The following is a 128,105-nucleotide window of genomic DNA, read 5'->3' as shown; positions in this document are numbered from 1 at the left end:
TGTCTGTGTGAAATTAGCACTTGATTAAGTAAGGCAGCAGGTAACTATGTAATTAGTGGTTGTGACTGTCTACTATGTGCATTCTTTGAGTGAAAGACCGCTCATAAGGTGCTATTCATTGGCTGGAGAAAGGCAAGCTCAGAAAAGAAAATGATAATGCAAGTTTGAAAGCCATTTTTACACGGCTGTCAAAACATATATTTTTTGTGATTTACTTTGTTTTACATTACATGCTAACTTATTTCTTTATCTATTTGTTAACAGGATTCATAGCCATGTTTGTAAAATTAAATGTTAATGTACATATATTCATTTTCTTAATATATTAAAATCCTAATAATTCTTTTGGTTGCTTTAGACCACAGCAATTATCAAGATATACACCAAAACACCAAAACAGAAAAATTACATACCATACATACATATACAGTATGATGTATATAAAATTACGTACTGCTTATATAATTATAAATATCAATATTGGTCAATGCTGGAAAATCTATTATTTCAAATTTATTTTGTCAAATATTTATTCATTAAAAAACTAAAAATATCAACATTGTTTAATGCATTATGTTTTGATTTTTTTTTCTATTCTGACAGCACAAATTAAGAAAAAAAAAGTCTAACCTGGTGATTTAACATGATGTTAAGTTAAAGGTTTTGCTGCATTTGGCACTGTAGTGATAATAAAACATTTAAAAATTCAGGTGCAAATTTACACAGTGCTGATATTCAATATATAGCATCAAAATGCAGTTTGACCACTGTATGTCACTGTCATGAAAGCGTGCTGGTACATTAGTATTATCCGTTTATGGATGATGGCATCGAAAAAACCACTTATTGTTTTTTTTTGTTTTTTTTTGCCTGAAACACAGTCAGGATACTGTAGTAACAACATGAACATTAATGCGTTTGTGCTATTTCAACATCAATAACTAATATCTGGTTTATCAATATACCTGAAATGTGAAAAACCCAGAACATGTGCCATACAACTTGGGGTAGATTTGCATCAGCCGATAAACTTAGCCAAACTACGTTATGGCTAAGCCTCATATGTTTTGTGCTGTACTAACTATTTATGTCCCAATTTGGAGTCTCATCATGTCCTGTTTAGAATCTTATCAATAGGAAGCGTTACTCATTTAAACTATCGCATCTGTTCTGCACTGTCTCCAATTTCTGTCAATTAATAGCACTCCAAGGGAGGCACCTGATGACCAGATAGACCAGCTCAGCTTTTCTTAAGGTACACATTCTGCAGCGCCAGCACTGGCTGGCAGGGACATTTAACACAGAATTTGCATTATTTATGAGGCTACCTTTGAAATGCTTTCCTTAATTATGTTCCAAATTTCCATACAGAACTCGTGCAGTCTACTTAGGACATCCTGAAAACACACACCTAACAGAGCAATTGGAGGAACAGTTTGGTGTTTACACAAATTGAGTTGTGTCACAGTTGCTGATTGATCATGTTTACCTCAACCATCTCGCAACTCACATTACGGATAAATGACTTTTAACGAATTTACAACACTTAAAGCAGTATGGTTTCCTTGGTTACTTTTGTGTCCAATCACAAAGCATCAATGCCTGTCCTCACCCACCACCACTCAGCCTATAAATGGCAGATTAAGTTAGGGGACTTGGATAGATCCATTCTTAACAGCCTTGGGTTACACTAAAACAAGCAGAATAAGGCAGCAACTAAATTATCTTTGTTTGTGCCTGTGAATGATATCACTCAAAGTCACTTTCATACAGTGTATCAGGGGGAAATCCTCCTGATTTTTGCAGGGAGTGCTTACTGAGGCAAAATCTAGTTTCTTTTTACAATTTGACAAAATATCACTTGTGGCTTTCAGTACAATAGTACAACAGTACAAGTTTTAGATATAAATTTTTTTCAGTGCAAATTTACTGTTCTCAGGCACAGCTCTGCCCCAATAATTAGACCTTGGATCCACAGCATTTAAAAACCTGTGACTTGTAACATGAAGTCTGCAACAGTCCTATCTTTCGGAGCATAACCCTCGGTGAAGATAGAGTTTTGAATCTTTACACAGAGATTTGAACAAAAACAAAGATGTTTTTCAGTCTCATCAAGAACCCACACCTGAAGAATAATAATTTATTACTGTCTATTATTGACTGTGTAAATGCTGTGTCCCTTTCAACTGAGTGATAAAAGCTGAGGCTGCAACAAGCAGCTCACTATTTCGACTGGTAAATGATTACATATGAAAATGTGGTGAGTTAGAGGACAAAATTTCAGGATAAAAAGTAGATTGTTTCATTTACCGGAAGCACCAAGACACCAAATTCAAAACCTGGTTTTTGGTAAAACAGTCATTGAGACAACAAAGTCATGGGAATTGGAAAGAAAGACAAATGCGTATTCCTCAGCAAGAATACCAGCAAAAATATTTGGATTTTGTATTTCCCAGATGCATGACTAAATAATATCTCCTTTCCAAGCAACGGAAAAGTAATCAAGTTCTCCTTCAGCACTGGCAGAATGATGAATTCCCTCACTGGATCCTTCTCTGACATGTTAATGTATTTAAAAAACTGCAGTCTATTCTGAAACTGAGATATTGTGGGGAAGGCGTGGCAGCTGGGCAGTTGTTATTGGCCTTTGTGCTACTTTTAATACAACTCTGTTAAATTTCACTGAGATTATGTCAGTATGTGCAGGATTTAAAAATTTCTCTTGGCTCCTACAGGTTGTATCATACGAGACATAGTGGCAAACAGCAATGTTAGCCGATGTTGAAACTAATGCCATCTGAATAAATGAAAAGATCATAATTACAGAAAAATCTATAGGAGCATTTTAATGGAGATGAAAGATGCATTCCATCCATTTTAAATACGAAGTTCAGTTTACCTTGTCACAAGGTGTACTGCTCAGCCTGTGAAAACAGTTGTATGTCCTGTGTGGCTCTGGAGGGTGGTTGGGAAAAAAATGGAAAATATACCTCTGATGATGTCATCAGAGTTATCTCAGATTGGGCTTGAAAGTTAATTTTTTTAGAGAGCCTGTGTTACAAACTGGAGGTTTGAGGTTTGAAAGTGAGCATTTAATAGGCAGGGAGCAACGAATGAAAGACACTAGTGAGTTGCAATATGAGAAATGTAAGGTCCTTTGTTGCGTTAACTTTACACATACTAAGGAACAGTCAGAATGTTTTGGCCTCTGCTACATTGATTTTGAAAGTTCTTTTAAAAATCTGTATCGTGAGTCCGCCAACTTTATGGAAATACAGTGAAGAATAAATAATTGAATTATCCCTTTAAACAATATTCAAGCCTTGTGGGGAGTTTAATCCGAAAACAGTGCGGGACAAAAAGTAAGCATCTAAAGTGAAAAGTGTGTATTAAAGCGGGAAATATCAGTTGTCAGCAGTGTAATGTTTGAGTCCAAAGACTGGCTCAAAAGTTCTGTCCTCCTTCAGTACATGCATTGTTGCTTTTTGCTACAGGTCTCTGAAATATGCATAAAGACAATATATGATTTTTATCTATGCAATTTGCTGGTGACTGTCTATAAATATGTGACATACTGTGTGGCAATACAGCAAAGATAAGTGGATAACACCAAAAGAGATGGCGTGACGCCTCCAATCTGCTCTTGGCTTTTCTGCTGATCCACCGTGGTCTTTAAAGTACCATCAACTGGATTGACTACAACCCCTCTCCCCAGATGTTTCTGCACATTTCACACGTATTCAAAAATGACAGGATCTTAATGGTGCTGCTTACACAAGAGGAGAAACAAACGAATCAACTTTGAGAGTGTGTGATGTGACTCTACACTGAGGGGACAGAGCCAGAGATGCAGTGAGAATGTTGGGAAGACGGGGTGGAGGACAAAACCTCCAACAAAATGGATAGAGACAGAAAGAGAAAGAGATTTGGGAGATCTAAAATAAAAGTGACATTGTCTCTAGACAGCACTCATTACTTCTCTATTCACTGAGCTCACTGCTGAGGGGACATGGCTGAAATACAGCTTCAGAATATATTTGACAGTAGGAGCAGAGATGAGGCAGTGGATTTACAGTGCCATACAGTATCAGCGTAATATTCAACTCCTGTCATCACAAATCACAGCGTACTGCGCACCGGATAAATCCTACAACTTATTTGCAGAGGAGAGATTATTTTCTGTTTGTTTAAAGGAAGAGGTAGGAAAGATAAAGCCCATTCGATTTAATAGCCCAGATCAAATCTTGTACTAAAAAACACCTAACCGGAGTATGAGATCAAGTTTCGAATGATTTGTGGGCCATCGGAGCGAAGACACTGCTCTGAGTTTGAGTTTGTTTCAACAGCTATTTGACCTAAGATTTATCCAGATGGACTACTGGTGCATTTATGATAGACAATGAACAAAATAGTGGCCAGGCAAACAACTAGCATGTAACATAACATCCTTACTGACAACAGGCGCTTGTTTTTGCCCCAAGTCAGGTTGTATGGGAAGGTATAGAGTCATGTAGGGCTGCAGCTAACTGTTATTTTACTATCAATTAGTGTGATAATTCTAAATCCAATCTAAATCTAAATCAATTGATTGTTTGGTCAATGGAACATCTGAAATTGCTAAAAAAGTTCCCAGGAGTCCAAGATGATCTCTTTGAATGTCTTGTTTTATCTGACCCAAAGTCTAAAGTGCAAAACTAACAAAAAATTCAGTTTGATATAAAACAGAGGAAAAACCCAGAGGGTTGGAGTTGTTGATTGATAAACAACTTAAATTACAAAAATTGTTGCCAATTAATTTTCTGTAAATCGAGTACTCCATTAATCGACGAATCATTTCAGCTTTAGAGTCATGTATGAAAAGTAAATTCAACACACTCTTTTCACGATACTGCAAATGGCCCTATATAAAAAGGATACTTCCAAATTAAAATACCAATCATTGAAATATAAATAATGAGCTCACAAATATGTACTATTTAAGAATTCGTTCAGGATTATAATGTATACACTGGGAAACCTTAGAGCAATTAGTTCACTGAAAGTCACTGATGTTCTGCTTCTTTGTTGTTTGTGTTTCTTGTAAAAAAAAAAAAAAAAAAAGGTACTTTGATTGCACTGTCATGCCACTGCTTTGTAACAAAATGAATAATAATGGACAGTAAATGGGACTGAACTACAGAATGACTCCAGAATCTTGATGACTACAAAACTAAGTTGCTGAAGGTAAAAAAACAGGAGTAAGATAGAGGTGAGTTGCATTCTGTTAAGACATGAATAAGTAAGTAAAACAAATCAGTCTGCTCGACATGAGCGGCCCATATTAATCAACTAAATGACTGTGTATGAGTTGCCCTTTAAAGTCCCAGCTGTCTCTGGAGAAGTGCTAGCTGGTAATATTTAATATGTACACGTGTACTGTCACAAATCAATCTGTCATACAAATTAGTTCTAATTAATTCAATTGGTGGTCAAAAAGCCATCTGATTATCATGAAGTGCTGTCATCAGTATTGTGGATATTTATAGTGCGGTTGATGTTTTCACAGTGGCTTCTCCTCTGTAACATGACAATGTTTTCACACTTTTCTCCAAACTACACACAATGTCAATTTTCATATTTTTGTGCCACCTTAAACGTAAATGATAGTGGAAAGTCAATCTGTGGTTTGTTGAGGTTACTACTGCTTAAGGGTTGTTTTGTTCCAGCTATGCTTTAGTAAGCATCCGACTGGGCGGGTGTTAAACAGATATTTCTAGCTGGCGTCAAGGTGGCAGCGCATCATAAATATGTATGTACCTGAGGCGCTCATGGAAAGCAATAAGACATCATCATCACAGAGATCACCCTGCTGTCACTACCCTCTGCAGGGCACATTAATAAACACTGACAATCAGAGCCCTTGACCTGCCCCTGCCACCCTGGAGGGGTAAGGGAGCGGAGCATCCCTATTCCTCTCATGCCCCTCAACACTACTTTTAGGGGTTTAGCTTATAACGTCTTTACATTTAGATGAAATGGCTATGCAACGGATTCTCTGATGTCCATCACCAATTTGCCATCAGAATATATTTTTGTCAACATTACTTCATACATCATTACTATTTACTAGTGGCAGCCATGTAGAACAAAACTGAAGGATGATCAACAAGCCTTTGTTAAGTTCTTTCTCATGACAGCGATTTAGACCTGACATAGCAGTCAAAGCAGAGATGTAACATATTAAATTTAAAAATATATGTGTTCAGCTGTGAATGAGTCATCAAGACACCAAATACAGTGGACACAGTTTTGTGGGTAGAGTGCAAGAAATAAATAAGCAATGAGCCAAATATGCAATCTTGTGTATTGCTTAAAAACAGATAATTAAAAGAAACCCAAACAAGGCCCCCCTGATGCCTTTCAGTACAATTCTTGAAATGCAAAAGAGAGCAAAGATGCCTTTTCCTTTTACTTTTTCAAAATCCATTCTGTAAAGTCAAAAGTATGGTACAGACCCCATTTACACGTGATTTTTACTGTATCTGGATACCTTGTCTAAATATTTATTTTATTTATTTCGGACGTAAATGCAGGTAGCGTGCATTTGAATCAGAAATTTTCTCGGCAGGTTTGGATGGGATAAAAAAACTGTCCCAGGAAGCTGAACTCACCGAACTCCACTTCTTCCTGCTATCTCAAGCTGCTTATCAAAAGGATACAGCCCAGCCCTTCCTCAGCAAAAGAAACTAAGTAAAGTTGACACGCTTCCCTTCACCTGGCACGCACCATGTTTGTTGGAAGTCCACCACCTCCACCTACCATATTTGCATATAAGGATCCAATCTCAATAATGGCAGAATTGAGATAACAGGAATCATTATTAATACCAGATGTAAATGCAAAGTCCAGTGATTAAATGTCATTTATCAGATGTCGAATATAGATTAAATTTTAATACCAGGTATACATGCGATCAGACGGTTCTACAAAAAGCAATGACAAAAATTCTGCAATGTGTGTAATAAACAGACAGATGAAGAGACATGTAGCCCATTCCACATCATTCCCTAAAGTTCTGTGGAAAATGCAAACAGTGATATTGTACATGACAGATGGATAAATACAGAGAGAATGAACCATGGACCCTTCCAAATTTCATCATAGCAGATCACAATCCTTCATATCAGCAACAGGGTGTCCATATATCAGTATGACAATAAAACAAAAAAAAGTACCTCTATTTTTCTAATCAATGGTATTCCAAACATACATATTTTTTTTCTCTCTTCACAAATATTCCTCCTGTAATGTCAAAGGTTGTTAAGTGTATCTTCCTGTTTAATAAGTGATCATAAGTGATTTCAAAACAGATGATCAAGGTGAGTAAAATGACAAAGATGAACAAAATGTCTGAATTCCAGAGCAAAATTCCACACTGCATTTCCATTCACTCCAGGCCAGCAAGTGTCTATCTGTGTTTAAGCAAATAGCCTTTATGGAGAGACAGGGGGGATTTTGCCTCCAGGTAGCAGAGGCATTGGTGAATGAACAGGAGGCCTGTCACACCGGAGCTGTTTTCCTCCGCCTGTCTGAGAGGATTAACCTTTGTTTATCCCTACCTCCACTCAGAAGGCTTCCACAGCCAGCCGGGTGCCTGAGAGCACTTCGAGCGCCAGCATCCCCTCCTCAGGCCTCTAACTACCTTGCATCCTTTCCATGAGATCTTTTAGAGATGTAATTCATTATTATTATTTCAAGTAGTATTATTATTAGAATCAGATTAAGACTGAATTGTAAATGTTATAAAAACTGTGCGATGTAATATTCTGTTATTTCAACTATGTTTCCTAGAAATTATGTTTATATACAACTATAACAGCAAATATGTTTTGAAGAAAGTGTGATTGCAACTGGATTACATTTTCTATTAACATAATTAGGATATGTTGTTAATTTCCATATTCTGCCAAAATATCTGATTTGCAGGACAATATCCATTTGCAGTGACTACAGCATTGTTAAACTTTTTTGTGGTTGTGTTTGGCAATCACAGCACTTGGTTAAGTTTGGGGGAAGATTGTGGTCTGGTTCAAAGTGACGTCAAATACAACATTTTTATGTACATTTAATCAAACCTATGATCTTTCCCTACATTTACGAAAGTGCTTTTGTTGCCTAAACCTAACCACAGAAAGGATAGTTGTGCACTGTGTACACCCACCATTCACCTGAGCCAAACACAACCGAAACGTATTTGCTGTTGCAGTTTAGTTGCATATAAATGTAACTGCTAGACGAAAAACAACATTTTTAGTGTGTGCAACAAAAAAATTTAACTTGGTTGCAGAATTGTGTTATGGACATGAATGGATCACTGAACGGGCCTACCGAGAATAGACCCGGGGCCGAAATGATCAGGGAACCACTGGGCCAGAACCCCCCATCTGAGGTTAACATTTCTTGTTGGAAAGTTAATCATACAACTAGAGATGCAAAACAAGCAAAAAGACACACAAAATGACTGTAAAGAGATGCAAAACAACCACAGAAAGATGTGTGTCTCTTTCAGGCTAAGAGTCTTACTCCTGTTTAGGAGGGTTGGGAGGGCCATTTTACATGTCTGTACCCAGGAGCCCATAGACTCATAATCTACCAAAGACTATAGATATAGAATTTTACCCTTACTATTAGCTTCATTTGTATTTCTGTGATGTTATAGACCATAATGTACAAATAACATAACTGAAATAAATACTCTCTATAGGAAAGTACATGCAGCAGAGTCATTGTAGTGAAGCTATAAAAAAATAGTAAATCATTAATGTAATGCCCCCGCATATTTGCTAGTTTAATTTTGAAGTGTGCTGCAACCCTGATGAAGACCTCTACTGAAATGCAGTGTGGGCAAACGTGCTGATGACAATGTGAAATAAATGTGAAAGCATGTAGAGTATTAATCCATTCAGAAGAATATTTCATGCATTACAGATATACAAACCAACAATTTCTTACATGGCACTATAAATGTACCCTAATTAAACCATTACAGGTTAGCATAAATGAGGGCTATTCTGATTCGTACATATCTGAGTTAAAATCTTAAACGCTGTGTAAAAACTGGTCAAATAGTTTAATAATATATACTGGTCAAATAAAAATGCACTTTGAAGATATAATTCTGAAGATTTCTTTTTAATAAATTAACTGGCAATACAAATGAAAACACAATTCCATCGAGGTAGCACGTCCTTTAGCTTCACTCCGCTCTCTCTCCTATTAAGCTCTGATTTATGGCTTCATAACGGCAATTGCTGAAGGGCAGCTGCTCCATTGCATGAGTCTACTGAGTTTCTTGGGTGTCAAATGCATCACCTGCTGTTCTGCTTGGAACTAGACATCACAAATAGGAGGCTTTGGATAAACAATACCATGCACATCCTGGCTGTAGTCAAGAGAACCACAGCAAGAAATGACTTTAACTGAAGGCAAAAATCACCAGAGTGCCTTCCTTCATTTCATGTTGTTCATCAAATATGAACCCTGGACCCCCTGCATAAACCTTGTGATTTAAAGAAGTGATTAATGAGATTACTCCTAATAGGAGGAGCCGGATACAGGAGATGACTACCTGTTGTGTGCTGTCATTTTAATATAGATGTACATTTAGAAATATCTAATAAGACCTTTGGGATGAAGTTTGCATTACCTTGCAAACTGCTGGCAACTCAACAGCCCTCCTGCCTTATAATGCTTTCCTTGTTTTGCATTTCAAATGCAATCATGGATAATTTTGCCACAATTTATTTGAGTGACAGCCTGACGGTGGGGTAATGACTGAGTATTTCATCATGTCCTCACTTCATATTCCAAATCAAAGATACAATCCAGATATCCAGAATGTAGGAGGATAAATAGAGTTGCAATCAGAAATATTCCCCCCAAAGATTTTAAAGATTTATAAATTAAGGTTTTCTCAAAGAGCAAAATTCTGCTTCGGATGACTTGATGAGTTGAGTGATACATAAAATCAACAAAGAAAATGCATGATGTAGTATTTGTGCGTAACATTATATTTTGTTAAGATAGCCGTGCCACAATTATTCAACCCCAATATAATATTGTTGTTTTCAAAGCTGTCTGACAGTTTTTATGGCCTAAAGTGGAGTTGAAACATAATTAAGCCTTTGGGAACTCTATAATGATCCTTCATTTGCTTCAGTTGTGATGCATATATAAACCCCACCCATGAAGGTATTCAAGGTGAGTTGCAATCATGGGAAAGACAAAGGAGCTTCCACAAAGCTGAGAGAGGAGATTATTTCGTCACACCTGAAGGGCCTTGGGTATAAGAAGATTTCTAAAAAATTTAATATTCCAAGAGACACCATTGGGAGCATTATAAGGAAGTTTAAAACTTATGGAACAGCTGCAAACTAGCCTGGCCGTGGAAGAAAGCCCAACATTTCATCAAGGGCCCTTAGCAACTTAGTCAGAACAACTAAGAGAAAACCCCACGGTCAAGCATGGAGGTGGGTCATTGATGATGTGGGGGCTGTTTTTCTACGACAGGAACTGGCAATCTTGATCGTGTACCTGGCATCATGGATTCCCAGAAATACCAGGCCATTTTAAAGAGAAACGTGATGCCTTCTGTTGAAAAGTTAAACCTTGGTGGTCATTGGACTTTCCAAGAAGACACATGATCCCAAGCACACCTCCAAGTCAACCAAACCTTGGTTGAAAAAAAGATCCTGGAACATCCTGGTGTGGCCTTCTCAGTCACCAGATTTAAATCCGATTGAAAATCTTTGGTGGGATTTAAAGGAAGCAGTTGCAGCACGGAAGCCATCAAACATCACTGAGCTAGAGGCTCTTGCAAGTGAAGAATGGGCAAAGATTCCGATCAAGAGGTGTAAGAAGCTTGTCAGCATTTAAAGAAAACGTTTGTTTGAAGTTATAAAAGCTAAAGGATGCGCCACAAAGTGCTGAAGCTGGGGGTTGAATAATACTGCACATGCACATGTGAGTTACGTTTTTCATTTGAACTTCAAAGTTAAGTCAACTTCTGTTGTCAAAATGACTCATATGTATCGTTAAATATATTTTGTTGTTTAATGAGGTTTTTTGTCATTTATCGTCATTATCTTTCATCCACATCACTGTCTTTTGAGGTAAGGGGGTTGAATATTTGATTGCAACTGTATATATATATCTATGTAGACAGACAGACAGACTGATAGAGCATTTGGACAATGACACAATTTTGCCGCAGTACACCACCACAATGGATTTGAAATTAAGCCATGAAGATGTAATCGAAATGTAGACTTTAAGCTTTAATTCAAGGGATTTAACAAAATATCACATTTACCACTTAGGATTTACAGCCATTTTTATACATAGTGCCTCATTTTCATGGACCTAATTGTAGATAGATAGATTTGATGCTTTCAGAATATTGTTTTAGTTTGTCTGACAAACCAGAGAACTTTCATTTGTTTTGAAGTTTTTCTGCTCAAGAGTCTTAAAAAGCTTCATTCAGTTTAAACAAGTGAAATGAAAATTCCACAAATACTGATTTCTAAATTTACACAAATTTTAAATAATATTTGCTTCGGGTTTCTCTGACATGTTGGTATGAAAAAGTCACCTTCGGTCATTACTCAGTTGACCGTTTTTGTGCTGCATCTGAATGCTTCCATGGCATTTTCATTCAGCTGCTTGTGCATTACAGCACACTAACATTTACAGTACGTAAAGGAAAAACTTTTTCTCAAAGAAAAATATAGATTAAATCTTATAATATCAGTATTCAGTATGTTTCAGCATGTCAACATCTGAAACATGTATTTAAAATAGTTTAAAAAAACCTGTTCTTTTTCAGAAAACTGCATTTATCTTCTGTAGCAGCACTCCATCCACACACTAATTCATACACAACTCTCTGACACAAATCTACAAAAAGCAGAGAAAGGTGTTAAATAAATATACACTGGGATCCATATAGTTGAACCCCATTGTACATGACATTTGTTTGTCAGTATGCACACAAAATCTTAGCAAAGCTTTAAGATATTAGTGATGGAACCAAACAGAATAGGTATTCGAATTACGATGGTTAATGTGGTTTTCTATTTATTCTGCTGTAAAAGGTTATTTCCCTTTCTTCTTCAATTTCAAAATCACACACCATCTCTTGTCAGATTGGTCCCAAGTCAACATTTTGATTATTTAATACAATTTTGAGCTGATGCATTCAGAACTTGGCTTTAAGCTCTTTTCCAAATGAGACCTGTAATGTGGATGTGGCCAATTAATTTGTTCTCTGAAATGCATTAATAATGTGTAGAAAATGCATGACAACCTGCAATTTACAGGTGACTCATTGCTATTAGACATTTTGTCCTGAAACAGCTTCAATGCAAAATGTGCATCGAACAACTGGAAAATAAAGTACGTTTTCAAATTAAATACAGAAAGAACAATCCACACATGAACTGCCGAAAGTATTAAAATATCTGAAGTCAACTCCACTTACTCCAACATAAAGAGTGTATGAATGTTGTTACATAAGCAGTGACTTTAGGTTTGCTAACACGTAAGATAGCTCATGAGCTACATGGAGCAACAAAGACATGATGACATCTTACACACAATCCTGGATGTATTATGACAGATATTATTGTTCACTGGCAGAATGAAAACACTACACTACTGTAGTGTATATTGGAGTCATTAAAATCATGCCACCTTTATCAGGCATACAGTATGGTCCTATCATCTCTCAGTAGAATGAAAACAACATTCAACATATAGAAACATAAATAGAAGAGGCAAAAAGTACCTGTTCAGCAGGGACATGTTCGCGTACCCTGGCAATTTCAAGCTATGTAGCACTGTCAGGACTTTTCTTCCAGTAAATAAGATTTTGATTCGTAAGTCCACAATTCATTGGGTAATGGCAATAATAGAATGGCAGCAGTGATTCTAACTGGGTCAAGAATGACAAAGAGCTCCATGTGATTTTTCTGTCCAAAGGAAAAAAACAAACAAAAATGAATTTCAGGGCTCTACAGAGCGTCTGCAAATTTAATATATCTCGTCTATTGATTCAGGGACATTGTAGCCTTTGTGTTTAAACAACAATTGATTTGTTTCCTCACTGTGTTTCTGGAATCATTGATCTTTACACATCAGCAGGTGCTATTGTATGGTGCTAATCAGTCTGGGTGTTCAATTAGCTGTGTAATGCTTGTATGAGACCTGAAATGTGGATGTTTCCAATACATCATTACCTTCGCCAAGGAGGTTATGTTTTAACCCATATCTGTTTATTGGTTTCATTGTTTATTTGTCAACAGGATAACGTAAAAAGTACTGAACCGATTTCCGCCAAACTTGGTGGAGGGATGACGAATGGGCCAGGGAAGAGCCCATTCAATTTTGGTGCAGATCTGGTTAAAAGTGCAGATCCAGGATTTTTTTTAAAAAAAATCACTTTCCTTAACATTGCGAGATAGGGTAGTTTTTACGACATTTTCATCAATATTTGGCCTTGCTGGAGGTATCCGCTCTACTGGGTGTATCTTAGTTTCAGCCTGTTCCTGAAATGATGGTGCAAACACATTTACTCAGTTGCTTTTTCTTTTCAGACAGCAGAGAGCCTTAGAGAAGAGAATTATGTAAAGGAGGGTTTCAGATTTTATGGGTGTATTTATTATCTTTTTATTTTCTTGTTGTCAAGGAACGATTGTCATGTTCACAATAATTATGCTGTGATCCTGACATAGCAAACTTTGTTTTGTTGTGATAGAGAGAAACTCAACTGTACATTATGTAGTTTTGTGTCAAATAATTTTGTGTTTTACTTGCATATTGTAAAGAATGGTATAAGGCATAAGGAATGGTTCAGATTTTTTTTCCTATAGAGCTCATTCTTTACCAATTTCTAAACCTTTGAATGAAAACAATTTATGACACTAGAAAATTATTTATTTGTCCTTAAACCTGCAATAACTGATTTTTTTTGGCCACTATCTGTGGCCAACTGCTTTTTGGTGCTGAGAAGGTAGTGTGCAGTGGTGTTCTCAGAGCTTTTTCACCGAAATCTGCTGTTTACACTTCTTCTTGCAACTAACCTAACATAATAATTGAACCAGTGTTTACCTGTGCTTTGGTTATTGCTTAACTGATGAGTCTAACATCAAACCATATTTTCCACCTCAGATTATGTTTATCCTTTGCTATTTATGAAAGCTACTTTATGCGTCAGGAACCTGCCAGGCCTACAGTAAAGAGAGTATCTCCCTCTTGCACACACCTATTCAGTGGAAACGTGAAAGCAAGGGTGCCATTTAATTTGAAGCTCACTTTCTTGTTGTGCAATTCTTATATTCAAAGAGTGCCTTGCATTACACTGAAAATAAACCTTAGGAGTCTGTCCGTGTCACAATTTACTGCACACTGGAGTAGCTTTTCTTCCTGCTTTTGCCAGTACTTTGTTCTTTCGTTTAAATCGGAACATTTTCCACAGGGATCTGCCCTTCATGGAGTTGAGCTCTGAAAACATCAGCTGATTATCAAACAGCATTGCAATGCAAAAATGACTTCTCCAAGGTTAAAATCCTGAAACCCTACAGTCTCAAATGGGAACCTATCACGTAATTGCCAAGAGATGTTTCACCCATTTCGAGTTTACATATTGAGTGAATGCAGATATGTTTTTATATTTATGATATTAAAAAAATGAGCCAATTAAAGAACAGATAACCCTAACAGCAATACTTAGGAAGAAGGTGAATGTAAAAATTTCAAAGAAGAGAGAATTGTGAACGCTCCTTCAGCTTCTTAATATGCAGAGTTTTATTGCCTAACTTGGTGGCAGCTAAAAGTTATAATTCAGGTTTGAAAGAGGGGGCAGATGGATGCCTTTGGTTGGGAGTCACAGAAGTTTATTATGATTTATAAGAGAAAAACAGATCGGGGGGTTCTCCATCGTCTCCATGTTTTTAAAATTGTGTCTGATGCAACTCAGAAAGATGGACAGTGCAGATATATAGTTGTGTAGATGTTTAGTGTAAAATTGACAAGCAACTGTTTGTGTGTAATAGATGGTTACGGTCATTATATTTTAGTTGCAGGCTATAGATATTTATGGTTTGTATGCACTTGAGAAGAACCGTTATTACCTCTGCGAAGGAGGTTATGTTTTCACCCATGTCTGTTTGTTTGTTTATCAGTCAGCAGAACTACACAAAGCGTACTGAACCAATCTGCATGACACTTGGTGGAGGGATGGGGGATGGGCCAGGGAAGAACCCATTACATTTTGGGGCAGATCTGGTTAAAGGGGCGGATCCACGAACTTTCCATAACATGGCGAGATAGGGCAAATTCTCAAGAAATACTGAATGGATCTTAATGTGAAAAAAAAAAAAAATCTCACATATTTATGATGTTGAGCTCTACGACTTTGTACAATTTGGTGCAGATCCAGATAATAATCCAGATCTGGTGGAAGAAAATGGTGAATCTGCATTACATACAGAGTTGTACTTACTATGTTTTATGACAAATAAATCATTTATTATCAGACTAATTTCTTTTTCCTTTTATTTTTTTATTATAAGAGCTAGACAGACATGTAGGATTGTTTGGCCTTAGCGGAGGTAATGGCTCAACTGAGTGCCATTCTGGTTGTGTTATTTAGCAGGAGTACATCTTGTTCAGAAATGTGCTATAGTACAAGGTGTTAGTATAAGTATAAATCCAGAGGACTGATTTGAAATAGGCTTATCAAATATCTGATGACAAGTGCAGTTTGTGTATTTAAGTATAGTCTCTGACATATTCTGGATTATTACATAATTGTAATAAATTTAAACAGTGTTTGGAAGCAAGTCATCTTCTAGATCAATATCTAGCATACAAAATTGTGGCTTTTGAGTAAATAATTACACTTCCTACATTACACATTTTTTAATTAAATGTCAAAGTGACTCAACAAATATGTGTTAGTGCTGCAATAGAGTTTGACGAGCTTCTTTGTTTAGCTGACCCTTCAAATAACTAGAGCAAACCTGCAGCCACTATGCTTAAAAAATCCTGGACCCACAACTTTGGATGTGTTGCTTCTGTCTGGGTTCCTGTCTCTATATGCAACTACATGCTAAAAAAAGACAGGGTCCGTCCCCATTTTAAAAAATCTGGACTGAAAAAAAAAAAGTGATCATTTCTAAAGGTCACAGACAAACATTTACAATGACTTGACAAGGAATAATGAGCTCACAGCAATTGATGCATCGGTTTAAAAGACTTATTACTTTCTATGATAATTAGTGATGTAACAAATATTTGTAGCACAACAATTTGCGTAGTCTGGTTTTTAAAAATGGTTTCTAACTCCAGGAAGAAAGATCATAGTATTTGGAATGAATGACAGTTGTTTGGCTAAATTTGCTTCAGGATTGCTGTTTAGCAATTACTCCACTGACAGCTTTTGCACCCTCTTCCATCACTGCTGCTCAGGATAACATGGTGAGACTTTGTGAATATTAACTCCTTTTAGACTTAATTGGATTAAACAAACATATTAAAAGGATGCTCACTGGTTTTTATTAGAGAAATAACATCCCAACACAGTTAATTTGCTTCCAGTGAATTATGAATGCAACATTTAGTGAAAATATTTAAAATGTAATGTAGGATGTGATTAGGGGTTAGTTTTCCTTTAACCCCAGGTCTTTAAATTCATTTCTACCGTGTGTACTGTTTGTATTTGTTTGCAACTGTGACAAAGGCCAAATCAACGGATAAAAAAGAAAACACTTCAGAGTATTTCATCATATTACACTACCACAGACAGCCGCTATAAACAGATATAACTGCTTTGCATGATGTTAATAAAATATGATTGTCCCCGAGCTGTATTTACTGAAACCATACACGGCTATTCTGAATTTGAAAGCACAGTATATGATTTTCTTTGTGCCGCTCCCAATGGCATGTTTCCACAACCTGGACTGTGATTGCTGCATTCCCTAGTAGCTGATTGCAATGTGCTTATTTTATGAACACCAGATGCACAAATCTCCATATGGGTATGGACAGTTAACAGCAACCCACTGTTAGTAAGGGGAAGTCACTAATTGCAGTGAATCAGAAAAGACATTCATCCTGTGTTGACAAAACACATCAAAGTGACTGCAGAAAGCAGTTTTTGAACTATAATTCAGGTGAGCTGGCAGATCAACAATTAAACAGAGCACAAGCAGGACAAATAGTTCCTGCACAGCAAATTTCTTGTAAAACTGTTCATACAAATATGAGTATAATCCAGCCTTTTACCTATCAACATCAGTTCCATCTGATGTTTTTAGAGTGTTTATTTTATCACTTTGTAATGTTTCTATGGTAAAAGCCTATTTTTTATGCTACTAACACGGTCATAGTTTTACATTGTATTATGCATCCAAATGCAAGAAAATTACACTAAAATACTTGATAAAACAGTTGAGCGAAAATACCAAAACGGAAAAAAGACCGTTTGCACCTGTTTTTAAAATGCACAAGTAAGAAGAATAGCCTCCGGCTACCCTGCCAGCACCACTGGAGTTTGGTGAAAGTGTGGCAAAGAGCCAGTGCAGTTGTATTGCTTTTTATTGATCCACTTACTTTTAAATTACTGTTAATAAGATAAAATTAGGCAAATTGTTGTTGGCTGAAGAGTAGGATTTAAATTACTGTTCCATGAATCAAGGCTATGAACATTCAAGTTTCTGTTGCATTAGTTCAATAAAATGTTCACAGTTCAACCTCAATTATGAGATTACTGACACAGTCTAATCATTTTCATGCATCATGTCTACCAAGTATTAATATAGTGTATAGAGGACTATGTTCTGAGGGTAAAAAGCTCTTTCACAATATCCTTGAATATCAAAGCATCCCAATTACAGTAGCTATGCAAAAGGAGTTTTATTAAGCTATGAAAAGACCTGCAGCAGCAAGTGACCACTCCTGCCAGGTGAATATTGTAACTGCCAAGCTGAAACGACTAATGCTGATAAGCATCACTATTTAATGGTCCCAGTTGTTTTTTCTATGTATTTTCATTCATTACTTTATTTTATTCTGTTTAATTTCACTTCTTTTTGTGATTCATTCCCTTCTGCGCATATTGTTATTGTTACTGTATTCGGGTAATTATTTAAGGTTCTGCTGCTTTGTGAAAGGTCCGCCACAAGGAATAACAACCTCTCCCTGAAAGTTTAATGCTGCCAAAATCTGTCAAAACTGGATCTGAATATAAATATATACGTATATATATTCAGCTATAAATAGTTATTGCAATATCTTTTCGTAGCATTGTTCAGTTCCATTTCAGAGCTATCAAAAAAGGTTATTTGTTAAAATCTATATTACATTGAATCTGCGGCACATTTGAATATGGCATGGTAGATGATGCAATGGGAGCAAATGTTTATGAGCTTCTATTAATTTAATTGACAGGGACAATTTTTATTTAGACAAAACTAACACAAGATCTAACCTCTTTTACTGAAATTCCACGCATTTTTTTCTGGATTGAGCTAGGAACATTTCATGTTTTTAAACATGAAAAAGCACAACATGTGTGTTGATGGGTTTTGCAATTGTTGTTATGTGGCAATGTGCAATATTAAAATAACTGACCAGCGCAAGCAATATTAAAATCACCTGACCTCACCTTAGAGAAATAAATAACATTTGAATGAATCTTAAAACCTAAAAAATACCTGCCAAAATTAACACTTTTGTCATGTTAATACAAATTATAGGTCAGAACGGAAATCAGAAGGATGCGAGGAGGGACATGCCAAGTTGTAATGAGTGAGCATATTTCTGTACATGCATCGTTGCTCATGATTCAATCAATGAAATTAAACTTGGAGTCAATAGACATGATCAAACTGTACCTAATCTGACAGGCTCATTCATCACCCAATGGCAGATTCCTTCCTGTCAGTGCCAGCTTCTCAATCTGTTCTGCTGAGCTGCACTGATTGAAATATGAAAGTATTGTTTAGTGCAGGTATTGAGACTTCTCAACTAGATCAGAATAAAATTTATTTTTGAACGACCTCTGTAATAAACAATATTTAGTCTTTAAATTAAGATTATATACTGCCTAGGACATATAGAAGTAAACCGTTTCTGTCATCCACTGTGTGTGTAGAGGCACTGAAAAGGGCACAATATAGACTTCATAAATGATTGTATTTAACTGACAAATATTATTGACTGTTTTATCTTTTTTATTTGTGGAGATGGAGCACAGGCACTTGCACTCCTCTTTGCTGGGTGTATATATATGTATACAAATATATGTATACAAATATATGTATACATATATATATACATACATATATATATATATACATACATATATATATATATATATACATATATATATATACATATATATATATATATATATATATATATATATATATATATATATATATATACACATAAACATATACACATATATACATATATACATATATATACATATATACATATATACATATATACATATATACATACATATACACATATATACATATATACATACACACACATATATATACATATATACACACCTATACATATATATACATATTTACACACACACACATATATATATATATATATATATATATCTATACATATATACACACACATATACACACATATATACACACATCTACACACACATACACACACATATACACACATACACACATATACACACATACACACACACACACACACACACACACACACACACACACACACACACACACACACACACACACACACACACACACATATATATATATATAGTAAATTTATTGAATAGGCATACTTATAATTTCTTTACAACTCACAGAAAATTTGATTGTCTTCCATCATACATTCAGTTTGCACTGCAGAGATTAACTCCTAACCCAAACCAGGTGATGCACAGCTCCAAATAAACAATAGTTATCAAATAATTTACTTAGACCCCTTATATCCTAATTAGGCATGTTTACTTTGGCAATAATCATTTTCAATTTCACGCCATTTTAACTTGAAGTTAATTAAAACAAGGTTGTTCATTAGCATGGTTCCAGACCCTTCCCTAGCCACTGCACCTGCACCATAATGCAATGCAAATAGGTACCAGGGGGAAACTGAAGTGCTTTCACATTTCCTTCAAGGAAGTACCCAATGAAATGGCCAGAACATAAAGATAGAAAACAAACCATTAAAAATAATTTAAAAGTCCTCACAAATGGCAAAAAAATTGTAGAATTATGCTCATTATTAAGTGTTCGTATTTATAAAGAAACATGCTGCCCTAACATGAGTTTTCCTTTTCTCTTTTAAAGAAACATTTCAATCATTTTAATCTGCATTACAGCATAAAAATGCCAATTAGCATATTTCCAGACCCCTAGTTTAGCACTGCCCCGGTGCTATAACATCATGAAGATAACAGACAAAGGAACAATCAGGTGATTATCAACATTTTAAATGAAATACTCTCCAGAGGGCTGTGTTTGTCTCATGAAAAATAACCCAATTAAAAGAGGCTTGACAAATGACCTTTGTGAAGGTAAAAATAATGAGCAGAATGACAAGCCATGATATGAGCTCACTGCAATTCTTATTGCCTGGGATTTGTTTAGCTTTATGACGGTTCCTTAAAACAAAATCCTTAGGTTTCTATACAGTGGTGAGAAATTACTAAAATGTAAATTGTAAACCATCAAAAGTAATACTTGTGCAAAAAAGATTTGCCAGCATAAGACCTTTATACAATGAAACAGTGATGCAACACAGACTATTACTTTTTTCCCTCAAAGTTCAAAGGACAAAATACTTCTTACAGCTTACCTCAGAAAACCTCAACAATCCCAACTTTTTAGAACCATAATCTCTTTTTTTTCTAGCAAAACCACTTCTACAAACAATGTGAGACTTTTTTGTCTTTTGTTGTTGAAAAACACCAAATCAGGTAACAGCATCAGAGACTTAATGATGCCCTCTTTGTATACTATATCATGCAGTGAGGCTTCTCAGTTTTAGATAATTAGCTTGTGGGACTGCCTATTGTACAGTATATGCATATGTCTAATCTGAATAAAATGTGATTTTAGCACTGTGGTGAAGTCTAAGATCATTGCAGGGTTATTTATCGTAGTCTGATCACATCTGAAATGGTCAAACTGAATGAACTGTCCCCCCCTCCTACGTTTGTGATGAAATGTGTTCTGGTGCAGCCACAGAGAAGAATAGACCATGGCAATCAGCACTTCATTATAACTTTACTTCAGGTTGCACTAACCGGTGACGTGGTAGCATTAATGTTCACTCTCAAAAATGGGATTGTGGCTGTAAAGTGGCTGACATGGTATTTTGTATGTTTGTTTTCAGCTCTGGTGATCAGTCAAGGTTGTGGTTTGCATGATGGCAGCATGCGATGTGTGATTTTGTATGTAGCCATGTGCAGTGTCAGTGTCTTCATTAACAGAGCAAAGGAAGCCTACTTCCCTCTGGGGCAAGTCTTGTTCACAGTATGAAGAGTGGGGGTGGGGGATCTCTGGTGTTTCACAACCCATGGCTTCACAGACCATGCTCCCTGATTGATGTTTTTATAAGAAAGACCTTGCACTGCTTTCCCCGTGGGCCGTGCCTATGCTTCCTGACATCAATCACATATCATTTCCATTCTTGTGCCGTCGCCTGACAGAAATACTGTAAAGGTGATCTATGTGTGTGTGTGTTAAGTAATTATTAAGTGTCCAGCTACACTAATAAATCATTTACATCATACCAAAATCCCTCCTTATAACCTCTCTCCTTTCCCCCAATCCCCATTTGCCTCTTTACATTTTCTCTACTGCTTTCTGAAACAATATCAAAGCTGCAGAGTAGTAGTTATGGTACGGTCCGTTTCTCTTTCTTGGGAGTACAGTTGGTTTCCAGTGTCTTAATTGCAGTGCAACAGCCGGAGTGAGGGGGACATGCGGATTGGACATGTTAGGAGGCTTTGGACTGTGGTGGCATTAATGAGATGACTGCCATCCATCAAGGGCCGTGGGAGATGACTGTAAATAAGGCTGTGATCATGGAGGGTGTGTAGCGAAAGGCAGGTTTCCTGGCTCACTTTACTTCCTTACATATGACTTGTGTAAATGTGTCTAAGCGACAGAGGTCAAGGGTTGGGGCAAAGCTGGGACAAATAGTGTCCTCACACCACAACATCCCCCATCAGCCCAGCAGCTCTGGAGAGAACCAAGAGATACGTTGTACAAGCTCACCAGCAAAAGAAAGAGTAGAGAGAAGATTCGGTCATAGTATGTGGGCTATGGTCATCTTCGGACATGTTTAGTTCATTGTAAAATTTAGCCTAATTTGCTGTATACCTACTTTCTTACTCCTCATCCTTTGCGTATCAGACATCATCTATAGAGAGGTGGCTTTAGCAAAATTTGTTGCTTTGTCCTTCATGGAGAGCTGAAACTTTAGTCTGCTTGGATTCATGATGTTTATTAAAATGGATTTTGATGGTTACTAGTTTTACAGTGAGAAAAAAATGTCAATAAAAATTTCTTACACCAGTCCTGCAGCATAATCAACTTTATGCTAACCAACAGTATCCTCAGTATGGTCCCAACAGTCATATTCGTGACAAAATACGGATAAATATTCAATTCAGTTTTAGTTATATAGCGCCAAATCATAACAAAGGTTATCTCAGGGCACTTGATATAGAGCGGGTCTAGACCGTACTCTTTATAGTTATGTTTACAGAGACCCAATACTCCCCTATGAGATTAATAATAAAAGTAATAATTATAATAATAAGGTATATAATAATACCAATGAAACTAATGCCATATGAACGCGTACAGATGGAGAGGAAGAGGAGGAGAGAGGAGCTCCGTGCATCATGGGAAGTCCCCCGGCAGTCAAGGCCTATAGCACCATAACTAGGGGGTGCTTCAAGCACAGCCTGAGCCAGCCCTAACTGTAAGCTTTGTCAAAAAGGAAGGTTTTTAAGCCTACTATTAAATGTGGAGAGGGTGTCCACCTCCTGCACCCAAATTGGAAGATAGTTCCACAGTAGAGGAGCCTGATAACCTCCCATTCTACTAGTGGAGACTCTAGGAACCACAACCAAGCCTGCATTCTAGGAGCACAGTGTTCTAGTGGGGTAATAGGGTACTATGAGCGCTTTAAGATATGATGGTGCCTGACCATTAATGGCTTTGTAGGTGAGGAGGAGGATTTTAAATTCTATTTTGAATTTTACAGGGAGCCAATATAGTGAAGCTAACTCAAGAGAAATATGATCTCTTTTCCTAGTTCCTGTCATAGTCGCACTGCAGCATTCTGGATCAGCTGGAGAGTATTTACAGATTTGTTGGGAAAGCCTGATAATAAGGAGTTCCAATAATCCAGCCTAGAAGTAACAAAAGCATGGACTAGTTTTCTGGCATCTTTTTGTGACAGGATGTGCTTGATTTTTGCAATGTTACGTAGGTGAAAAAAGGCAGTCCTTGAAGTTTGTTTTATGTGGGGGTTAAAGGACATATCCTGATTAAAGATAACTCAAAGATTCTTATCAGTGGTGCTGGAGGCCAGGGCAATGCCATCTAGAGTAACAATATCATTAGATAATTTGTTTCTGAGGTGTTGGGGTTGCTGGTAATCCAGGTTTTTATGTCCTTAAGGCATGCTTGAAGTTTAGCTATTTGATTGGTTTCATCAGGCTTGATTGACAAACACAACTGGGTATCATCTGTATAACAATGGAAGTTTAAGGAGTGTTTCCTAATAATATTGCCTAAAGGGAGCATATATAAGGTGAATAAAACTGGTCCAAGCACAGAACCTTGTGGAACTCCGTGACTAACTTTTGAGTATATGGAGGATTTATCGTTAATGTGCACAAACTGAAATTGAGCTGATAAATAGGACTTAATTCATGTGAGAGCGGTTGCTTTAATCTCAATTAAATGTTCCAGTCTCTGTAATAGGATATGATGGTCAATGGTATCAAATGCAGCCCTAAGATCTAACAAGACAAGTACAGAGATAAGTCCTTTGTTCGATGCAATTAGAAGGTCATTTGTAACTTTCGCCAGTGCCGTCTCTGTGGTATGATGCACTCTAAATCCTGACTGAAATTCCTCAAATAAACTATTATCATGTAAAAAGTAACACAATTGGTTGGCCACAGCTTTCTCAAGGATCTTAGAGAGAAAGGGAAGGTTAGATATGGGTCTATAGTTGGCTAAAACATCTGGATCAAGAGTAGGCTTTTTAAGAAGAGGCTTAATTACATCTGTTTTAAAGGACTGCGAAACATAGCCTGTTAATAAAGACATATTGATTATATCTAGTAAAGAGGTGCTAACTAAGGGTAAAAGTTCCTTAAGCAACCTAGTTGGGATGGGGTCTAAGAGACAGGTTGATGGTTTAGATGAAGACATTGTTGAAGTTATTTTGCGAAGGTTGATGGGGGAAAAACTGACTAAGTATATATCAAGTTTCCAGCTGTTTCTAAGGTTCCTGTGTTTGAAACCAGTGCCAGTTGAGGGCAGGAGGTGGTGAATTTTGTCTCTAATAGTTAGAATTTTATCATTAAAGAAGCTCATGAAATCGTCACTACTGAGAGCTTCGAGAATACATGGATCAATGGAGCTATGACTCACTGTCAGCCTGGCTACAGTGCTGAAAAGAAACCTAGGGTTGTTCTTATTTTCCTCTATTAAAGATGAGTAATAGGCTGCTCTGGCATTACAGATGGCCTTCCTATATGATTTAAGACTATCATGCCAGGCTAAGCAGGATTATTCCAGTTTGGTAGAATGCCATATCCTTTCAAGTTTTTGGGTAGTTTTCTTTAATATGCGGGTTTGGGAGCTAACCTCCTTTTTTTAAATTGTCTTCTTTTTTAGAGGGGCAATAGAGTACACTGATGGAATACAGTACATTGCTTCCATTTCAAACCCTTACAGCCTTCTTCAGCTTACAAGCAGCTAATGGATGTGTGTGGGTTTGTGTACAGAAACGCACTTACTTTCTGTTCTCCTATTAGTCTGGAGATCTAACTACAACCACCTTGTGTGAAAGATTTTAAAGCCACCTTTCAAGCCTGCAGGTGATGATTTTTTTGGTTCCACGGTTATTTTTTAATCAACAACAGATCTGATAAACGATCAGTGACATTTAGACATTTTTAGACCTGTATGAATTCAGAACATTGGTCAAATATAATCTGTGTGATTCACCAGCCCTCTTAACTTGCTTTGGTTTTTCATTTGGTTGTCTTGTATAAAAGTGTCTCTAATGTTCACTGACAAATGAAAATGTTTTGCTCATTGAGTAAAGTGCAAAAACACTCATAAAACTAAGGTTGAGAACCCTCTACACTGTGCAGGTTTCAGCCATGTTTATCAATTGTCCATCTAACATCTGTTTGATACAGACACATTTCCATGTTACTCTATACAGCTATAAAGGCTTGCACTTTACGTCTGTAACTCCGAAAATCCCTCTTTTATTTCTGGACATATTTTGATTTTATTTTAATGCATATGTGTCTCTATATATTTTTTTTAATCTTTTGTTTTGTCGTTAGTCAATTTGTCATGTGACTTCGACTTTCTATATTAGCCAGAGGTCTTATTGAGCGGGGGTGAATCTATGACAGTTCTTTTGATCCAATATTTGGCCTGGCATTTGACTGTTTAATATGTAGTTGCAAGAGTATTTTTGCCAAATACAGGTCTTTACTGTAACATGCTATTTTAGCAACATGTAGCTAGTCTTGTTGTAGCATGTAGGTGGTTTCTGTTTATTTCCCTCTTCCTTCACAGGTGTGGCAGTAGAACCCCAGTGTTAGATAAAGCTGATATTATTCACTGATATTTTATTCTATTTAGGTATGTGAACTCCCATTTTCTTCTTTTGTTTTGCATTTGTGTCTCGTGTTCATATTTTTCGTAATTTCTATGACAAACATACTGTATATTGTGTGTGTGTTTTATGTTTAAGGTTAAAACAATTTTTTTTAATTGTAAAATACAGAAATTGCCATTGATGGATGAAAATGTGTTAATTTTAAACATACACACGTCAGATAAGTTGAAACTGAACTTTAAGTATTTTGTTCAAAACTATGGATTTTATTTTATTAATTTGTAGACAGCAGATTACTGTAACACACATTATGTAACAGTCAGTGTATTTATTCAGTCATAGGGCCTTATTGAGAAGAGGTGTGCAAAGAGAAGCCCAGAGTCCTTTGAGGTTACTGTGCTGACATTATTCTTAAATTCATCGTTCTATTAAATTGGAAGCCTTGGAAGGACAGACAAAACCTCTCTGTTGACAAGACAGCAGTTGTCCATATTGTTTATATGAGAGCGGAACAGCCACGTGCATGTAACTACATTCGCTATATATTTAGCTAGGAGTGCTTCTGAGTGCACAGCAGTATTGTGGTTGCATAGATCAAGTAGAAATGAGAGTAGACTGCCGCTGCTGTTGTTGATTTGCTGACATGTTTCATTTTGCTATATAGTCGTAGTAGACAACATGTTATGTTTATACCTATATATACCTATATGGTGGCACAGTTGCAACTTACTTACAACTTATCAGTTTGTTATTTTAAAATCATGATAAATCATGATGAAGTAGAATCAGAAACAAAGGAGCCTGAGAAGAGAGATGGATTGTATAAGCCCACTCACATTATGTAGGACTATAAAACACTGTGTGACAGTTTTCTGTTTGTATGAGTGTTCACTGTTGACCCATAGGTCGACCAGCCCACACAGGAAATCCTACTACTCCAGATGGCCAGCCCACACCTGCAGTCAGATCGTCATTGACTGTTTTTTAAGCCAACTTTGATCATGGTTAATCAGTGACAAATTACCTTCTCTCTGTCCTGTTCATTTGTTGATGGATGGCAATGATCCAAGGGAGGTAAAGATATGCGGGTATGGCAGAATCTACAGCTTCCACACAAAAAAGAAAGAGAGAAATTGATAAAAGAAGGCTACATGTGATTTTAAGACAAGCTTCATGAGGACATTTACATTGACATGGTTGCTCCAAAGGCCTCAACACACAACAGGCAAGACAACTAAGTGATGCCATCTTAGATGAAATAACTTTGGAATTAATTTCACCAGTACTGATCATGTAGGTAGTGGCAGGCCACAATGATAAAATATATTCCATATGGGGCAACAACTGATTCGCAAGTTTAGTTTATGTTCAGTCCATAACCAACTGCTAAATTGATTCTAGGTTTTAAGAAATCCTGTTATATGAAAGTTGTGAGTTTGTGCTCAGATGGGTTTGAGAATTTTGAGTGCTTTGCCCCTCCTGACACCTTGCATGCCCTGCATACGAGGTGGCCTTCCCTTTATTTGTTAGCTACCTAAAGCAGTGACCCTCAGAGGTCCTTGAGATTTGCTTCAAGTAGGTCCTTACCCACAGCTCAGAGCAAATTTGGAGATGGCACACTATTGTGTGCAATAACATTGGGGATTTTAACATAATAATTTTTCTTACATGGGAAAAATATTAGGAAAAGCGTCTGCACATAGCATTCTGTGCAATATCAATAAAACTACAACTACTGAGGATGGAGCTTGTAGAAATAATTACGCACCAGTGTTCAGATGGGCTGTTCAGAAAAGTGTAGAAATCTAAGTGAGGTGATAAGGTCACCAGAGAGGAGCTCTCTAACATGCATTAACATGTCTACGATAAAGCATTCACTATATTGCAAACCCTTAGGGTTCAGAAGGCCTTGGATTTTAAGTCTCAGTATGCAAGCATGCTATTTCTGATGCAAATTAGCTAGGAAATGACTTCTTTTTACTTCATTGGATGGAATAAAATTAGAAAAATAAAGCATCAGGATGTGTTTAATAACACACCAGATGAAATATTGGTTATCTTCCTCTATTTTCGGAGATATATACAAATCAACCATAAACACTATTCCAGTTATTTCAAAAGTCAATGCAAATGTTTTATTGTTTATGCAATTAATCACACAATCACTTGGCTATAGTTAATATATAGTAGAGGCATTAAAAGAACTTCTCATATATTGGAAATGGGTGCAGAAAATTTGTTTTTTATGTAAAGCCCAAACCTGCGAATATGACAACTCACTTTGAAACAAATTCTAAAAGGTGCATTAAAACACAAGTTACGACACAACTCCGATAGAGATCCTGACTCTGGTATTGGTTTTAATATTCCAACCGACTTTGTTTATGATATTTTCCAAATTTTACTTCATCCAGTACTTGCAAAAGGCACTGCTTGTCCATCTGGTTAGTCTTCTGAAGTGAAGAGAGCATGGCCCCCATGAGATGTAGGCACAGTGGATGTCTGTTTACTTCCATATGCACAAAAATGCAGCAAGTTTAATTACTGTAGCACCATGTGAAATTCTGCAGTCAGCTGAACGTCTCTAAATAGATCCCTGCAGCTTCAATCAAAAATGTTTGTGTGAGATGAAACGACACTTAAAACACTCCTTTGGATCACACAGAAAATTTAGAATGATGGCTTTGTTGTTTTAGTCTACAACTTTTCCAAGATTTCAACCTAAAAACCAAAACAGTTAGTATGAAAGCCACTGAAAAGGCCTGTCTTTCCACTGAGTAAGTGCCATCACTCATGATGTGATGCAGAAAACCATTTCCAGTCCATTATCTTTCTTGCTTGCTGCCTCTACTACAAAGACTTCACTCACCTGAGAAGGCCTGAGCACCAAACCAAGGATATAAATCTACTGCTGAGCTGTGGCAGACGAAGTGAGCAATGTGATACTAATAAAACAGAGGACTAGGAGAGGTAATGGTGGAAAGTTTTTCCAACAGTCGGGCTTCATCTGTCTTATCTCCTGTTTTTGGAGGACACCAACTTCGCACCAAATTGCTTTGTTCTTAAAACTTCTACTACTTTTTTTCTCTTTTATTATCAGAAGGTTCTCCTGATACATCTTACATATTCACACGCTATTTAGATGACAGATTTTTGCACAAGTATTTACAGTGCTTTACAGAAACAAACATTTGCCCTCAAATATAAACAATACCCTCACCAAGCTGTGGACACAAAAATGGACAAAACGAGACAGAAGCGCAACAAACTTAAAGTAGAACTAATCAAAAGTTAAGTAAAATAAAATTAAATTAAATAAAAACTAAGAGCAAAACAAATAAAAACAGATATAGATCAAACAGAACACCCCCATTATTTTAAAAAGCAAATTCCAAGTTATCATTTTCATTATTTTCACCAACCCTGCTCAATTTCACCAACCCTGCTCAATTAAAAAAAAAAAAAAATTCCGTTAACGGTGGAAAGGATGGCGCAACTTGTAACACACGTATAATGACATGACTGTAGACCTTAGCCTTGTGCTGAAAGCATATTTAACATTTAATGATAATCTTTTTTGGCAGTTATTACGATTCTATCTACACACAGTTGCTTCCCTTCCCAGGGATCATGCCTTTAAATTAAATGACTTGAAGTGACAATAGACAACTTTTCCCCCCTAGCAGTTCCAAATGGTATTACTGTTGGTGCCACTGTCTCAAAGATCAGATTCCTTTGTGTTTTCCTCAGAGCCTAACCAACAATCCAGGATAAGAAATGATCAACACCACTTTGGAAATAAGAAAGAAGAAAGAAGCATGGGCACAGAAGAGGTAAAGTGAAATTGTCATAATTTCATATGGAGTAATATCATAGTTTGAGTATTGCTTCGCACAGACAAGTAACTATAGCAGTGCTACGATAAGGCAGAGTAAAAAATCTGTTTGTATTAATGAGTAGTCAGGTTCTGTTACTTACTGAACTAGTAGAAATAGTGCCAACTGAATGTCGGTTTTGAACCCTCTCAAGTCCCGGCACTCTCTCCATCGAGTGAATGCCTGTCCAAGGTTCACTCTTGTTTTACCTCAGTTGCTATCACTAACCCTCTTCACCTTCTTTGCCTCCTCTGACAACGGGGCTCTTTTTCTTTTGCCAAGTAGAGTTTTCACAGTTACTCCAGGTGTTCCACCAGCCGCTATTTCCACGTACCTGCAGAAAGCTACCGATAGCCATTGGGGAAAACCAAAGCACTATCCTCTTCCTGTATTGGTTGTGCAATGGCAAACTTTTTTTTTTTACTCATAAATCGAGCCTTCATATTCCTGGGAGATTTCGAATTCAGCAGCAGACAGAATTGCACAGTGAAAGCGAAGCTTGTAGGGAACCAATTTAAATGCCAATGGTTTCATTATCATTGTCATTAATCTATAGACATTACACTGTACAAATCAACATAATTTAAAGGAAAACATTTGTCCATTGCCACTTTAAAACACTCATTGGGCCTTCTTTATATAATATTTGAATGCTCAGATTTAATCTTGATTCACCCATACCCACAAACTAAGACCTTTTTAAAATACTTTCTTTTTAGTCAGAAATGTTAAGTGGGTTATTTGGATTATTATTAAACTGAAATGTTTTTTACTCAACTTTTGAAGCAATTTGTAAACCATGGAATATAGGTCAATAATACATAAAAGAGGTTTGGGAATACAAATAATATAATATTCTAATAGTGAAACGACTTAAGATTGTTCAGTATTTTTAAGACAGTTTGTCAAATACCTTAGCAGAAACATTACCTATTGCCTAAATTATACCAATTGGTAATTTGCTTGATATTAGATTCTGCAAAGTGTAAAGAAAATACACTACAAAAGGCTACTTCCAACCAAATAGCAGAAATAATATGGATTCCTACAACGCACGTGACACTGATGCCTGAATGAGTGGTGTTTGTAGGATTTTCTCCTGCATGTGCAGTTCACTGTCCTGTGACACTTGAGACTACACAACCAAAAGTCTAGTTCTCCAATTATGCATCCAATGCACTCATCCATTTCAGCTGTTTAGGAACTGCCGGTCCCTTCCCATCATCCCTCTATACCTGACAGCTGACAGATGTTTTATGGCTTCTTGTTTCAAATCAAACAACTTCTTTTAAATGTCCACATACCCATCTCTGAGCTGAAATCACACTTGTTATCGTGGATGCTTTTGATGCACTATTATTTTATTTATATGTTTTCATTTATTTGGTCTCATTTTTTCTGATCTTTAGTTTTCACTTTGCACAGGGGGCTGAGGAATGCTGCCCTCATATAGGATTATCGTGCGCTTCATAAATACCTTGCCAGGGATACACAATTTATTTAAGATCAAATGTGATTCACTACCATTTTCAATTATGAACAAATCTGTCCTCAGCTCATATTTCAGACATGGGTTCTCTTATTTTTCTGCTATTTAACTTCATGGACAAATTAAAGAGAGAAAATAAGAAACTGTTTGTGAATTAGTGTCATAGGCTTCCATTTCCTTTCCTTTTAGCCGGTTAGTGGACAGGTGGGTGTTTTAAGCCCCACAACAGCCTGTACTGCTTTTTCCTATGGCTCCAAGGTCATAGGTTAGGCTTGGATCAGTGTGACCCCACTAATGTAACTGTGACTGCACTGGGCTTGCTTTATGAAGCTTGTGGCTCAATGTGATGCTTGTCCTGTGTGATCACTGTGTGCACCATTTCCACACTGTAGCCCCTGCTACTGCTGCTTCTTACTGCCTCTGCCTCCATGACCCTTTCATCTTCATTAACATGAAGATGATATCCACCCTTTACACACAAAAAGGCACTATTCCTTCTTCACTCTGCATCCTCCTCTCTTCACCCTATGTGTTTCTGTCTGCAGGAAAAAACAGAAGCATTGATTTTCTACAGCTCCCGTCTGATGTAGAATGATTTAGCAGCCCTTACAGCCCTCCTTTTGTATGAACTCTGTGGTTGAGCCTGTCCAGAGCAGGGCAGGGCTGCATAACTCAGACTTGCTGATGGATTTGGATGAGAGCTTGTCCACCCTCCTGTCTCCATAGCAGCAGTAATGATGGCAGCAGCGGCAGTTATAGTGCACACCATGCAGACGGCTATCCATATAGTAGATAAGAGGAGCAAATCACACCTAGTGTCTTTCAGAGTAAATTAGAGTCCATCCCCTTGAATTACTGAGCCAACCTGAGCCTTATCTGCAATTATCAACACACCATGACCACAAAGTCAGGTTCAACTAAAACAAAAGAATACAACAGGCCTATCATTAGGCCAGGAGTGTAATCTGATACCAAGCTACCAACCACTCTAGAGGTTTACACCATTACTGGAACAGCCGTGTTGCAATTATCACAATGTACTAACATCCCTTGGAGTGATACGCATTTACTTTACAGTAATTTCCATTTTTCACTTTCTGGTTAAGGTTTATGTTACACAGTATTGACAGGGCAATACAGACATTTTATACTATGAATATTGCATAATTTAACATAGTTGGATATCTTTTATACTGAGCAGGTATAATGTGTTTTCTCACAGCTACAACATATTAAATATCAAGTTCAAGAGGCTATAGGGCAGAATGTCAAAAATACATGAATTGAAAATAAATAAGCGTAAACTCTACATCAAAATGTGACAGTTCTTTTGGGGGGGGTCATACTGACAACAGTCTTGCAGAAGGAGAAAGACCTGGAAAAATACCATAATGGTTCTTGATGCTTAAGCTGTTAGGACCCTTTAGATGCTCTACACACACTTTAAGATCAACCAAAGGTGGGTGTATGGTGATTTTCCAGTTTAAACACAAGTGAAGAGGGAGGAAGTCTTAGAAATAGGCTGTATTCTAAGGCAGTTTAACATTCCGGGCATGCAGCAGCACAGAGATGAGAGAGAGGGGCTCAAAAGGTTTAGTTTGGGTTGCAGAATGAAACAGCTTCACTGTGTGTATATAGTGTGTATATAGTGTGTATGTATAGTAATATAAATGTTGAGGTTGCTGTGTAATAATTAGAGAAAGGATGGTTCAGTGGGTTTAATAATATTTTCCAAATCAATTTAGCATGGCTATAAATGAAGCTGAATGTAAGACAGACAATAAGTCATGCAAACCTCATTAGGGTTTCCTTTTGTGAGTGTGTGTCTGCAGTAGTTATTGCATTTAACCATAATACAGATTATGTGATAATAGCTTATTAAATTCAAAGTTCACTGTGGTCGTGGAAATTAATTTCAAGCAGGGAGCATACCTTTGTGTAACATTTAGGTATGTCAGACTTCCATAATTGCATGACAAACAGAATTACTCCAGTCGATAAGCTCATTTAAAAGAGCAAGACAACATTCTTTTTCTTTTTTCCTTTTTTTTTGTTATACTGAGGATAGCACTTGTGTGTTGTTCATTCTGTGACAACCACAGATCCTCAAGCTCAATCTCAGAATGCTTACTGGAGGTGAGAAATTCATTCATATTCAGAGCACAATTATTTCCGTAACCATTTCTTGCCTTTTTCAGTACTGAAAGTCATATCAACCTGAAATTACACTAAAGCTTTAATATGGCTTCCATGTAATGAATAGCACCAATTGTGTATTTAATTTCAAAACATTTCCTGTATGTAGAGTACTTTACAAAAGTTTCAGAAACTGCACGTTTAGATTCTTATCCATCACACAATACAATCAGCAAGGTATCTGATCGGTCCCAAATTCATTCAGCAGTATGACAACGAGTCATACATACAGCCAGAGTCATAAAGAACTATCTTCAACAACTATCTGACAAGAGGAACAAGGAGTCGTGCAACAGACGCTATGGCCTCTGCAGAACCCTGATCTCAACATCATGGAGTCAGTCTGGGATCACATGAAGAGACAGAAGACACCAAGACAGCCTAAATCCACAGAAGATGCTCGGAACAACCTACCTGCTAAGTACCTTAAAAAACTATGCACAAGTGTACCCGGGAGAATTGGTGCCGTTTTAAAGGTAAAAGGGTGGTCACACCAAATAATGGATTGATTTCTTTCCTCTTTACTGAAGTTTGTACAAAGTTAACTGATAAATAAAAATATTCACATTATTTTTGAAAGCATCCTCACGTTACCTTGGTGCCTAAAACTTTTTCACACTACTGTACTTCAAAAGGCATAAAATTGTAACTGGTCTATTAAATCCTGTAACATTCAATAATGTGTAGCCATTCCTGCTCTATTTACTGTTGCTCACCATCCCACTATTTTTAGGTGTGCAGAATCTGGCTGAAAAAGGTATATTTACCCTTCAAGGTCAAATGATGAGTCTTTATTCATTTATCTATACCCTTGGACTTAACATTCTCAAACAACTTGGGCTTATTTTTTTGTAAACACTATAATAAACAATTAATTCACAATGCCTTAGGTAGAGTTTTGTGTTTCATGAAAGCCATGTCTGGATAGGACAGAGTAAGTGAGCCTATTATCATGACCTCAAATTACAGTAGTTTTGTCAAAACATTTGGAGAGCAAACAACAAATTACAGTGTTTGCAGACATACCAACATTTTTTGGACATTTGGAGGAAGTGAGGCCCTTGCTGAGCTTTACTTAATATGTAAACTGAGTTTTCAGACCAAGTAAGTCAGTTGGAGATCTGTATTTGTAAGAATTTAAAACAGGTCACAGTCTCAAAAGCTGTACCCTCTATAGTTATCGGTGAGAGGTGCTCCCTAAAGTAAACAATAATTTATTTGATTTTGTCTACAATGAAGGCTAGTTCTTTATCTCTGCACCACAAGGAAAGTTCGATTATGCACCTCTGTCCAACATGCATTCCCGTTGTCACAGCTCAGACCAATCACTCTTGTATCATCTGCAGACTTGGCAAATTTGCTATTAAAGATCTTTAGTGACACAACCATGACTGGACATACTATAGAGTAAAGAACTAAGGCAACATCCCTGTGGTGCAACTGTGTTAAAGATTAAGGTGGATAACTGATTCCAACCTTATGTTCTGACTTTGCTAGGTAGAAGAAAAATAAATAAATCATACAAACAAGCACAGGTGGAGTTACATAAGCATACATCTGTTTAAAAACAGTTTTATTGCACAATGCTATTAAATGCAGAGCTAAAAATCAATGAACTGAATTGTGACGTAGACATTCCTCCCCTCAAAAGTGTTAAAAAGCAGTGTGCGGGACAAGGGAAACTGCATATTACTGATATATTAGGACAAATGTAAGTTCTGACTAGTAAGCCTTTTATTTTAACAAATGTCAGAACAACTGGCCTGTAAACATTTAGATATATTGCTGGTTTTTTATTGGGTACAGGTACAATAATGGTTTCTCCAAACCCAAGGAAACATAAAAAAATATCAGTGGCTTACTAAAAATGCCAGTCAAAACAGGGCACCCCTGATTTTTGCACACATCTAATAACTGGAATTATCTAATCTAATGGAATTCTTTGGGGCCTTTGCATTTCCGAAATCTGACAGATCCAAAAACGTTGTTCACCCCGCTCTCTCTCTCTGCATTGTCACAGAATCTTTGTAAATACACAATTTAATTCTCCATTATGAGTTGCCAGCAAGTTGATTTGTCATCTAAATGTCAAACCCCTGAATTGAAAATGCAAATGGGCCTGTACGGTAGTTGTGCCTTCATGAGAAAGGACTGATTGCCCCAGTATGCTAAAAAAGTGGATCTTTCTGAAGTACACATATGCATATCCAAGTTTAGAGAGCACTAGGCCCTTGCTGGGTTTTTGCTGGGATATGTGTAGGAGGTCTGCTTTTCATCTTTGTTAATAGTTATCTCACTCAAATCATGTCTTCCTTCTCGGAAACACATTTAGAGCTCTTAGTCTGTCTGTGATTTTAGTACAGCTGGGGTCTACTCAGACCATCACTCTTCCTGAATTTGTGAATCAAGGCTAAGGAGCTAAAAGCCTCTTGTGTAGTGCCAGGTCTGCCTACATCTCTCTCCATTAGCTGTGTTAGCCTGTCCTTGTCTGATCAAAGCCACACACATACACAATAACATAGATACACATGTACAAAGCCACAGATGCACACCAGAGATACACATTCAGAGAGTCGGAGGTTACAGATGGGCAGTGTCAGGTAGCCTTGCTCTGCAAACAGGCTCAGGAGGACATCATGCCAAAACAGCTCATTAAACGCTATTAGCCTGCCATTTCATCTAAGTGAATCCTTTCTCGATTCTTCTGCGTAGCAAACAACTCTGGGGTCACAGCTAAAGACAAAGAAAAAAACAGGCAAATGAAGCAGGGCCACTCACCCTAATGGTGCCTGTGAGACTGACATAGACGATAATGTGTTGTCAACGATCAGAGAACAGTATTTGAATCTAATTACACACAGAGAAGAGCAGTGGATGTTGGATTGTCTGTTTTGTGCTTTTGAGAACATGCATCTCTCAGGGGTAGCAAAAAAAAACCCCCGAATAACTAAATGAGAACATCCAATGAGCTGTGTTACACAAAACAGTGATTCGTATTAAACAAATTACCATTATAGTTATGGGCCAGTTCCAAAGTTAATTTTAAGTGTTGAATGAATGTAACAGTTTGAATAGCACAGGAAGTAGATGAACACATGGATGACATGAAAAAAAACCTCTCAAATGAACATAATCCAAACAAACCGTCATCATGCTGTGCATTTCTAGAGCATTAGTAGTGTGTGATTGAGTCAGAGACAGAGAGAGGGTGGACTTGTGCATAGCATCTTGTCCATAATGTGAAGCCAAAGCCCTTTGAAGCTGTGAAGGATCTCATAAATGGGTATTACACACCAGACAATTAAAAATACAATCAAAATCAATATAAATGAGGGAAAATCTTCATGATCATCCACCTTTAATGGAAACTTAATCTATAGACCCACCATGTCTGTGATGAAAACTCAGTCAACAACTTCACAGCAAAAACATAATTTTACCATCCACATTCTTCCAAAAAGAAGATAAAAGATTTGATTCTGTAAAACCAGTGCTATTAGCATGTAAGACTACCATATCATAGCCAGCTAAGCACATAGGGCTGAACTTTCTTCTTATTGGCCAATGTCTCAGGAAAAAAGATGAAAAGTGAAGCCAAATGGCCACCATTTGAAGTCCATGGATCCTGTATAACTTAGACAGACTGAGCAAAGCCCTTATAGTAAGGTCTGTTATGATGTTACCAGTCTATTTATTTATTTATTTTTTCACCCTGACATACAGGATGAAATGGCCCCATTCAGCTCTATTTGAAAAGCTGTTGTCTGGTGCCTCCCTGCAGATGGCTCTATAAATCAACATGACTCCAAAGAGTCAGACCACAGCCTAAATGGAGACTAAACAGATGATTAATATGGCTCAAGGTTTTGATAAAGGTCAATTTGGTAAAAGTATGCATTGTTTTGAAGCAACTACCACCAGTGATCTCACCCCACTTGCACAATTAGAGTTGCCATGGATACTTTGTAAGCAGGAAATGGTGGGGCTTACCCTACATGACAACATCTTAAATGTATTCATTACATCTCTGTTTACCTATGGGTAAAGTTAGACACATGAATTTCTCCTGAATATTCCCCCAAAGAAACCAGATGGATTGCAGGATACTACACTGACGGTATACAATGTGCTATTGTACATGGTTGCACATAAGACATTGACTTCATACAACCAGGTAGAATAAGACTATAATGTAAAGTAAGGCTACAGTTCATTGTGAATCTAACTTAATTCAAATGACGTGTCCTTACTGATTATAATATATAATAACAATAAAATAAAATACAAAATTCAAGTTCTTATAGTAACTGTTTTTCGGTAACTGGTAACTACTGCCAGCTATAATATTTGGTGTTACGTTATCAGGAGTTTCATATCCTGCACTGAAGTACTGCATTTGCTGTCTGTGGGTAACAAAATCTAACCATCAACAAAACCACAACATATTACTGAAAAAGTAAAAGCAAAAACAGCCTAATGACTCAAGCTGACTTTAAGATTGTACTTGCTACTTTTGCATGTTTCTGGCTCCAAATACCAACAGGAAGAATCGTTTTTTCATTTTAAAATCAAGTGAATGTGTCAATCAACTGTTCTGTTAGTATGTGTCCAAGGGGTCATACATTTTCCCAGTGCCTAAACTGTTCTGGTGGTAGTTCAGGTTTGCTCCATATATTTACCAAATATCTTTACATTCAAATTTGGATCCCAATCTTTTTACTTTTTTTATTCAGGAAGATTAAATGGCTTAGAAAACCTTGATAAGCCCTTCTCTTGGTTTTGAGAAGCCTGAATATGCTGGGTGGGCTACTTGAATAGAAACCACGATACTACAGATATGCTTCAGTCTTCATCGATGCCCACACTGGCCATGTATCAACTCAAGCCTAACTTGCCTCTTGATAACCAGCTTCAGCCAAACCAGCTTTATTAGTTCTTTGTTTTTGTTTGAATAATGGAAGTAAATTTTAAACAAACATTTACGCGGTAAAAGGTTAGATTTTCAGTGTAATACAGAATTAATTTACAACCACAGATAGCACCTCACAGCCACTATACATCTGTTCTTCCCACAGCAGCACTCCAGTTTCTCCTATCTTAAATTTTTAGAATGGCAGTTACTTAGACTTTCTTGCAGTAGCAAACCTGTGTCTCTTAACTCAAGTAATTGATTATGTAGTAAATCAAATTTCCTAGTGTTACATATTTCTTAGGGGTGAAAAACCCCAGTTGGTGGATTTGGTCATTCATCTCATTCTTCCCTCATCTATGCTTTGCCACACCTTGAAATTGTGTGACAGGCTGTTAGTAACTAAACAGTGACTCAGTATTCACTGAATTGGTAATAAGCAATCAGTATTCAAAATTGAAGTCATTGTATAGTGATTCACCACCATGTCAGCCAGGGAGCAGTTTATACCAGTTATCACATAACATGACATCAGCAGATTACAGACAACACACTCATGTAAACAAACCTGGCGAATCTGTGATGCTTCATACCCAAAGGTGGAAAAAGTAAAAGATGTGATGATAGAGAGTTGAGATTTCTCTTGATAGAGCACTGCTCACGGCTGGGACTAGGACTGTTAGGGTAGGATTTATCCCATACCACATATACAGTGCACTTAAATTTAAGGATTAAACATGACCCAAGTTAAATTACTAATATGCTAAAACCTCAGCTTCTAACAAAACACAATTTCCTAAAGCAATAGAAACTCACCCTCAAGTTACAGGAAATGTTAGCTACTTTGTTAACATGTTATGGAGAAACAGCTATTTTGAAGTTACCAAACTTCCTTTATACTTAAAGGTTCATAAACTAAAAGGCTGAGTCACAAAAATGGAAGGTATATCTGATCTTAGGGCAGTCAGTGTGTAATTTGTGTTGATATGCGTGATTCAGCTGCCGAGACATAGGATCAAAACCTCACGGGAACCTTTTTTGTTGACTGTCAATAAAATAATTATATTATCATTGCACATAATATTTAAGCTTAGCACAAAAACAGAGCATAAGAATGCACAAAATATTCCATATAAGTTTCTTATTTACACCAGCCTATACTGTAAAGAAAAAAATGCAACATATTGCTTAGAATATGGATATGGTTAAGTCCTTTGTCATTTGCTGATAATATTTTAAAAACACTATTATTTTTAAGCGTTACGTATCTGAGTATCTTAAAAATGAACTGCATGGAAATTTACATTAAAAACCCAGAGATCAATCACACACCCGTGGACCACAAGGTCAAAGAGGCAAACTCCCATATGTATTTGGGAAGTGTCAAGCAGCATGCTCCCTCTAGCCTCGGGCACAAATCAGGTGTGAATTCTAATGAGAACCAATCATTTTAAGTTTTTCACCTTATACTGATCAGCCTAAAAGGTAGATACTTCAGCACAACAATGTAAAAGATAGTCTTGAGCATCTGCTGCTAGTACCATGTTGTTCAAACTTGTTAAAAAGTTCAAATTCATCCACATGATTATCTTAGATTCTGGAAGGTAAGACTCATTGGGGTTATAGTAAGATTTCAGTGTTTCCTTACAAGCAGAATATTGTACGTGACATTTTGTCTGCAATATTTCTAAGATATGTCTGTCATCAATGTGATTTGCCAACATTTTAATTCAACAATATATTAACACAAGGTTGTGACAAACATGATGATAAAACCGGATCTTTTTTTTTTGGGAAGATATCTCAGTGCAGTGACACTGCCATCTGAGTGAGCAGGGTTTTAATTAAACCCCCAAACACAAGAGCTATCGATAAACTCTTCACAACTTAATGCCTTGTGAGTTGCTGCCATGGATGTGAAGAGATTCGTTGGGTTATTTACACCATAGGGGCTGAGTTAATCTGCCTTGATGCTGTAAGATCTCTAATCAAATAGAAAGAGATTGTAAATACCACAGAATAATCCACCCAACCCTTGTGGTAAGTAGTCAGATGGCTTCTGGAGTTTACACAAAAAGAGTTGAATTTGACAAAAATGTATAAGTTGAACATACAATATGTTTAGTAAATACTCTTTTAGGACCATTACTTTATGTTCCTCTATTCTTCTCTTTCATGACGATATACATATATCTACACACATTACATACACACACACAGATATTTATATATATACACACACACACACATACATATATATATATATATATATATATATATATATACATACACACACACACACACACACACACACACACACACACACACACACACACACACACACACATACACACACATATATATATACATACATATATATAAATATGTACATACATACATACATACATAAGTACATACACACACACACACACACACACACACACACACACACACACACACACACACACACACACACAACCACACATATATACAAAACAAAGTATAATATAAGCTTTCACTGCTTCTTTATATGAGAAGTTTAAGTTTCTCATTGTAACCTGAAATCTTTCACATTCACATTTTGAATTGCTTCACTTGCCCAAATTTAAACATTGTCCACTCATATCAGCATGTTTAATCACTCCTGTAACTCATAGTGTAAAACTTTAAGTGATTACTTTTTGAGCTGTGATTGATTGAGAAGTGTTCGTATCGCCCCTGCACCTAAGTAGTTATTTTACAGCAAGTTACCAACTATACAGTTGATAAAGTGGTTAGAACTGTTGACTAAGGGAAAAAAAAAACAGTCATGGGTTCAAATCTCACAACTGGTTCTGCCACTACTTTTTTTTTTCTTCTCAAGAAAGGACTTCTAGCTCTCAGCAATTACACAGCTTTTTTTTAGTTCATTCAGTGCAACCCCCTGAATACTTTTTTGATGTAATTCTCATATTTTTTCTGGGGTTAAAATTTCCATAGAATACAGATAAATGACCCCCCCCCAGAACAGCCTCCCTTTAATACAGTTAAAAATACAAAAAATCTGCAACTGATTTTTAGACATGGACAATTTTCCATGCTAAACAGCCCCTTGCAAAGTCCATGAACCTTAGTAACCAACAGTATACAATTAACCACACTTATACTTCCCTCTACATGCACAATCCTCACTAAAATCCAAATGCATTAGGAGGAAAATGGCATTGTAAGATTACAGGCAAAATGCACTCCCAGGCTGGTGCACCTGTTTGATAACTATCATGGACGTCTCTCTGCAAAGAATGCACGAAAAATAAGGCACTAAAACCCTTGTTAATCTTACCAATTTTACCAAAAAGCTGAGTTGGAACACAAGAAATTACACTAGAATAAAATAAAAGTACGCATAAAATGCACTTAATGTGAGGCAAGTACTCTTGCCACTAGCCAAAAATAAAATTAATTGCAGAAATACAACACTAAGACATAGACATCAAACAGAAAAACTTTTTTGCTTTGATGTCTAGTTACTGTCTTTGTAGATTAAATAGTTCCCAGTGATCTTGTGCAAAATGAGGCAATGTGGACATCCTCTATACTCGAAGAAAAAAAGCTATATTATACATATACACACATATATATGTATATATATATATATATATATATATATATATAACACCATTGTACTTCTCCTATGAAACCAATCACACTCTGAAACCAGGTAAAAAAAAATAAAAAAATCAGAATAGGGGGTCTTTGATTCTTCAATACAGTGTGGTTTGTATGCATATTTCCTGGTTTATTCATATCTCCCATACAACTATGAGAGCCTTAAGGCCAAAACCTCAGCTGAAAGGATTAAGTTCAAAGGCAAGCCAGAAAATTACTCACAGACTCAAAGTCTTCAGCCATGCAGTGGGCCTTCTTAAAGTGACAAGACTTCATCATGTCCCACAGGCAGTGAGCTGAATGGTCGTACAGCCTTTTCCAGTCAAACTGGCCACACCATAGAAGCTGTGCTTTGGTCCAACGGAAGTATATGAAACTTTCCCTATTCACCTCTTACATAGGACTTGTGATGTTTTCTGTATGCTATTCAGGTATATGCCAGATCTCCCTCAGATGTTCTATGTCACAGGGAGTGAGTGCAGACTTTCTAAGTGGATTTATAGTATTGAATGTAAAGGCAGGGACAGTTTTTCTCTGAAGCCACCTTTTTTTGAACTTGATGGTGATGTGATGAATCTGAAAAGTAGTACACAATCGCACTAATGCTGTGGTGGACAAAGAAGCTGAGACACCCAATGAAAGCAAAGGTCCAGAGGCAATGCTGGACTTGAGAGGATCCCTTGTTGATGACATGCAACAGACCATGTAGAAACATCCTTCTGGCAAACTGCTGCTATCTCCATTCCTGTCAATTAATGTGGGAATCATTGGGGCAGGGGGCTGACACGGGGTCAGTTTCATCCTAGGCCCTGAAAAGTGAATGTGTTGTTGTACACCTCATATTCACCTAACAGAAGTGAAGCTGGAATCTAAAGGCTTTTATAGGAAACATTGGGAGAGGCGGGAAACAAAGGAGGAGCACATTTCCATTCAATTACATTATTTTTATCCATAACAAAACCTTTTTCATCCACTATCCACTTCACACAAACAGGATGCCACAAACAGGAAGCCAAGTTCAACTCTATGTAGCTCATTATAAAAAAAAATAAAAGCAAAGTTGAAACAAAATGGAAGTTAATGAAAGCTCACATTAAAAGCTTTCTTTTGTCTGAGTGAAAGTTAGGAATTTCTAATGCAACTTGTTCCCACCAGCCTTGATAAAGGTTCACTGATCGACAATTAAGTTTAATTTCTCTGCCACAGCACCAATAAATTTGAGAGGATTCAAAATGTAGTTTTAGCTTGAAAGCACGGCAGCAAAACTGTGATGTAATTATTTTCTCTGAAAACAATGACAGTATAATTCTGGCTTAATACTGCAGAGTATTAAAAGTACATCAGCAAAAAACTACCAATGCCTAAGTGTACTTGTGTGTAACAGCACGTTCGATGGTAATAAGGGCATAGCAAAAGAGCAGGTATCATTCCTTCCTACTCTTAACCCATCATACACCCACTTCAGGAGAAAAGCCCAACCCACCACAATGACTGTTAAGACATGGCCCGAAGGACCTTCCTCACAGCTGCAGGATTGCTTTGAAAGGACTAGTTGGGACATTTTGTAAGGACCGGGACTTGGAGCAGGACACATCAACTGTACTCTGCTACATACAGAACCATGTTGACAATGTCACCACCAACAGACACATCCAGCTGTACCCCAACCAGAAGCCTTGGATGACAAAGGAGGTCAAAACTCTCGTCTTCAGGTCCGGCAACAGAGCCCTATACAGCGCTGGTAGACCCAACCTGAAGAGAGGCATCAGGGAGGATTAAGTTGCCTACCAAAGGAAGATTGAGGTCCACTTCACTAACAATGATCAACTGCAGGTGTGGCAGGGCATCCAGCACATTACCAACTACAAGATCAGCAACCGCACGTCTACTTACAGTGACACCTCACTGGCAGAGGAACTTGTATCTTTGCTCGCTATGATGTGAAAGCAACAGAGACTGTCACAACACCACCACCAGCCTCCAACAGCCACATCCTCACTGTGAATTAGCATGATGTCAGGCTTTTGCTCAGAGCGGTGACCCCGAGAAAAACTGCTGGCCCTGATGGTGTGACAGGAAGGATACTGAAGGAATGTGTAGATCAGCTCTCCAAGGTCTTTTTGGTCACATTTTCAACCTGTCCATGACTAAATCCATCATCTCACCTTGCCTGAGGTCTGCCACAATCATTCCAGTGCCAAAAAGGACTCATCATTGGCCTCAACGACTACCGCTGGTCACACTTACACCAGTCATCATGAATCGCTTCATGACACTGGTCCTGCAGCACATCAAAGCCAGCCTCGCACCCACCTTCGACCCACACCGGTTTCCATACAGAGCAAACAGATCTATAGAAGATGCCATTGCCCCTGCGCTTCAAACTACACCGACTCACCTTGAACACCAGGGGAGTTATGTGATGATGCTTTTCATAGACTTCAGCTCTGCCTTTAACACCGTCATCCTGGGCGGACTGGTCACTAAACTAACTTACTAAGGACTTTCCCAGCCTACCTGCCACTGGATCAAGGACTTTCTGACTAACAGCCCCCAGATTGTTAGACTAGGCCCCCACCTCTCCTCCACCTTTACACTATGCACCAGCGCCCAACAGGGCTATGTGTTGAGCCTTTTCTCTATGCCCTCTACACTCATGACTGTGTCCGCAAACACCATCATCAAGTCGGTGAATGACACAACTGTGGTCAGACTTATTTTAGGGGGAGACGAGACAGCCTACAGGGATAAGGTCCAAAGAATGGCAGCGTGGTGTTCTGTGAATAATCTCATCCTGAACTCCTCAGAAACAAAAGAACTCATAATAAACTTGCAGAAGAATAGTGCAGACCCCAATCCATTCTACTTCAAAAGGGACTTTGTGAAAAGGGTCCCTGTTTCCAGGTTCTTGAGTATGCACATCGCCCAAGATATCTCCTGGACCACCAGCACCAAAGCAGTAGTCAAGAATGCACAGCAGCAACTCTACTTTCTGATGATCCTCAGGAAAAAAAACCTGCAGGGGAAGCTGCTGGTATCCTATTACTGCTTATCCATCGAGAGTGTACTGACGTACTGCGTCTTTGTGTCGTACTCCAGCTGCTCAGCAGTGGATAGGAGAGACCTTCAGAGGGTCATCAATACCGCTCAGAAGATCATCGGATGCTCACTGCTCTCTTTGGAGGACTTATTTAGCAGAACAGCCAACATACTGAAAGACCCATCCCACTGTGGACATCATCTGTTTGACCTGCTGCCCTCTGGGAGATGCTTCAGGTGTATCATATCACGGACAGACTTAAAAACAGCTTTGACCAAAGAGCCATACGAGAACTGAACACTGCCAAACACTGACACAGAGTGTTTTGGACCCGTGTGACTATCTGAACTACAATACTTAGAGTTACATTTACAGAACACTGCACAGATGTTTACATACCATCTGCACCGTTGTATGTACTGTATATACTTCTAACTGCACTACTGGTAAATAAGACCACTGTAATTCAGCAAATGTGCAATAAGTGAAATACCTCAGCTGCTTTTTTATCATATCAGATTGTTCTATAGCTTATTGTTTCATAGGTTACAGCAAATATATACATTATATATTTTATTTCTATATTTCACACTTTAAATTAGTTTAGTTTGAACTCTTTTCTATTTTTAATTGCTGTTTTTTATGTGTGAATACACTGTCTGGATGCTACTCAATTTCGTTGCACTGTGCAATGATAATAAAGGAATTTATCTCTCTATCTACCAGTAACAGCACTCCTGCATCTGACACAGAGTCAGTGGCAGTACAGTGTACACAGGAACAACCATGTATTAGTGGTAAATACTTACCATTTGAAAGCACAGTAAGTTTTTTTTTTGTTTTAACATGTCAATTTCTGGCCATTTTCTTCTTCAAGAGACTTCAATAACATGCCATCAGTTCACCACTTACCCTACTGGTGATGAGCCATCTTTGGACTATTCTATTATGATGGCAATGAATCAGCATTTTGAAGCAGAGAGATATATGCGCTGGATGGGATGCTCACTTGTGCTCATGTTGTTTTGTTGAAATTATTCTGAAATTCCCCAAAGCCCTCCATAATGCCCTATTACAGTTTCCCTCAAAACAACCAATATCAAAACTTAAAAATTCCTCATTAAATAACTCATGCAGTTCAAGCAATTTATCTTTGAATGTTAACTCTGGGTTTGCGAAAACATACTTTCTGTTGCACTAATTTCAGAGTTGTTGATTGATTTAAAAAAAAAAAAAATCAGTCTCCTTCTTATTGTTCCTGATAAAGCCCCAGGCTATCTCTCTGTGTCATCACAGATTAGGGATTTAACTCTCTTGTCTACCAACACCAACCGAATAGTCCACTAAAATCTAGATTACATGTCAATTCTATATCAGGGATAGACTCTCTCTTAGACCAAACCAGTGAGTTTTAAACATGTTAAAAGTCTATGATAAATCATTTTACGATTTCCCAAAACTTTCAATTATCAATATTTTTGATAACTGTTGCATCTTTCCCATGCCATTGCTTATATCAGCTCATTCACCAACATGATTATAACTTGTATTGTAAATTTGTTATCTGAAGCAAGTTAATCACTAACACAGTGTGTCTGTGCAAAGATAGGACGTGCAGCTTCATTTTTACATTCCATTGTATAATTTATCCAATAATGTCAAGTCATCAGTGGCCACAAGCATACACTGTAGCATGGTCTGTTAGCCGAGGCAGTAAAATAGAGAAAAATAATAATCTGTAATCTTCTTAGTGTTTGTTTATTACTTCTTCCTTATATAAATATTAAAATCACAGGATGACAATGGATGTTAATTAAATAGTGATAATGATTTTTTTATCTCACTCGATTTGGAATTTCTCCATAATGCTCCAAATTACCCTGAACTAGCTGAGCAGAAGTAGACAGGGTTTTACCTCTTATCATCCCAAATAGACTGAAAAACCATCCTATATAATTAGTTTCACAAAATTCTAGCACCCAGCTAATTAATATTTTCATGTCTGTTCACAGTAACAAAATGGATTAAAAGAATTACATTGCCCTCCTGCAAGACTCAACTTAAATTACTATTAATATATCTAAAAAGACGCATATTTTGAGACCATTTTTTGTGGGGGGTGGGTATTTGAAAATAAATTCATTCATGAATTTGTTTTCCATGTACTGTCCTGAGAAAGAGACTACTTGATAAAATTACTGGAAATGCTAAACGAGATGTCAAAGTCCAACTGTATGCTTTCCCCAACCTCCATAATCCCAGGTCAGAAAGGGCCCTCAGAAATTGTGTGAAGTGTCGGTGTTAAATGTGAAATGTTAAAGAATTATAGGATGCTAAAGAGTTTATGTTTCACTACAAAGGGAATTTTTTCTTAATAAGGGGAATGATTCATATAGTAGCACATCCTTCAACCAATCTATGGCTTATTTTATGACAAAACTGTGGTGCACTTGGCACTGATGTACTTCATGTGCATCAAATTACAGCAGCATATTTCTTTCCTTTTTCCTCATTCTTTTTCCATACAAGCTACATCTAGATTTTTATTCAAATCCTTTTACTTAATTGTGCCAACTTCAGTTATTTCTAGCGTGGGACTCTGATTTTCATCATACAAGGTCCTTCTCTCATTAAACTGTACCATCATCTGTATCCAGCCTCACTGACTTGCTGCCTGGAAAACTGGACAACCTCCACTATGACTAAAATGGTATATTGGTACATTGGATGCATCAGAATTCACCAAAAGTAGGCAAAACAATACTAGAGTAGCTATTCCTTTTTTTTCTCTTTCTTTTTGCAATCTATAAGACTCACAAAGCAAAGCTTACATCTCATTTAATGTATGACCTCTCTGAACTCTCTACCACCACCACAAGCTGCCCTAGAAGCATTTTGTCAGATATCAAATTGCCTTTGACTCTCACTGTCATCAAGGTTTAATTCTCTAGGTTTCCTGTTCTACGTGAACAGTATACTATTTCCTGCATTAACAAGAACTTTGCCATTGAAATGTCACTATGGCAAAATAGTTGCACCTAACCATAGGTAACACAGCTTTCTAAGTATTGGGCATCCAATATGGAGTTTATTCCCTCATAGCAGACACACGGTGTTGTTTATCAAATTTTCCTAAACAATTTGTATTTTAAGTCCCTCTAGATATGTATGGAAATCAGTCAACAAAAAAGGCCCAGTGAAAAAGGCGATTTTCAAATTATGCAAACGGCCATGACAATGTGAATTTGGAAAGGATAGACGACTACCTATGAATATGGTTTTTAAGTTCAACTTTAATTGTAGGCCTATGCATTTTCATGCTTTTTTTAAAATAGTAAAATAATAACATTCTTGAAAACATTTTTAAGCTCTTATTGCAATTGAAGAACCTGTTATAGTTAGGGATGTGATTGGCAAAAGGACAAAAAAAGCAGGAAAATATAGAAAGCACTGTAAGCAGACTACTTGATTACTATAAATAAACTATATAGCCAGCATTTATACAGGAATGATTCTGTCCCAAGCTTTTTGATCCATATAAGTGGTTGATCACTGTAACCAAGATCACTATAAGCAGATTCCACTGTATATTCCCATCAACATGATCACATGAGTCACTTTAGAGATTCATTTTAACATGAGTTTTCCAGCACTTATTTATTATATATTTGTTATCAGCGAGCACTTAAAATTCCTAACAGACACTGACTGTCTGAGTTATAATGTTACTTTTGGGGCAAATTTACGTATTGACAGTCTCTAGCCTTAGTTAAAACATAACTAATTTTGTTTCTTATTAGTATTTCACCTGACACACAACTCTCTGCTATTACCATTACTAAACTGCTAAATAGCTGCTAACGCTAGGCAACCAAGCATTCAAAGAACCCTGATCTCAACATAGTGGAGTCAGTCTGGGATCACATGAACAGACAGAGGACACAATGTGTGCAAGTGTACCTAGGAGAATTGGTGCTGTTTAAAAGGCAAAGGGATGTCAAGTATTAGACTGATTTGGGTTTTTCTAGTTACAACACTTTGAAGTTAATTGATAAATGAAAACTATTCATTGTATTATTTTTGAAAGCAGCATCACATTATTTTTTGTGCCTTAAACATTTGCACAATACTATATACATTTTTTTTTAAACTCTCAAATGTTGAGTTTGGTATCTGGTTCAAAAATCCAGGCTGTAGTTTTGACCTTGCCTTTGGGTTGAGTAAAATGCACCAACACTCGTGAACATCTTTGAATTTCTGCTATGGTTCAGGTCCCACAGTACTGATTCCTGATTCCCATCCCAAATGGAAATTACTGTATGTTCTCATAAACTACTTTTATTTTTCAGAAGGGACCATGCACATAAAGATTTTGTCAATTCACAGACACTTCTCAACAACAACTATACCAATTAAATGCAACACACTACAAAATAAAAAGAAATCTTTTGAAGACTGGCATGGAAACTGTGCATGAAGAGCTTGTCTATTTAGAAAAGATGCTATGATTGCTGTGAGAAGGACGAACCATCACTACCAAGGCAGTAGGCAATAGTGAGAGGATTTTAGGAAGGATTCAGGTGGCAGGTCTTGTGACTGCAGCACAGGTCATAATGAATTTGCTATTTGCTTGGGTATTATCCTCTTGAATTACATCCATTTAAAAGTGAGGCAAATTCTGCAGTCTGAGTTTAAAAATGAGCAAAAATAGGCAGATTGCAGTTGTAGTGTGATCTTCTCTTGCCAATCTGCATTGTAGTAAAAGTAATCATTCAAAAAATTATGCTTTTCCTTTCATCTTCATATTGGCAAATGCAACAATATTCTCAGTTCACTTGAAGTGTAGTCCTTTCAGCCACATGGAAATCTGCCATTATTTGTGAATTAGATGTGGGAGGAAAATTTCCTACTCTGCCTGTCAGGATCTTTACCTATATAGTCTAATTCAAGTGGTTAATGAAAACCTTCCCCAAAAGGCAGCATACAGTTTTGAGAGTTCACTGTACTTGGAGAGGTGCCCAAAGACTACAACACACTGTAACGTGTTATCTGCACTTGATTCTAGGACCAAACCACTGACTTCTGAACAATTTTACTTGTGCAGACAGATGAAACTTGTAGAAATGCTTTGGTACACTTTGGAGACATATATTTTTTTTTAGTACTGTTTATTGAAAATTGTCATTAATAGAATTTCGTTCACCACTTTCATATGAAGCACTAAACATACTACTGTATGAGTAGAGATGACTGCTTCATGGGACACAGTCAAACTGATTACTCTCTTAAGTCATTAATATACCTACCATTACTTACTCACTATTCAATATTCAACAAAGAAGACATCTCACAGTGAGTTCAACTGTTTCTCAAGCTGGTGGTTAGAAAAGAATCAGTCATTCAGTCCAGTTCTTCATTCAATCACCAACTCCACTGGACTTTGTGTGCCTGATCAGTGGGATCTGGTTTTGCAAAGATTACATTTTTAGTTATCCTTGTCTTAGAATAACTAATAATAATGAATGTTGATGCATAATGAATAATGTTGGAGTAATATTTCTTATTTCAATTTTTTTTTCTAAAATGCAGTTTTTTTTTAAAAACGCATTTGAATATTTGTTTGGACGAAGCTTCGAGGCATTTGGGTCAGCCCCAGTAGTTTCATTTATCTTAAATGTTCTCCTTTTGTGGCTGTTTAATGTGAGTTTACCTACATCTGAAGGGAAAAACTTGGATTTACAGAGACAGGTGATAACCAGCATTGTTGTTATGGTTATCTGAGACCACAGGCCAAAGTTAGGTTAAGTGAAGCCAGCTGACTCATTAGCTCAAATGTTGATACTTATCAAAGATAACAGCTGCGCTGAATCAATTTTGTCAGGATTAAGACATATTGGCAAAACAAACTAATTTATTTCAATGAATGAATAGGTCAAGGGAAGTAGAGGGAAGTAGAGGGAAGAGATCAAAAGGAGGCCATGTTGAGGCACCAATATTCTTTTATGACCCTTTAAGAGAGGATTTATTTCCCATATATGTTTAAACAATGGTTTTATCATCAATAGACAACAATTCTCTACAAAATACCCATCAGCAGTGGTCATCATGTTTATGAAAACATTAACTTGGTTGTTATGAAATGGAAAATTGAACCTTTACTATTGTGGGGAAAACTAAAATGGGCACTTTATTATTATATTGAGAAAGATATACTATTTTAACCAATGTTCAATTTCCCGTAAGTCAAAACTTAGCTTTGTTTAACCTCTATAGGTATATAGAGCCTATTTTGGTAAATGACTAAGGACTTCACTATGGAACAAATGCAGCAGGAACATGAATTATAGACTTTAAAAGTGTATCATTAAGTTTAACTACATACCCTCAGTTTATTATTGATAATCTTTAAGTTTCACAAGCATCTAACAGCATTCTTACTACACTTTAAATTGTACCTGCTCCCCTTTGTGCAGTCAGTGTGTTTACTGTTGATTTAAAACTCATCTAATTAATTATTCAAGGGTATTATTTTCTACATTGAATCTATTTCCTGCATCAGCGATGCCAGTAATGGCTCCCAGAGGATTCTGGAGTACCACGCTTTCACTTTCTCTGCCTATAACACACTGCTTTCATAATAGCGCTTCAAACAAATTCAACACGCATGCACACACACACAAAACCACACAAATCAATGTTTCAGGGGCTTCCAGCATTTAGAAAAAGTACTCTACTAAGTGAATTTTTTTTCTTGGCAAAGTGCAGGGTTTTGTCAGTGTGCTCTGTCCAACTGAAGTTGTCTCCAAGATATGATGCAGATAGGCCACAGTATGATTTAACAGTATAGTTGATCTCAAAAAAGCCTTTTTCCCTAAATTTAGTTTTATGTGACTCATCATGCTATTGTAGAACCGGTTCCATTCCACAGAGTAGATCCTGTGACATATTTTTGCTCATTTTTTGTTCAGGACCTTAGTCTAAGTTTTTCCTCTGTCTACCTCTTTCAAGAAAATTATGAAGTTAACTACTGTATTTTAAACAAAGTCCTAATGACAAACTTGGGCACTGAGGATTTAGACTCCAAGAGCCATATAACCTGGGGTGGATGGAGCAGAATCACTCTAAGTTAGATCAGGTTAGATGAAATGAAGGATTTCCATGGAAATAAAGTGTTTTCAGCAGCAAAAAACCAAATTGATTTGGCAGGGGAAATTACATGAATTTTAGAATAGTCACTGAATATTTAAAATAATTAAATAAAAGGTGCCAAGAACACTTCTTTTTAGCAAATGAGGTACTCAGCAGAGATGTTAATACTGAAGCTATATTTCTTATTGACAAACCAAGAAATATGTTTCTGTACAAACAAGTAAGAATGTCACCAAACTACCATCATTTACACTCATTTATTTCAGAGTTTAACTATTTGCCTTTTTATTGTTAAAAGAAAAGTGTGTTTGAAGAGGTATCCAGCCAGTGATTGAACTGATGTGCTTTTTACACTGAGAGAGTAGCACACTTGAGGTCTGATCCCAAATGGTGAAAATAAGCCATCTGACCCACACTGACCAGTAATAACCACTGTCCATTTTCACTTACAGTGAGGAAGTATGAACAAATGATTGATTTTAAATGGTTAGTGTACCCAAATTGAACCAAAAATATATACAAATAAATGAAATTAAATTAAATTAAAAAAAAAACTTAAAGAAGAATGATGAGAATGATTTAAAAGCAATGAAATATTACACTACAGCTGTGTATCTTCTTAACAATGTCTCACTGCACAGACTTAACTTTGAACTTCTGTCATTAAAAATGTTCTACTGAAAGTTAAAAAAGTATAAGTAATAAGTAAATGCAGCACAGACATGCCAAAGATATGTTTGAGGTAGTTAGTTACACTGTCACCATTACATACTATATTTTGATCACCAGAGAGCACTGTCAAATGTAAATTGTCCTGTTCAGTTCATACCTTTATCACAATTCAATCAACATTGTTATCAACCCTAAAAATCCAGTCTTGGTCTTTCCTTAAGTAAGTCAAAGACAACAGCAGTAGTTTGGGCAAGCAATGCCTTTTCCCTAGTAAGTAAAGAACATGCAGTACACTATACAAGCAGTTTAAAATGACTAACAACGGCAAACAAGATACAAGGTGGCCCCTTAAATTCTCGCTCTGAAATTGCATGCATTTCTGCTGCATTCGTTCAGTTTTGGCGGTCGACTGCTGCTGAATTTTCAGCGCTACAAAAATGTCTTGTGCAAACTGGATTGAATAATATCAACAGATGATCAAACATTAAGGACTCTGGTACAGTACACAGCTAAAAAACATTCAGTTATATCAGTTACTGTCTCATCCATGCATTTCAGTGCAGCAGAATCAATGAATATCCAGTGGTTTTTGAAAAGACTGAAGGGCCCAAAAGACCCAAAGGCTTTTTTGATTTCAGAAATTATGTTGAATTCTAAAAGTGTTGGCTGCCATTAACTGTCACCTGCAACAATGTGTTGGGAGGGAATTAATTGAAAATGTTCAGAGTCACCTGATGGCTGACTGGCTGGCAGTCTGAGCAGTATTTTATCACAGTCTGCTACACTGCGATGGTAAACTGTTCTTCATGACCATTAACAGTGCTGAACGTTGCCATGTCGTGTCTTTACATTTGACATAAACCACCCTGTATACTGTTGTGCTTTAATACCGCTTTCAATGAATCAGTTAAAAAGAAAAAAGAAGATACCAGTTTTAAGAATATGGGTAATTACAAGGCCGCCAGCCTAAGTAATTAGCTATTAAAAAAGAGATTATTTCAATTCTAAAAATTTCCCTGACACTACAATTTTTTATAAGTGAATCTTTACAAGTCAGAAGCACTTGGTGGAGGGTGAGCAGAGGCACCCACCACCCAGCTCTGACTTTGTTCCAGTTAATCAAGCAACTCGCCTCCCCACAAGAGATGTGGGCCAGGTTGGGGAGGTAGATAGGATGTTGGTTGAAAGCAGATGCAGATCTTAGCACACATTCTAAGTTCAAAATGTTGCCATTGCGACTTCCCTTGTAAGGTTCAATAAGGCAGACCAAAGTGATGACAGATCTTGTAAATGTCCATCATTGTTCCATCCATCCACTAGTAATACCGCTTATTCTTTGAGGGTCGTGGGGGAGCTGGAGCCAAGAGAGGCGGGGTACACCCTGGACAGGTCACAAGTGTATCACAGGGCTGACACTTAGAGACAAAAAACTACATACACTGACATACACACCTACGGGAAATTTAGAGTCACCAATTTACCAACACGTCTTTGGACTGTGGGAGGAAACCGGAGCACCCGGGAGGAAACCCACTCAGGAGAATCTACAAATCTACATTAAAGTGGTTCAAGGGCCAAAAGTCTTGGTATAAAATTAAGGTGCTCAAACATTTGCATACAGGGAATCAGTGAGAATATAAAAGGCAGTGTACTGTAATGTATTCAACCCAGGAAATTCACATACTTCACACACATACTTAGAATACTTGTATTTGTATAAAGAGAAAATAAGTTATATTGCTGACAATTTAAGGAACTTGTGTGTAAGGTTGCCCAATTTAAAAACCAATTTAAGATGAATGTTATCTGAGTTATATGAGGAAAATTAATACAGCCAACATGATTCATTCTGATATCCAGTTAGTCTGTTTCTCTTATAAGATGCAAAGTAAACAGTCTTCAAAAGGCAAATATTTTTCTCTCAAGACTTAATTGTAGTAACGAGGACAATTAATAGCAATGTCAGTTTGGCCACAAACAACATCTCACACAGATAAACCCCATTTCATCTAAATGAATGTGCCAAGTAAATCCAGTGTCTTATTATTGCCTGCTGATAATCTGAGTGTTTTATAAAAATGTTTTATAAAGCCATAACAGATTCTGCATGACTGCCCAAATCAAAACTACATTTCTTTTTTTTCTTTTTTTTTTTAAATAATCAAGCCTTAGCAAGAGCATTTAATTTAGAGAGCACAACTCTATTTCTATAATCATAATCAATAGGATTATGTACACAGAAAAATACAGATGAGGAGACTGGAGGGGACACCAATAATGAAAAATAAGTGTGCATGTATTCATGTGCGATAGGAGTAGAGTAAGGGGTGGTAGGCTGCAGACACAAAGAAAAAAACGTGCGGAAAAGGGAAAGATAAATCAGAAATTACTCTTCACAAAGGATCCAAGAGATCCATTAATATAACTCTGCCCTTTTTTTCCCATTCAAAAAGACAGCATTATAGAGACTGGGTGATCAAAGTGTAGTGGAGTGGAGACTCACCTGCAAGATTTCAAATAATTCTTCTTCTCTGATGTATCAATTCTCATTTGCATCACAGTAGCTACAGTTCTATTCTTCATTTTAAATTTTATAAAAATGTTCAAACAGATTTTTGCACATTTGATGTATATAAATGTTTGTATCTGGACTTGCATGGTACATCACTGCATATCCTCAGAAAATGCAGTAGCGTGAGTCATGAGATATTTAAGTTGACATGTCTGAATCAACATCCCAGTGATAAGACTCTATGTACTCCCCTCATGAATATATCAAAGCCTCCACAAACACCCGCTTTTAGGCTTAGGCATGCATCTGCATCTAGCGGTGGGATCTCAACTATCTAATCTGCACCAGAGGTTTGTTAGATCAATAAGAAATGCGATGTATTATAATTTTGTGTGTTTTGCTGTCCTTACAGGTGCAGAGGGAACGCTAGAAGCAAGTAAAGGGGGAAGAAAGCCTCTAATGCTACCCCTCAGCTTATTTACTAAGTGCCACAAAGTCAACCAAATACAACACAGCTTTGCTCAAACCCTGTGATCACTGGGGGGGTGGGGGGTCACACACACAAAATATGTCTGGTCTTAGTGAATACCCACAGTGCCCTCTATTGGGGACAGAGAAAAGCACCTTTAAACTTCATCTTTAACCAGAGAGATGCTGAACAGGAGTTCCAGTTTAGGAAACAGGTGTTCACATCAATAAAAAATGAAATTTTGTTCCTACCTGTAATTGCACTGCCCCAAGCCTCAGTCACACTCTGAGAAATTGGTTTAGAACTTGACTGGATGGTGAGCCTCTGGAGATCTGTGAAAAATAAATAAATAAATAAACAAGTAGGCAATTTACATTATTTTATATATTCATTTAATATATTTCTTAAATAGCAATCTCAAAAGAGATTGCCTAGTATCAGTAGAAAATGTTGTTGTAATAATATTTTAGTATTAGCAAAGATCAGTTTGTGCATTTAAGACAGGCACTGTACATACAAGTACCACAGGACCCACAGTACTAACTGGGATTTGTGGGAGTTAGTTACAGCAGACAGTGTTCGGAAAAACAAACTTCAGACGAGCTACATGTTGGTAAATTTTGTCTAGTATGGGTAGTTTGGAGCTAACCAACCCTCATCTTGAGGTTCCTTTCATTAGTAAAACAGATTAATAGTCAAAATAGAGTTTAGTAGAGTTATAGTTAGAAATAGTTTTGTTAGAATTCAAGAAAATATATGGCAAGGAGTTGAAAACACCAGTATTTGAAGATTTCTTTGTTGTAAACTTACTTTAAATATAGTGGCATATCCAACAAAGTACGAAGTAACGCACAGTGCTACTGGTAGGCAACTACACAGAACATATTATTCTGACTGCACAATGTGTGGTCAGTTCTAGCTGAGTAACCAGCTCACTCAGAGGAAGGGAAGCTGATGTGTTAGTGAACATAACTATACTTTGACGAGACATCAATATACATAAGTCTATTTTAATGCAGGGGCTGTCTGACAGCTGCTGCCAGCACAGCAGAAGCAAACATCCCCCCAGGACAGGGTGTCTCTCAGAGGCTTTAATCTTAGATGTGCAGAATGTTCAAAATTATGATGTTATGGAAATGATGCAAATAATCACACTGCCATCCTCCATTAGTATATGACAACCCTGCATTATCCAATGCAATGTATAGTGTTCTGTCCATCCACCACTATTGCATTCAGAATGCAGAGTGATGGTGTACATGTCTAATAAATATTTCAGGATGATACATTTGGACCATCTACCCCACTGCATAAATCAAGAAGCTTTCCAGCCCCACATTATCAAGGCTTTACTTGGCTGCATGGCTGCTTGGCCCCTCTGCTCTCCAGCAACTGTTAGTGGTTACTTATAAGCATCTGTGTGACTATACCTCCACGTCTGTCTGCTCTTTCCATGGGTTGGGGCCTACACAACACTCCATAAAAAAATCAATTTGTAATCTGTTTATTTCCCCATTCACTTAAAGGATCATTCTGGTTTATTTCAACCTGGCATATGTCCCATGAATGTGGCTATTGTGTCTCTATGGGTCATGATACCTTTACACCCGCCACCTCCATTGCAGAGATTCGGGTAAACGAGGACTCCGGCAGAACAACGTATATTGGGGGAACCAGCTAGCTAGTTAGCTATTACAGCTAATTTTCTTTATTCAAATTTAAGCATGTTCTGTATAATATTTCACTTTTATCAGTGAATCTTATTTCCACTAAATGCTATGTCTTATTTAAAACATAATTAGTTGGTTAAAAGCGATAATTCGTGAGCAGGACTCACATACACAGGCAAATAATTTACAAGATACATTGAAAATATTTACCTGCGTGCTATACGTCTTATTTCATGGCAGCAACATTTGGCTTTTCACAGCAGGAAAAGCACAGGTGGAACTAATTACATTAATTATGGTTCGCCGCTATTGTCCCAGTAGAGCCAGTCAGCCAGTATGCTCAACACCATGTCCCCAGAACTGACGCACATAGCGCAGCCAATTAGTAATCATAGGAATCACACTTGTGCTTTTACTGCTATGGCATCATGTATCTGCCTGTGGTTTAAAAAAAAACTGTTAATTGGGATTTTTTGATCTAGAGAAAAAGAATCTTTGAAGTTAGTGAAAAAAAAATCTCCACAATTGGATATAGATTGAACGGAAACATTAAACAAATAAATAATCGTGGAACTTATGTTATAACCATTTTGTACAGCTAAGTCATCATTGTTGCAGAAACCAGTTTCTAAAGGCCCAATTTTCAGTTTAAATGGAGAATATATCACATCAGATACATCCCAGTCACAAAGGCTTCCCCAATGGCCAACTGTGAAAAACAACACACCGGTCGTTTGATCACATTTACCTCTCTGACAACACCCTTTACCCAAGTTGGGATGAAAAAAATCCCATCATAACATCAATGAACAAGTGTGAAATGTAAATAACACGCTTAGCTAGCTACATGGAAAAAAACAAACAGGAGCTATTCCTGCTAAGCTAATGGGACGTAACATTAAAGCGCCTGTATAGGAGCAAGTCATAAACTTGATATGCAAAACAGAATGTTGAACGAAACTTTACTTAAACTAAAAGACGATTTAAAAAAAACAAATTCCTCTATTTATGATGGTTTTGCATTATATATGACATTTTTAACATGAATAAACCTGAGAACTAACTGTTGGCTTGCCTTAGAGGCGCCGTGGTCTTTTGTGTTAGTTTTGTTTCAAACCTCATATTTATCGTTTAGTACTCAGTCATTGTATTTTTTAAATCAAAGAACGTATTATGCTTCCATTCCAAAGGCATAACATGGTAAATCACAGCTGAAAAATACCTGATTTAAGGTCATGAAACCAAGGGAAATGATTAATGCCTCTTTTTCATGTTGAAAAAAGTGAGCTACATGGGTTGGACAAAACAATAGGAACACCTGACATTCTAAGAGTCAAATACAACCCTACTAACTGGATCCTATAAAAAGTAATTACAGTGATTAATCAGTACAATATCTCTGCTGTAGATAACTCATGTCTTTCTAAGTAAAAAGAGAAGTCACAAACATTTCATTGTCCTATCAGTCTTGTTGCCTATACTATTTGTTCCTTATACCTATATGATCACAGAATTAGCTGAAGTAAGACTTTAAGGCCACTGGAAAGCTTCAAGCTGAGCTGGGGCTCAAGAAAATACAAAGAGCAGCTGATGAAATCAGTCAAGTCAAAGGATGCTGTAGAGCTGAAACTGAAACGTCCCCTCAGTCAGGTGGATGTGGATATGAAGAAGTATTTCAAAACTGAGGCGGCCAGCCTATCCTTGTGAGGCTGTCAGATAGCAAAGCAGTGGTTTTCACCCATTCTTGATGCCGTTAAATCACATTTCTACAGGGCTAGAAAATTGGATTTATTATCATTTTTTGACAGAAGAGGATATGTAGTAAAAATCATAGATACAGAAAAATTTACATTTTTCTCCCGGGTAAGAAGTCGACTAAAACATAATATGGACAAACTATGGTATCAGGAGACTTCAGCCATCATTCACTGGTGGGTGTTGTGTCATTCTATCCTTTCTGAACTGTATCACCGCTTGATGTTGGCCACTTTATAGCAGAACACTTGCATCATTCAAGTACAAGTGGGTGTATTTTTAACCTGAGGGCAGGCTCAGGCTTTGGTACCCTGACGGTTTTCATTCAGATCGCATATCTGAATGATGGGCAGACATCTCCACCGGCTAATTTGGGCCACAAGGGAGCAAAGTCTCTCTGCACAAGAGCAGTAAACCGTAATAGATGCAGTGCCCTTTTGCAAAAAATAATCATTAAATGTCCTTTGTGATTAATTACAGAAATGTTTATTTTTCCCACGGGCTGTCAGTCATTACTGAGTCAATTTTTTTGCACAATGATATCAGCTGTGACAGAACAGATGAAGACATAGCATGATCATAATACTGAAAAATATATTGTAGATATTATTTATCACTGTATTTCAGATGTTTTTTGCTAATGTGCCAGCAAACAATTGCCTACTTACAGTAGCAGAACAACATGGACATCTGATTTGAATGGTCAGTTTAGACAGCTGTTAAATCTGAGGCCAACTATCACTTCCGTTCTGGCTCTGGTTTGATCCACAGCCTGCTGTGGTAATTCCAGCATGTTGATTTCCAGCACTACATTTGATTCAGTTTTAATTAATTAAAAAAGTAGCTCAGTGGAACTTTAAATCACTACTATTGTATGCACTGACACCAAACATCAGAATTTGTGAGAATACATTAATTCACTCAGTCCAGTAGTCCAGCAATAAATACTGATATGAGAGTTTTGAGGGGATGAACAGAAACAGTGACCATTACAAAAACAGCCATAGCAATGTCACAGATTTTTCTTCCTTTCTTTCTTTTTTTTTTTTTTTTGGGTGTGTGTAATAACTTCTTGTAGTCCCACTGAATGTGTAATTAATTTCCATATTCTACATTATTTGATTTATATAGTATCAAACCCTAGATTTGTTGTTTTATGAATCCCAATACCATATTTATAGGCGGCCTCCACAGCAGTTTCAAAAGGCGCAGAGATGACAAAATAGAGTGCATTGTGCCTTACAAAACAAGTTTATCACAGCATTGCACTTGGCGAATAAAAAAAGTTTAGCCAATTTCATGTTCATGCAGTTGCACTGCTCCACATTTAATGATTTCTCTCAGCCTCAGACATTGTTTTTGTTAAATCCTATGCTAGGAGGTATTTGACCACAGAGAGAGCAGCTGAGTTTATGAAAGTTCAGTCCGCTGAGAAGTGGAACTAAGACTGTTTTCAATGTGGGGATTTCAACTGGGCTTAGCCCCTTGGTATTAAACTTACCAAAGCATACCGGGAAAGGCACAAAAGCACAAATGGAGGTACAAAACATGACAAGTGGTTTTCAATCAAACTGTATGGAAACTTCATGACTTTCTGTTTCAAGAGCTGTAACTAATGCTACATTCACAGCCAGCGGAAAATAGTCAACCGGAAGAGCATAATCACTACAACACAACACGGGCATTTTTTTTTTTCAAAGTTGGTATTTCGTGCTATAAGGGAATCACAGCACTATTATTCAGACTGTCAACATTTGAGCAGTACTGTATTTACAGCATCTTGCTGAACCTTGACCCAGTATGCCCCGCAGTTTGCTGAAATAAGCAGATGGTGTGTAGCTGTTGATGCAGACTCCTTCAAGGACAGGTTTTCCTAAGACACATCATCTTGTAAATGAAAAATTTGAGATGATTACTTGCCTTCATCAAGTTGTGAATTGTGTTGCTCTTTGCCAAAACAATATTAAGTGCAACTTCACATTTATGAGATAATAATATTTCCAGCTATACACATTACAGCCTTTTTCCTTTTTTTGCAATATATTTGCTAAAGACCTTGGCAAGTTCTCCTTCCAAAGTAATGCCCTTCCCACCCCAAACACTTTCAGAGAGAACACATAACTAACACATAGACAGTGGAAGGAAATGGGTTTTTAGATAATAAACAGTTATCTTGTATAGTAAGGATGTTGTAGTTTAAGTTAAAATACACATTCCTGCGCCATGTTGACAGTATTTCATGTTTACGAAATAAATGCAACCTAAAATCCTTAGGGTTGAGACAAATTTGTTGTCTAGTTGGCATTTCTGTTTCACTTTGCATTTATCAAAGTCAAAAGACAAAAACTCTTGACTTAACATTTCTGGAACACGGCACATCTGCTGAGTGAGGAACAAAACCACCTGCTTTACACCCCTTGTGGGATCTGGGGAACTGGCGCTGCTTGATGTTTCAGAGCACAGTTTAGCAAAACATTAGTATTCACCAGTGATGCATGACAGCCAAATGCCTTTTTCTTTTTTACCGTATGAATCTGAGCAGTGTGAGATGTCAGTTTCTATTTGACAGCTCATTTGTCAGTCCTTTAGGCTTCTGTTAGGCATCATCCTTCAGTGTGCAGACACGCAAACCCTCCACCTGTCCTCTCAGGTGGAAACATCCCTGGACCTTTGCCCATAGTCAGTCTGGGCTCCTCTGCCAGACCTCCTACACACGCACACACACACACGCACATAGTAGCTGGGAGGAAACAATGACCACTGAAGCTGATGTGATTTTGTTTATCCTTTTATATGAGCAGACACTGGGTTAGTCCACCGAGGTCACAGCCATTCATTTCTACCTGTCAGTTGGCTGGAAACTTAATTGCAGACGTTAAACCAACTAATCCTATTGTATTGGTTTTCTGGTTGATTTGTAGTGTTTTTGAAAGCTTGTGATTTAGTAACAGCATTTGTTTTGTGTTAAGGACAGCTATATTAATTCACTGTCCCATCATGAACTGGGGTGTGACGAGGAACTTAGACTTACAGGGATGAAAAAAAAAAAAAGAATCTCATGTCCAGGATTGAGTCTGATCAAATGCTGTCATAATAACAAGTAATGATACTCTCTTCATCAACAGTTGTTTATTTTCTTTCCCTCAAAGTCTAGATACAACAGTGGGACTGTGTATTCCTTCCTTGTAACACTGTTACAGTGTTTGATCTCCCTCTCTTTCGCCTTGTCTCGTTTCGCTCATATTTGAGAGAAGACTTCAAAGAGTACCTCAGGGGGAACAGTTGGAGAGATAAATGTGTATTTTTTCTATGCACAGCAAAGTGGACTGTTTTCTGGGGCCTTGACAAGGATTACTTTAGAGAAACTAAAGGAGCCTCTCTTCACACTCTAACTCCACAGCCATTTAATTGAAGCTTGAGAGATTTAGTGTTAGCTTGGAAATGATTTGCACATCTTAAGATGACAAAGAAGACACAAAAAGAATATAGATTTTTTTAAAAGTGATTTAAAAAAAAACAACCTGTAAGACTTTAAAAGCATAACTTTTTACTCAACACTAACCTTACTCTTACTGAACACATTATTCCCGATGTTAGCATTAAGTGGAGATGGCACTGTTTACTGCTTCACACCTCATTTTGTACATAATCATTTTTTAACAGTAAATCCTCAGTGGTTGGAGCCAAAAAAAATAAAAATAAATGTGGGATGGAACTAAGATGGGGTGAGCAAGTGGCAGCCAGAAGAGCTGAAGGCTGAGGCTTGAGATGGCTGTCTACATACTCGTATTACAGTCATGCAAGCAGTCCTTGTTTGGACACAGTCTCTGACAGCCTTTTGAGGAACTGCTGCCCTGGAAAACTACAAAACGTTTTTCCAGAGAAATTGATCACGGTTGCCCTCATTTCTCTTTCCAGTTACAGCATGCCTGCACTGTTGCGTCTTCTTGCCTGCCCTCTGATCAGTTCGTAACGCATACATGTGCCCTCGCCGGTTATTTCTGCTGAAAACAGAACGCACCCGACCGCAGGAGACTTTCCAAAGGCTAATAGAGACACTTTGGCTCTCCTCATGCTTCATTTATATGAGACCTGTTATATTGTACTGACTGCCCACTGTTAAACACAACCCCTGGCACAACAATGACTTGTCTGATTATGGCAGCTGTTAGTGTAAAAGCTTGAAATGTGTAAGAAATGTCAGGGTACTACAGGGGTTTGGCGCCTACAAAAAATAATACAGTCTGATTCAACAGCCCCTCAACAAATACTACTGCTGTGAAGCTTTTTATATACACTGTTGTAGTTTGTGTAGTCTGTGTAGTTTGTTGGACGTTGTCCAGTCCTCTCCAATCTTACCCCAGAGAGTTCAGTGTTCAAGTAACCCCAGTTTGTAAATCCGATTTGACTAATTCTGATTCGTTGTACAAATTTGTTTTTATTTTGTTTTGTTTTTGAATTTTGTTGAACTGCAACATCTCTGATCCCTTCTACTGAGCAGATTGTGTCTCAACCGACATGTTTTCCTTCCCTGAAAAGTACTGGCAGTGTTTCCTGTGCAGAGCCTTAGCAACCAACATCTAACACATTACATAAGGATGTCAAAATAATAGCAGAACAAATGGGAACGTCTATTATGTGGTCCTTGCTGGGTTCAGACATTTCTTTAACATCCTTGACTCAGTTTTCCTGAAGTACGTTTATAAAGTTTTCACATTTTCTTTCTTTTCACCTAATGTCATGTACATTTTTGTAAAAATTGTTTTATTAATTAATAATGGCAGTGCACCTGCCAGGTTATAACACTGAATGTAACATACAGGCAACCTACGATGAGGAAATTGATGGAAAAAAAACCCACTGAAAAACCACAAAGACAAGAAAAGCTGATACATAGACTGGAGGAGCAGGGATGCTTTTAAAAATCCACGTTGACTGAAAAAGGACGTTTTCTGGCAGCTGACATGTCGCTTCACCAAGCCAAGGTGCCCTTCATGAATAAGAATGGGAGGGATTTGAATCCAGGTTTTGTCACGTGTCACCTTTGCAGTCTTTCACTCCTGATGGTTTATGTCACTCTGCCCTGTATATTGACCTGTTTTAATACCCACATCCCTGCTCTTGAGCTTCCTCTGCTGACCTGCTCAGAGATGAACACCGACTATGTTTCCCACATAGTTTAAGAATAGGAGAAGAAGAAACCCTGAACAAGCTTTCAACAACATGTTGTTATTAAGTGTTCAGTAAATAATACTGGAATTTGGATCTACAAGCTCTACCCCCACTGTGAGCAGTTCTATGCATAAATAATTTGTAAGGTTTACAGTTATGGGAGTGGAAAGCCTATTTGATCTAAGGAATATTAGGGTTGCCTTTCAAGTGAGAGGCATGGAGATTTAAGCACAGGCACCGGCAGCTACATATGAAACCTGAAATAAACACATCATGAATAAAAATGTACATTAACTTGTTTTTCCCCTTCATTTGAGGGTCATTTGTGAAGAGACTTGATTAAAATATACTGTATTATGCTGCAGTTCCAGTCTCACAATTTACATTGCTCTTTAATAGACACACTCTAACCTCCAGTGATTACGAATGCGCAATTTAAGTATCTGCTGTTGCTGCTTATATGGTATGAGTCTGAGTATGAGTCTCGAGGCCCCCTGCTAAGTTCACATTTTTAAAAGGCAACATTACTTGATTGCAATGTAAATCTCAAGCCCGCTTGAAATTGATAGTCAATTTCTGGAGACTAACAATGAAGATGCTAAAAGGTTTTAATCAGAGTTCCACACAAATGATCACCGCTAAAACTTAATCAGTCGGTAGCCAGTGATTTTTATTTTCTAATGATTTCTGTTCTCATGGATGCCTTTGAAAACAGAGCATGGTTGTCTTTAAACTTTTTTTTATACATCATATTACATCCAACCAAACAGTGTCTGCAGTAATTTTACAGTTCGGTAAAGTTAATAAAAAAAAACTAATACAAACTTCTGGCATGACAGCACTTTTCAAGGTGAATCAACACGCGTGATTAGACTCCCTCAAATTTTGCTGACACCCAATGATGCATAAAGGCTTGAGGACAATATATAAAAATCTATCTTTCAAAACTATTTAATGAATGTCCCATAGCTTCATTTTTGACATCTTATATACAATAACTCAGAGGCAGTGCCAGCCGTCGTCCCACTGTGTGCTTCATCAGTGACAGTAAGTGGACAGAAGTGTGAGGAAGATTAACTAGAGAATAATTTGGTTTTTGAAGCTGCGGTTGAGGTCTTTATGTGGGAGGACAATTGAGTTGAGTATAATCACCTCAGAAGGGATGGTCACGTTACAACCTGAGGAGACAAAGCAAGGCTGTATTTAGTCTGTGCAGTGTAGTTCCAAGACATTATATTTTAATTGTAAACCTCACACAAAGCATGCAGGATGTTTATATTTTTTTCACATTATTTTTAATTTCTAGTTTCTGGTTTAATTTCTAGTTATATAAACAGCAATTTACCACCATGGCTGAACAGGCAAAGTAGAACATCACCATCACAAGAAACCCACAGAAAATCATATGACAAAGATTCTCAAGTACTGAAAGCACTGTTTGGAAAGGTGATGTCTGGGATTGCTGTGCAAAAACTTCAAAACAATAAGTACTTAGCACCAAAGAGGGAGACAAATGTCAGATAGATAATGCACATTTTCAGAAATGCTTCTTGTACCACACTGAATACTCACTGCTGGAAATGTTAAAAGACAAATGCATGCAAAATATGTTAAATTACTATCCAAATGCATGATATAGAGAACTGCTGGGACTGATCCCAGCAACGGCCTAGAACTTAACCCTTTACTAAGCAACCAAAATTTGGAAAATGGAAGCATTTCCCTCATTCATCCATTAACCTTTAATTTCTGAAGACATCATTTAAAATTGCAGACTAAAAATGTCTTATTTTGATGCGGAATATAATGCATATTTAACAATTCATATGAGGGATGCAAGATTCATGTAAGGTCAGAGCGCACTTACCGAGAATAGTAATTGAGGGTGTGAGTTTTCCATCTCTGAAGAGGGTCTCGCTGTCAATCTTTGCATAGGGGTCATTGGGGTTTGGGTCACTTGGGGTTCCTTCTACTCTTGCCCACTTGCCAATGGTGCTATCCCATCCCACAATGCTGTTCAAAACACAGCAGTGATCCTTCAGAAAAAAAACATGACCAAAAAAAAAAAAAAAGCACCTTGAGATAAAGTTTTTATAATACTCAAGAATTCATCAGCAGATGAGCCTTTGAAACATCAAAGGGCTCCAGGTCTCCAGATATGCAGGGTGAGACTTGTTAGCACATGTGAAATAATTGGGTACATGGTCAAATCAGAGTACTTAAAGTGCCAGATTAAAAACAGGGGGTGTTTATATGGAAGCAGACCACAGCTAACAAATTGTCCGTGTTGGCAATATGCAATTAAAGCCAATAAGTCACCCACGGTCCAAAATAATTTTAAAAAGGCACCCAGTCATCACTGGAGACGTAGGATTCAATTATGCCGGCCTCCAAATCGTTAAAAATGACATTTTTGTGTGAGAGCATTGGCAACAATACAACAATACAATGACAGAGGAGCTTAAAGATAAACTTCAGAGAAGTGTGGAGATTGTTAGTAATAAAATGTACAGATGTCACCAACAGTGAATGGGAGGATAAATTTGCCTTCAATTCGATTAGTTTGAGGTCCAGTTTAATTCCAAACTTTATGTTTTGTACTGTGAAGGAAGTTAAAAATTTCAGCAAAGGTTGCTCATATTTAATCATGACCAAAACCTTACCTGAAACGTCAAAGTTAGTTCAAATGTTACTGTTGAAAATAAATGAAAATTACGCTGCCACTTTATGCACAATTTGGAAGCAAAATTACGCTGCACTTCACTCCCACTGTGGTACATGGCAAGACGTCAAAATACCAAACAAGAACAGGTGATGAAAAAGCACTCACGCGGCTCGAGAAAATGCCACTTAGCCAAGAGCAGAACAGCAATTTGTGTGGGGTGCATGCACGGGTTCAGTGCCCTATGTTGCAACAAGCTGTAGCTGGTCCTGTTTTGCCCGAGATGGAAAACTTTCCCTTCTGTAAACTACTGTATATTCACAGAGGCTCACCTGTAGATTTGCACCATGGAGGATGATAGATTCTCGAACTCTGACCCCAGCACCAATAGTCACTCCAGTGCCAATGGAGACATTGGGACCCAACTGCACAGAGAAAAGTAGAAACAGTGTAATGTGCACATCTTTAACTTACTTATTCCAAATAACAGCTGAATATGTTTCACACAAGGCTGTGCTGTTAATAGATGATTTTCATTTGTATGTATGTATAAAGTCAAGTGCAACACAATATGGAAGAACTCTTACCATAGCAGTGGGGTCAATATTGGCTGTAGGATGAATATAGACATTACCTGGGGAAACAAGAAGTATAAATAAAGAACTTGCTTATGTAAATATGAGGAAGGAACAAAGGTAAGGTTAGTGAATTTTACCACTTATTTGAGGCCCTCCCTCTTTATTTGAGGCCAGTCTTTCAGGATGAGTTTTGTGATACTGGTTGAGGTACAATCGACTGGCATAAATTGCAGAGCTGAGAAAGATTACCGAAAAAACAAAAAACAAAACAAAGGAAGATCACACCGTTTATTTTTTGATTAAGGCATTCATGTATGATTGTGGGGTTAAAAGCACATATCATGTCATGGTATTATGGGCATGGCCACTTTCTCTGTCTCTAGGCTATGAGGTTGTACGTGTTAGAATATGCCCTGTTGAACCTGACAGCATTTATGACACATTCACTCACCCTGCGGATTTAATCTGGCTCCAGAAGCTGAGGGTTTTGAACACATAGAGTTTGCCCTGTCCTGCCAGGGCAGTGAAAATGTCCTGCTCCAGCCTGATTGCCTCTGCTCTGTGCCAGCCGTTGGTTGGCTCCTCTCTGCAAGAGTGAGATTATCAGTTTATGATAATGTACTGCAAACCAGGGCCAGGAGCCTCATTTATTCAAATAAAATCTTGAACTAAAAGTTAGAGGTTTGAATGAAATCCAACACAAAGTTGGGATTTATGAAGAAAAATATACTGTAACTTGAAGATTGGCTTGATGACGTTCCATTTAAAGTTGGATATCATAAAGCTAATTCAGCCAATGTCACAGATAGTGGCAATGATATCGACATATTCTTTATCTGCATCTTTCAAAGACTCAAGTGAAACAGTATTTTTAAAAATAACCCCCCTGTTTCCCATAAGTCTTAGCCTTAAAAAGTGAATACACTGTATGTTCACCTAAATGCTAAGTGGATGATGAGACACTGCAGCAAAAGATCCTCCCTCTACAACTATGTGCACTAACAGAATCCGCTGGCCTATGTTGCAGCCTAAACCACACATACCTATTTAGAAGCTGAATTTTCGTCCTTAATAACCAACTTTAAGACTCTCTCTGTCCACCTAAATCCAATCCTTAAAACAACTCAAATACACAATTTTGTCTTGTATTAGCATTTTCAACTCCTAGGAATTGTACTACTAATGAAAAAAAGGACACTTTAGGAATTAAGAATGGGCTCCCATGGCTTTCTCTTTACCCCTCTTGCACTTTCACAATTTCTGAGACTCCTCAAATACAGTATTTAATTGAGTGGAGGAAACAACGCAGTGGCTCCGTTACCTCTGATATCTCTTGAAGCCAAAGAAAAGCATGAATTTATTGCCCTATAATCCAGGCCCCAAAATGAAATGAGAACACTGAGTTCAAATGCATCACTGAAACTAACTTTGATGGTGTCTTTACTGGGTTAAAACCAAAGCTGATTGCCTAGTTGTGAACCAAAACTCAAGTGGAAGAATCTATGTGTTCCATATTAATAAGGGTCTCTGGCATAGTGTATTGTGAGAGCCCCAAGATGAAACAGTGTGTTAAATATTGATGAAAAGAATATTTTAAAGGATTGCACCCATAATCGAACCAAAAAGGAGGAGATGTGGTTTAAGGCAAAATAGTCCCCGAGAGATTTTTGCAGTATAACACTTCTCATTTCTATCAAATATCTCTTATGTGTTCAACTATTTTGCTGATTCAGTGCCCAGCTTGATTTAAGTGCAATTGATGTTAGCAGGTGAATTATGCACAGCGGGGTTTAGCCTTTTGCAATATATTTCAAGTGTCCTTGGGGTGCCAAATGTAAGGTCTGCTACACCACTGAATGCGAAAACTCAAGAAGTGAAAAAAAGTGTCAAATCCCAAAAACAAACAAACAAACAAACAGAAAAATCTATATGGATCCCATGAGTAATTTTAGCGTCTGTGAGTGACCAGGGTCCAGTCTGTCCACCGGCACATCTAGGCTGTGATCAGACAGGAAGCTTTTTCTAATACTCAGTAGAAAGCTCAACTGGCAGTGTAGCAGCTAACAAATAGAGTAAGAATTAGATGAGATACAAAATTCTCATTGGCAACTATGAAACACAAAGTTTTGCAAAGTCCAAGTTATCTAATGAGTCCGTGTTAGCCAACCTAGAGAAATAACAGGGAAAACATAAAAGAAGTTAAAAATAAACACAAGACAATCAGTAAACGTTCTGGTTGTCCTGAAGAAGATAAAACAGATCAGTGCCAAATGCAGGATACAGTGTTTGACACTCAGGAGAGCAAGCAATAGGGTCGATTCTTCAGGACAAAGATGAAACATGATACTAGACTTGGGATTTTTTTTTTACCTCCAGATATGGATAGCTCAAGTGAATTTTGTCTGTACTTTAGGACATCATTTTGACATTTGGTGAAATTTGCTTTCTGGCATAGAGTTAGATGAGAAGATCGCTGCCGATCCCATATCTATCATTTAAAAATGAAGCTACAGCCAGCAGCTGGTTAGCTTAAAAAAAAACAGTGGAAACAGAGGGAAACAGCTAGCCTGGTTCTGTCCAAAGGTAACAAAATCTGCCTACCAGCACCTCTAAGTCTCACTGATTAACATTTTATACCTCATTTTGGTTTAATTCACACAGAAATTTAACGTAATAACAACAATAAGTTGGTGTATGAGCCAGACTGTTTCTTAGCCCTCGGCAACTGCAAGGCAACTAAGAAATAGTCCAGCACGTAACCCCCTGTAAAATAGCTAATTGTCATTTTTACACTTCTGTTTTTGTACAGATTAAACAAATAAGATGTCATGTGTTATTTAGTGAGCTTTAGAACTGCTGGTAGGCAGATTTTGTTACTGATGGAAACAGCCAAGCCATTTGTTTCTTCCCATTCCCAGTATTTGTGCTAAGCTAAGCTAACCGGCTGCTGGCTGTAACTTCAAATTTACCAAACAGTCATGAGAGTGGTGTCAGCCTTCTCATCTAACTCTCAGCAAGAAAGCAAAAAAGTGTATTTCCTAACATGTCAAACCTTTAATCACTAACAGGCAAAGAGATTCCCCAACACGGCCCATTTAAAGGGCAAAATTGGCCAAAAGACACAACTATAGAATTTTTGTAAAAGACACAACTATAAATCAAATCAATCAATCAATCAATCAATCAATCAAATCAAGCTGCTTCCAAAATAGGAGGTGCACAATTTCCCGGAAAAGTGCATACAAAAAGGGCACAAGCAACATTCGCAAAGCATCCTGTGCAATCTCAGCGTTATCATGGGTCATCTTTCTACAGCTCACACCGTACACCAAGTGCTCTACAACCACACCGTGCAGCCTAAATGTACCAACTTACCCATCGTATGGATATCTGATGAGTGTGTGAGGAAAGAGAAATCATGGCAGGGAGAAGGGGAGGAAAAAAAGACAAATGAAGAGAACCAAAGAATGGAGTAAATGTCACATGCATTCCCACCCCCCGAACCCCTTGAGACCTTCAACTCACAGCAACATGTCCTGCTGATTCTTCTGGAAGACTGTGCCGATATGCTGGAAGATGTCTGGGTTAAAGAGGTATATACCACAGTTGATGATGTCACTCACAAATGTGCTTGGCTTTTCCACATAATGCAGGACCTGCATAAAAAAAAAAAAAGAGGAGTAGTTAGGTTTCAAGGCTCAAAAATAATGACTGACTATTTAGGGAAATAAAATAGGAATGGATACATACCTCATTTGTTTCCTCGTTTTCAACAATACAGCCATAATTCATTGATTGTTTTCTGTTAGCCTGACAAGACAAGAATGGCGGAATGGTTTAGCACATATAAAAAATCTATGTTTTGATATCAATGAACTAAGATTTGATACAAATATTTCAATAAAGTCTGGATGCTAAAGATGAAGTGAAATAAATTGCAACCACAATCACAGAGTAAAACTTTTTAGAGTTTTACTTTTACTACTTTTTACAAGTTCTATTAAAGACATCTGCCACAACTGCCAACAATAAAATCTCACCGTTGTCCCGAGAATAACAAAGCTGTTTGGTTCTCCGTGCTCTTTCTGGAAGCTGAGCATCTCTGTGAGAGGAAACGCTGAAGAGACATCAGCATTCAGAACAAAGAAAGCCTCTGGACTGCCGGAGACAATCTGATCTCTGAAGTGATAGATTCCCCCTCCAGTGCCCAGGGCGGCATACTCCTGCAAATACCTGCAGTGTAGAGTCAGGACGAACAGCATTCCTACAGTCAGTCAGCAATGGTGGTGCACCACAGCAAGAAAAGTACTGTCACTTGTATATAAAAGACTAATCTGAAAAGAAGAAAGAATCTTGACACCCTAGTAGTACATTGTTATAACTCCCACAATCTGCCAAATACAGTATACGGTAAGAAATATATTTCATTGTCATGAACGTGCAAGGGAGAGCATGAACGTAACTACATTTATCTGTATTTGTTTAGTGAGGCAGCCATGAGCTCTTTTCTTTACCTGTTTTTGAGCTCTGTTGTTTACCTGATGGAAATTTTGAACTCCTGCTGTGCATTAACCAGGAATCTGGTTAGTTCTTCATTTGGCTGATAAAAGCCAATGAGCAAAATCTCCTTCATATTTGGTACCTGTAACAAAAAGATGTTAATTATTGGACTGATTTCATTTAAGGTTGTTATTTACAGTAAACAGTCACTGGGAGGACAAGCTCTTTACTATTTAACACCCAGTTAAGCGAGTACAGTGATGTTATGCAGGTTCACAACTTCCAATGCCAAATTAAAGTTTAATTTAATACTAGTACCATTAAAAATAAATACACATAACACAGTCTGAGAAACACTTGTGCACTAAGGAGGATCCCTTACTTGAAAAGGCCTCCAAAGCAACAACATAAACTTGTAAACTACTAATTTTTAAACATATTTAATATGTTTATTACTACTACTACTACTATGTGTTCCACTATCAGCCAAGAAACCAGGGCTGCAAAACAAAAATCTCAAATATGCTATACACAACAATGCCAGTATGCAATGACTGCTGACTATTATAACAGTGGTACTACACTGACACTCACCTTGGCGCATGCTTCAATGTGGTGCTGCAACATGGGCACACCAGCTACTGGAAACAAGGGCTTGGGAACTTCAAATGACAGTGGCCTGAACCGTGTGCCTGCAAAGCAATGTAGTTCAGTACAAACAGATCCGGTTACAGTTCAGAAGAATTTTCTCATGCCTCTAGCATGCATTAAAACCAAACCAAACTTTTGACTAAATTATATGTGATGTATTGTACTTTCTTGTATGAGAAATCCTTTCAGAAATTTTGTATATTAAATTGCCAGCTTTATGGACAAGAGAGTGTTCTTGCATTAGGTAACATTATAGAGCTTCAACGATTAGCCGATTAATCTGTCAGTCAGTCAACAGAAAAATAATTTTGATAATCGATTAATCATTGCAGTAATTTTTTATACAAAAATGGCCACAAAAAAGATGTTTTCATCTTCTCAGATATAATAATTTCCTGCTTTTCTCTGTTTTATGTCATATTAAACCAAATATCTTTGGACTCAAAACAAAACAAGAGATGTGAGGACATGATTAACCGAATTACTTTGAAAATAAGGAATCAATAAGGAATATAATCGTTTGGCGCAGCTATAGTAGATTACATACAGAAGAGATCAGATATTGGGAACTTCATTTCTGTTAAGTCTCCGCTTGTTTCCCGCAATTCTATTCATAGTATTTGTGAAAAATAATAAGCAGCTGGTAATTTAAATTGAACTTTCATTTATGAGTGCATGGTGAATGCATGACGAACTACAGACTGTATCATAACTCCATGATTACACATGTCATATTCTTTCACTTAGTCCAATAGTAGTCTTAAAAAAATCCTGAAACCATACCTTAAAATACTTCATTTTTAAATGGGGTTACGTTTACCGCTACAGGAGTATGTTTAACACTTAAATGAATAAGCCAGTAATACTACTAGGTAGGCTACAAACAGTTATTCAAACTATGTGCATATTTAGAAGGTGTCAGTTAGTTGTGGTCATAAAATATTACGTTGTCAAGACTTGAATGTTGCTGTTTTTTGTGTGTGGGGTCCTCTCATTATGCCACGTCAGTGATATAAACAAGCTCAGCGAGTCTTTAGAGGTCTTGTTAGAATTAGCAGCCTAGCTTCCCTTTACCCACACGCAGCCGCCTGTGAAAACAGGCCAGGGATTCGGTTTTTCTCTCACCTTTCTGAGGGCCTCCAATTAAAATCACCGCCTTCAACATCTTGACCGAGAAGCGGTGATTTGTGACATACAAGACCTCCCCGAAAGCTACCTGCAGCTGTTTGGTGTATATTTCCGCTTCCACTTCCTTCTTGTGACGTCGACGAGATCGCCTGGAAAAGGTGGAGCGGAGTCCCTTAACAGAGACGGAGTGGAGACTAGAAAGACCCGGGACTGTATTAATCTTTAAGGATCTTATCTCAGCAGGAGTCCTCCTAAATGGCCCTATACGTTTCCTCTTAAGACCTATTCACAAAGCAACTAAGAGAACTCCTAAGCTAAAGGAAGGGGCGGGGTTGACCCTCCGTTGCCATGGAGAACATCATGCGAACCTACTAGCTTTGTCTTCAGTGATTGGTTGGTAGGTGAGCGGCGTGTGTTAGTCACTGTAAAATAAAATATTCATCAATACACGGGAGTATGAAGAACAAATCAGTTGAATGGCTATGACATGTTTCTGCTGTCAAATAACTACAGGAGACACTGAGAACTTTGCAGATGTGATAAAGAAACTCATAAGTAGTATTTAAGTGATAATCTATTTGTATTTAATGGTCCATAAAACTAACAGTAAAGGTGCTCCAAATGTAAATGTTAGTGCAACAAAATTAACAGTTTCGTAAGATAAAACTTCAGAGTAACTATCATAATATCCAGTTGGATTCAAGATAAACCAATTAAAAGGGAAGTTAACAGCGTGGTTCCTTCTGTTACGTTTTTGTAGTGATGTGTAAACCTACATAATTTTAAAACTACATAGAAAAATGAAGAGAAAGAAGAAAACAGTATTTTTCCCACATATCAGTATGCTGGCGATCTGGTTTTGACACATGGCAAATTCGTAATCTCTACCTTTAGATTTCCTATATGTACATTTTTAGGGTCAAGGAATCCAATGACACCAATTCAAAAAGGGCCAAGATGACTTAAGTTATTGGTAACCATCTTAAATTCTGGAGTGCAGGCAACGGGAGCTTGAATTTGAAATTCAGTCATGTTCACAGGAACACTGTACCAATTACATGTGATATTAGGCCTTTAAGATTCTTGGACAACAGTACCATGGTGACTCCCCCTTTGTAGTTTTCCCACCCTATTATCTACTGTATAGATTTTCATATCATCTGTACAATTATTCATTATTATAATTTTACTTTATTTACAAAAATTGCATTGATAGCAAGGCTTTTTCACAGCAGACATTTTGACTGCCCTGAACCAAAGCAGCTGAAAGGAATTCAGCCATCATTCATTTTATTTATACCTGTGCTTTTACCACTGTGACTTATCAAAATGTCTCCCTTGAAAAAAGCCTACATGGAGAAATACTTATATTGACAAAGAAGACAGAAAGAAGAACTTCTACTTTCATCGTACACTACTTTATAAATGCAGTGTTTGGTTTAAGATAGTGCTGGTGTTAGTCAAGGCAGCAGCTTCTGCCTGATATATCTTTACTAATGTATTGTATGTGCTGTGACTTGCTGGAGCAAGCCTTTTTCTGATTAGGCTCACAGATGTACACTTTTCCAGGGAATTATAATGCTGATAGGAAAAACATCAAATAGCATATTCTTTATTTTTCCTTTATTCCATATTATGACTATTACATTACTTATTCCACTTTCATCAGTGTTCCTCTGATTTATACAGATGACTTAAAATCTGGCACCTGAGGTGGACCCAGGACACAACTTGTAATTGTACATCTTGTTGTTCTGTTGTAATACACTTCTTTATCGACAGAAAGTTCAGCTCACTTTTTTTCTGACACAAGAGTATCTCTTAAATGTGCCTTGAGTAGGCTATGCTCTTATTTGAGTTTATGGAAGTTATAGCAGTGGGAAAAATAACTCAGCTGTCAGTTCTGAACATTCATAAAGACAACAAATAACACACACACACACACAAACACACACAGCTCTAGTAGAGGAGTTTACTTTCATATTTCCTCATTAAAACATAACCTGAAGTAAAACAGTCTCCCGTGTGGTGGTGTTCGTAACTCAAACGTATGCAAATAAGATGCAGCTCTGCATCAAACAAAAAGACTCACATTTTAGTCAACAATCACTAGGGGACAAGGTGCTTTGTTACGACCCCTTCTGCAGGAGCAGCGAAGGCATCTGAGGCACTTTCGTATCTCCTCAAAGGTTTCAAGGTTTATTCCTTTGCATTCTGGCCCATCTTCACCTAAACAGAGGCTGCATTAGTCTTCCTTCATAAAAACACATACAAAAAGCAACAGAGGACCTTGTTTATTACACTGAAATAATTTTCCTCCTCTGTACTGTCACAGTATAATAAATCCTTCAATATATTAAAAATATGTATAATTTTGGTTCAGACTGGTTATAAAAACATTCCTTCATTTGACTGTCACAGTCAATGTCAAATTGTATTCTCATATTAGAAAGAAATGAAAGATCTAGCAATTCCATCCCCATCTTAAATATTACATTTTAAACATTACATTAATTCGAAATAAGCACCTGTACAATTATCGTCATTATTACTCTTGGCAGTCATGAGTAATTAATCTAAAGCTCCCTAAAGAAATCATCTCTTCAACAGCAATTCCGTCATATTTCATACATTACAATGCAATACCTGTCAAATCCTTCATATATGGTGCTGTTTAAGTAGTGCCACTACAAACATTTGAAAAATACAGTTCTAAATGTGAAACAATTAGTTCAGCATAAGTCATTTTCTGAGAGGCACAAAAAACGTCTTTACTAGAAAACATGTGTCTCACCTTTGGCCCACTAGCAGATAAATTCTTGTTGTTTCATGAGTAAAATTATAAAATACAACTTTTGGGGGAGAAGAAAAAAAAACAAAAAACAGCATTAGTACAGAAATCTCATGCACCATAAAAAACTAATGTTAGTAACATCTTTTTTTTAAGTTAAAAAAAAAAAAATTGGCTCTTAGATACAGCAAACACATTCACATAAAAGGGTGTCCAAACGTTTTCCCATATTTTTTGCTGGCTTTCACTCAAAGTACCGACAGCAGAGAGTATCTGTGTGAATTGTTAAATTAAGGGTGCCATTATTGTTATAACAATTCAAAATAGCCACAATGAAAATATTCAATTGCAAAAGTCACATATTCTGTGGAGTAAACAATACAGTACCTAACATGTTGATGAACCCACGTAGTGTGCACACCCGTTGTCACCCTGTGTTTCACACACCAGAATGAGAATTCTGGTTGTACGTACTTGTAAAAACAGAAAGGTAGTCATGCAAATCTACATTGATGTTTATGCCTCTATGTTAAAGAGGCAGTAAATGAGCACTGCTCCGTCTATAAACACAAAATAACCACAATATACAGCATGTGGAGAGGTAAGAGGATTATTAGTACTAGGATTATGTAATAACTAAGTTGTGACTTCGTTCCTAATGGTCATTGATACAGGATGATAAATGTCAAAAATTACTAAATGTACAAAACTGGTCAGGCTTTTATACAGTACCTCAGAGTTCAGCTTATCATGTTCTTTTACAACTGCACGTCACTGTTTTCGTACCAATATCCTGTACAGGTGAGTTCCCTGCTGTTTGGTGGACTTCTCGTTAACACTATCTCCTGTTGTAGAGGTCTTTGCGTTTTCGCAGCTCTTCCAGCACCCGAGCCCTGAACTGGGTCCAGTCTTCGTCCTGGAACTGCTTGAGGCCTAGGGCCAGATGGAGCTCAGCAGAGTGGCTGCGCAGGAAAGGATTGTACTGCTTCTCTTCTCCAATAGTGGAGGGACTCTGAAAATGAAGTGCATGTCAAAAAGCAGCCCTCTCCAAAATTGATGTGCAAAGCCTCTTTCTAGTGGCCACAATCATTCAAATGCCATTCATTCATTTGCAGAACAGCGTTGTGGGTGACAAGGGATTCCCGCAAACTGAACCCAGCACAGGTTTGCCCCTCTGCATCTCAGCCCCAGTTCAACTGCTGCAACACTTTTCCTGGTCAACAACAAATCGCCTTTTACCTTTCCATTTCATGCAATTAGCAGAGCATGCTATTCCAGATCACAAAAGTTAAAGGCAGCTGAAACAATGAGTTCAAGTGTTAGTGGGATTTTCTGAGATCACGTGGTTTAATGTAAAGCTCTCCGAGCAAACCCTCCTTCTCTACCACAAAGCAAATTCAAATACGTAGCTAATGGATACCCAGCAAAGGTAGCACTTTAACAGAACTACCCAGGGCTGAAATACTACAGCGAGCCATATAAACCACAATCATTGCTAATTTGTTGTCAAATGAATTCATCAAATTTTATAGTAATAATTGGGATGATAGGCCTTTTTCAAAGCAGACACACATCACATTAGGAAAAGCAGGGGTGTGTATAATAAAATTATTGATGGATGCATGCCATTCAGCTGCTTCAGTTTCAAGGTCCTGGTAGTGTGCATGCTGCTTCACTGTCACACTTACATGACCTACCTGGACACTTGAACAGAGTAGAGCCATTGTTAATGTTATAAATAACATCTGTGCTTTTCCTACAATGACAAGTCAAAATATCTGTCTGACAAGTCCGATTTTCTTTCCTTTTCCAGTGACATTCATATAACATCAACCAGTAACATCTGGGATTACATGTCTTTTATTTATAGCACGTTTTTAGGATTTTAAAATCAGGCTTAAATAGTAGAGAAACCCTTTTTTCCACTGTATGAACTAGTCAGATGTACAGTATACTGTGTGCTCCTAAAGCTTCACTGAATTAAACCTAGAATCTATTGGCTGTGCTGTTGGTTCAGTATAATACAGTATTTTAGGTGTTTCAGGTAGCTCTGCTATAAGGAAAACTTGCTATGGTGTTTGTTGTTTTTTTTGTTTGTAACTGTACAGCTGATTTGCTCATCATGTTCGTGTTGAAAAAAAAAAAAAAAGACCCAGAAGATCAAAATTTGTCAAAAGCTATATCTGAATAATACCACTAGTCACGTTTCATGTACCAATCATGCACATGTTGCAGAGAAAACAATACAGTCAATCATTTAATAAGATTTGGGTATGGAAGCTGGCAAAATTCAGCGAGTTGCAAACTTGTGAAATTGCCTCTATGCCATGCTGTATTGATGGCAAATGAAAACTCATCTAAATTCTGAATAGGCACTTCAGTCAACTGTAAACCTTTGCTCTGCTGCAGGCGGTATCATAGATGAGACACAACTGTGAGAGCCTGAAAGAGGAGGAAGTGCGAAAAGAGCGAGCAGTCAGGGCACCGACAACACTAACACTGTACACAGGTGATAAGCCCTCCTTCCCAGGTGCTGGACAAAATGAATCCTTTCTGGGATGGTGTGCTTGAGAGGCATAACAATGGCAACATATCATTCTCACCGTGCACAGCTTCTGGCCTCGCTGCTGCAGCACCCACTGATATTTGTTTTCCCTGGCAGCATTGCGTGGCTCAACCTCAGCAGCAAACAGCAGGTTGTCTTCTGCATACTCATGACCTGAGGGATTGCCAGTGGACACACACACAAAAAAAAAAATAATAAAATAAAAAAAAAATGCCCACACATATATCCAGACTTAAAAGTTTAAACTCCATAGACTGTAAGTAAGTGCATTGGTGCTACAGTATGTCTGAGTATGAGTACAGGAATGAAGCCACTGCACATTCAAACCACCACCACATCCACATCAAACAAAAACTGAGTCAGTGACAAATGAGAAGATTTTCCTACCGGGCCATAATAGAGTATCATCACTTAAGGAGCCGACTGTGTCGAGAGATGACAGCATTGTTGTTGCACTGCCTTCAAACATCCTCCCTAAAAACAACGACAGGTTTTACTGTCCATTGATTCTGAGTTCAGAACAGGGTGTCTGCAAATTTTAGAAGGTGTATCTGCATTTAGAAGACCAAGCTTCACACTTTATAGGAATCTTTTCATTGCTACTTGGAATTTAATATACCGTATTTGCTCAAATAGTGAGCCATCTTAAAAGGGCTTTTATTGTGCAACATTTGCAGGCATACCATATGGAACAACAGCCAGACAGGATAAAAGGACGAAAAAGCAAAGCGGAGTAGAATTAATGAATTAAATGGTACCATTATGTCAGTCTGAACCCTGTAAAACATACTGGGTACATTTACTGGAAATATTCTCTTAAAACAAAGTGTATAACAGTAGATTACAGAGGTATAAATGTACATTAAGCTTAACCGGCATGCATATTACATGACAGGCAACAGGAGTTTATCCTCCCTTTTTTTCCCCCTTGCTTGTATTGGGGGGCCGGCCTTTATTTGTTCGTGTTGACCATGCCCCCAGCCATTATTGGAAACCCAGCTTTAAATTGACCACTGGTTTTTATTTGAAGAAACACAGTAAAACCTAAAATAAAGATTTTGAGTTTTAAATTGGTCAGTTGCTGAGAAGGGCAACCGATTTCTGATTGATTAGACGTTATGAAGTTTATTAATCCAGAGTGTGAATCGGAAATAAAAGAAAGGGCATATAGCAAATTTATTTTGAAAGGGACATTAAGCTGTGTTTGGTACAGTTGGTTGTATGGTACTATACAACCAACCCTATTCTGCAGTGTACTGAAGTGCAAAAAAGGATGCTTGCATTGCATAATGAACATAACAAGACCTTCAATTACTATATTGAAGATTTTTAATTTTCATGAATTTGTACTTTTTATGATTCCTTAGGGAGCTGCAGATTTAACGTAATTATATTCCTTAAAGCCACCAGGGTAATAAAAACAATAACCATATAACTAACAGTGAGATTAAAAAACAACCCATATAAAAAAAAAATAAAAAAAAAGGAAAGGAAATTTAAAGCGTCTTGTATTTTTACAAACACTATGTTACTTTGGGATTGGAAAGGGCAAAACTAATCTGCATGCTGACGAAACAGGTATGAAAAAAGGTATGATATGCCAAGAGTAGAAGTGTCCAGTAAAGAATACATTGACGTGCATTCATTGTTTACTAGAAATGTTAAAGTTGAGTGCATGTGAAGGAGCCAGGTGGTCTGCGTGTGCGAGTAAAGTAAAGCACATAAAGCATCAAATGTAGGCATATGAGAAAGAGCCATGAATTTTCTGTGTACCTTCTTTGTTTTACATAAACTGTGAACCAAAATGCACTTTATATGAATATTTCTTTGGATACCATTCTCTCTCTAACTCACCACATCCTGAGAGGAAGACCAGGTCGCCAGAGAAGAGGCTGGAGGGGGCGCCGATGGCTTGGCCATCCAGGAGGTAGATCATGTGGCCCACTGTGTGTCCAGGAGTGAATAGGGCCTTAAAGTGCATACGACCAACTGTTACAGAGTCCTTGTGTGAGAGAGGGCTGGGAACACAGATATAAAAAAAATTTAAAAAACAAAAAACAAAAAACACAGCACGGCTGGGGAACCTGGGTCACATCCAGCGTTCGTGTCAAATAGAGGCAGTCAACAGATGTTATCTGAGTTTATATCAAAACTGCACACGCTCGGATTGGATGACAGGAAAGAAGTACTGTAAGCAGAGTGTAAAGTATTGAGCTTTTGATTTAATGTGTTACACAAGTAAATAAAGGGAAACCAGTTACCTAGTAAGTGAGGGGAGGTACTGGGAAATAAATCATTACACTTATAGCTAATTGATTTTTTTCCTGATATATATAGTTATATCAGTTATCATCATTTTGGAAAATACACTTTGGTCCACTGGTTTTTTCTACCATCTAGCCAAGGATGACATCCTTCTTAGGTCACAACCCCCCAGACACAACAGAACAGTTTTTCATGCCATGAAAACCCCAGTACAGTGAGCCTGATTCTGTAAGAAGCCGCGTGCAATACTGTGCGAGCATGCACTTACTGTGTGAGACCAGGAATGTTATCAGCTGCATTTCCGTACACTCGGCACGAGCTGTGAAGCCTTTTCAACCCTTTGTTTCCGCCACTGTGATCCCTGTAAATGGAACAAAAAGCAGAAGCTTGCCTGTGTTGAGGACACAATAGAAAATTGCATGTGTTTTGGCCTTCAATCTACACTAAGAATTTTCAACAAAATACATTTTATGTATGGTTTCAGTCTGAATGGTAACGTTTTTAAATATGACAGAAAGTCCGATGTATAAATGTAATTTTCAAATGTATTCACATTACTGTGGGGTCTTGCCCTTAGATTAGATTTTAAAAGTGTTAGAATATGAACATCAGCAAATGTGTGCATGAGAACACCATGTTTAGTTTTTGTAATGTGTCATACTTGCTATATTTAGACCCATCTCCTAATGGTTTTATACACAAAATCCTAAAAATAAACCACACTTTAAAATAATACATATGTATAAAAACTATGAAACTCACCAATGCTTGTGTGTACAGAGTATTGCTTCTAACATCACTCCCTCTTCCTCAAGGACTGCCTGAAAAGTTACAAGAGCTGTTAAAACCATCAACCACCATGTTAAAACAACACTTCAGCAGCAGTTTATTCAAAAGCCCATTAAGATGCAAAATAGTCAGGGTTGTTGGCACAGAACGGAATGCACTTTCAAAAATACAGCTAATTGAGCAGTAAAAGACATATGACTGTAAGGTAACAAAAAATGAAAGTGCATTTAAAGTGATTCTGAGAAATCAGAAAAGTCATTTCACAATAGATGACTAAGTAGGAGAAAGGCATAATTATCACAGAGCCACTTTGAGTCTGTGGGTTTCGTTAAAGTGATGAGTGTTCAATTATGATGTCACTAGAACATCAATCACACTCATACCTGCAATTTTGATTTTGATACCTAAATCCTATTAGAGTGCCTGTTGAGCCATGTTTTGTAATATAACTGTATTTTTAGAGCATCCATGGGATCATGCTATATCTAATCTTATGTCCTATACAATCCTGTTGTTACTTGATCTTCAGATAAAATTCATATCCAACTCTTTACTGTACTTCAAAGGTGTGGAACACCTATAAAATAGAGGCAACCATTTTTTTTAAAATCCAGATGGTGTTGCAATGAGATCTGCAAAATATTTGGCATGTCTCGACTTTTCTGTGGTAATGTGTTGTGCAGCAAGACAGGTCAAGTACTTCCTCTTGTAATATAAAAGGCTAACTGCACAAAAAAAAAAGTCAGTTGTTTCCTGCATATTAGTTTCAATCTTAAAGCCCCTTACGAATAGCAAAAGGCTTATAAGTGATGCCTAGACATTATACACACAACTGACATTAGAGGCATTCACCTGAACTGTTTGAGGGTCTGCAGGGTCTACAACAACAGCAACACTGGAGGCTGTGTCAATTACAAGATAACTGTAGTTGTCAGACAGTACCGAGATGGGAATTATTTTGATATCTGTGGGTAGACAAAGAAATGACAAATAAAATATGGAGTAAGAGATTGAACTATTTTTTATTTAGAGTGGTAGAAGTAGATGTATAGCATTAAAGGTATATATGTATAACGTATAAATGTTTGAAGATTTGATGTTCATAGTATTTCTTAGTAGAATGGTAGAACCTTTTCACTGACTGTATTGACAGTTCTCTAGCCTGTACAACATATAGTATGACAGCATGCACTATGTTTGACACAGTCGACAAAGCCTTTTTTTCTGTTTAATGATGGCATCTCTTCACAAATAGCAAAAGCAAAAAGACCAACCAGATAGTAAATAGTAAAGTCCACACCGTTACTTACCAGTGAACTCCATGGCGTGAGCTGTGGAGTGGCCACCAGGGTAATGTTCCCGGGCTTTTCTCATTTGCCTCTTGTAGTACATGTAGCCAAGTCTGGTCCTGGTGTAGAGGGTGTACCTGGGAAACAGTTCAAACGGCTAGGAGACACTGTGTGTGGTAGCAGGGGCTGACAACGCTAACTCCGCCATGTAGTTACCATCTTTCAAAAGGGAAGGGGCACCAACAGGCTACATTAGTTAAATAATACGAAGAATCAGAGCAAGTGGTGCCATTTTTCGATTCGGCAAAAACGTGTTCCACCAAGCAACAGTAAGTTAGTTATGAACTGTTTCAACATCTACGATTAATTGGTTGGCGTGCTATTATAAACAACAATGTCCCCCAGAGGACACTGCTGCTCAAAATGTAACTTTGTGGCTCATGTGTATGCCGGAAAAAAACAATGGCTATTATCGGTTTGGGAAATGCCTTACACCAAAATGTCGGAGTAGTACTTTTGTCGACAGACAACGCAACTTTCAATCGGAACATATTCGAGTACAGTTTGGCGGGACGGCCCTCTCTGATAAGACTTGCTAGATGTTGCTAGGCTACGCTAATGTGAATCACCTCGACGACAACGAAATCTTACTTTACTGAGGGAAATCCTGTTCTACTCACGCGATTCGGAACAGCGGCTTCTCCGTGCGAGCCATTATCTTGCCCAGCAATTTTTTCCAAAACACTTGTCCTGAGCGTCTGTAGCGAACACATAAACCTAAGAAACAGAGGAAAGATGCGGCAGCAATCAGCTTTACCATCCAGTCGGGGAGAGCCATCGCTGAACGGAACGTGATGACGTGCCCTGGGACACACCAACCCCGGAAGCGAGGACGTATCAGAACTTAGTACGGTATCAAGTCCGAGGACACCGCGAGTGCGCGTCAAGTAACGTGCAATATGTGAAAAATGATCTCATGACAATAAATTTAACTTTCCTTTTAACCCCCCCCCCCCCCGGAAACTTAGCGTTTACTTAAATCTTGTGACGCCGTATCAACAACATTTGTCTATGGCTAGAATTGTAACTTCATTTTAGCTTTAGACATTTTTTAAAACTCATAAACTTCACTCAAAATTAGCCTCATTGCAGAAATAAACCAAACTCAATGTGTTAACGCTTTAGCCCAGCGATTAACTATTTTTATGAAATGTAGTTAATTCCATATTTATTCACTATGAATTAATAAATGATTATTTATTATTGAATCGTATATGGCGTCAATATGGACTGGTATGTTCGACTTCTAGATAATTTAGCAATGCATAACATTCCTGATGGGACACTGATAACGCTATAGCTCAAAATCAGACATTACACAGTAGGTTGTTTATTAAATATTAGAGCCTGCTGTATATACAATATAACATTTATTATATTGAAAATATAATTGGCCTATCGAAAAAAAATATTTTCAGGGTGACAGCCTAAACAAAGCAGCTCAGAGTTGGCATAAGTGTCTAACCTAACAGTAACTAAATGTTTGTGGGGGACAGATACACACAAGAGTCGGGGTTTTTCTAAATGATATTTTTATTATTATGAACAGGAGCCTGAGCAACCAGAGTCTCCGCTTTCTGGGACACACCAGTAGCAGTGTGAGTTTCAGTGAGCATATCCCGTTACAAAGATGACATCCCGCTGTGCTGCAAGTCTGCAAACCTCCAAGGAGGGAAAGGACTGAATGGCACAGCGCTCCCATCTCAGGCTAAAGCCACCAGGCAGGTCAAATTTCTTTTTCTTTCTTTATGTTTGTTTTGTTTATGTTGAAACTAATAATTCAGATTCGACCACAATGAGCATTCAGAGTCTCATTTGTGTCACACAGCCTAGACTTTTGTAGTATGACTAGATTGTTTTATATGGTGTATTTATTTGTTACAACTACACAGACATAGCTTTTTTTTCCCCCAGCAGACAATAATACACAACTTTGGATTGTTACAATGTGGTTTTAAGTGTGTTGTACTTTTTCCACAATAATATAATAACCAGATTTTATTTAGTAATTGTGACAGTGAAAAGTAAATAATAATGAATTGGATAACCGCTTATAACATACCGAGCAGTCATGAGTAGCTTGAGGTTATGTGTATGTTTCCTTTTTACATGTATCATATTCTCTTGTCAATATGTGTCATGCCACCAGCACATTACATGTACAGCATGAATCTGATGTAGCTGATCAGCACTTACCTTCTCTTCTAGGTGATCTGGCAAAAATCATGACGTCTAAAACGGACAGTCCTCCACCTTATGAGGACGCAGTACACCATCCTAAGTATGGAAACTACCCCCGCCAGCCACAACATGGCTCCCCTCTTCCACCACCTCCATCTTACAGCCCCAGTCCTGGTATGTGCCCGCCCGGCTACTGGGGCCAGGAGGGCGTCTACCCGCAGACTGGCATGTGGGCAGCCCCTGGCTTCTCTCCATCTGGGATGCCTACATCAATACCGACTCTGTCGGCTGGAGTGCCTGCATCCAACTCAGGTTCTGAGGAAATGATAGAGGACTTCAGTTAATCACATCCTGCATCATATTTAGATTAGCTCCCAAGGGTAATAAGTATAAATTCCCACTTCGCTATTCCCACCTCTGCAGGTGACATGGAGGATCTTTTGAGCAGCCAGTGGGAAAGCACATCTATTCGGCATGCCTTCATCAGAAAGGTAAGGATTTCCACCATTCGTCATGCCACACACATAGACTTAAACTGTGTGTTTTACTTTGTTGTTGAGAGTGCCGATGACAATCCCCCTAAGCTCATCTACATCTACTGATATGTTTTCTTTTGTGCTCAACAGAACATCTTGCTTTTGTGTTTGTGGACAGGTTTACTTAATTTTAGCAGCACAGCTTGCCGTCACCTTTTCAGTCGTTGCCGTCTTTACATTTGTGTAAGTGCCCCCTTCTCATCCCGGTACAATATTCCATCTCACTGCTTAATGTTTCTGTTGGAGCATGAGGAACAGTCTTCTCCTGAGTGATCCTTTACATCTGTGCTTTTATAGTGACCCAGTGAGGCTGTTTGTCATCAAATACCCTGGCATCTACTGGGCATCTTTGTGAGTCACACTCTAGGAACGAAACAAGAAAATACTTTAAATGCAATCAAACGAGCAACTCCCCAGAATCAACACTATTCTCGGTGCCATTATTTTCAAGACATGATGTTACATACAGTAACAATCAGAGTCATTTCTCTCTCCATAGTGTGGTTTATTTTTTGGTTTACTGCATTCTCATCTGCTGCAAAGAGCCGAGGTGAGCGCGGCCCTGGCCTGTCTGTATAAGTTAGAAAATAGTTTTACTACTAGTAATGATATGTCTTATTCAAGTATTCATAACTATTAATATTTCCATTTGTAAACTTTTGAAAATATTCATCACCTTTTTTGTTTAGGAGACGTTTCCCATGGAATCTTGTGCTGCTGGGAATATTTGTAAGTATTGTTTGTTAGATTATGAGTCAGAAGCCAACATTGGTTATTTTCTAGCAGATCAATATGGCAAAACTAAGAACAAATTGGGAGGAGTTAGATAGTATTTGAGTTGAAGACTGGAAAAAATAAAACGAAACAAAGGCAGCCAATAAAAAAAAGGAAAGAGCCCTGAAAAAGGCTAGAACCCACTCCATCCTTCATGACACATTGTTTTCATGTTTTATCTTGCAGACTCTCGCCTTGTCTTACATGTCTGGAACAATTTCCAGGTTTGGTTTTGGCTCCAACTCAGGCAATACACTACAAGACACAAAGAGAGTACATTTTTATTATGATTTATTATTATTACATATTTTTGTTTTAACCATGATATCTCTGTTACAGCTATTATGAAACAAAAGCAGTGTTTCTCGCCATGGGAATAACAGCATTAGTTTGTATAGCTGTCACAATCTTCTGCTTCCAAACCAAGGTAGATGGAGTTGTACACTGTGTCTCTCTGTAGCTTAGTAACCCGTGGCTTGTCAGAGGATGTCTTTGTTGTCAGTGTAAAAGAACGCCTTTGTCTCGCATTACAATGGGGCACTGAGTTCCTTTAAATATTTATAACATTTTGGGATAAGACGTGAATCCAACTTCTTGTCTGATGCATCTCAACATGAATAGGTTACATTTTTAGCTGGTGCATGACACATCCTCCCCTGTTTTTTTATTGTTTTTTTTTTTTTTACCTTATTCTGATCCTCTTTTCAAATTTCCGTGACTGCTCTTTCATGTGGCTTGAAGCCTGCTAACTTCACTTTCATCCTCTTAATGACTTGTTTCTCATCACAGGTGGACTTCACCTCCTGTGGGGGACTTCTCTGTATTGCTGCTGTTTTGCTCATGATCATTGGGATTGTTACAGCCATCGTCCTCTCCTTCCAATATGTGAGGATTCTTTGGTCACATCCTTTAATTTATTCTCTCTACTCGTGTTTCTTGGTGTGAGGCGCAGCAGCGTATTAGGGTGTATCTGTGTGACTGATTTCATATTCAGAGGCCTTTCTTATGTCACTCAACAGGTCCCTTGGCTGCATATGCTCTATGCTGCAATTGGAGCCATTGTTTACACTCTGGTGAGTCTACACTTTCATTAGCTTGGTATTGCAAGGTTATTAGTGAATAACAAGAGGCATAAAAGACCTTGCACCCTGAAATACACAGGGTGTAAAATTTATGGTCCCTCTGGGAGCATAAATTTGCTCAAAAATGACACAGCAATCTGCCTATCAAATATTGTGATGTAATTGGTGGTAAATCAATGTCTTGGTCTGAGAGTGGAGCAAAAGACCTGGAGATGGACCAATGGACGGAGTTCATTTTCTGGGGATATTCAACAGGATCTGTGTACTTCATGGAAATTTCTCCTTTAGATTTTTAAATTTTTAGTCATGCTAGGTCATGGAAAGCAAGTGTTGGTCTGTCAGTTGGTCCACCACTTTGGTCTGAAGTATCTCAACAGCTGTTGGATGGATTGCAATAAAATTTTGTTTAGACATTCATGGTCCACATGATGTATTCTAGTGACTTTAGTGGTCTGTTGATTTTACCTATAGTGCTATAGGTATATATAGTGAGATTTCAGATTTTTGGTTTTAAGTGAAATGTCTGGGTAATTCTTGAATGGATTGCCATAAAATTGGGTACATACCCAATTTTGTTGCCAATTTTTTGGCATGTTCCCCTCAGGACGAGGGTGATCTTTTCGTCTTTGGCCTGATAGTGCAACTCAAGGAAACACCAGTGTTTACAAGAAGATTAGGATTCCCTCAGATGGGGAACATGAAAAACACTATATATGTTGTGGCAATCTAGCCAGTTGTTGAGCTATCTTGTTTAGAATCAAGTGTTGGACAGACACACTGACTACCAGTGCTAAAACGGCTACAGTGTCAACACTTTCTTCATCTTTGATTAAGGCTTCATGCTTCTGTATTTAATTGGAGTTAAAAAGATAAAAAGTACACATTAGTTTTGCTAACTGTTATTACTTCCACCTAGGAGTTTCTGTTTTCATCCAAGGCAAGGGAAGAACCCATGAAATTTTGGGGCAGATCCAGATCATTTGCTATGAATTTGAATTTTTTTTTCTCTGAAGTTTGGTGTATGTTGTTTGACTTTGGCCTTGGCGGAGGTCTGTGTGCTACCGAGTTCCATTCTAGTTAAAATATTGGATGTTTTGTAGCTAACCACGGCCCTCAACAAAGACATCTTAAGCAGACAAACTCATGATCATTTCATTTTCTTTTGTTTCTCTCATTGTTAGTTTTTAGTATACAACACCCAGCTTCTTATCGGAAACCGGGAGTTGGCCATCAGTCCAGAGGAGTACATCTACGGAGCACTCTCACTCTACGTTGATATTGTTCACATCTTTCTCTTCATCCTTCAAGTCAGTGGAGCTGTGACTGAATAAGCCCATGGTTAGAGCACATCTTGTCATGTTTGTACTTAAACATAATGCTAAATGTACATGAGTGTAAATGAGGATGAATAATTACCGACTATCAATGTTTAACTTCTTAAATATCAATTTGAATATAATGTATATATTTTTTAACATTTGAGCAGTTTGGTTTATTCTTGCATTGTATCAAGCTGGAAAGTGGATGTGGATTTCATTTACCCAAGTGTGAATGAGGAGAGATATTAAAGCTTTGCAGTCTGTATAGTTGTAATTTAAAACGTTGCATTTTTTGTTTTAGCAAGTGGTATTTTAGTCAGTCATCTATGCAAAATATGCATGTTTAAACAGTGTAATAGTCTAAACTATTATATCAAACCTAATCATTACTGAACTAATAAGTTATAAACAGTGTGATCCTTAGCAAGAAGAACAACAACAACAAAATCAACAATGAAGACAAAACACTTGATGGTTTGAGAAGTTTTTTTTTTACTCATTTGAGCTTCGTTCTATTAATTACTTACAAAATACTTGTAGTTATAGGCATACTGCTGGACACCACAATCATTAGTCCTAAGTCTATGCTGGTAGTAGGAAGGACTCAGATCTGTATTAAAGTAGTTTTTTAACAGCTCCATAGAAAAGAACTTGGACAAACACTGACTTGTTGATTAGAAGATGGATAAAGTGTGTGCAGATTACAAGCAACTTCCTTAAACCACTGGCTAAATCCTCCTTCTCTTTAATCTGTTGTTGTTAGAGAAGTATGCTCACCAATCAATAAAGTACACCCTACTGTTGCAACTGCTTTATTCTTTCATCCTAATAGTTAATCATATGGGCACGTTAGAGTCATAGGATGGCACTAGCTCCTATACCCTCTCCTTTCCCATCACCAGCATCTGTATGGTGGTCCAGTGATGATTGGGTTTGTCCACATGGTGGAAGGTTCAAGGTGTCAGGCGCTTAGGGTCACGTGGGAACATGGAGGTCTGACGTACGTTGTGGAGACCAAGGTACAGCATGCAGACTCTCTCCAGGCCTGGGTAGGATGACAGTTCAGTCACTCAACAAATCTTTATTTTTGCCATTAAAAACCTCCACAATACCTTCACATGCAGTGTATTGTAATAATACTCTTTTAAATCAGGTCATCTGTGTTCAGTAAAACAGAAAAAGGTCTGTCTCTAATGGGTTCCAAAAAAAACATATTACATACCAATGCCTCCGCCACCATGTGGGGGGGCTCCATACCGGAAGGAGTCAATGTATGCCTTGATCTTCTCAAGATCTGTAGTACCATAAAAAAAGTTGTTCAATTGTTAAAAAAAGAAAACAAAATCAAAAAAAACCTTGAAATGACTTCGAGCCATCAAACTAACAAATATCCTGGTGTTGTAATTCCCACTGGACACCAATAGAGGGAGACAGAAATCATACGTAAATCACTTTATGTCCCTTAACAGAGCTGTCTCTACACTTGCTCCTACCAATTTGGTGATGGATGGCCCTTTCAGTCAGCAGCTGAGCGTCATGGATTCTCTGAGCTCCAGACAGGATCTCCTCACCCCTCATGAACATGTCATATGAGTTGGAGTATTTCTGATTGAAAACAAGAAGAGACATCACCTGTGATATCTAGAATCAAGCTATTCACACATCTGTTAATGAAAGGAGGGGAAAAACACCCTGAAACACAAAACTTGAAGACATAAACATAAAGACTTGGACAGTTAAAAGAAAGATTGCAAGTTGACAAGGCTTCAGTCTGGATCGAGAGTAGACGACACTGGTAAAAATTCAAGAAAAATGGCAACAGTTAAGCTGAATCTAAGTTCAAACAAACACTACAATAAAACACCACACAACTAAAAAAAAAATCAAAACAAAACATTGCAGTGGCACCTTTGTGTCAGGTTTCTCATTATGCTATGCTTTTTATGGCCACATTGTGCAGCAAAGCCTACTGTGGTATATCAACATATCAGTGTATCCACCAAGGACAGAAGGGTGAAGAGTCTTTGGCAAGTCTGAATGGGCTCTCTGGCCATATTGCAAATTTAAGAACAGGTCAACCACAAAACTAATTTGCAAAAATGTACATCTTCGCTGCACATTTCTTACTATGTAGCCAATTGCTGTGTATGTATGAATGACAGACTTACAGGGTTGTTTGGATCGGGCATCGTGTAGAAGGGTCTAACAGCCAGTGGGTACTTATCCAGGACATAGAAGTCAGTATCATACTGAGAAAAAAAGGGTGTAGATACAAACAGTCAATAGTTGCTAGACTGAGGAAAGACACTGTTTTTTCCCCTTTTCTTAATGAAATGTAGCAAACAGCCTGTGTAATAAAGTACTTAATAAATTGATCCCTTATGGTTGCCGGTTGCTGTCATGTTCTGCCCTGTAACTGCAACTTCCACTATACTGCAGGATACGTTAATTGATTATTATGCAGTCACTTATGAAAGTTCTGTAAAAATCTGTCAGCTTTAGCCACCACTGCTCAGTACTGTTTGTTTTTGCCATGTGCAGTGCCGACGAAGGCTAGATGTAAATAATACATCATAAATATCACTTCTAACTCCATCAAGCGGACAATTCACTCTGGTTCATGTGTAATGAACTGATAATTAGTTCACGTCGGTTTTTTGGAGCACTCTGACAAAGTCAGAAAGCTGATATGCATAAGTGCTGATTTTAATGTGTAACCCATCGAATAATGACTTTTTTCTACTAAACCCGTGTGTGGGTTTTTTCTAACCTGTTGCAACAACCTTCTACAGTCCGTATCCAACCAAGCAGTACTGAAATCTTTACACTCTGACATCAAATTAATTAAACACATCGGAACATACCTTTTCCTTGACAAGACGGCCAAGTAGCTTTTCATTGGGCGTACTACAGAGCAACAGAATGAGGCATTAATTTTTATGTTGAGAACTGTATCGTATTGTGTATTGTGTCAGTGTTCACCTGTAACTTGCCTGCCACTGAATATTAAAAAAAATTCAATTCTCTACTAGTGTATTTATACCAACAGCATAACAAACTGTTTCTATGTGTATTCCAACTGTACTATGATTAGTTAAATAGAAAAGCTTTGATCATAAGAATTAGTTATTGTCCTTGGTCCAATGTTTCACTTCCTTTGTTTAAATGCTAAATGCTAAAATTTATTTCTGCTTTTATCAAATGGAATCATCTAAGAAGATGAGGTGGAACTGGGGCACAGGGTGGGAGATGTATCCTAACCTGAGGTCATCCTCGTCACCCATCTCCACCCCAGCCTCGTGCAGCATGGCCACGGCCTCGGTGTACTCCAGCCTCAGAGTGGGCTCCAGGAATTTGAAAGGCTCACTGGGGAACTGCTTGTTCACCATCTGGATCTCAGTCTGGAAGCTAATGCAGACAGGCAGGCACAAACACACACATGCACATTAAAAACTACTAACCAAGATTCAGAACTCCTACCGTACCGACACAGAGGCAAATGTGCCTCTGGCTATTAGCCCAACAAGGGTCAAAGCCCACACTTGTCAGTCACTTTGTAATATAACATTTTAGTAATTTAGGGCCTTACAGTTTTCTACAGTGTTTACATCTCAGACTTTGTCCCTGCTGGCCAATATACATGCTCTCTGACCAGAAAGGGAACAAAGCAGAGCTATTGGAGGTGGTAAAAATATTGAAATGGAAAAGAGACAGTGCAAACAAGTTTTGAAAACAACATGAGACAACTAATGAAACTTGAACAACACGTCATCTGTGGCTGGAACATCCGTGAAATGCAGAAGATAAAAGTCATGAGAAAAAAAGTCAAACATTTAAATTGCCCTGAGAAAGCAGAACAACGGTCATAAGATGAAACTAACCAACAGTGACTTGGGGCAGTGATTCACAGAGACATTTCGTCATTCCATCGTTCAAAGGGGTTTTTCTGAGGTGGTAAAGAAACTGATGTGTATCTGTCTTACCTTTGTAAAAAATCTGATTTTCTTCGTAAATGCTGCAACATTTTGACGTCACCTTGTTCCTTTTTTATTCAATTGGTTTCGGTGCTATGTGAATATGTACAATAGGCCTGTGTGAGGTTTGAGAGTACTATTCTTTCTGTGTGTCATTTATGTCAAATCTGTGCTATTCTTTAGCCGTGCTACTATAACTATGAGAATAAAAAGAAAAAAATTACTGGAATACCCAAGTTTAAAAACTATTGCCATTAAAGGACAGCCAGAAATCCTACCGGTTCCATGTATGAAAAAAGTTTTTCTTTTTGTCCAGTCATCTGCTGTAACAGCTAATTACCCGTGCTGCACTGATTCACACCACTAGGAGGCAATAAAGCCACATTATTACAGTTTCTTGTTGGCAGTTCACTAGACAGTGAATGGAAGTCGCTGACTTTTAACAGAGCAGACAGCAGTGTGTGACAACACTTGAAATAGCTGAAATAGTTATACTAAGACGTAACAAATTTAAGCTTTTTGCCATCCATTTCCCCACCAGGAATTGATCCTGTCAACATTCACTTCTTGTGTTGAGTAGAGAAGCAAAACATGAACCTCTATAACATGTAATTTGCATGAAGTTAGGGTGCAATTGTCACCTGATCTGACAAAAAGTTTGAGCATAACAAATACTTTGAGAATTTGTGAAGTTAAAAAAAAAAGCCATTTTATTAGTTTTGTGCTTTACTATATAAATCCTAATCTTACTTGTCTCTCAGGCCCTTGAAGATCTGAACCATAGTGTCAGTGATGGAGTCAATCACTTCGTGGTAATGGTAGTTGAAGGCCAGTTCAATATCCAGACCAACAAACTCAGTCAAGTGACGGTGGGTGTTGGAGTCCTCTGCCCTGAAAACTGAAATTTGTGCAGATTGAATATCAATGTCCAAAGAAAGGAAATGGAAGTAGAGGAAAAGTAGCAGATTTCAACACATTGTTGAATGAAATGGCCTTTAATTGTATGCTGGGGACGCTGAGCCCTTAAATGAGCCCCCAGCCAGGTCACAAGGCAGGAGTCCATATGAAGGGTCATCGAGTTCAAAATCCGGCCTCTAAATTAAGTCCTTTCCCAAGATATTTCATGAAACAAGGACAATGTGTCCATGTGCGTGCAAATTTGTGCTCACTTAAAAGTATTTTTTCACCAAGAAATGCTTTACTAGTGATGCTGTTATAATGCTAATCTTATTCCAAAGAGTAAGTAACCTTTAGGCACTTTCATTTTATCTTTTATTCAGCTGGATCCTTGATTGTAAAGCTTTTTGTAAATTCTTGGTGATATGATTCTTATAAACTTAATCAGTACTGATTAACCTTTCTGATGGCGATTAAGATATCACTACAGATAACGGTTTGCAGGTACTTGTCTGATGAATTAATGTCATCATGAGCGCTACATATAATTAGCGAGAACCAAGTATAACGGTCATGCATGAAGATGACTGCCCTGCTGATGTTGGAGGGCCTTACCAAAATGAAAGTGAGCTTCTTCTCACTTTTTGTTCTTTTCATTTACAGGTCTACAGACTGTTGGAGGGGTACACATACATTCAAACAGTTGATTAAATGTGTGTCTACATCCACTTATACAATTAGGAACGTAAGTATTTGGACAGCGACAAAATTTTCATAATTATGCTTCTGTACACCACGAACAATATGAAATAAAGCGATCAAGATGTGATTGAAATGTAGTCTTCAAGCTATAACAAAAATATTGCATTAATCGTTTAGGAATTACAGCTGTTTTTATATATAGTCCCTCATTTTCAGAGGCTCCAAAGCCAAGCAAAGAATCCTAAATATGCAGTCCAAAGAGGTATCAATGCAAATGAAAGAGGCCATCATTAGGCTGAAAGAACAAAACAAACCTATCAGACAGTTGGCAGAAACTTTAAGAGTGGCCAAATCGACAATTTGGTACATTCTTCAAAAGAAGGAATGCCCTGGTGAGCTCAGCAACACCAAAAGGCCTGGATGACCACAGAAGACAACTAAGGTGGCTGATTGCAGAATTCTTTCCTTGGTGAAGAAAAAAATCCCTTCACAACATCTAGCCAGGTCAAGAACACTGTCGAGGAAGTAGGTGTATCATTGTCAAAGTCTAAAATCATGAGAGGCCTTCATGAATGTAGATACAGAGGGTTTAACACAAGGTGTAAACCACTGGTAACACTCAAGAACAGAAAGGCCAGATTAGACTTTACCAGAAAACATCTAAAAAAGCCTGCACAGTTCTGGAACAAGATTCTTTGGACAGATGAAACCAAGATTAACTTGTACCTGAATGACAGGAAGAGAAGAGTATGGAGACGGAAAGGAACAACTTATGATCCAAAGCACCACATAATTTGTCAAACATGGGGGAGGCAGTGTTATGGCATGGACATGTATGGCTGTCAATGGAACTGGTGTTTATTGATGATGTGACTGCTGATACAAGTAGCAGGATGAACTCTGAAGTGTATAGGGCTAAAGTATCTGCTCAGATTCTGCCAAATGCTGCAGAACAGCCAGGACAGTGCTTCACAGTAGAGATGGATAATGACCCAAAACATACTATGTAAACAACCCAAGAGGTTCTCAAGGCAAAGAAAATTGAATATTCTTTAATTGCCAAGTCAGTCACCTGACCTCGACCCAACTGAACATGTTTTTCACTTACTGAAGACAAAACTGAGGGAATAAAGACCCACAAACAAGCAGCAACTGAAGGTGGCTGCAGTAAAGGCCTGAGAAAGCATCTCAAGGGAGGAAACTCAGCATTTGGTGATGTCCATGGGTTCCAGACTTCAGGCAGTCATTGACTGCAAAGGACTTTCATCCAAATATTCAAAATAATCCCTATATTTACAAGTATGTTGGTTTGTCCAATTACTTTTGAGCCCCTGAAAATGAGGGAATATGTATAAAAATGGCTGTAATTCCTTAACGGTTAATGTGATATTTTTGTTAAATCCCTTGAGTTAAAGCTGAGAGTCTACACTTTAATCACATCTTCATGGCTTAATTTCAAATCCAGTTTGGTGATGTACACAGGCAAAATTACTAAAACTGTGTCACTGTCCAAATACCTATGCTCCTAACTGCTGAACAGAGTGGAAATCAGGCATGTGCATATGCACACGATTTAGCAATGATTGAGTTTTATAGACAGAGCCATGCATATATATGGCTTTAGAAATGTGGATATGCATATCTGCTTTGATTTGCACACAGTTTTAATAAAGAACCCACACAGTTTTATGTATCTGACTCATACTCATACTCATACTGCATAAATTTACTAAAAAAACCAATAAAGAATAAAACAGTGCCCAACAAACGACCAGCCTTGCGTTTGTGTCTGTCTCGTCCCTAGTGGACCTCTTTAGCTGTTTTTAGATAGTGGTGCCACACATTTAAACACAGAGGTATGTCTGGCCACTGGGTCTTCAATGAGAGTTGATCCAATTCTCCTTATTTGCTGAATCGGTGCGACTGTAACTAAGGCAACAGCAGTTAGAATGTTGTTGCCTTAGAAGCAATGATAACCTTAAGCCCTCTGATTTCTCTGGCGTACAGTCGCTACAGCGAAACAAAGGCCTTGGTCCAGTCAATGGAATACTAAATGTGCATCCTTCTCACAAATGTTTTATTTTGAGTGAGATTTGTGTATCAAATTAAAAATCAGTTGCCAACTAAAAAGGATGGCTATGGGTGGAAACTCGTGTATTTGTGCATATTGTTTTGTCACATACTGTGTTTATTCAATAAAATGGTGGCAGTGTATGCTTACCGAAAGAGCTGGAGATACTCTTAAATCCAGTATAGCATCATAAAATCTTTTACAAGTCCCATTTTGTCACTTACACACTAAGCTCCAAAGAAGCTCTGACCACAGTGAAAGCAATAGAGGAAGGTCTATTAAAGTTTAATAATCTTAACGTATTTGGAGCCATTTTAAAACTGACATCTCAGTTAACAAGGTCTCCAGTTTTTACGTCCCTCTTGCTACTCATTTTGCTGTTTGCCATAAGTGAATGAAAATATGTAAGGGGACAGACGGGAGGCTTTCTTACCTGGTCCTACACAGAAGACCTTGTCGAAGTCAGCACAGATGCACATCTGCTTGTAGAGCTGGGGAGACTGGGCCAGGTAGGCGCTGGTTTTGAAGTAAGACACCGTGAAGACATTTGCTCCACCTTCACTGGCAGCTAGAGGTGGACAAAGGATACTTTTAGATGTGAAGTGAGATTTTTACTACCCCCAGCATAAAATGACCATTAACTGCTGGAGCTGATAGAGTTTTTGACAAATACACCTGACTCAGTGACTGCTCTGAAGGAAACTGAGATTTCTCACTCCACAAACTCAAACCACCCCACAAATGGTGATATATATCAGCTGTTCACTGAAAGTTTCATTTTACACTAATTTCTGTCTTTTTCGAGAATGAAGATATTTCAATGACAGCTTTGGGCCAACAGAAACTATGACGCAGACCTTTTGATGATGACAAAAGTCATTAAAAAGTATTAATTTTTAACGCTAATCTAACACAATAAAAAATTGCATAACATATTGTGGTTCCCTTTTTGACAGACATTGGAGGGCATTATCTGATATTCTCATGCCTTCAGAAATAGGGTGGGGATTCACATGGTACAAACTGTTCACTCTGTGTACTGGGTGTAGGCAGGAAGATGTGGTTTTTGCAGAAAGTGCACAGACTTGGATTTACAGGTGCCGCCAAAATAAAATAGCGCCAGTTTTGAATTTAAACGTGCCGGGCTTGACTAATATGATTGGCTCTTTAAGAAAAGAGGAAGTGAGAGTTCCAAAGGTTTCGCCACAGTTTATTTCAACTAGGAGAGGCATGTGGGAGGCTGACGACTGAGTATTAGTGTACAAGACTGTTTTAGTTTGCTTCAAGAAGAACAGAGAATTTTTATTAATCTATTATTATCATTATTACATTTAAATTGATGGTTTTAGATCAAATTCTGTTGTCATTTAATTACGTACAGCTGTCAATGTCAATGATATACACCTCTTTAAGGTTTCTCTCTTGACTTCAAACAAGAAATCCATTTCAGCTGCAGAATAGATAACTGGTGCAGGTGGAATACCAAGTCTCCTCTTGCACCTGATGTTGAGAAAAAGATTCAAGGATAAGAAAGACACTATGCAGGTAAAAGATCAAATAACTATCTGCTGAAAGTTGGGGAGAAGATTTTTGTTTTCCGAGTCTTCCCTTCCTTCAGTGACATGGGATGAGGCCTTTTGGGAGAAATCTCAAGGAAGACCTCCCCTGTCAAATTAGAAGGACATTGTGTGGAAATGTGAGAGTTGGTCGATGTATCAAAATTCCCAGTGAGCTGGACTACAATCCTGGCTGGTCTGAAACAATAAATCTCTGTCTAATACCTTCTTGTCTGTCATTTTTCTAGGGAAATTCTGTTAGTCACTGGAACCATTTTGTGAGCTTCAACTGAACTTCAAGTTTGGTTACTGATTTGAATTGCAGTCTAGAACAACAATTGACAACTTTAACAGGAAGTTATAACTGTCACACGATGACTCACTGGACACCTGTGGGTGGTGATATGAAAACAAGTGTGCCTCTACTGACGCAACTAATTTAAAATGAATCAGTGAATGCTAATTTCAATTTTCCCATGAGGCAGGATCAATGTGACAGAGATTGTGTTTGTACCTGATATGATTTTAGGGGTCTGGATCTCCACAAAGCCTTTTTTGGTGAGGGTATCTCTGAAGAGCTGGCACACTCCTGACTGCAGACGAAAGATGGCCTGGCTGGTGGTCGTCTAGAGGAGGATCGATAAATAAACACACAGCCATACACACAGAGGCATTTTCACACTTAGCATTGATTCATTTGATTTATCACACAATAAGACTGCAAGACTGTGACTGCCTATATCTGCAACTCCTCTCAACTTGAGGGGTGAAACATTTATTTGCTGGCAAGGGCAAATCATTAATTGAAACACAACAAGAGCCCCAGGAACTTTAAACCTATAGAAATATAAGTTAGAAATATAGATATAAATGTAAATTCTGAAATCAAGTCGGGGAGTAGAACTGTTCTAAGTAAACCAGGGAATTACTCTAAAAAATCCCCCAAAGCTTCAACAGTTAGATGACAGATAATGTGAAAACATAAGTGATCACTCTCTAAAATCCACGGACTCATCTCAAATAATCACAAGAGTTCTACTTTCAACTCCAGTTATTATACATCTTCATGAAGACAGACCCTGGTCCTTTCAATACAGGACACTCAGGTGTGTGTTAATTAAAAGGTTTTATTTCTCCCTCTTTCCCCATCTCAAATGCCTGTCCAGTCCTGAATAGGCCTTGTCTGACAAACAGTTCGCAGAATGGAAAGGTAATAATGTGTAAATACTGTCACGCTAAATTGGGCTGTGCCCTGTGGTAAACCTGGGAAAACTGACCTCAAACATTCAAAAATTAGAAAGCACTTCCTGTTTACAGCAAGTCTGCAGTGAGTAGGTACAAATGGGGTGGGGGGTGGGTAGCGGTTAGTACCTCCTGAAACTGACAGTTTTTCTGATGCCCTTACACTGAATATATCGACCTGAACCTCAGGTACGTCTTAGTGGTAAACACTGCTGGTTTGAAACCAAACTGTAGTGACGATCTACCATAGACAGGTTTCAAAGCACAAGATGAAAAGTTTTCATATTTGCTTGGGTTTGATCCTGGGCTCACCCTTATTTTTCTTTTTAGTTATTCCAACAGTACACTTGGCCAAGGACAGATCCTCTGCTTCTCTGCATTTGTTTAATCTACTATAAGCAAGTAATACATGGGTACATTCAGGTAAAATAGCAGCGTTATGGGGAAACTTTACATAAGTGTCCAAATTCTCCTTGTGACAAGAATAAGTCAAGCACAACAAATTGAACTAGAGCTGAAACAATTTAATGAATTAAGTATTAAGTGGCAACTATTTTTAATAATGAATGAGCTGTTTAAGTCGTGCTTACTTACTCACTTTGACAAAATTCCAAATGAAGTAACTAATCAAAAAAATAAACAGCAGATTAATCAATCTAAAATTGTTACTGATTGTTACTTGCAGCCCTAAAATGAGCATATGGTAAACTAAAGCGTAGACTGATTCTCATATACAATTGCAGTATTTCTTGCATGTCTGTAAGTCTGAGGTGACGGCAGCATTACGGTTAGGGGGTTTGTTTGGAGTCTATTCAACGGTAACTAACCAGGCAGGATCACTGTCCAAAGACTGTCTAACTGCGAGTCCAGCTGCACACTTATGCAAACTAAATTAAAATGAACATAAGTAAAATTTTCCTCTGATTTATTGTGAATCCCCGTGTCTTTAAGGATGGTCAAGTTACAAGGGAAGTTCCATAGGAACTAAGTTATTATTGGTCTAGTTTTATGATTCCCTTTAGGAGTGTCTCTTTGCCGGTGTGGGAACCACTTTATAGCTTCACTGGGTTCTAAAGTTTAAAACTGATGACAGACCCGAGTCCATGAGCTCAAAGTGCAAAGTGTTAGAGAAACAGGTGTTGTTTCGAGGCCTGTGAACTACACAGATCTGCACTGTAGTGTCTTCCTGCCTTTCACATCACAGATCAAAACAATGACACACTGCGGCTTAGTGTCTTCTGCTGCTAACATAGGTGTAGCATGTCTCCCACACCACACAACACTGACAGCATCAGCCCATTAAATCACAGACTACCTTTTTTCACCTAAGAGGTGCAGTGGTTTGCTTTGCATTCAAAACACATACAGTAGGTTATATGGTTGTCTGCTTTCCTTTCTTCACGTACATTAGTCGTCTAATTGTTGTTTTTACTGTAAATCAATTCTAACTGCATTGCATAAAAGGTGCAATATACGTTTCCTATATTACTAGATAAAATGTGCGAGATTAATTTTATTGTTACTATGGCATTTCTAAAATGAAAGAGATTAATAAAATTAATTTTTAACTTGTATTTTAACAGAAATAGTGAATATATTGCCCTGGAAAGGCTAACTTAGACAGGTGTGGCCCTTTGCATCTCACCAGACAACTTCACAAGCCTCTAATGTGTACAGTCAATTTGGGAGATTAGATATATCCAGACAAATACTCTGCAGGCTTTGTCATGTATTCAGGGTTTTTTCCACTTTTCTTTCCACAGCTCTGGTAGCAGCTTACCCTGAGATCAATCACCCTGTTGTCCAGCTTGGTGTCTTGGTTGACTGTGGCTCTGCCTTCCTGAGGGCAAACAAAAACATTATCACATCCCCAAAAACCCTCCAACTATGAAATATTCAGCAGTGCACCTTTTGAGTGCTGTTCACAGAAGCATTGTGGCCAGTGATGTGTAAATGATAAGAGGCTTTTTGAACCTCACAATGAAGAAAATATAGGTAAACATGCAATACTAGTCATTTTTAGCATAAAAATCCTAGTTCAAATATCAGCTAAAGACAAAACTATCAGCCTGCAAACACTTATTGGTTCACGTGTTATTTTTTCTTAATCAAACTAAAAACACTGAGCGCTGTACAACTACCATGCTCACACAGCTCAAACACCTGCAAGTAAAAAAAAAAAAAACAGTTACTTTGTTACATGCAGCAAATACTACAGGCTCGACTACAACAAAAGACTTCTGTAATGTGTGACAACAAGGCAATAATAGAGAAAAGAAAAAAAAACAACAAATGAAAAAGTAAATATTTCGTCACAGGATGAACCACTGTTTCCAGGGTCATGGATGTCATGCTTCCTCATAGGACCCACTGGGGTTTGAGCTAAAAGCCTGTGTAGCCATATCCTGCTCTAAACAGCCCCACGCAGAGTGACAAACGGGCAGACAGTCAGAAAGACATGGCTGTTAAGGTCTGTGTCTCTCGGGAAGACAGGTGCTGCTACAAGTGTGTGACTGACACGTTGAATCCCTGCAGAAAACACCTGGGATGCTGATACAGCTGAAGAGATCGACTTACTGGATAAACAGACGGGCTCTTAGCTGTCTCTTCCATGGTCACCAATATATTGATTTGCTCATTATATTATATGTAAAATGACATGATAATGAAACATTGGATATTCTACAGCTACAGAAAAACAATGTCTGTTGGTGTGTGGCATTTATTGCATCCTTTAACATTATGCAGATTCAACTATGCTGAGTTTTGTCTATCATTACAAAATTTTGCATCAAATAGCTGTGGTTTAAGAAAGCTGGTAATCACTACAAAACTTTTCTGAATTGAATAAATGGTCATTGGAGCTCTTTTACCAAAAAGAAAAACAGAGTTTACTATACATTTCACAAATGAACATGACAGACAACAGCAGCAACACTTTCAATGCCTTTCTGATCATGATTTAGAGGTATGGCAAAATTTCAGAACCCTTCCCAAATAAAAGTTTGGACAACTTGCTGAAATTTCTACACTATGTATTTTTGCAGGTAAGTGTTGAAGGAACAGAATTAAATAAACTATCCAAGTAAATAAACTATCCACCTCCCTGCAGAGGTAACACAGCATTTCTACCAGCGCTGAAGTGGCAACCCGAGAGGCTACAGCTACTTATGCTAGCCTGTTAAGCGTGAATGTTGCTAACCTATTTGAGAAGATACAAAATCTACTGCACTGGCTATTTGTGTTGCTTGCTGATTATTTAATGGTTATACAGTTTTGGTGAAAATATACTCTGTATCTTTTATGCAAAACAGCTATGGCAGTGAAATTTAAAAAACTGAACTGAAAAAAAAAGGCAACAATCTTTCTTTAACTGAATTGGTAACCAATCAATTTTGTATCCAAGTGACCTGTTGTTAAAGCTAGTGACTGACACCCCAAGACAGCAGCCTCAAAGTAAATAATCACTAATAACCTCCTAAACTGTAGGTGGGAAAATAATGGCTTCTTAAATTCATCATGATTCTCTCAAATGAGTCAGCATCGATGCACAAATCTCCTTAATTAAAATTCAGAGGGCTCCTTAAGCCCTGGCTGCCAGTTTATATAAACACTGTGTGATGAAATCAGATTTTGCATAAGGTGGGGTGAGTCAAACGAGGTGATTTTACTCACTAAATGTGATGTTAATCAGTGCGAGCCATCGCACTCTTAATCTTGTTTAATTTAACCAGGTTTAATTACCCAACCCTTGACTCTGCCAAAAAGACAGATCTCTATACTCCCTACTGACAGCATCTTTACTCTGTAAAGCGAAAAAGTTAATTCACTGCATACATATGCTACAATTTTGCTTTTGATATAAAGTATTTAGATAAGTTGGGACGTAGTGGTTAATTATGCTGTTGTCAATGTATATTCAGACCAAACATATCCATGCACTTCATGAGTCTGAGACAGTGAACTCTCAGTCAGTCTCTCTCTCTCACACTGAGAAGTTGATGTCAGAATTTTTTTAATTAAGGCTGAGTTTGGAGCAGAGTCTACAGCGGTTCCTTCTCCTGACTGAGACCAACCTGTCTTATTGGCATTACAGGCTGATTCCTTTCACCTGACACTAAAAAGTTTCCTCTTAAGAATGTACAACAAATGGAGGTTCACAGAATTTGATTCCGAGTCTCCTAAATTGTTGGTGTTTGGATGTTCTCTTTTTCTGCCAAAACACAAAACAAACAGAGAACATGAGGCGATATTTTTCATGAAAAGAGGGTCTTAATCACCTGACTAATTCCACTAAACTGTCCTATTGTGAACGGCAGTGCATAGCTTCATTGAAAAGAATAAATAAGATAAACCAGTCAGCAAATACTAATTGCCTACTAATATGCCTTCACATTAGTAAGCACAACAGGGGAAAAAAAAAAAATGGCACTGGGATGTCTAAACCAGTTAGGATCTTCGGTGATGTATGCTTTTCATGCCCCCTCATCCACCCCTACATTCACCCTCACCTCTTCCCCCTCTCCATCGGGCCTGACAGCATCCTCCAAAAGCAGGGGGAGACGAGGCTCTGCCTGGCTGATGACAAAAATCTATGAGGAAGAAACAAACAAAGACCGATAAAATTCAGAGGGTGACAAACCACCAATGTTTCCATTAGAGGTTTCTGATCATGGAAAGTACCGGGACTCCACACACAGACGAAAACATGTCGAAGGGAAATATAGTAACTGCATCACCCCTTAACGCATCGTCTGTGTGTGAGTAACTGCCTATGTGTTAAAACGAGCGGGTTTCTGTGCTGCTAACAATCATGTGCTGGTGGATCATGTACGTCTTGTATCAGTTATGTTGTTGAGATTTTTTCTTTTTTTGGAGACTGTGGGACCGTTTTTCACTACAGTAAGAGTAACTAACATAGCGTACTAATTACAAAATAAACACACATGTAATGTTACACTCAGTGCAGTGATCATTAGTTACTCCATAACTAATGATCATAAACTGCACTGAGTGAAGAATTGAAATGAAGAGTTAAATGCTGGGTGCATTTATGTGTGCTGGTGTTTACATAACACCTGTGTAGTTCCTGTGCGAACAGATGTGTACTTACCTGCTTGAACGATATAAAGTATGCTTGCAGGCAAAATGTAGAATTTTGTGTGTTTTTATTTTGACGAAGAGGAGAACTGCGGTGCATAAAAAGAGACTGTATCATCTGCTCTGTGTTCACATGCATTGATGACTGTATTGGAACTATGCCCACCCTCTCAATGTGGAGCTCCACATCCTGCTGGGAACAGCTCTCGATCCTCTGCTCCACTGTCCTAACCGACGCCTCCACATCTACAATGCTTTCCTTGGTGATGCTGGTGGAGAAAGTCGGGAGGGTGGAAGGTAAACAACATATAGCACTTAGAAGACAAACTCATTTGTGTTGGAAGCTAACAGTGTGAGAACAGTATCTCCATTAACATCCATTCTCATTTTTCTCTACATTATGAGTTTATTATGAGTTGAGGGGTGTTTTTTTGTTTCAAATCACCACACATCCTAAAAATACAACTGCTACACTGACGTTTGCAAACTCAGGGAAAGAGGGCCAATTGAGATACCACAAGAGCTCATGGCTTTCATGAGAAAACCACTATCCCCCCTTTCCCTGCTCAACACAATTCTCTGTTTTCACACATCATACTGTAGACAAATTTGACTGTTATGGAATGGCTCATCTTGCCGGGGGAAAAAAGTACACCATTTCACCACAATTTTACTCACTTCAAAATAAAAAAAATTCCTGTGACCACATTATTTTTCAGTGGAACCCATTTCTCTGCATCTGGTGCAGAGATTGTCCTGGTGGTATCACACTGATTTTGAGGAGAATAAAGGACCTACTTGACCCAAGTGTCAAATGGGATGTGCACTTTTAAACCAGCACCAGTTCATTTCAAGGCAGATAACAGGATACATTATAGTAAAATGCATAATGACACAGTTCAAGCACAGTATTTTTTCTTTAAAAAAAAAAAAAACAATTTTCAATAACTTTCAAAATTTCCCTTAGTAGCTGGTTATAAGCCACAGAGGACAGGTAGTAAATAAATAGAAGCATTTGAGTAAGGGAGGGGTTGTCGAGTTTTCAGACACCTGATTAGCAGCCTGTTGCAAAAGGGTTGCAGTTTACGTCAGAGTGTGGGCTCGTGGGAAGTACCCAGCTCTACTACAAACAGTTTTGAGAGCAAGGGTATAAATTCCCGTATCAAGTGAAAGTAAACTACTTTATGTAAAGGGATACCTTTTTGTATTTTGGTAATATGGGTTTGAAAAACAAGGCACCATCTTCCCACACAGGCTCCTCAGTGACACTCAGAGTATCACATTAGATGCTAGGAACAACACTGATCATCAAGCAGTGCAAGGCCAGATGGGGAAACCCCCTGAAATCCTTCATTCCTCCTCATTAAAAAGCGGTAATGAGGGACTGAACACTGGGGGACTGCTGTCCCTTCAGCCCCACAACAGCTGTCCCCATAGTCCTTCTCCTCTAGTAAGAGATCAGTTAGATAAATAAATCCCCACATTAATAACCCCTGCAGGGCCCAGAGGCTTGTGGCAACACATTCAATACACACTGAGGAAAACAAACTGATAAACCCAGAACTGAGATTTGACAATAACACGTGGAAATGAGAAATACAACTCAGCGAGAAAAAGAGAGAAAGACCACTTTCACAATGAATCTGTGTTTTTAATTTGGGTACAATACTGCCTGGATTTGGAACAAAAAGGCAAAAAGACGTTAATAAAGTAATGATAGGATTATTGGAGATACTACTGTAACTCTGGTTAATATACATTAGTTAGAATTACTATAGTTTGGGTTAGGATTATTATAATAAACCTGCACTTACTTTAAATGTATTAAATATGTGATGATGTTTATATGTTACAGAGACACCTGACTCAAATTTCTAACTATTTTCAACATTATAACATTATTACTCTGGTCAACAAAAACACATATAGTCATATCTTTTCAACCTTTTGGCCGCTGATGTATCACAATGTGACATAAGAGGAAAGCAGAGATGACTGGACAAGATTTTCAAGTTTTGTATTCAGTGGGAGGCCTGTTGCTCTCAATGAGGGTCTCACACACACCACAGGACACACTATGATGATTTCAAACATGTCTCATCCAAATCAGCAATTCTTAAAAAAGCCCTGACTGAATAAGGCAAAATTAAATAGAATCTATAAACTTCACAGTACACCACAATCACACATGATTATACTTATTCAAGTTTCAGAGGCCAAATCAGCCACAGTTCTCTTCTGCTTTACCCTCAGCAAGCCTAAGGTACTTGCGTCGAGTAAGGGTTGCAGAGTCTGAAGATCACTTAATTAAATTGTGTGAATGAGAAGAGGATCTCTTGGACATACGGGCAATATGTGAAAGGAAATTTCTCCAGCAATGTCTTCACTGCCTTTGACATGTTTATGAGAGGATTTACTTGTAATCCAGTGTTTTACTCAGCTTGTCAATCATCACACCAAAGTGTGTGAGACTAGACTGGGGCCAGAAAGCCACAGGAACTAATAGTGCCACCTGCTCTTAAATATTTAAATGTAGGAAACACCTAACATTTTGATCCCAACAGCAACCTCCAGAACCTCTCTTGGTAAATCGTTATGCGGCAGCGTGACTATGCTATTTTTGACTTTTGATGCAAGACCATGTTGTCGTGGAAACCATGTCATCACTCTCACTTGCTCTGTTGTCAGGTGACAACATATGGCACAACAATCTAACTGTCCAACCACTATATTGCAGAACCAGATTGGGGAACTACTACACATAAAAGGAATCATCTGACAGTTACAAAAACAAATTGAAAAATAAGTGTGACTTTTCTACAATATTAAACAGCATATATTTTGAAATCACCGGTCCTTTCTTGCCTGTGATCAGTGCCATTTCTGAAGCTACAAAGCGCTGCAGGAACAGCAAATGAAGCTTAATCTCCGTGACAACTGGGAGCTGGTCAGCTGAGTGACTGAGAGGAACTATGGCATGGTCAGGGGATTTTGACACTAACAAAGTGGGGTCAGTGTGATCAGGCAGCAGAGGTCAAGATTCGGGTCTGAGCAGCAGTGACCCTGCCCTCATTAGAAAAACGTACTTGTGTTTGAGCTAAGTTTCCTGCAAACCTCTAAATACTGCAACAACCCGCCAATAGGCTCCTAATTTACTTATCTCATTTATGAAACACGAGTATAATGAATGTAGGTAAAATGGTAATTTATGCACATTTGGATGTTCATCAAACATTTAGTAGCTACGAATTGTTTACATGTGACTGAGGCAGGTATGTACACAGACTCCATCATTCATTATTTACGTCCTTTATTAAGTCTGTACTGTCTGTACTGAATGGATGCCTATATTTACTCAAAGTATTACATGAATTAAAGGAATATTTATTTAGCTTTTTTTCAGATTCTATCCAATATAATAATAGTTTTTAAATTCTGTAAAGCAGACTTTTCTGCAGCGCAGTTCTAAATGATCCGAGGGAGTGAGAAACCAGTAAGAGACACTGGTCCTCTGGTCAACCAACAGAGGTCTCAGCGCTGGGTATAAGGTCATTATCTGGAGCAATGATGGAGCCTGATACATTTAGGTCCATAAGTGTGTGGACCATGACGCAATTTTCTTAATTTTGCCTGTGTACACCACCACAATGGATTTGAAAAGAAGCCATGAAGATGTGATTACAGTGTAGACTTTCGGCTTTAATTCCAGGGGTTTAGCAAAAATATCACATTAACCGTTTAGGAATTACAGCCTTTTTTTTCCCCCACAGTCCCTTTCAGATTCTCAAACGTAACTGGACAAACCGATATAATAATAAATATAAGGGTTATTTTTAATACTATGTTGAAAGTCCTTTGCAGTCAATGGCTGCCTGAAGTCTGGAACCCATGGACATCACCAAATGCTGAGTTTCCTCCCTTGAGATGCTTTCTCAGGCCTTTAGTGCAGCCACCTTCAGTTGCTGCTTGTTTGTGGGTCTTTATTCCCTCAGTTTTGTCTTCAGTAAGTGAAAAGCATCCTCAAATGGATTGAGATCAGGTGATTAAAGAACATTCAATTTTCTTTGCCTTGAGAACCTCTTGGGTTGTTTACATAGTATGTTTTGGGTCATTATCAATCTCTACTGTGAAGCACTGTCCTGGCTGTTTTGCAGCATTTGGCAGAATCTGAGCAGATAGTTTAGCCCTATACACTTCAGAGTTCATCCTGCTACTTGTATCACTAGTCACATCATCTAGTCTTCCCATCATTCACGTACAAGTTAATCTTGGTTTCATCTGTCCAAAGAATCTTGTTCCAGAACTGTGCAGGCTTTTTTAGACGTTTTCTGGAAAGGTCTAATCTGGCCTTTCTGTTCTTGAGTGTTACCAGTAGTTTGCACCTTGTGGTAAACCCTCTGTATCTACATTCATGAAGGCCTCTCATGATTGTAGACTTTGATAATAATACGCATACCTCCTCGAGAGTGTTCTTGACATGGCTAGATGTTGTCTTCTGTGGTCTTCCAGGCCTTTTGGTGTTGCTGAGCTCACCAGTGCATTTCTTGCACTGGTGAATGTACCAAATTATTGATTTGGCCACTCAAAGTTTCTGCCATCTGTCTAATAGGTTTGTTTTGTTTTTTCAGCCTAATGTTGGTCTCCTTTGTATTCACTGACATCGCTTAGGTCTGCATATTGAGAGTTCCCATGAACAGCTACCAAATGCAAACTCAACACTTAGAACCAACCCCAGACCTTTTATCTGCTTAGTTTATCATGAAATAACGAGTGAACAGGTCACACTTGGCCATGAAAATGATTGTCAGTTAATTGTCGATTACTTAGCCTACCAAAGTGAGGGACTATGTATAAAACCGGCTGTGATTCCTAAATGGTAAATGCTGTATTTTTGTTAAACCCCTTGAACTAAAGCTGAAAATCTACAATTCAATCACATCTTGATGGCTTTGTTTAAAATTCATCATGGTGGTGTACAGAGGCTAAATTATGAAAATTGTGTCACTTTCCTAATACTTATGAACCTAACTGTACATCCCTATTGATGTTTGAAACTGCTTTCTTTGTCAGTGATGTGCTCTTTAGCAAATAGTTTTGATTTAAATTATTTCGTACAACATCTGTAAGTTTCTCTGGAAAGCTGAAACACTAGTCACTTTTTCTGACTTCACTCTTGATGGCAGCTTTTTGTGAGGCTGTAAGTCTATAATAGCTGCTACTTAATACTGGGCTTCTTTTAAAAAGCATGAAGTAAAACTAACGTCTGCATTGCTTTAGTTCTTTACTATCCATGTCATAACTGCCATTTTGGTCTGGCAGATTACAGTTGCGGGTGTTGCCCTTTGCCTAATTTAGCAATATCTGAGGAGGTGCCAGTTTAGTAATTCATGATAAGCTTCCCCATTTAAAAATATACTGAATTCATCCAACAGTGGGCTTACTGGAAAACAGTAATTTACTAAAACACTGTATGTTTAAGTAAATTACCTAAATTACATTGTGAATGTTTTTATGTGGATTTAGAGTCCAAATAGGGAATTATTACACCGATGACCCCCCTTGTGAATGTGAGCCTAAAGCAGCATTATTATCAGCCTTAAACCCCTTTAGTCATTTTAATAAAGTGCATATCCGCCAATAGTTTGTTCATTCATATACTACCAGTAATGGGCTACATTTTAGCTGCTAACATGACTAATGGTCCTTGGCTCTTAAGTATTTCTTCCTCCTCTGATCCAAGCTGCTGTATCTGCCATCTCGACAGGAACCGCTCCATTAAAACACTGCTGTATCCCACCCTGTTAACAGCCAGCTTTTGTTGTCAAGTGAAAAATGATTGACTTCCCCACCATCCACCTCACTTAGAATGTGTGAAAATGGATCAATGGACGATTAGGGCCCAGGATTTTCCCACCATTGTTTTTTGCCCTCTCTGACAGGAAGAGCAGTCTCAGTACTCACTTTGCGGCAAACTTGACCATCTGCTTGCTGGCACGATCTCCCACTGCAACTAGTGCCTGCACGTTGAACTGCTGTTGACGCAGGACCAAGAAGCATTGCTTCCCTGAAAACAAAACAACAACAACAGATAGTATTAAGACCTCTTTCAAACAAGCTTAACAGGCTTTTCACGATAAAAGCTTGGGTGATCATTCTGAGACAATGTAAGTTTGTGCAGTCAAAAGGGCTAAGTGTTACTCGGGATGAGGAGGGTATCTAGCTGTAAGGATCCTTCTTGTCATTTACAGATAAAGTGTCAAACATTTGTGAACAGAGTCTTCTCTTTGAAGTGCACTGTGTGGAGAAAGGGTGATCAATACCTTCCACACACACACACACACACACACACACACACACACACACACACACACACACACACACACACACACACACACACACACACACACACACACACACACACACACACACACACACACACACAAATTGGAACAGTGTAAACAAGTTAGCCAACAAAAACTCAGGGCAGTAGACAGTCGGACCACCCAGGTACTTTGATGTTTGTTGCCTGTGAGAAGGGGGTGGGTGGCGGGGATAATAGTGATGCCAAAATCCCACCAACAGATGCACCTCATCCCAGACCAAATCAGGATGTTATTCTGCTCACACAGACATCCTTACAGCACGCAGAGAAAATGAAGACATGACTAGAGGGAGAAGTGACTATTAACTGTGGAAGTTATCTTGAAAGGAAATGGCAATAAGATAATCATTGAGACTTTAGTGTATTTGTAATCACAGTTTTAGCGGTAAAAAGGCTTGATTTTTCATAAAGAGATGTAATAACCTGGCAAAGCTCAGTGGGTTCATTGTATTCAAATAGAGCAGCTACATGGCTGCCAGTAGCTTGAACCCAGCAAATAGAGGGTATCTGATCTTCCAGTTGGCAATGACATGCTACTCTGACAATGATACCAAAAACACCCTCAGGTTGTTAAACTCTACCTTACATGGAAGGAAGGGGGAAAAAAAAATACACAATCCCAGAAAGGAATACATTGTAGAGAACAATTTCATTTCACATTGAAGTATGTTTTGGTATGTATTTTCGCAATAAAAGCCTACCATTTAGGTCATGGGAAATCTAACAAAAACGAGTCAAAGTCAAGTAGTATTGCCATTTGGTCTGGAAGAGAAGGGGGTGATGTGGACAACTAGCTCAAAGAAAGAAGTTTTAAGACATTTCAGTATATTACAAGGGTTAGCACAGAGGTCATCCAATTTTGGCTGTAGTTTTTTCTGCACACAAAAGAAAGTTGCTCTAAGCCAAAAAATGGTGAACAAAGATGAGGGGGGAGGGTGATCTCACCTTTGGCTCTGCTGGTGTGGACTCGGGCACGCAACCAGATCAGGTGGTCAGCTTTCTCAGGAGTAAGGTCTTGGACCCGTACCAACGCCCTGTCTGGCTCACACACACACACACACACACACACACACACACACACACACACACACACACACACACACACACACACACACACACACACACACACACACACACACACACACACACACACACACACACACACACACACACACACACACACACACACACAAATTGGAACAGTGTAAACAAGTTAGCCAACAAAAACTCAGGGCAGTAGACAGTCGGACCACCCAGGTACTTTGATGTTTGTTGCCTGTGAGAAGGGGGTGGGTGGCGGGGATAATAGTGATGCCAAAATCCCACCAACAGATGCACCTCATCCCAGACCAAATCAGGATGTTATTCTGCTCACACAGACATCCTTACAGCACGCAGAGAAAATGAAGACATGACTAGAGGGAGAAGTGACTATTAACTGTGGAAGTTATCTTGAAAGGAAATGGCAATAAGATAATCATTGAGACTTTAGTGTATTTGTAATCACAGTTTTAGCGGTAAAAAGGCTTGATTTTTCATAAAGAGATGTAATAACCTGGCAAAGCTCAGTGGGTTCATTGTATTCAAATAGAGCAGCTACATGGCTGCCAGTAGCTTGAACCCAGCAAATAGAGGGTATCTGATCTTCCAGTTGGCAATGACATGCTACTCTGACAATGATACCAAAAACACCCTCAGGTTGTTAAACTCTACCTTACATGGAAGGAAGGGGTAAAAAAAAATACACAATCCCAGAAAGGAATACATTGTAGAGAACAATTTCATTTCACATTGAAGTATGTTTTGGTATGTATTTTCGCAATAAAAGCCTACCATTTAGGTCATGGGAAATCTAACAAAAACGAGTCAAAGTCAAGTAGTATTGCCATTTGGTCTGGAAGAGAAGGGGGTGATGTGGACAACTAGCTCAAAGAAAGAAGTTTTAAGACATTTCAGTATATTACAAGGGTTAGCACAGAGGTCATCCAATTTTGGCTGTAGTTTTTTCTGCACACAAAAGAAAGTTGCTCTAAGCCAAAAAATGGTGAACAAAGATGAGGGGGGAGGGTGATCTCACCTTTGGCTCTGCTGGTGTGGACTCGGGCACGCAACCAGATCAGGTGGTCAGCTTTCTCAGGAGTAAGGTCTTGGACCCGTACCAACGCCCTGTCTGGCTCACACACACACACACACACACACACACACACACACACACACACACACACACACACACACACACGTGCACACACACACACAAATAGGCACAAAAATGTTATTACTTCAAAGAACTTTATGAGGAATCTCACATCCCCTCTTCTCCTCCCTGCACACTCCCAAAGGCAGATAGAAATGTGAATAAGCATGCATGTGCGTGTGTAGACGTACACACAATAAAATGCTCAAATTACAGACATGCCTAATAAATAAGACACACTAGGAGGCCTGCTGAAAGCTGTCTAACTCAGCTATTCTCCGTAGGCTTTATGACAAATTGACTCTAGTTTCACCTGTGTCACTCAGAGGCATGCCTTCTCCCTATTATCAGTGAGCAGAAGAGGCAGACACTGAGGCTACACCAGAGAATACAGAGCCGCCCTTTTGGCTGGGAACTCTGCGTCAACCCACATAAAAGCCCTCACCCTTCTCACCCCCCCCCCCCCCCCCAAAAAAAAAAAAAACCCTGTCCCTATGGCTGTGCCAGGTGAGGGAGGCCCCACTTTGTTTGCTACCATTGGAGCTGAAAGAGCATCTAGACGGATGGACTGGCCTTGACAGGTTCGCCTGCTGCCTCGTTCATCCGGGAGTTATCACACACCATGAGTTACTGCAATTATCACTGACATTTCTGCAGTTGTGATGAGAGAAGGGCCCAAAAGCATTTTTCATGATGTTAATCAGTTCTAATTGTGTTACATCTTTAACGTTTGACAAACCAAAAAGATGTAATCTGAGAAGTTCTGGATCAGGATGTCATCTTGTATCAAAACATGAAATCTGAGGGATCTGCATGTTCTCCGTTTCATCATGTTATTGCAATTTCTTCACCTCTAGAGTGGATGTTAAGGTGAAATATGCCGTTTAACTCTTTGTACAAAATTATCCATGTTCAACCTGTGTTACCCAACATTAGGTTTGTGTAATTATGTGCGACTTTTATATCAATGACTTGCAATAATGTCTTGCAATGTCCTTGTGTCTTTCACATAAGATGAAGGCAAGGGTCATGTCATAATCTTGAACCTACTTTGTTCCTTGAGCTGAGTTTACATTTGCGCCAATTGTTTTTCTCATAGATAAGCAAGAGAGACAAAGACATAAAAATAAAAAGACACAGTTACTTATAAAGCAGTAAGTTTTTCAGAAATTATATTCTGTGATAGGTAGGCTTCCACTTCTGGTGTCCATATAATGCATTTCACAGACCAGAACCCCCACCCCCCCACTTAACTCTGATACCTTGAAATAATATTAAAACAAGATATTTGTTCCAACAAAAAGAAGTCATTGTGTTTACTGTGTTTACTGTATTCTGTGAATGTTTTTTCAGACTATGCTGTTGTGAATAAATAAGTTCTTCTGAAATGCATATCTTTCTTTCACTGTGAAGACATTATTCAGACACAAGAGTGGCAACATGGACAACAGGCACACAATGAAATATACTAAAAAACATCTAAAGGGAGTCATCAGTCAAACATGATGCACTGAGAAAGGAGCATGGCAAAATGTTAATGCTACCAAATTTAACTACATTCATCTATTCTTAAAACGCCAAATATCCCCTCGTGTGACAGAGCAATTGGTGTATATGGTCATTAAACTTAAGGTCATATCAAAGGCAAAACAAAGGTTTTCATCCTTTTCTAATTTTTTCCACTGCAAGTCTTCAAGAGCAGAAAAATATAAAATTAATCTTTGTTATCTTTCTGTTATTTTTCTGCATTTTCAGCCAAGAGCGAATATGTGGTTAGCTGTTAGGTTGCTGATGACAGAAGTGGCTTTCATACTAACCCAGTTTTTGCTGGGACTGGACCATAGCCGACACACCATATCGGTCCTTGGCAAAGTCCTGAGAAAATAAAAGCATGACATTTTAGCAGTCAAGATCAGTCATTTACTTAAACAGCTAACTAACACATCCCACTGCTTTTCACATATGCACATCAACTATTTATTGTTCTCAACGGCAACTCTACCATTTGGATTTCGTAAGCGTCAGTCTGTCTATGGCATCTGAGATCACAGACGGTCTGAACAGATAATGATGCTTATCACGATGATAGAATAAAACTGTAGAAACCGACAACAGAAATACGGGAGTTCAGCATGCAGGTATTTGCATACAAACTGTTGCAAAGGTGTGAAATCAGAGGTAAAATCAAAGGCAGACAGAAAGGCAGGGAATTGCTCTTTGGGGAAGCTTACTGTGATCCATATGGGATACTTACATCTTCCTCTGTGCTTTGTTGTTCGGCAGCCTGAAACACAAAGAGGCGATGGGGGTTTAAAGGGCATTGCCAATAGCCAGGAAATAACAACAAGAGGACTATCTGTTAAATTCAAACATAAAAAATGTTCAAAAACATTCAACTTCACATGGAGCAAGTGAAAAAACGTTTTGCTACAACAGTCATGTAAATTGTGTTTTCATCTTGTGCTATCAGGGATTTGAATGAAATTAATAAATCATAGCTCAGTCTTGGAGCCAAGCCTTAGATCCCTGGAATGCACAGCTCTTCTACACATTGCTGTAACACATCATAGACAATGAGCAATGGCAGCAGGAGATATTGCTTTGTAATAGAAATAGCGTAAGTGGAAAGATATTCTTTATCTCTATACTGAGTTCTAGGCAAATGACTCCAAGAGTGCGATGAGATTGATTCGTGGCAAGGTTACAATTCCATTTTCTATGCAAATTGATATTGGTGTATGAAATGGCTGGTGGCAGTCAAATGAACTGGAATTGCCCATCCTTGATATGATAATCCAGTCACATGATGGATGATATTGCAGTTTATAATCAACTAAATATAGACCTACTATAGCCATGAATCAACCGACCTGCACTGGAGCTGCTTAAGTGACAAGTGTCAGCAGATAAAGTACAGAACAGAAAATAACACCGGTGTCACTCACTCAATAAACGTTCAATTCAGCTTTCAGGTCTTCCCCTAGGTAACGCGTACTACGCCGCACTAATATAGGCAGCAATAGCCAGTGTACTAAACAGTGACAAAATTTGCTTCTTCCATGAAGCATACTGACCGGGTATATCCAGCTGGAATACAGGGAACCTCGATGCTGTCGCCTATAAAAGCCGCTTGATACATGAAAGACAAACGTGCAGGCTGTCTAATCAGTTTTGGATAAGTCAAACTCAAGCTAGATGACACATTTTCTAACTATTGATACAGATTTATTCATTTATATCCTGCAGATCTCGCTTTAATGGACAGCCTGAGGAAAAATTAAGGGATGCACCAATATCAGTGCGGATACTGATCTTAGTGCATGGGGTATCAGACCGACATCACGTTTCTGCTCCATGTATTTGCTGCAGTGAGCTAATTTTGATGCGTTAAGCTACTTCTGTTAACAATCACTTCCTGCACGTGCTTCACAAGAAATACATTTTAATGTGAAGGCCAGATGTGTTGACTGTTCCATTTGTGATTAGATAATGACGCCAAAGGTTGATTAAATTTTTCTACAAGTACATTTACTGCACTTTCTGTCTAGATGTCATTTGGAAACACTACATTGATGAAGTAAGATAAAGTTTTAGTTTTTTTACACGTTTAATAAAGCCCAGGAGAGACGCTCAAAGGACTGACGTAACATCTTGTTAGCAACAAACTTTTAGCAACTGTAGTACCTAATGTTAGTTTAGCAGGGCAAATTTTCTTTTGTGAGGGGAAGAAAAATACTAATAAATGCACAGAGGTTAGTTGACCTGCAAAAACATGTATTTAAGCTGATGTCTTTTCTTTCAGCTGTTCTGAGAACACAAAAAAGACAGGAAATGCAGCATTAAATCTGATCATAGTTTATCACAGCAGCTCAGCCTGTTTGTCAGGTGTGTATCTGTACACAACACAAGTAAAGCTGCAGCAAAAACCATGTATTTTACATGTATTCGCCATGTTAAAGGTCATTTCTAGGACAATATAATTAAAATATCCACAAGCCTAAAAAGCATGGTGTATGAATGTCTCTTCAGATAGTAATATATTAGCTTTCTCAGTTACAGCCTCATGTTAACTTAGATAAGACTGATCAAAGTGAGTTTAATGATGTGCGGAAGTGTTATACAGATCTGAAATTTGGGGGAAAAAAGACAGCGCTTGTATCGGATCCGTACTCAGTGTCAGAAGATAGCCTGAGTTTAGGTGTTGACATCAGTATCAATACAGAAAAAAATCTGATCAATACCAGTGCCAAAGTTGATCAAATTTCATAAATATCCAAAACCACTTGCATCTGTGTCAGACAAATGCCCATGTTTGCAGTGCTGTCACTTCAGATGTGTTTTGAGAAAATGTGTGGCACTCCATTTGTTCTGTGAAAGTAAAGAAGTACTCTGGCACTGGCTACTGATCCACATGCTTTGTTAGATATAAAGGAACATAGTAGTCAGTTTGCAAACACGTCTACGTTTAGCTGGCAACTCTGTCAAGTCTGTTAAAGATGGGATTTTTTTTTGGATCTTGATTTGTGTGAAACAAAAAACACGTCCTGCACAATGTCAATCTCTTGTTCTCACTATATTAGCAACAATAATAAATCAGGTAAAGTTTTACCCTATAAAGCTCTGAGGAATTAAACATTAATAAAGTGAATACAAGTGTTTGACAGTGTGCAGGATTTCTGGTTCTTTCACAGTCAGAGTTTATGATCTGACATACCTATCCTTAAGTCTTTCTGGAGTGCAAGAACTTTGTAGGAAGTCTAACCTTTATTGTGTAAAATAGTTGCAACTGCTCGTTAAAAGGGAGGTTATATGTTGTGCACGGAGTGTAGAAGAAAATAGCACTTTGTTTGGGTGGACATAAACAAAGCGAAAATGACAGGAATAGTACAACAATGGATAGTCTTGCCCCCCTGCCGGCTAATCTACCCTCCTGGACCCACAATGCCCTGCAGACCCGCACGTCACAGCCTTACCAGCTGTAAGAGGGGGCGACGGATGTCAAACAACAAACCAAAAAAAAAAAAAAAAAAAAAAAAAAAAGGAGATGGGGGGAAAAAACACCACACTGACCAGCTTGGCCTGTTTTTCAGCCTTCTTTGCAGCTTTCTCTGCTTCTTTCTGCTGTTTCTTCAGGGCCTTCTTTGACTGAGCCTGCTGTTCCTCTTCTGTCGCCCTGAAACAGGAAGAAACACACAACATAAACATTTAAGTCAGCTTCCACCTCCTATTTCTCCTGCATCCCATGAGGAAGTTGTTGACTGCCTGGGAAAATTAATTCTGAGCCATGGCTGCCTCCAGCTTTTAAGACTGCACTACCTTTAATCCCATTGTTTTTTTTTACTCGACAAAACAGCTGTAACCTTTGTGAATGGAGGGATGGGAGTCTGGAGAGCAGCTAAATGCAGAATGTCAGAGAGTATTATTGGCTAGATAAACACTATGGCTTTAAGAAGATAGTAGTCTCACCAACACTTTTCTAATCCATTACAGAATTTGTGAAGAATACGGATTATCCGATTATGATAACATTTTGTCTTATCTGAAAGTAAAGGCTTCTTTATTTGCTAGATGCTATTGCCACACGACACACCACAACACAATATCAGACTTGATAAGCATGTTACATTTGCCAATAAAGTAAAGTTTGTTGTGTAGCATTAACAGGACTGTAAACAAAATCAATTCAACACTACACTCCTATCCAGATGTAAAAATTAGGTCACAATACAGCATACAGGACAGCAGAAATGAACACCAGTGTCAGTTATGAATATACATGAGTTAAAACTTATGTAAACCTTAGTAAACAGTTTACTAACAGCTAGAAACTTGGGTCCAAGTTCACATTTTGTAATTGACTTTAATAATAGTACTTAGGAGCTCTACTTTAATATTTAAAAATACTGCTTTTGAAATTAAAAATAAAATACAAATGCATGTGATTTATGGTGGTCTACATCAGCAGCATTATAGTATTATCAGCTGCTTGCTGGGAAAGTGGTCAGCCAATATTTTAGGTCAACTGAAAAGCTGTAAAAGATAAACCTGCTATAAACCATGTGATCACAGACTTAGAATAAACAGTCTGAACTTTACACATCTTCAAGTCTAACTTGCATTCGCTGTTATAAAAGTGTGTTAAGATTGCAGGTGAAGGAATAAATGAGGGCTGTTTGTCATTCCCAACGACCAGGTGTGTAAACCTGAAGGAAGCCAACGAGAATTAAGGGAGTTGCTCCTATTTAGTTACAGGAAATAACAAGGACCAAAGGCCAACTATGAATAGCAATAAAGCCTAAACAAGAAACAAAAATCACAACAGACGATGACTTCCAAGGGGGGACTTCAGACCAGGTTTTACACTTCCCTTACTGCCAAATTTAAAATTAACACCACTGTTCTATCAGCCATTTAGTTTTAATTTTATGATTAACCAACAAATTAAGAAATAAAATGAATTATTAAGTTTGAATTATTCAAAAAAAAAATTAGCGTGCGCTAAGGTCCCATATTTCTCATTGAAGTCTCTGCATCTATGGAACAAACAAACAACCTAATACATACATATGAATAGCCTACTGCTATCTCGCCTTACAGCCGTGTTATAAACCTGGACTACATTAAAACAGTGTGTGAAGTTCATCAATAAAAATTAACTCGGGCTGGTTTATTCATATGTTCCCCAAGCAAGTTGAATCCGTTACACTGGATCAACAATCCCCGTTACCCTCGGGCAAGTGAGGTCAGTCTTACTGTCTGGAGCAGCTGTCTACGAAACACCTACAGTCTGCTGTCAAATGATTACACAACCTTTGTGGCTCTCTATTGTTTAGCTTCTTAAGCTAATTTCACACAACCAGAAAAATGATTACATACTGTAGAGTTAAACATAACCAGCATATCCCATTTGGCAAATGCTAGTCTGTTAACGCTAGTAACACATGTCATGACAGCATATGTCCAACAGGTGTATTACAACCCAAGCCCTGTCACAGCTCAGTTGTTACACCTTCGCAGACATTTTTACATCCCAAAAAGACAATAAATGGACAGGGACAGTTGAACATAAAACAAAATGTTATCAGTCCTCACATGAGGCTTACCAATCGTAACAAGACTAAGTCTTCAGAACGACTGAAAGCTTTGTAAATGTGGTGGACAAAATATTACAAACACCTTTTGATATACTGCAGTTCAGTCTGTAGAAAGGAGGTAACACAGAAACAACTACATTGGTAGTCTCAACACATACATGAACATTTTAAGTAAGGTAATGTTTACTGCTTAACTGTGTATTGTGTCAAACCACACTGGTTTTCTCTTTCTCACTTAGTCACTCTGTGTATTTTCAATAATAATTAAAGTAACTTAAGGTAGAAAAATTTATTTGGGAACCCCCAACAGTCCTTCCTTTCTGTAAGCCCAACTTTAAACTGAAAGCGAAGTGGCCCATGAGCAGAGGGGAAACTGAAGTAGCACAAGTGAAATGTGGAATAGCACGTCCTATAGGTTGGGATCTACAAACTCCTTTTATGAAACCAAACGTTAAACATTGTGTTGTACGTAGTAAAAGAGTTAGTGTGCAGGGGACTCAGGATATTATATGATTCAGATGAAGCCAGATTTCAATGCGGTATCTATTCAGATGCCCTATGAAACACCCTATGTAGTATTTCATTCACATTCCAGCGTTGAGTATGCTACAAAGAAATAAGTATAAAGGTTGAAAATTTGTTCATATTAACCAAGTTGTAGTATCCTTAATTCACCAGAAAACTCAAAAGACTTGGAGGAGATCTTGCCACGTATTTCTAGCGATGCGACTCGCATATTAAGCAAGGCCAGTATAAACTGACAAACTTATTAAATGTCATTTGTTGGTCAAACAACAACTCCTCCCTACATATAAGGTAATGTTGGTTACCCAGCATCGTTTTGGCTCATCCCGTGTTTATTTTTCTATGGCAGATATTTTAAACAGTTTGATCATATAGGTAAACGAAGCTATTACTTCCCTTAAACTGTCAGATGACGCAATCTGCTGCATGTTAAGGCAACGCTAGCTAGCTGCTATACGTGCTAAACCTATCTTACGATAGTAACAGTTCTGTTGCTGTGAGACATGAGTTACGGCAAGCACAGCTTTTAACACATCCTTACCCCTGGACTTCCTCTTTAGTCATGTCGAGCTATATTCTTAGAGAATGTGGAGAAAATATTTCACGGCTGTCTAGCAGAAAGAGGCTAAAAATCAGCTGTTAACAGCATGGGCGGCACAGAAAGGAAGGAGCACCAAATACCGGATGCTTTGATTTCCGGCTAGAAACGAATGACTGAAGTGTGGTTCCGACCTGGGTATTTTGTCAAGCCCGTACGCAGGGCAGACAAAATAATGTAAATACATAATGGAAAAGGACTCAGAAATATATTGATCAAAATAATACATATGAAAGGGCTCATACTGTGCCAATGATCAGCAATACGCTCTAAAATAAATTCTGGAAATAATAGCTTACTTTGATAATTGAATTTTCTAAGCAGTGTGAGACAATGGATATATCTGCAGGTGGAGTGAATAAAACGTGTAAAACTGATTATAATAAATGATAATAATAAATCATAAATGGTGCTGACTGGCATGCAACCAATAGCAGTGTATAGTGAGGTATTTTGTGGGTATTTCTATGCCTGTGCATAGTCTGTCATCAATTTGATCGTCTCATAAAGCTGAAAATCCTTAAAATGTGCTATACACATGAGAGTATTACTGGGTGAATAGAAATTTTTGAAAAAAATTACATTTTAAAATTGATGAACGAAGTAAATAAACATACCTACAACAAAATGCACACAAACACGAGGACACATGGTAATAACAGTAATAACAAGTGACCACCATGTGTGGGCTTTTTTTTACAATCCCCATGAAATTACTTTCACGCCTTTGGTTGAGTGCACTAAGTACATCCAGGTATCCAGTGACCTTTGCAGGAATGGCCATGCGCAGCGAGTGATGGTGGTTTGAATACAGTGGGGGTGTCATCAAAGCTTTTCTCAGGCTGTTGGCCACAGGAGCTCCTGATGCAGGAAACAGCCTTCCTGCTGCTCACTTTTCTAGCCAAAACAAGGTAACCATTAGTGGAGGAGGTCACTGCCCAAAAGGAACCTGTGGTATATTTGTGTGTCTTTCATCCTTAGCTCGCAAAAGCCCTTTAAAATAATCTCTGCACTTACCCGTACTAATGCTGTCACTCATATCTTTAATACATCTCAACTGCAAAACCCAAATGAGATCCTATACAGACTGGTCAAAATTCTCCTGTACACTGGTAATGAATCACCAGTAGAGACTATTTCCTGTTCATTTCAACAGCTTTGGCCTTTAACCCAGTAAAGCAAACAAGAAGCCCCACACTACTGCAAAATACACACATGAATTTGTTTAGACTAGCATATTAGTTGTCAGAGGTTTGGGATTTGTGCAACATTGCACAGGAAGATGATGCTGGTGTTTTGCAAGAGAAGAGGGCTACAGGATCATGAGATTATCATCCTTTTAGAAAGACTTAGTAGACCTGCCATAAACACCCCTGTAAGGCAATATAGGAGATATGTGTTGTTGAGCTGTATATTTTCTCCTCACACAAAGAGAACAAAAGCTTTAATTATGAATGAAAGAGGACCTTCTTGAATTCCTAAGGAGGTTACGAGTACTCAAAATCTGTCCACTCAAGTCGGCACTTTGGACAGTCTGGAGAAGACTGTCATCCGTATATGTTTTTTTTTTTTTTGATGATGATGATGGCGATGATGGTGGTGGCGGTGGTTAGTATTTAGAAAAAGGTCTTTAATACACATTAGTACCATTTGAAAGATCAAATCGATTAAACAAATGCCATGGAAATGTGTTGGACTATAAAACACAAATCTGACCTCCCTTTGGTAGAACTGTTGTATTGTATTATAAGCATATTCATCTCTCTTGTGTATTTATGATCTTCTTGACTGTTGCATTCACCTGTGTCCTTCCTGAGATCTTGACCTGTTACAATGCACAAAAACTAACATTTGACTTAGGTTTATTGCATTCCCATATATCAGTTTACTATGTATTCCTACAATGTGCACATCAAATACGGGGGTCGATATGATCCCAGTCCAAGAGCAAGGTCTCCTGATGACAATTGAAGAGGCGGATGAAGATCTTTCTTTTGAGTACAGTGAAGTGTTAATCACAAATCTCTCCCTGCACGGGCTGGGGTAGCACAGCTCTAATGCTAATTCTGAATTATTTGGGAACATTTCCAACTGAAAAAGCACCTCTTGTTTTATCCTGTCTCACCACGAGAGACCAGATCCCCAAAATAACCATTAGCCTTGTAGCTTGATGGGGGAACTTCACACCCTTTTTACATGTAAAGAAATGGAAATGTATCTCCATTGGGGTCTTGAATGGATGCCAGCAATGCACTGCACAGAAGCCATTTGAAGACTTCAGTCTTCCTGACATCTATCGTTGCCAGCTTTCTTTGGTCTCCAACTTGAACTTAAATTTTGAGCATGTTAAGTAGATAAAAAGAGTCCACAGAGAGACTGACGTGCCTGTCTGTTCAAACTTGTCATTTTTATGTCTTACTCCATTACTCTGTAATTCCAACAGATTTATTACATATGATATATTTTGTGAATCCTCAACAAAGACTATATCTGCCTGTTTGCATTTTCAGTATATGTAACGTGTTCTGAGTACTATTATTTCTGTTTTGTGAGTCAGGGAATGGCTAAGTTGACCCACTGACCCATTCTTGGAAGTGAATGAGGATAAAACTTGTTTGCCAAAAATAATTAAATTAGTATTTCTTACAAATTGAAAAGAAAAAGAAAGAGGTCAAAGGAGAACTTAACATGCTATTTTCTTTGTTAAACAGACATATGGGTGCCAATTATAACTGAAGATTTTAGCTTTTGTGTAGTGGCTGCTTAAAAGTGCACAGATGTTCTTGCAATTACAGGGTCTGTCTGCTTAGTGGAGACATTAGTGTTAGGAGACCCCCCCTCCTATACACTCACACACACACCTCATTCCCCACCCCCAACCCCCGAGGGATGAGGGGCTGGTTTAAGGTGAAAATGCACACCACACTTTCATTATGAGTAACACGGAATTTTTTATTTTTACATTAAAAAAAACCACAATTTTAAAATGGTATAAAAAAGCAGCATGCACTTTATTTCTTTTTACAAAAATTCCAGTGTGAATGACAGCAATAAATAGTAGTTTCCAGATAATCACACAACTTAAGTGCGAACACACAAATGCTACAAACTCTGTACAGGTTTCAAAAAGCAGCTAACATCCCTGAAAACAGAAACGGGCATTGTATGCCTGAGCTTTGATAAAGCAACACAGGCTGTAAAGATGAAAACAGGAAAAAATGGACCTGGGTTGTAAAGCTGAATGAATGGAAATGAGGCACTGCCTGGAGATACAATCTGCTTTGAGGAACATAAAACTTGCAAAAATTGCAATAAAAACCCTCACTTGACACACCATTTCAGAACACAAGGCAAACCAATCAAAATGTATAAAAAAATCTTTTTTTTTTTTTTTTTTTACATCTGTACAAAATGTAGTAAGTTCTTTGAAATTAAAGCTTAGTTATTTTCTCTCCTGAGAGTATTAAGTCACAGACTCTAATGTGGACTGTTTGTTAACTTGACAAAACACTTGAAGACTCGGACTCAGTTGACACGGATGAAATTTGCCCTCGCTTTTTGGTCATAAGAGTTGCTTTCTGACTTGATCTGCTGTTGACTGTCAGTGCACTCTTAGCTGTTGTCTTAAACTTAACTCCCAGGAAAGCATAGAGGATGGGGTTTAGACAGCAGTGGAAATAGGCCAGTGCCTCAGTGATAGAAATCCACTTCTGCATCGCTTGTTGCAGTTCACAAGAGAGAGGTAACACATTCAGCATCGTGAGAGTGTACAAAAAGATACCAACACAGTAGGGCAGCCAGCAGGAGAAAAAACACAGGATGAGGATGACTGTGGTCTTCAGCGCTTTCTTCTTCTGCGCCTGACCCTTGGCGCCTTGCGACAGTTTGGCAATGATAATGCAGTAGCAGATGAGGATGACCAGGCCGGGCAGTATGAAGCCCACCAGAATGTGCTGGAACTGGAAAACAACTGTCCATATAAGACTGGTTTCCTGTGGGTAGATGCGCTGGCAGATGGTCCTGGAGTCTGCAACTTCCATGCTTTCATCTATGAAGACGAAGTTCGAAGACCCTGTGCTTTGCACCCTGGCAAACACCATGTCAGGTACAGTCAGTACAGCTGCAGGCAGCCATACACCCACGTAGATCACTCTGCTCGCAAGCAGCTTCCTTGTGGTTTGGCTGTTAGTGGCCCGCACGACTGCCAAGTACCTGTCTAGACTGATGAAGGCCAGGATCAACACGCTGCTGTACAGGTTGAGTGTGTAGATCATGTGCACAAACACACACAGGAAACCTCCAAAGTACCAGTTTTTGGCTGCATCCACGGCCCAGAAGGGCAGCGTGAGGACAAACAGGAGGTCAGCCACAGAGAGATGGAGCCGGTACTTGTCCGTCATAGTTTTGACCTTTTTCTGGTAGCCCATGACAACAACGACTAATCCATTGCCAATGACTCCCAGAAGAAATATTATTCCGTAAACTGTAGGTAGGAAGATCTTATTGAAGTCGCTGCTCAATGCGCTGCCACATGGCTCCTGGAAATCCAGGTCAAAGTCCCCAGACTCCTCTGAGATGTTGTCAGTACTGTTCCCAAACATGTCAAATAAATCTTCATACTGAAAGAAGAAAGAATTGAAAAGTTACAAAACAGTTCAGATATAGGTAGTTATTTACATGAGTTGAAAACCGAAAAATTCTCTTGAAAAAAAAAAGTACATTCTGAAAACTTTTCTGTTCATTTGGAGTTGTCTTAAAGTTTGACTTGTACCTTTCTCCACACCGCTAATTTTTTTTAATCATTGAAAGTATTTATTTAAAAGTTGATGGTGAATTAAACCACTGTCAACGAGGGCGAGAGATGATAAACTATATCGACGTGAATGGCCATTAATCAGCCTCCAGCAAAATCCAACAGAACTGTCAAATGTTGGTTTCGAAAAATAACAAGAAAAAAAAAAACAACTCACCGTCATGTTTGCCACCTCGTTGAGAAGATAACGAGATAACGTTACGTCCAGTGTGTGTGTGTGTGTGTGTGTGTGTGTGTGTGTGTCTTTGCGCGCAAAGCAGAGTGGTGGGTTAGTTGACAGAGGAGCAACTGACTTAAATGCCCACCGTCCTCCTGACCCTGCCCCCCACAACGCGGAGGAGGAGGAGCAGCAGCAGGATGCGCTACCCGCGGTCTCCAAAAAGGGGTTGGCTATAAAAGCATCTGCTGTACCTGCGGTCGAGTGTGAGTTTGTGAAAGTTTTTGAAAAGAGAAACCGTCTGTTAAATCCTCGCCTAAAAAAGAAACAAAACGAAAAAAAAAAAAACCCCTGCGTGGCTGAAGTAAGCGGACAAACTGGGGAAGGACCGCTGGCCCGCGTGTCATTATTCCATGTGATACGGTTTAGATTATTCCCAACACTGAGTATAAATGGACTTTTGCCCTCCTCGCCAAATCAGACTTCCCTTATGTTGCCTTTTTCATACAATAGGAAGTTAAGAGCTCTTTAAACAAGAGCCTTACCAACCCTGTGATACATTTTGGGAGGAACAGCCTGCTTATACAAACACAAACACTGTGACATGGCAGCGACTGCAGCATCTTTGAAGAGACACCCTGGAAATCGAAAAAACACCCTCTCGGGATCACAGAACCGTCTCAATTAATACTACAGTGGTAGCAGTGGAGAAAAATATTAAAACAGCAAGATTCAACTGTATGCTGACTCTCACAATTAAAGTCTAATAGTAGATAGAAGTCACATCAGTATGATGATATGATTATTAGCTGATTATTAAGTGCACTGGAGACCCCCGCAGGAATGCAGGAATACCATTGTGCTGCGCAAACACGCTGCAAAGTTCTATAAAGTTACTAATATATAGTATCAATATATAGTATCAGATACCATAGATGCATTTTAGGATCACTCATGCTTTTCTGCTAATATATCATCAACCCCTCGCATTTTGCACTTCCCTCCTCATTCTGCACGGAGCAAGGACTGACATTTAGCCTGGTTGTTCGGGGCACTTCCCCCAGCCGCACACTTCTCTCTACAAATCACTTTATAACTGTGTCTGATGACAGTTTTCATCAGCTGTGGTCTG

The 128,105-nt window shown here is 38.2% G+C and overlaps 5 protein-coding genes across 14 annotated transcripts; 1 reads left to right on the top strand and 4 right to left on the bottom strand.

The window, feature by feature from the left end:
* Positions 1–65,150: 65,150 nt before the first annotated feature.
* Positions 65,151–74,277, bottom strand: gmppaa (GDP-mannose pyrophosphorylase Aa). Of its 2 annotated transcripts, XM_040149265.1 has the most exons (13): positions 74,014–74,277; positions 72,832–72,929; positions 72,276–72,379; positions 71,778–71,970; positions 71,488–71,547; positions 71,263–71,393; positions 71,113–71,127; positions 68,189–68,323; positions 67,875–67,972; positions 67,747–67,793; positions 67,492–67,584; positions 66,365–66,533; positions 65,151–65,675 (listed from the first exon to the last, which is right to left on the bottom strand). In XM_040149265.1, exons 1-13 carry the CDS (start codon positions 74,051–74,053, stop codon positions 65,575–65,577), a joined length of 1,284 nt encoding a protein of 427 aa, XP_040005199.1. In that variant the 5' UTR covers positions 74,054–74,277; the 3' UTR covers positions 65,151–65,574. The 2 variants fall into 2 exon arrangements, with proteins under 2 accessions (XP_040005199.1, XP_040005200.1); XM_040149266.1 differs by lacking the exon at positions 71,113–71,127.
* A 1,346-nt stretch (positions 74,278–75,623) lies between these two features.
* On the bottom strand, positions 75,624–84,581 carry pnkd (PNKD metallo-beta-lactamase domain containing). Of its 8 annotated transcripts, XR_005709139.1 has the most exons (12): positions 84,397–84,581; positions 83,738–83,853; positions 83,280–83,392; positions 82,401–82,459; positions 81,907–81,999; positions 81,228–81,391; positions 79,761–79,847; positions 79,411–79,526; positions 77,594–77,819; positions 77,195–77,239; positions 76,811–76,868; positions 75,624–76,245 (listed from the first exon to the last, which is right to left on the bottom strand). XR_005709139.1 is itself a non-coding variant. In XM_040149106.1 (9 exons), the coding sequence occupies exons 1-9, from the start codon at positions 84,552–84,554 to the stop codon at positions 77,646–77,648; spliced, it is 1,080 nt and encodes a 359-aa protein (XP_040005040.1). In that variant the 5' UTR covers positions 84,555–84,581; the 3' UTR covers positions 75,624–77,645. The 8 variants fall into 8 exon arrangements, 2 of the variants coding, with proteins under 2 accessions (XP_040005040.1, XP_040005041.1); XR_005709136.1 differs by having other exon boundaries at positions 77,195–77,819; XR_005709137.1 differs by having other exon boundaries at positions 75,624–76,868.
* Positions 84,582–85,473: 892 nt separating this feature from the next.
* On the top strand, positions 85,474–90,031 carry LOC120801833 (protein lifeguard 3-like). Its single transcript, XM_040149105.1, has 12 exons — positions 85,474–85,501; positions 85,985–86,269; positions 86,381–86,448; positions 86,612–86,676; positions 86,791–86,844; positions 86,993–87,043; positions 87,183–87,222; positions 87,454–87,491; positions 87,607–87,694; positions 88,057–88,152; positions 88,287–88,340; positions 89,531–90,031. Exons 2-12 carry the CDS (start codon positions 86,002–86,004, stop codon positions 89,678–89,680), a joined length of 972 nt encoding a protein of 323 aa, XP_040005039.1. The 5' UTR covers positions 85,474–85,501; positions 85,985–86,001; the 3' UTR covers positions 89,681–90,031.
* A 112-nt stretch (positions 90,032–90,143) lies between these two features.
* Positions 90,144–122,099, bottom strand: dars1 (aspartyl-tRNA synthetase 1). Of its 2 annotated transcripts, XM_040148809.1 has the most exons (18): positions 121,947–122,099; positions 118,857–118,959; positions 116,041–116,070; positions 115,604–115,661; positions 113,670–113,762; positions 111,172–111,274; positions 105,377–105,479; positions 104,622–104,702; positions 101,891–101,950; positions 99,383–99,494; positions 97,746–97,880; positions 94,393–94,540; positions 92,930–93,076; positions 92,533–92,575; positions 91,837–91,917; positions 91,162–91,273; positions 90,891–90,962; positions 90,144–90,713 (listed from the first exon to the last, which is right to left on the bottom strand). In XM_040148809.1, the coding sequence occupies exons 1-18, from the start codon at positions 121,967–121,969 to the stop codon at positions 90,622–90,624; spliced, it is 1,596 nt and encodes a 531-aa protein (XP_040004743.1). In that variant the 5' UTR covers positions 121,970–122,099; the 3' UTR covers positions 90,144–90,621. The 2 variants fall into 2 exon arrangements, with proteins under 2 accessions (XP_040004743.1, XP_040004742.1); XM_040148808.1 differs by lacking the exons at positions 113,670–113,762; positions 115,604–115,661; positions 116,041–116,070; positions 118,857–118,959; positions 121,947–122,099 and adding an exon at positions 112,538–112,625.
* Positions 122,100–125,004: 2,905 nt separating this feature from the next.
* On the bottom strand, positions 125,005–127,083 carry LOC120801102 (C-X-C chemokine receptor type 4-like). Its single transcript, XM_040147644.1, has 2 exons — positions 126,974–127,083; positions 125,005–126,622 (listed from the first exon to the last, which is right to left on the bottom strand). The coding sequence occupies exons 1-2, from the start codon at positions 126,977–126,979 to the stop codon at positions 125,498–125,500; spliced, it is 1,131 nt and encodes a 376-aa protein (XP_040003578.1). The 5' UTR covers positions 126,980–127,083; the 3' UTR covers positions 125,005–125,497.
* Between the last annotated feature and the right edge of the window lie 1,022 nt (positions 127,084–128,105).

The sequence above is a fragment of the Xiphias gladius genome, chromosome 16, assembly GCF_016859285.1.
Source record: "Xiphias gladius isolate SHS-SW01 ecotype Sanya breed wild chromosome 16, ASM1685928v1, whole genome shotgun sequence".
Taxonomy (NCBI): domain Eukaryota; kingdom Metazoa; phylum Chordata; class Actinopteri; order Istiophoriformes; family Xiphiidae; genus Xiphias; species Xiphias gladius.
This window is presented reverse-complemented; position numbering and strand designations above follow the sequence as displayed.

Bases quoted from the DNA above. Each gene is read 5' to 3' on its own strand.
- gmppaa (XM_040149265.1), bottom strand. From the start codon at position 74,053: ATGTTGAAGGCGGTGATTTTAATTGGAGGCCCTCAGAAAG. The intron at 66,534-67,491 runs GTGAGCCTCTGT...TTTTTTCTGAAG, and splicing joins TCCATGGTGCAAATCTACAG to GATCACTGCTGTGTTTTGAA. The intron at 65,676-66,364 runs GTAAGTGCGCTC...TTGTCTCCTCAG, and splicing joins ACCCTCAATTACTATTCTCG to GTTGTAACGTGACCATCCCT.
- pnkd (XM_040149106.1), bottom strand. From the start codon at position 84,554: ATGGCTCTCCCCGACTGGATGGTAAAGCTGATTGCTGCCGCATCTTTC. The intron at 83,854-84,396 runs GTGAGTAGAACA...ACTGTTTCCCAG, and splicing joins AAGCCGCTGTTCCGAATCGC to GTACACCCTCTACACCAGGA. The intron at 81,392-81,906 runs GTAAGTGCATGC...CTGTGTTCCCAG, and splicing joins AACATTCCTGGTCTCACACA to CCCTCTCTCACACAAGGACT.
- LOC120801833 (XM_040149105.1), top strand. From the start codon at position 86,002: ATGACGTCTAAAACGGACAGTCCTCCACCTTATGAGGACGCAGTACAC. The intron at 87,492-87,606 runs GTTTGGTTTTGG...TCTCTGTTACAG, and splicing joins ATGTCTGGAACAATTTCCAG to CTATTATGAAACAAAAGCAG. The intron at 87,695-88,056 runs GTAGATGGAGTT...TTCTCATCACAG, and splicing joins TCTTCTGCTTCCAAACCAAG to GTGGACTTCACCTCCTGTGG.
- dars1 (XM_040148809.1), bottom strand. From the start codon at position 121,969: ATGACTAAAGAGGAAGTCCAGGG. The intron at 101,951-104,621 runs GTGAGGGTGAAT...GTTTGCCCTCAG, and splicing joins CCGATGGAGAGGGGGAAGAG to GAAGGCAGAGCCACAGTCAA. The intron at 99,495-101,890 runs GTAAGCTGCTAC...ATCCTCCTCTAG, and splicing joins ACAGGGTGATTGATCTCAGG to ACGACCACCAGCCAGGCCAT.